Source organism: Cynocephalus volans, chromosome 12, assembly GCF_027409185.1.
Source record: "Cynocephalus volans isolate mCynVol1 chromosome 12, mCynVol1.pri, whole genome shotgun sequence".
NCBI classification, from domain to species: domain Eukaryota; kingdom Metazoa; phylum Chordata; class Mammalia; order Dermoptera; family Cynocephalidae; genus Cynocephalus; species Cynocephalus volans.
The window spans coordinates 107,112,077-107,248,202 of NC_084471.1; the positions used below are offsets into that span (position 1 = coordinate 107,112,077).

Consider the following 136,126-nt stretch of genomic DNA (forward strand, 5'->3'; position numbering starts at 1 on the left):
CCTTATTATTATTGTTAGCATCTTCTTTTTATGTCTCTCTCAATTTGTGTCCTCTGAGCAGACTAATCTTCTCTCTTTTCGTTTAACGTGCACCCACCAACTGCGGTGCCGCCGCTTCCTAGACCGAGTGGCAGCCCTTCACCCTTGAACTTCCGTCTGTAAAGCACACTGCTCCTTTCGTATCCCCGATGACTAATCACCGAGAGGCGCCCATTCAGCGATGGGTTTAGCTTACTCCTCAGGAGGACCTAACGTAGAGACCGAAGTCACGGAGGCCACTTGCTTCTGTGTGCAGTAGATACTGCCACCATGCATTCCTGAATAAATCCTTTCCACTCGAGGGAATTCTGTGCGTGACATTTCTAGTCGGAAGGATGATATGCTATAAACCAGGATGTAATGGGTTTTGAAATAATTTTATGTCCTTCAGTAATAATAGAAGCAATTTCAACTAAAACTTAGTAACAACCTAGCAATTTTCTTTCCAACTGCGTTACTTCAAGCTGCCTTCAGATGGCTTTCTCCTCCCAAATCCCACAGGTAGCCACAAGGTGGCAGTAAGAGGCTTTTGCTAGAAGCTCGGGTTGGCGTGGCTCGGCTGTGTGTTGCAGAAACTTCCAAAGTCATTGGACATTGGGACTCCTGAGGCCCCCAGAGGCTTTTACAGTGGCTTTTTAACCTCCCCCAAAGCCTTATTTTGCTCGGAACTTCATTCAAATTCAGCTTGCTTTTCTTGATAACTTCATAAACGGGAATGTAATTTTTCCACACCTTAACAATCCAACAATATCTGTGCCTCTTGCTTTGGTTCTGGAAATGGCAAACAATTACTTATTTTTGGTTGTCTGATGGATGTCTCTAATCCCCCACGTCCAAGTGATGTTTAGGAATTTTAGTATTTTCCCTGGGTCCAGTATTTTAGTTGGGTTAATCAGCTTCATATGATTAACAAGCATTGTAATTCACTGTTAGGAAGGTTTTCAGATTGAATTATCAACATCATATCATCAATGCAATGAATGATATCACTTTCCAACTGAATCATATCTAAGTCTCTTCTCACCAGGTGTGACAATAAGACGGAGAATTTAAATAACCGTACAGGAACAGAGTCAATGTATATTGGAGTCCCTCCCACATGAATGCATACTAGCTGTGATATGCTTCCTAAATAGAGATAAGGCTTTAGGGAAATAGATCACAGAATATCACTCTCGTTTAGCTTTTTGCAAAACTTGAATTGTTGATACCATCTTGGGTGTAGCTGATGTTATCAGAGGCATCACTTTATTCAGACCTTGGTAATATACAATTAACCTCCAGGATGCATCAGCTCTTCATAAGACCATACTGGACTATTAAACAAGGAATTCATAGTTAATAGCATGCCTTAAATTGAAACTAAAACTGAAATTCAACCCCCGCCATCTACTCTATATTGTTTTAGATTATCCATTTCAATGTGTTTAGGCAATTCTAAAGGTTCCTATCTGCAGGACCAATTAAAACAAGATGAAGAGCAGATTTTCCCATCCCTGTTCTTATGGTTTGGGTAAGGAAAGATTCCCCTATTCAGTCATCGCATCCCTTCCTATGACGTTCTGGTAGGACTGAGGCAAAAACATACATTACTTTCATTCATAAATACTTACTTTTAGCCTTACATTTACCTGCAAGTTTTCTTAATTTATATTAATATATAATATGTATATATTGCCCTTTCACTTTTCATTGGCAGGTTTAGGCATGACAGTACGTCGAGCACCGATATGCAGCAATCCCAGTCGTGTCTCTGTTATCATCCCTAGACCAATGCCTACGGCCTCTTGTCTTCTGCTAGAGATTGTGCTGAGACCCTGTTATTCCCTCTCCTGTTATTCCCTCTCCTCATAATCTTTTCCCTTACTTTGAACTGTTTTAATCTGCACTGACTCTGAAGGAATTATATACTTCTTTTGTGTGCATATAATCATCAGATTTTAAAATAAAAGTTAAGATAAGTTGAACGAGTCTGTTGTGGTCCTTTTAACATTTTGAGGAACTGGTGAGACAGCTGAACAACGTAATCTCTCACAGTGATCTATTAAAATTTTAGGAACTACTCCATCTATCTCCTCCTCTTTCATGCCATTTAAAAAATATTAGAAATAACTTTTAAAGTACATTTTTTATTTTGGAATAGTTCCAGATGTACAGAAAAATTGTGAAGATAATACAGAGAGTTCCCTGATTATTAACATCTTACATTAATATGGCACATTTTTCATAATTAGTGAACCGATATTGATACGTTATTACTAACTAAAGTCCTTTATTCAAATTTCCTTAGTTTTTGCCTAGTGTCCTTCTTCTGTTCCGGGATCCTTGGCTATTACAGTTTCTCAGATTTTCCTTGTTTTTGATGGCCTCAACAATTTTGAGGTGTAGGTTGCATTGGGTATTTTGTAGAATGTCCTTCAATTGGGGTTAATCTGATGTTTTTCTCATGATTAGACTAGATTTACGAATTTGGGGAAGAAGACTGCAAAAGCAAAGTGCCATTCTCATCACAAAATATTAAGGACACCTACTGTCAGTATCATGTTGATGTTAACCTTGAGTACCTGGCCGAGGTAGTGCTTGTCACATTTCTTCAACATAAAGTTACACTATTTTCTCTTTTTTTTATTCTGTGCTCTTTGGAAGTCACTAGACCTTGCCCACATGTAGGAAGTAGGGAGTGATGCTCTAGCTCCTTAAAGGGGAAGTATTTACACATATTTGAAATTCTTCTGCATGGGAGAATTGTCTATTCTCCACATTTAATCATTGATTCAATCATTTCCTTACATCAGCATAAACTCACAGATATTTGCTTATACTTTGGGTTATAATCCAAAGCTACACTACTTATTTTCTTGCTTGAGATCTTCCAGCTTTGGATATTGGAGCTGTTCCAGTTGGCGTCTGTGTCCCTCTGACCTATGCCCACCACTGAGTTTGAGCATTTTCTTACTTTCTGGCTCTGTGAGATGTTCCAGCCTCATCTTCCATATGTCCTTCTCCCGTTTAGAATGATCCATTTCCGCAAGGAACATTGTTGGAGAATGGTATTAGAAATGAAGATCTGGGTCCTAAGTGTTTCATGCCATTTTTAATCAACCATCTGAACTCTTCATTCAATATAATTGTCCCCAGATATTTCCGCTATATTTATTCTTGTTCTTCCCTATCTCTGGAGTCATTCAAATTTCCCTACCATTAAGTTCATTCTCAGGGGCTGAGCAATGAGACCGTTGAACGCTTTTCTCATATCAGGGAGTCCCCCCCAACAATAAAGTCATGTGAGGTGCCCAAGCAGTAAGATCACTTTCATCACAGCATCAATCATCACCTGAAGTGGGGGAGGGAGAAGCATAGGGGTATTAAAAAATCTTAGTATCACCATATAAGGAATCCAAAATTGCTTGCTTACATTTTCTCAACATTTCGGCAGCCTTAAAAGAAATGTTTTAGTTAACATTTGCTCCTCAAGTGACACTGGTAAGAAAATAAAAAGATAAGCCCCAGATAGGGAGAAAATATTTGCAAATTACATATCTGATAAAGAGCATGTATACAGAATATATGCTGAATGCTCAGAACTCAATAATAAGAAAATACACAATGCAATTTTAAAAAAAGACAAAAGATTTGAAGTTGACACTTCACCAAAGATATGCAGATGGCAAATAAGCACAAGAAGAGAAGTTCTACATCATTAGTCATTAAAGACATGCAAATAAAAACTGAAATGAGATGTCACTATTAGATGTATGAGATATATCTATTAGAATGTCTAATTAAAAAGTTTGACCATACCAAGTGTTGGCAAGGATGTGGAGCAACTGAAACTCTGACATATTGTTGCTGTGGATGTAAAATGGTACATCCACTTTGCAAAACCATTTGGTTGTCTCTGAAAAAGTTAAACATACAATTAAAATTATATATATATATATCACCCAACCATTCAACTCCTAAGTATTTACACACACACACACACACACAAAGATAATTTAACTGCTGGTGTGATATCTTTCAGTACTCAGTTACTTGACTATAGCAAAATCTGGTACCTCCTGTCAAGATGTTGACATAAATTGATAATAGAACATCCATCAGCTGAAGTCCTTGAATGACTTTATGGAGGAGAGCTTCATGGCAGCTCTACACTTAGTAGTATGAGCAAGTAATACATTTTTTATGGTTTTAAGCCACTGATACTTTGAGGTTATTTGCTGCCACAGCATAGACCCACCTGTTGAATACAGTTACTAAGCTGGAACATTTTCTAGCTTTTCTAAACTTTTTAACTATGTTTCTTGAGATTTAGCCTGTGTTGCCTCCTTGTTTCTCCTTTCCCTTTTACTTTCTCCCTTTTCTCTTTGCTCTGATAATCACCAGTTTCTCATACCTTCCGTCTTACCCTATTATGCTGTCTGTGGGTTCTCTCCATCTTTTCCAACCTCTACATGCATGCAATCATTTTCTGTGATATCATAACTGATTATGCCATCAAGGCCTATCACTGGTGGCAAATGTGGATGTGGTGCCAGAGAAGGAGTCGGGTAAGAGAAACAAGCAATTTATTTTCTCCATCTTGTTGTGATTTATGTTAGATTAGAAGTCCATACCCAGCCATCATTCAAAATTCACTGGTTGTTGATTAAGACTCAACCTCTCACCATATACCAAAATCAACTCAAAAGGGATTAAAGAATCAAATATAAATCCTGAAACAATAAACTCCTTAAAGAAAACATAGGGGAAACACTCCAGGAAGAAGGACTGGACACAGACTTCATGAATAGGACCCCCAAAGCACAGGCATCTAAAGGAAAAATAAACAAATGGGATTATATCAAACTAAAAAGCTTCTGCACAGCAAAAGAAACAATCAATAGAGTGAGAAGACAACCAACAGAATGGGAGAAAATATTTGCAAAATATACATCTGACAAAGGATTAATATCCAGAATATACAAGGAACTCAAGCAACGTTACAGCAAAAAACCAAATAACCCAATTAAAAAATGGGCAAAGGAGGTGAATAGGCATTTCTCAAAGGAAGATATATGAATGGCCAACAGACATATGAAAAAATGCTCAACATCACTCAGCATTCAGGAAATGCAAATCAAAACCACACTGAGATACAATCTCACCCCAGTTAGGATGGCTAATATCCAAAAGACTGAGAATGATAAATGCTGGAGAGGTTGTGGAGGAAAAGGAACTCTCATACATTGTTGGTGGGACTGCAAAATGGTGCAGCCTCTATGGAAAATGGTATGGAGGCTCCTCAAACAATTGCAGGTAGATCTACCATATGACCCAGCAATCCCAGTGCTGGGAATATACCCAGAGGAATGGAAATCATCAAGTCGAAGGTATACCTGTTCCCCAATGTTCATCACAGCACTCTTTACAATAGCCAAGAGTTGGAACCAGCCCAAATGTCCATCATCAGATGAGTGGATATGGAAAATGTGGTAAATCTACACAGTGGGATACTACTCAGCTATAAAAAAGAATGAAATACTGCCATTTGCAACAACATGGATGGACCTTGAGAGAATTATATTAAGTGAAACAAGTCAGGCACAGAAAGAGAAATATCACGTTCTCACTTATTTGTGGGAGCTAAAAATAAATAAATAAATAAACACACAAAGTGTGGGGAGGAAGAAGACACAACAATCACAACAATTCTTTGAACTTTTAAAGACAAGCGAACAGATATGATGTAGGGGGAGGGGATAGAAGGGGGGAAAGAGGAACGGGTAAAGGGTCATGAAAATCAGCTACAATGTATATTGAGAAGTTAAAAGAACAAAGAAAAAAAAAAAAGAGTCAAAATGCTTAAGTATCCAAACCACCTTTGAGCTAATGATCAATTTTCCCTAGCCTAATACACTTCAGTGCAGTGAGGTGCATTCTCCTTAAAATAAATAAGGAGGGATGTTTAGTAGTGAGAATAGATGCTACTCTGTTACAACAAAGATATGTGTAAATACAGAGAACTAATTAAAATAGATTTTTGGGGGGACTAATGTCATGTCTGACGTGTCTAGCTTGGCTGGGTAGCTTTTCTCCATGGGGTAGTTCAGGGATTCAAGTTCCCTTCACCTTGCAGCTCCACCATCTCTTAATCTATTCTGGGAGACAATTAAGCCCTAATGTCCAATAAATCCATTTTATGTGATAAAATAATTTTTCTATGCACATAAAATGTTCTTAACTGTGTACTATCATTGGAAGAATTGAGAAAATTGTCACCAATAATTTTCTGAAGGGAATTCTTTGGGAATGATGTGGAGAAAGGCTGTCCTAATGAAATATTCTTGTCTGAACGGTCAAAGTAGGGTCATCGCCATGTTCATGGTCCACCCCTCAGGGAGGAGAAACAAAGAAAGACAGGACAAGCAACTCACATTTAGGCAAACAACGTTGAAGTTGTACTTGTACCTCTACTACAGTATGTCAAGCACTCCATCGTATGTCCACACTGAAGGGTCACAAAAACCAGAAAATGAGGTCTCTCCCTGGTGGCAAAGTGTCAGGAAGAAGGGGAGGGTAGATTTTGGGACACCAGCAAAGGTGTATCACGGGAGGGGTGGAGTGAGGGAGCTGGGTTACACATTGTGGGAGGTTTCCCACTTGGAAGGGATCTCTTACTGTGATGACCTCAAACTGATGCGCTTGGTAACTAGGATGACAATGCACTTTATATTTCAAATTAGGACACTTTTTAGAATTTAGAGAGGCTCTGTTAAGGATTATGCTAGGAAAATAATTGACTGTCCGAGGCAGACTAGGGTGCGTAATCGCTCTGCATATAATTGTTCTAAGTGTTTTAGATATATTTTCTCATTTAACCTTCATTACAGCACTTGAGGTGGCTCCTGTTGTTATCCCCATTTTACAGATAAGGAAACTGTGGCATAAAAAAGTTAAATAGTTCTGCTAAGACCACACAAGTAGTATATTGGGAAATCAGGGTTCGAACCCAGAAGTCTGGCCTCAGTATTCACAATTACTCTGATTTATTGACTTGAAAAATATTTGTGGCTTTAGAAATACACTGGCTACACCCTCTCTGATACCCTGTGTAGTTTCAAACTCTCTCCTTCAGGATATTCTGAAGAGAAATTATTCAGTCTTTTTTCCCCCTTACATAACAGCATAACTTAATGACTCATTGATAGCTCTGCCCCAACGAAAGAAAAACCCAGGAGCAATTTGAAGCTTAACGTGAAATGGTGCACTCATAGCAGACTCATATATTAGCTTATTCCAGTGCACAAAATCTATGCTGGGTATGAGTAAATATATATTTTTAAAAGATACAAATTAATTGAGAATAATTTTATATTCACTATATCAAATGTTTAGTTTACATATATATAAATAAAAGTGTTATTACCACTGTCTCAAATTCCTTCAATGGAATATGAAGTGTATTATATGTGATACATTTCTAAGGACATGTACATGATTACCTAGGTTAGAACTGATGTGGGGAAAGTTAAAAGTGAGAGAAGGAAGGAAAATACATTGTCATTTTTATAATTTTTGAGGCTAACACAGTCATTGTCTCAATATTGTCTGATTTTCTGTGGAAAATTTTTAACAGTTTTGAAGGAAATTTTCTCTAGAAAATTTTGCTTCTCAGCCTGACTATGACCAGATATCTCAATGATGCAGATATTAATATCCACATTCCTAGCACTGATGTTTTGATGGCCAATACTCAAAATTATATTTGTCCAGGACCTTCAGAAAACAGCAAAGGAGAAAGCACAGATACCACAAATTTTAACTTTTCAACATTTTTACTTGACTGATACCCTCATTTTTTCTAGAGCTCGCAAAGAACATAGTAATAATGGGCAACAGTTTTAGTTCCTTCTCCTCCCCTAGAGGTCTTAGCAGGGGAAGCACAAATGAAAACAAACAAACAAAAAAGATACGTCCTTGTAGTTCCAAGTAAAGAGGGACAATAGAGTAAATTTTGGAAAGTTCGTGAACTTTGGGATCAGACCCTGCATTTCGGCTATGTGATCTAGCTTGTTTTTCTCATTAAGCCTCTCTTTGTTCACCTAGAAACATGAAAGAAATCTACCGTGACCTTAGCAAGGTGACCAGTGTTAACCAGAAGCACATATTCACATCAAGCAGTCCCTGACCTGGTGCACCGAGAAGAGCACATTAACCTCACGGCATCCTTTCCAATACTGTGTAACTTCACTCTAATAATGAGAAAACCTGTATTGAGAGGCATCCTACAAAATAACTGGGTAGCACACTTCGAAAAGTGTTAGAGTCATAAAAACAAGGAAGAAGTAACCATCTGTCACAAGCTGGAAGAGACAAAAGACACAGCACAACTAAATCCTACATGCAATCCAACTGGGTCCTGAAGCAGAGAAATGATGTGAAAATCTGGTGAAACTCAAATAAGCTCGTATTTACTTAGTAGTGTTGTACTGAAAATAATTTCTTTGTTTTGATAAATATTTGATGGTTATGTAAGATATTAATATTAGGAAAAGCCGAGTAAAGAGTATATGGGAACTCTGTGCTATTTTCATAACTCTTTTTTAACTCAAGTTATCTTTTTAATAAATCCTATTACGAAGACATAAAATAGAATATTTGGGTAAATATGCAGTTTGATTTTTATTTTTACTGTTCTTAATTGAACTCAATTTGTACATCGGTGATCCTGAAAGACTATTTTGTTTGCAGCAACTTGTCAGAGTTACTTTTTACTTTTTTTTAAAACTCCCTAACTTGTTCAGCCTCTTGGGCCAGGCAGTAATCTGAACTGCCAGAAGCCTCGGTCTTGTTAACAATCCGTAGGAGAGTCCAACTCCAAAGCTCAGAACTCTCCTCAAGTTTCAGGCCTAATAAGGACATCAACCTGCCCCCGGAGGTTTCCATGATTGCAAACATACTAATTGGAAGCAGGTGCAGAGCCAGAGGCCATTAACTTCTCAAGGACTTTAATTTCTGTTTGAGAGTGAAGGGGAGAGGTGAGAATAATGTTAACGAATGGACTCAAACTTTTCATGATAACAATGAAAACAATAACCCCTTTAGGAAATGCCAGATTTGGCATCTGGTCTCAATGGGTGTAGGAGATCTGTTGCTCAGCACAATCATAAGTTGCTAAAGTTTGTTAGAGCAACAGCTGCTCCAAGTCACTGTTCTTTTTGTCTGCATCTGATGCTGCCCCCAATACCATCGATCATATCATGATCATTTTTTTTTTTTTTTTTTTTTTGCCGGGCACCCTCTAGCACCTCTGGTCAATTGCCACAGTTAGTTCACCTTAACAGAGCTTCTTATAACTATATAATATCTCTACCTACCTAACTCTATCTCCATGACCACATATAAGGGGCTTTGCTAGAAATTCACGAAGACTTCCTTTCATATTTTCAGCTATTATATGAGGGGACTTCAAAAAGTTGATGGAAAGATTCATATTATCTTTTAATTCTATTTTTCATGATCTTTTTGAAGTATGCTCTGTTTTACAGGAATATTAGAGGCCAAGAGAAGTGGTCTTAATGGTAGAGTGAAATTCACTCTGACAGGTGGGTTGAGGCAGAAACTTTTGGTCTTGTGGGCATCTAAAGGTAATCTTTCCCAGGAATGCAAGAGCTGGGATGTCCTATGTTTATAATGGACATTTATATAATGTTACAAATAAAAAAAAACAAGGAAGAATAATTGACTTACCTAATCAGACTTTTAATATATGTTACAGATTTAGCTAGAATCCATAACTCTAGATGGCCAAGTGTTCTTTCATCCATAGCTTGCATTTTTTTGTTTTTAAATTACTAGTTCTATAATGTCAACTAATCAGAGCCTGAAGCTCAAGCCAGTGGTCTGAGGTCCTAGAGTCTGAGTCATGAATCAAAAACTTGTTGAACAAGCAATGAAAATAGTGAGAAAAAGAAAAATTCAGAAATTGAATTGAGTACACAGACTAACGCGGATACGATGACTGATGAGAAAGCTGCTTTCTTTCTTTCCTCATGGGATCCTGTTGGGCGTCATTTGCTCCTGCAACGTAGGGATCATTACAGAGCCAGAATATCTGTGGCAGGTGCATCACTTGAGAAGCAGGAGGGATAAAGGCGAGAGTCCACATCTCCATGGACTGGGAGTAAGACTCTGCCTAGAAACCCTTAGTGCAGCTGCTATTACATTAAGTCACTTGAGTCCGTGGAGTCTGCGTGGAGCTGTAGGAGAGTGGCTGGCCATGCAAGGAAAGAATATATTTATATTGTTGGACTTGGTGCTCTATTTATTAAACAATTATTATTTCAGAATGTTGTGTCATTTGATGAGGGCAGAATATTATTGCACATGATGGAACTAATTATTTGGAACTTACTCTGACTTAAGAATTCTTCACAACACTCTCTATGTATGGCACACACTGTTGGCAGCCTAGGCAAGAGCATTTTCATTTCCATTCTTCTTTATTAGTACAGCCTGCCTTTTAAGAGAGACGCTAAAAAGGCCACATACTTCCATTCACAGCCTCCCTTGTAAGTATGAATGACAATGTGAAACAGCATATCATAAAAATTAGCACTTACAATGTTTCTGACACTATTCTAAGGTGTGTATGTGTGTGTGTGTGTATATATCTGTGTGTGCGTATATATACGCACACACAGATATACACACACACACACACACACACATATATAAACACACACACACACATATATAAACACACACAAGGATACTTCAAAAACTCCATGGAAAAATAGAATTAAAAGATAATACGAATCTCTCCACGCACTTTTTGATGCACCCTCATATATTCCATCTCGAACTGTGCAGCTCTAGAATCCCAGCTTATAGCTAGCACAATGCTGCCTCTCAGGAAGGAGACAAAGTGGGGAGATGTGTTGGGGGAATTTCTGGAGAAGGGTTTTCTCTGTGCTCCCGACAGAGGATGTAAGAGAAAACTGCTGTCTTCTTACTTCCTGGTTTTGAAGACAGAAGTGTTGAGGGCAAGACACTTGGAGTGGCCACACCATCTTGCAAAAATGACTGGCAGTTCTGAGGACACAGGCGCAAGTCAGAGGAAAGATGTGAAGCACTTGGATCCTTTGACATCAGTGGGCCACTCAATGAACCCTTAGATCATGTGAAACTAATGTAATAGGAGGTAAATGTTGACTCATTTATTTTTAAAGCCAATATGATGAGTTAGGTATTCTGTTTCTTACAACTAAAATAAGCTAGGGATGGCTGGTTCGCTCACTGGGTGAGCGTGGTGCTGAGAACACCAAGTCAAGAGTTAAGATCCCCTTACTGGTCATCTTTAAAAAACAAAATAAATAAAATAAAATAAGCTAAAGATTCTGCTATGTTATTTTATTGAATCCTCAACCCAACCTTGTAAACAATGTATTTTTGTTATCCCTGTTTTACAAATAAGTAAACTGATGCCAAGAGTTTGTTTACCTTGTTTAATAGACACAGCTATCAACTGGTAAAGCCAGGATTCAGATGACAGTGGTGTTTTAACCAGCATGCCACACCGCCTTCTGCCAATGTCCTCCATTCAAAGGCCACCAGAAATGCACCTGTAGTTAAACAAGTTGTGTTAGTTTCTCTTTGCAGTGGGGAAAGATGCCCACCGTGGGGAGCCTTGTGGTGCTTCATAAGAAAATTTTAGAAATGATTTATTATAGGATTTGAGATTTTGTAAGGTGATTTGGGGGAGGGTTTAAGGAAAGAGGGCTTTGCTCTGGATTGGATGCTTTGATGGTTAATTTCACGTGCCAACTTGACTGAATTAAGGGACGCCCAGATAACTGGTAAACATTATTTTTGGCTGTGTCTGTGAAAGTGTTTCTGGAAGAGATTAGCATTTGAATCAGTTGACTGGGTAAAGAAGATGCACCCTCACCAATGTGTGTGGGCATTATCCAATCCAGCGAGGACCCAGATAGAACAAAGTGGAGGGACCGGGAATTCACTCTCTCTCCTTGAGCTGGGACATAGATCTTCTTCTGCCTTTGGACATTGGAGCTCCTGCTTCTTGGGCTTTTAGACTCAGAGACTTACACCACACTCCTCCTACTTCCCACGCTGGGGTTCTCAGCCTTCAGCCTTGGACTGGGAGTTTCACCATCGGCTTCCCTGGTCTCAGGCCTTTGGACTCAAACTGAATTACACCACTGCCTTTCCTGCTTCTCCAGCTTGCAGATGACACATTGTGGGACTTTTTGACGTCTGTAATCTTTTGAGCCAATTTCCTCTTATATACCTCCAAATATCCTGTTTCTCTGAACTCTGATTAATAGAAATGCTGTCAGGAAATGAGGATAATTCTTTGATTGGGTAGCATAATAAATCTTTTCTAGCAGGAGGGAAAACTAGAGAGAGGCTAAATCTTTAAAGCTTTATTTGGTAAAGAAACAGCAGCTATTTATAATGCCCAGCATAGGGAGATGTGTGTTCGTTCTGGTGGCTTGAACAATGTTCATGCTTTTATGCTTTTATTGTGTGTTCACGATTATAAGATGGGGTTTTCTGGTTGTTGTTTTTTTAATCTTGCTCTATCATGGTTACAGAGTGGTTGTCTGAGGCTGATGTTTTGTGAAATTTTTCCGCTCCACGGAAGGCCGTGGCCTAGCTGTGAGTGTCAGGCTAGCTCCTAGATGTCAAGGGATGCTTTTCTCTTTCTCATTCTTTACCCATTTTCAGAGACTGAAGGTTTTCTTCAGGTGAAGTTTTCCAACAATTACTGTTGTATAAGGTTTTGTGGGTTTTTTAAAAAATTGTTTTGTTTTGGTGAACATCTTTCTAAAAAGGATATTTGTTTTTATTCTTTCTCAGTCAGAATATACTAAAAATAATTAGACATTTCTTAACCTCTCAGGGTCACCATTACACATGACCTTTTCTGTACACAGTTAGAAATAAAGTGAAATGGATATTGGCAGGTATGTAACTTTGCTTCTTCACTATTTAATTCCAGACTGAGACAGTTGTTTTTTTGATATCTCACTACTGTCGGCTTTCTTTTCATTGATATCACTTCTTGGAGTTTTTTCTCCCTTTGACATATTTAGACTTGCTTCATCTAATCCATTGTGGATATTAAAACTGTAAAGCAAATTATATCTAAAATTAACATAATGCTTGATTAGAGACCATAGACAAAATTCATGAAGTTTGTTAAGATTGAACATGGTTATGTGTTTGGGGCATGATACTCTGGGTACTGGAGACACATTGGGAAATTCCTTTTTGAAGTAAGATTCTGATGAAAATATTGTTTATGGTGAGTTCAAGGGTCAAACTAAATCAAAAAGGATATTTACTCAATGAAGCCAGAGGTAGTGTGGGTGAGGCAGAGAACTAGAAACAGGAGCTACTATTATTACTTGCATTCTAATATCCTCAGTATAATACAAAATTAGTACAGTCATGTGTCACTTAACAGAGGGGACAACTCTGAAAAATGTGTCTTTAGACGATTTCCTCAGTGTGCAATCTTCACAGAGTGTTCTTACACAAACCTAGGTGGTGTAGCCCACTGTACACCTAGGTTATATGGTATAGCCTGTGGCTCCCAGGCTACAATCCGGCACAGCATGTTACTGTAATGAATACTGTAGGCACTTGTAACACAATGGTATTTGTGTATCTAACCATATCTAAACATAGAAAAGGTACAGTAAAAATACAGTATAAAAGAGAAAGAATGGTATACCTGTCTAGGGCACTTATCATGAATGGAACTCGCAAGACTGGAAGTTGCTCCGAGTCCGTGAGTGAGAGGTGAGTAGCGGCGAGGGTCCAGGACATTACTGTACACTACCGTAAGCTTTATCAACACTGACACTTCGGCTACACTGAATTTACTTAAACAGTTTTTCTTTCTTCAATAATGGATTAACCTTGGCTTACTGTAAATTTTTTACTTTATAACTTTTAATTTTTTTTTAACTTTTTGAGTCTTTTGTAATAACACTTGGCTTAAAACTCACACACTGTAGAGCTGTACAAAAGTATTTTCTTTTTTTACATTCTTATTCTATAAGCTTTTTTCTATTTTCAAAATTTCTTATTATTATTTGTTTTGGTTTTTTTTTCCTTTTTAAACTCCATTAAAAATGAAGATACAAACATACACATCAGCCTAAGCATACACATCATCAGGATCGCCAATATCACTGTCTTCCACCTCTGCACAACTCGTCCCACTGGATGGTCCTCGGGGGTGATAACATGTTTGGAGCCCCCATCTCCTATGATGATAATGCTTTCTTCTGGAATATCTTCCAAAGGACCTGCCTGAGGCTGTTGTACGGCTCATTTTATTTTTTTTAAGTAGGAGTACACTCTAAAATAACATAAAAACAGCGGTAAGTTCGTTTCCACCAGCATCACCACAGACACGTGAGTAACGCGTTGTGCTTCGACTTTATGATGGCTACAACATCACTAGGTGACAGGAATTTTTCAGCTCTGTTATAATCTTAAGGGACCACCGTCTTATATGTGGCCCATTGTTAACCAAAATGTCATTATGCACATGACTGCATTCTTTAAAATAGTATTTGGACACCATTTATGTGTGTGTGTGTGTGTGTGTGTGTGTATAAACACACAAATTTTTATTGTGGTGAGAACACTTAACATGAGATCTGCTTTCTTAACAGATTTTTAGGTATATAAAACAGTATTGTTATTTTTAGGCACAATGTTGTTCAGCAGGCTCTAGAATTTATTCATGTGGAAACATCATATCCATTGATTAGCAACTGCCCATTTCCTCCTCTTCTCAGCCCTTGATAGCCATAATTCCATTCTTTGCTTTCGTGAATTTGACTACCTTTACACTCTACTCGTATAAGTGAAATCACGCAGTACTTTTTTCTGTTACTGCTTACTTAGCATAACGTCCTCCAGGTTCATCCATGTGGTTGCATACCGCAGGATTTCCTTCTTTTTTAAGGCTGAATAATATTTTGTCGTATATATATAACACATTTTCTTTTTTCCATTTATTCATTGATGGACACTTAGGTTGTTTTCACATTTTGGCTATTGTAATAGTGCTGGAATAAATATGGGAGTACTAATATCTCTTTGAGATCCTGACTTCGTTTTTTTTTTTTTTTTTTTTAATAAATACCCTGAAGTGGGATTGCTGCATATATGGTAGTTTTATTTTTAATTTTTTGAGTAGCTGCCATCTGTTTTCCATAAGGCTGCACCATTACACATTCCCACCAACAGTGTACGAGACTTCCAATTTCTTCACGTCCTCCTCAACACTTTTTTTTTTTGCCATCCTGACAGACATAGCATGATACCTCATTATGGTTTTGATTTGCATTTGCCTGATGACTAGTAACATTGAGCATCTTGACATATACCCGGCAGCCATTGCATGTCTTCTTTGGAGAAATGCCTATTCAAATCCTTAGCTTATTTTTTAAACAGGGTTATTAGTTCTTTTGGTATTGAGTTGCAGCAGTTCCTTACGTATTTTGGAAATTAACCCCTTATCACATATATGGTTTGCAAATATTGTCTTTCTTCCATAGGTTTCCTTTTCATTTTAAGAACTGTTTCCTTTGCTATGCAGAAGTTTTTAGTTTGATGTAGTCTCACTTGTCTATTTTTGCTTTTGTTGCCTGTTTTTTTAAGGTCCTATCCATGAAATCATTGCCAATAACAATGTCATGAAGCTTTTCCCCTGTTTTCTTCTAGAAGTTTACAGTTGCAGTTCACATTTAAGCCTTTAATCCACTTTGAGTTTATTTTTGCACTTGGTGTAAGATAAGGGTCCAAACTGATTCTTTTGCATATGGATATCCAATTTCTCTAATGCAATTAGTTAAAGAGACTATTTTTTCCCCATTGTGTATGTTTGGCATTCTTGTTGAAGGTAAATTGATCATGTATGTGTGAACTTATTCCTGTGGTCTCTATTCTGTTCTATTTATCTATGCGTCTGTCTTTATGCCAGTACTGTACTGTTTTAATTACTATAGTTTTGTAATATATAATAAGGAATATATGTAATATATGTAATTATAATAAGGAATATGATGCCTCCAGTTTTGTTCTTCATTTTCAATGTTGTTCGGCTATTCAAAGTCTTTTGTGGTTCCATTTAAATTCTAGAATTTCTCCTTTCTACTTCCATAAAAAATGCCATTGGGATTTTGATAGGGATTGCGTTTGTGAGGAAAGTGGAGTCGGTATAGTCAGGACCCCTCACCTCATACCTGGCTGGGTATGGTTCAGCACATCCATTGTAAACAAGTTCCATACGAGTGGAGTTACCGTGCATGTGCACCCATGTACACCTTGGCAGTAAGGAAGGCAGCGGCTCCAAACTGCAGGTCGGTGGAGCTCATGTCTGAAAAATAAAAGCATGTCCACTTTGCCAGTGGCTGCTCAGTTTTTCTTTTGACTAGCTGGCTCAGGACCAGCACAGGATGGGGAAGAAGGGTCTGTCATTCTGCCTGATATTGGCGTAGTTGGCAGGATAAGCAGGTAAGGGAGCCATGAGCCCCTTGGGATGGGGAGGAGATGTGGCTGCCCTCAAGCATGTGGCACCTGGTGGCAGCATTCCTGTGGACTTGGGCTACCCTGGAAACATGGGATGAAGTGGATGGGTTCCCCGAGAGCATAGAGGAAGCTCTCAATGGTGAAAGATGAGGAGTCCTGGAGAATGGCTGGCTGGATGGACTGGTTGTGGTTTGCTGTACTGCAAGCCTGTATGGACCAGGCACTCTGTGAGGCAGCACAGCAAAAGGCAGACATGCCGGAGAATGAAGTACAGCTCCCAGTCACCCCCATTCCTGAAGCTGAGGATGATGACAATCCTGAGGGTGAGTTGGGAGAGCCTGTGTGTCTCCTTGCATGACCTGTTGTGCATCAGAAAATAAAGCCCTAGCTGCTTGGCCCCTACTATTGTGGGACCTAGGGGTGGACGGTGTGATGTGCTCTGGTGAGGAGATGGAAAAGTTGGCTTCCATCACCACCCATCCGTCCCTGAGGCAGCAGTTATAGAACAGCCACAGATACGCACCAGGACAAGATAACCACTCCTTGATGTAATGGGTGAATGCAGCTATCCGGACCATATGGGTGAACACTGGAGAACTGCCCAAAATCTTGAGTAAATGGCAAACATGTGTCGAGCTGGGCCAAGTAATTCAGGAGCTGGGGATGTGACCGTTCATGTTTAATGTGAACACCCATGGCCCAGACGATGAACTTTCTACCAGCAGCACGAGGGACATAGTGCTACAGAATTCTCCATTGACTTCCTTTGGGTCGCTGGTGGCTATCTTGGCCCCATATGTTGGTCATCCTATACATGAATTGATGGCTGTGATGGCCAGTCTGGGTGAAGCAGAAAGGAGGAGACAGACGAAAGGGGTTCAAAAGGTGGCTAAGACTAAATCCCCAAGAAATGGTTGGGAGTTTACCTTGAAGGGACTGAGCAAGACCAGTCATATGCAGATGTAGTTTGACTTGCTTATGGCAGGAGTTGATAGAGAAAAAATTGACTGGCAGGCAAATGTGGTCCTGTTTGCCTTGTGGCAACAGTTTTGCCCCAAACAGTGTTTCACTAAATATCTGGAAACAGGTGGCAAGGTATGCCCGGTATATTTGAAGGACTTTATGGCTACTTCTGTGGAGGTAGATGGACGGTTCTCTTTTGGCTAGGGACCAGGCTGAGGTGCTCATCTTTTGGGGGCAGACAAGGACCAGAGGCCTCTTGTTGAACTGGTAATACATTGGTCTGAGACAAATGTACATGTGTTAGTGTTGGTGGACAGTGACGCAGAATGTAGCCTCATACATGGCAACCATGAGAAATTTCCAGGGGCCACAGTGAATGTTGGTGGTTATGGAGGACAGACTATTACAGTCAAAGCTGTGCCACTGAGCATTGAACAATTGCCCCCTCATGTATACACTGTGGATGCATCTCCTGTATCCAAATACATCTTGGGTATAGACGTACTTTATAGGCTGCACCTGCAAATGACTGTTGGAGAATTCTTGTTGCAGATACAGACAGTGAAGTCTGAGTTGTGGGGACATGCCAAACATGACCCACAGATATTACCCAAGCCAAGGCGTGTGGTCAATTTGAAGCAGTATCACTTGCTGGGAGGACATGCAGAGATAGGTGCCACTGTCTTGGAGTTGGAGAAGGCTGGCATCAGCTGTCCTGCACCTAGTCCTTTTAACACCCTAGTGTGGCCAGTGAAAAAACCTGATGGGACTTGGAGGATGACTGTGGACTATCAGGAATTGAACAAATAGTGCCTCCTTTGCACGCACCTGTGTGTTCAGTTCATGACTTGATGGATCAGCTGATGACTCAACTAAGAACTTATCATTATGTACTGGACCTTGTAAATGCTTCTTTCTCTATCCTGATCTTGGCTGACAGCCAAGATCAATTTTCCTTACCCTGGGAAGGAAGGCACTGGGCTTTTCAAGTGTTTCGGCAAGGCTACCTGCATAGCCCAACCATCTGTTGTGGTTTAATGGCTGGGGACCTAGCCAGGTGGACTAGGCCCAGCACAGTTACAGTGTTTCATTATACAGATGATGTCTTACTAACCTGTGACTCTCTTGCAGATTTAACCAAGGCGGCTCCAATGCTACTAGGTCATTTGGAACAATATGAGTGGGTCATATATAGGGTTTTACCCTTTGGATATGTACTTGGAAGTATCCGTGGTGGCTGGTAGGTCATCAACCTCTGTGGGAACAAGCCATGTGGCAAAAGTTATGGGAATTAGAACATGGAAAGGACATAAGTCTTTTCCATGTCACAGGACATTTCCCTTTAGCCAGCCCAGGAAATGATGAAGCCGATACCTTGGCTGAGGTGAGATGGTTGGGAGAGCTCCAGCAGCTGATATAGCTGGGTAGCTATGTTGGAAAATGCAGCATGCTGGCTGCAAGACCGCATGGTCAATGGCCCATCGGGTGTCACATAAACCCGAGAATGCAGCATGCTGGCTGCAAGACCGTATGGTCAATGGCTCACTGGGTGCTGCATAAACCTGAGAAAGAATGCCCCTGATGGGTGGATTTGATGGCTCGCTGGGTGCCGCATGCAGATAGGCAGAAAACCCAAGAGGAGGATGCTCCTAACATGGTGGCAGGTGGATCTTGTGGGATCACTGCCAAAGTCAGGGAGCTACAGGTATATCTTCACAGCCATTGATATGGCTACTGGTCTTCTGTTTGTATGGTCTATTAAGGCCCCAGACCAGGTAAGTACTATTAAGGTGTTGAATAGCCTTACAGCCATGTACGGTCAGCCCCTGGTCATAGAGAGTGATAATGGAACCCACTGTACTGGACATGAAGTACAGAAATGGGCTTCCCGGTTGTCCATTCAGTGGAAGCTACATGTGTCATATCATCCCCAGGCAGCAAGAATGATTGAACAGTATAATGGTCTTCTGAAAAAGGGACTAAGGTTATCCACCCAACCCCCATCCCTGAAGGGGTGGACACAGCAGTTATGGCCGACAGCCAGGATCTCAGATGAGAGACCCTGCAGGGGCAGGCCCTCTCCGGTGGAGGCTCTGTTGCGTAGAGCCGCAGCACCTGTTTCTGCATCCATTCTTTCCGGGATGGTAAGCTGGCATGCATTCTGCCAGAGGGATGAGAACTCCCTCTATTGGTGCCAATAACCTTTTTGTCTTTTTGCCCATAGTATTGTGGCTGCAGGCACCAGAGTCGACTGGACACGTACATACATTTGTGTGGTCAATGTGTCAGCTTGCTGAATATGCACTGAGTTTCCTACCAGTGTGGTTGCAGGATTCCTGTGGAAAATCGCCTCAATGACGACTGCTAATTGGGCATGTATATGGGTGGGGCTTTCATACCTAATAGTTGAAAGGATAGAGCTCTGGGGGCAAGCCTCAAGGTGTACTGAATGTAAAATAAGTACGGAGGTTATACGGATGCAAGGGTCAGCCATCCTTGCTGAGGGAACATCGTGGAAGATTCTGATCACATAGATTGTACACCAAGGGGCCCTGAAGGGGTGGACTGTGAGGAAAGTGGAGTCAGTATAGTCAGGCCCTCTTGGCTCACATCTGGCTGGGTATGATTCAGCACATCCATTGTAAACAAGTTATGTAGGAGCAGAGTTACTATGCATGCACACCCAGGTACACTTTGGAGGTATGGAGCGCAGCGACTATGAACTGCTGGTCAGTGGAGCTAACATCTGAAGAATAAAAGCACGTCCACTTTGCTGGCAACTGCTTGGTTTTTCTTTCGACTACCTGGCTCAGGACCTGCACAGGACAGGGTGGAAGGGTCTGTGATCTGGCCCAACAGCATTGAATCAGTAACTCTCTTTCAGTAGCATGGATATTTTAACTATATTAATTCTTCCAATCCATGAAACACAGGATATCTTTTCATTTGTTTGTGTCTTTATTTTCTTTCACCAATGTTTTGTAGTTTTCAATGTGCAGGTGCTTCACTTCTTTAGATAAGTTTATTTCTAAGTATTTTATTCTTAGTGGCATTATAAATGAGATTGTTTTCTTATTTTCTTTTTCAATTAGTTTGCTGTTAGTGTGTAGAAATTCAACTGACTTTCCTGTGTTCATTTGTATCCAGAAACTCTACTAAATTTGTTTATGATTGCTAAAAGTTATTTTACATTAGTTATAGCAGTTATATTACTGCTCACAGTTAAAGTTGAATGTCATAAAAGAATGATTTGACTTCTTTCTTTCTAATTTTGAATACCTTATATTTCTTTTACTTACCTAATTGTGAGGACTTCCAGTACTATGTTGAATAGAAGTAGAGAGAGTGGGCATCCTTGTCTTGGTCCTGATCTTAGTGGAAAAGCTTTCAGGTTTTCACCATTGAGTACGATGTTAGCTGTGGGATTTTCATATATGGCCTTTACTATGTTGAGGTAGTTTTCCCCTCTTCCTAGTTTGTTGAGGGTTTTTGTCATAAAAGGTATTGAAATTTTAAAAAAAATTATTGAATCATAATTGATTATACATATTTTGGGGGTTTGACATTGACATATATTGATCAAATCAATATTACTAGCATATATTGTTACAAATTGTACTTATTCTTTACGCCCCTTGTCCAATCTCTCCCCAGCCCCCTCTCCCTCCCACCTCTAATTACCCTAGATTGCTTCTGTCCCTCTGAAAGAGTAATGGTTACTCTATTAATTTGTTGTCTAGACGATCTGTCCAATGCTGAGAGGTGTGATCAGGTCCCCCAATATTATCATAGAGCAGATGCTTCTTCTGTCTCTCTGAAGTGGCCTTTGTGGAGAGAGACATCCTCTTCTTTTCTTTGGTCTTTGCTGGTGACTCTCCTTGTGTCAATGCACTCCAGTGGTTGGTGGACCATCTGCTTGGTGGTTGTGGTCTCTAGCCACTTTCAGAGCAGCCACGGTTATTTTGGTGGCTGTGGTGGGCCACCCACATGGAGATGATATTTTCGGCATGCTCCTTGGTGCTGGCAGTGTGCCTGGTTGTGTGTGTGGGGGTCTGTTCTCTGGCTCCATACCTCAGGTCCCTGGGTGGGTCCTGAGGTGCTGGTGGTGTGCCTGGTTGTGGGAGGAGGGGTGTCTGATCTCTGGCTCCATACCCCAGGTCCCCAGGCAGGCCCCAAGGAGCTGGCAGTATGCCTGGGGTGGAACTAATTTTTTGTCCTTTGCTTACTTCTAAAATGGGGGAAATTCCTGTGGGAACCAGTACTTGAGCTGTGTGGTTGAGCTAAATTGCTGCTTTGCTGCTGATTCTCTAGCAAAGGCTTTTTGTGCACCTCAGTCTTTAATAGTTGACTTTAAAGGTACTTCCGGCTCTCCAAAGACCGGGTGCACCTGGGTTGTATAAGAAACTCTGATCTGGGCCTGAGTCTTTTCATCAAACTACACTCCATGCAATTCTACATTCCTCCTCTGAGTGGTCCTTCTCTGATTGGGGTGCCAGTCAGCTGTCCTTGCTGTGCCCCAGTGCTCCCCCGGTGGGCCTGTCTCCCCCACTGCTCATGTTGCAATCACTTCCCATGGGACAGGCCATGTGCCAGTCCCTTGTGATGACTCACCAGCCTCTGAGTGGCTCCTTTTTTTCAATTGTTGTGGTTCCTCCCTCCTATGTGGGTCCACAGGAACCCTATTAGTGGTCTTGCTGGCCTGGGTGCCACCAAGGCCCTCTTCTCCCCTGCCACCTCCAAGCAACTTCATCCAAAGGGCACAGCTGTGGCTTTTGTTGGCTCCTGCTCCATGCACTCAGCAGCTCCAGCCTTAAAGCAGCTGTGGCAAGAAATGGTTGGAGTGTTTTTTTTCTTTCTCTCATCGTGGCTTCTCCTGCCTTCATGCACTCTCCTCCTCTTTCCCTGAGCTCTAGTGGCCCCAGCTTGGCTGTTGTTACTTTTTTGTAGTTTTAAATTGGTTGATTTGTGTGAGAGAGTGATGCTGGGAACTGTCTATTCCCCCATCTTGGCCAGAAACCCAGAGAATTGAATTTTATCAAACACTTTTTATGAATGTATTGAGAGGATCATGTAATTTTTATCCTTTGTTCTCCTACTGTGGCATATTACATTTATTAATTTTTGTATGTAGACCCATCCTTGCATCCCAGGGATAAATCCCACTTGACCATAATATATAATCATTTTAATGTGCTGTTGAGCTCAGTTTGCTGGTTTGAGAAGAATCTGCATTTATTGTTCTTTAACTGTTTGGTGGAATTCACCAGTGAAGCTATCTGGTTCTGGCGTTTTCTTTGATGGAAGACTTTTGATTTTTGATTCACTGTCTGCTATGGTCTGAGTGCTTTCCCCCTCCAAAGCTCATGTAGAAACTTAATTTCCAATATGGTATTTGAAAGGTGGGGCCTTTAGGAGACAGGTGGGTTGTGAGAACTATGCCTTCATAAGTGGTTTATTCCATTCAAGGATTGGTGGGCCAGTGGTTTAGTGCATTATCAGACAGTGGCTCTGGTGGCTTTATCAGAAGAGCAAGTGAGCATGTTAACTCTGGCTCTGGCTGTTCTTTCCATGTGACTGCCTGCGTCATCTCGGGACTCTGTGGAGAGTTCCCACCAAGAAGGCGGCACTCACCAGATGTTTCCCCCCACCCCTTAAACTTCCCAGCCTCCCAAACTGTAGTAAATAAATTTCATTCTCTCATAAATTACCTAGTTTCAGGTATTCTATTAAAACAGCAGAAGTCAGACTAATACACTGTCCATACTAGTTATAGGTCTTTTCAGATTTTCTATTTATTCCTAATTTTGTCTTAGTATATTGTATTTTTCTAGGAATTTATCCATTGCTTCATAGTTCATACGAAGAAATAGTTCAACTGTTCATAGTAATTTCTTCTTTTTGTTTCTGTGATAGCAGTTGTATCATTTCCTCTTTTTTTCTAATTTTGTTTTTGGATACCACTTGTAAAAGAAAACATGTTACCATTTGTGTTTTTTTTTTTTCTGGTTATTGTTCTATATAATTATTTATTGAAATTCATTCTGTCCTGTCTTCCTCATTCCTTCCCACTTTCCAATCCCTTCTTTCCCATTTTTATTCTACAGATATTTATTGAGCACCTGTTATATGCATGGCACTATTATAAGTGTTAAAGATTTTAACAATATAACTCTTGCTGCATAGCGGAAGGAGCACCAGAGTTGAAGTGAGAGAAATTGGGTGTGAGGTTTGGCTCTGTTGTTTACTAGCTGTCTAACTAATGGTTGTGAGCATTATTTCTGAAAAATGAAAGGTGAGAAAATTATCTTTGAGATAGCCCTCATCTCTAAAACTGCATGAGTTACTGCCTACTTCAGAAAGTCAGGAACATCTGACTATGAATTGTAATATCATGAGGAAGCATTTGCTCTTTTTTCCAGGAAAAAAGAGGAACTATTGAAAATTTCTAAACTAGGAGGAGAAAGGTAATACTACTCAGAATTCCCAGCATGTACATAATTATTTTTAGGTTGACTAACATTTAGATTGATCCTCAGTTTTGTTACAATTATAAACACTGCTACAACAAACATCTTTATTAATGAACATCTTTTGATATTTGTCTATTCATTTCCTTAGAGATGAAATTGGGGAGTCAAAGATTTGTCATCTTTATAGGTTTATGCTATATTTTTCCATATAACTCTCTAGATTCAATACCACACAACCATATACACGGATTTGCAGAAAATATTTAATGGCACAATAAATGTTTACTATAAATTAAGTTAAAATATAGATTAAAGAAAATGTATATAATATGATTCCATTGAATTTACTTTTTTTGAGAAGGAGAATCTTGTTTACATTTTATGGCCAATCAGTCTAGCTGTAATCTTGCCACATTCAGGAAAGGTGTGTCTTTTCTTGACAAAAGCATACATTGGAGCTTGGGTCACCATTATGGTTAAAAATAAATACGGTAACAAAATCTTACTTTCATAGTTTAGCAGGAAATATGAAATCATAAATTTTAAAAAATCATGTAATTTTTATCCTTTGTTCTCCTACTGTGGCATATTACATTTATTGAATAATAGGCTTGATTGAAAATTAAAATGAGTGTAAAATATAAAAAATAAATGCTTATATTTTCCCAAATTTTTCTATACTTTAAAATTGACGAACCTTAAAATATTACTTTTTCATATAACTCTACTAGTAGTGGCTAACACCACAAATAATTCATCATGTAAGTATAATAATACCAGAAATGGTTTATACTTGTTCAGTGAGATGAAAGAACTGATTATGTGATTGGATATCACGGCAAAGTCAAATTTCAGTCTTTTATCTAAATGCTTACTCTTAATTTCTGTGCTTACCTTGTTATAAACTAGTAAATTTTGCTGCCTGTGGAATTTCACTAGTCCATGGGCTACAATTTGAGTTACACTGTTCTAGACATTATGTTTGTTTTTGTATTCAGCCATTGTTTTCTTTTTAAATTTTTATTATTAGCACATTCATCTTTATAAATTGTGATTTTTCTTTATGCCCTTTACCCAACCTATCCCTCCTCAACCCCCCTCCCCAACTTTCCCCCCATCTCTAGTATCCTTTTGTTTGTTCTCTCCTTCTGAAAGTTAAACGAATTGTTGTGGTCTTTCTTGCTTGTTTCCTTCCTTCCTTCCTTTCCACCCAGTTATAAGTGAGAAAATGCTGTATTTCTCTTTCCTTATCTGGCTTATTTCCCTTAACATAATTTTCTCCAAGCTCATCCATGTTACTGCAAATGGCAGAATTTCATTCTTTTTTACGGCTGAGTAGTATTCCATGGTGTATATATACTACATTTCCTTATTCAGTTGTCCGTCAATGGACATTTAGGTTGGTTCCATATTTTGGCTGTTGAAAATAGAGCAGCAATGAACATGGGAGTGCAGGTTTCCATTCAACATGATGATTTCCTTTCCTTCAGATATATGCCCAGTAGCGGGATTGCTGGATCATATGGAAGTTCTATCCATAATTGTTTGAGGAAACTCCATACTGTTTTCCGTAGTGGCTGTGCTAATTTATATTCCCACCAACAGTGCAGAACAGTTCCCCTTTCCCCACATCTTCACCAGCATTTATTACTCTCAGTCTTTTGGATGTTAGCCAGCCTAACTGGAGTGAGATGATATCTCAGTATGGTTCTGATTTGCATTTCATGAATGCTGAGTGATGTTGAGCAGTTTTTAATGTCTGTTGGCCATTTGTATAGCTTCTTTGGAGAAATGCCTATTCAACTCCATTATCTATTTTTAAATTGGGTTACTTGTTGTTTTGCTGTTAAGCTGTTTATGTTCCTTGTATATTCTGGATATTAATCTTTTGTCAGATGCATATTTTGCAAATATTTTCTCCAACTCTGTTGGTTTTATTTTTGTCCTCTTAATTGTTTCATTTGCTGTGCAGAAACTTTTTGGTTTGATATAATCCTGCTTGTTTATTTTTTCTTTGGTTACCTGTACTTCTGGGGTCATATTCATAAAGTCTTTGCCTAGGCCTACCTCCTAAGGTGTTTCTTATATGTTTTCCTTTAGTAATTTTATGGTTTGGGGTCTTATATTAAGTCTTTAATCCATTTTGAGTTGATTTGGGTATATGGCGAGAGGTACAGACAGGTTCAGTTTCATTCTTATGCATATGGATGTCCAATTTTCCCAGCACCATTTATTGAAGAAGCAGTCTTTTCCCCAATGTATGTTCTCATTGCCTTTGTCAAAGATCAGTTGACTGTAAGTATGTGGGTTGATTCCCAGGTTTTCTATTATGTTCCATTGATCCAGTGTCTTTTTTTATGCCAGTACCATGCTGTTTTGGTTACAATAACTTTGTAATACAATTTGAAGTTGGTACTGTTATGCCTCTGGCTTTATTATTTTTTTGTTCAGGATTGTTTTGCCTGTTTGGGGTCTTTTGTTGTTCTGTATGAATGTTAGGGTTGCTTTTTCTATTTCTGTGAAGAATGTCATTGGTATTTTGATGGGGATTGCATTGAATTTATAGATTGCTTTGTGAAGAGTAGATATTTTCACAATGTTAATTTTTCCCATCCACCAGCATGGTATGTCTTTCCAACTTTTTGTGTTCTCTTTCATTGCTTTCAGTGGTGTTTTGTAATTCTCATTGTAGAGATCTTTCACCCCCTTGGTTAAATTGATTTCTAGGTATTTTATTTTTTTGGCAACTATTGTAAATGGGCTTGCTTTCTTGATTTCTTTTTCTTCTAGTTTGTTATTGGATTATAAAAACTCTACTGATTTTTGGGTGTTGATTTTGTATCCAGAAACATTATGGAAATTGTTAATCAACTCTAAGAGGTTTTTATTTTTTTTAATCACAGTCTTTAGGTTTTTCTATATATAGGATCATGTCATCTGCAAACACGGACAATTTGACTTCATCTTTTCCAATCTGGATGCCCTTTATTTCTTTCTCTTGCCTTATTGCTCTGGCCAGTACTTCCAATACTATGTTAAATAGGAGTGGTGAGAGTGGGCATCTTTGTCCTTTTCCTGTTCTTAAGGGAAAAGCTTTCAGATTTTCACCATTCAGAATGATGTTGGTGATTGGATTGTCATAAATGGCTTTTATTGTGTTGAGATAATTTCCTTCTATACTTAATTTTCTGAGAGTCTTTATCATGAAGCGTTGTTGAATTTAGTCAAATGCTTTTTCCATGAATGTTGAGATAATCATATGTTTTTTGTCCTTGTTTTCATTGATGTGATGCATCACATTTATTGACTTGTGTATGTTGAGCTATCCTTGCATCCCTTGGTTGAATCCCACTTGATCATGGTATATAATTTTTTCGATGTCTTGCTGTAGTATGATTGGTAGTATTTTGTTGAGGATTTTTGTATGTATGTTCATCAAGGATATTGACTTGTAATTTTCTTTTTTTGTTGTATCTTTATCTCGTCTTGGTATCAGGGTGATGCTGGCCTCATAGAATGAGTTTGGGAGAATGGCCTCTGTTCCAATGTTTTCAAATAGTTTGAAGAGAAATGGTACTAATTCTCCATTTAAGGTATGATAGAATTCAGTTGTAAAGCCGTTCATTCCTGGGCTTTTCTTTGTTGGAAAATAGCTGATTACTGCTTCAATCTCATTGTTTGTTATTGGTCTGTTCAGGTTTTCTATTTCTTCTTGGTTCTGTGTTAGTAGATTGTATGTGTCCAGAAATTTATCCATTTTCTACAGGTTTTCATATTGTTGGTGCATACAGTTGTTTATAAAAATATCTAATGATTCTTCATATTTCTTTGGTATCAGTCATAATGTCTCCTCATTTCTGATTTTTGTTTTTTGTGTCTTCTCTCTTCCTTTTTTAGTTAGCCTAGCTAATGGCTTGCCAATTTTACTTGTCTTCTCAAAAAACCAACTTTTTATTTCATTGAACTTTTGTATCATTTGTGGGGTTTCTATTTAATTTAGTTCTGCTCTGATCTTAATTATTCCTTTCTGTCTACTAACTTGGGGTTTGGATTGTTCTTATTTTTCAAGTTCTTTCTTCTGAAGTGTTAGGTTGTTTACTTGCCATCTTTCCATTCTTCTGATGTAAGAATTTATTGCAATAAACTTCCCCCTTAGTACTGCTTTTGCAGTATCCCACAGGTTTGGGTATGATGTGTTATTATTTTCATTAGTTTCAATAAGTTTCTGATTTCCTGTTTAATTTCTTCTTGGACCCATATGTCATTCAGTAGAATGTTTTTTGTTTTTCATGCATTTCTATAGTTTCCAATGCTTTGTTTGTTATTAATTTCTAGTTTTAATCCATGTGGTCTGAAAAAAATACATGAAATAATTCCAATTTTTAAAAATTTGTTGAGACTTGATTTGTGACTTGATTCTATCAGGGAGAAGGTTCCATATGCTGATGAGGAGAACATATGTTCTGAAGTTGTTGGATGAAATATTCTGTAGATGTCTGCCAATTCCAATTAGTCTAAAGTGCTGTTTAGATCTTTTGTTTCTCTGCTGATTTTTTGCCTTTACGATTTGTCCTGTGTTGAGAATGGGTTGTTCAGTTCCCCTACTATTATGGTATTAGTATCTATCTCATTCTTTAGGTCTAATAGTGTTTGCTTTATCTATCTGGCTACTCCATTGTTGGGAGCATATACATTTGTGATTGTTCTGTCCTCTTGCTGGATAGATCCTTTTATCATTATATACTGGCCTTCTTTATCTATTTTTGTTGTTTTTGGTTTAAAGTCTATTTTATCTGATATAAGAATAGCTATTCCAGCTCATTTTTCATTTCTGTTTGCATGGTATATCTTTTTCCATCCTTTCCTTCTAGGTCTAATGTGTGTCTTCATAGGTGAGGTGAGTCTCTTGAAGACAGCATATTGTTTGGTCCACCTTTTCAATCCAATCAGTCAGCCTGGGTCTTCTGAGTGGGGAGTTCAATCTTTTACATTAAGAGTCATTATTGAAAGGTTAACTTGGCATTTTTGTTTAACTTGATCTGCCTGATTTTTGTTTGGATGTTTTAAATATCTTTTGTTCCTTTCTTTCTGATATACTGTTTGTATTCTGTATTTATTGGTTTCTTGAGATGGTAGATAAACTTATTTTCTCTTTATTGTTTTTGTTTTTGTTTTACTGGTGGGTTATGTTCTTTCTTTAGTATTCAAGGTAGTGATGGTTGTTGTTCAGGTACCAGGCTGAGTACTTCATTGAGAATTTCTTGTAAGGTTGGTTGTGCGGTGGTGAATTCCTACAGTTTTTGTTTGTCTGGAAAATATACTCAGTCCTTCATTTTGGAAGGATAGCTTTGCTGGGTAAAGTATTCTTGGCTGGCAATTTTTGTCTTTTAGTATTTTGAATATATTATCCCATTTTTTTCTGACTTTTAGGGTTTCTGCTGAAAAGTCTGCTGTTAGTCTGATGGGGGCTCCCTTATAGATGACTTGAAGCTTTTGTCTGGCTGCTCTTATAATTCACTCTTTGTCTTTGAGTTTTTCCAATTTGACTACAAAATGTCTTTGAGAGGACCTTTTAGGGTTAATTTGTTTGGGGATCATTGAGCCTCCTGGATCCGAAGATCTGTATCTCTCTCTATACCTGGGAAATTTTCTGATATTATTTTATTGAATATGTTTTCAATGCCTTTTCTTTTTTCCTCCCCTTCTGGAATAGCCATGATATGGATATTTCAGCACTTAACATTGTCGGCCATGTCTCTTAGATTTTCTTCATTTAAAATTTTTTTTTTTTTTTTGCCCATCTGAGTTATTTCAAAAAGGGCATCTTCAAGATCAGAAATTTTCTCTTTTGCTTGTTCTAGCCTGCTGTTTAAGCTCTCTCTCATGGTTTTTATTTCATTGAATGAATCCCTCAGTTCCACAAGCTCTGCTACATTCTTTAGCAGGGAATTGATTTCTTTGTACACTTCTTCCTTCAGATCCTGTATACTTTTTCTCATTTCATTTTTTTTTGTCTAACTCCGTGTTCTTGTATCTTATTGAGTTTTCTTAGAATTATTGCTCAAAAGTCTTTGTCAGTTATTTCAAGGACTTCCTTATGATTAGTGCTCTGAATTCCTTTTCAGACATTTCAAGGTTTACCTGCTCTATGGGGTCTGGTAGTTGAGAATTATCATACTCCTTTGGTGGTGTCATATCTTCTTGTTTATTTGTAGTTCTAGTGTTTTTTATTGATGTTTGGCCATCTGGTAGGACACTTTCTTCTCCTATTTCTCTGGAGTAGGGTATGAGGGGAAAGACTTCCTCCTCTATTTGTAGGCTCCTCTGGCGACTCTTTTTGTATCAATGCAGTTGAGTGTGCATTGGGCTGCCTCAGATCCTGCTCAGGTGGTAGGTGGTCCTCTTTGGGGCTTGGGTGTGGGCTGGCAGCAGTGGCGGTGCACAGGACAGTGCACACCTGGGCTCCCACTCATGCAGTAGATCAGGCCTTTCAGTGCTCAGGCATGGGCTGGTGGGAGGCTGTGATAGTTCATGAGACTATCTAGGCTCCTGCTTAGGTAGTGGATGGGCCTCTCCAGGAAGCCATTTTCTTTTATTCTTATTTTGAATCAAACAAGGATATGTCAATAAATAACAAAAAATCATTTGCATTCATAGAGCTAACATTCTTGCAGGGATGTTAAGTAGAATATATATCAAATAAATATAGCAGTGAATGTTAAGAAGTGAATCATGCTATAAAGAAAGTAAAGCAAGGTAAAAGGCTATAAAGTGGTAGGAGGAATAAGTCTTATTTCAGATGAACTTGAGAAGGATCCTGATGGTTTTTTAACAAAGACTCAAATGAAATGAGTGAGCAGGACACATACAAGCTGGAGAAAGACTATGTCAAGCAGATGAAACAAAAAGTGCAAACATACTAAATCAGACAAAAACTTGGCATTCTTTGAGGCATAGAAAGGACAGTGTAGTTAGAGTGAAATAAGAGAGGGGAGAAGACATAAGAGATAGGACCAGAGAGATAGGCAGGGATGAGATTATATAGGAAGGTGTGAGCCGTGAAAAGGAATTTGGATTCCTTTAATGTGATGAAAAACTGGATTTTTAAAAATTGTGGTAGTGATGAGATGAATTTACACTTTAACAAGAATTCTGCCTGCTGTGTGAAGAATAGATTACAGTGGGACAAGAGGGGAGTACAGGAGTCCAGTTAGAAATATTTTAGATATCTAGGGGATAAAAGATTATTATTTGTGCCAAAGTAAATATGTGGTAAATAAAGAAGTGGAAAGATTTAAGATATATATTGGAGGTTTAGCTTATAGGATTTGGTGATGGAATAAATATATACTGTAAAGAGAAGACTTGTGACTTTCAAGTTTTAACAAGAACAAAAGGTGAAAGATGTTGTCATTTACTGAAATGAGGAACACAAGGCTAGGAGATGTTTGGATATAAAGAGGTCTATTTAATCACGTTAAATGATTTAAGATGTTTTTTAGACATACAAGTGAACATTTCAAATAGGCAGATATTCATGACTGAACCTGGTAGGAAAGGTAAGATTTGATGATTAAACCAAAGGGCTTAACTGACATGTACATTGTCTTAAAGCCATCAATATGGTTGAGCTTACTTGGAGATGTGAGTATAGATTATGAAGATAAGAGGACTGAAGTTTAATCCACAGCATTTGCCAACATTTGGAAATCAAGGCAAAGATAAAGAAACAGCAAAGTTAACTGAGTAGCAGCAGCCAAAAGGTAAGAGGAAAATCAGGAAACTGCTGTCTCAGAAGCGAAGTAGGAAAGAAAAAGTGTTTTCAGGGTGAAGATCGAGAAGACTCTCAGCAGATGGTTTCAGTGGCAGTGCAGTTTTAAAATCTGCAGCTAAGATAGCAAAACTAAGGACACATGAACAACATTTACAACAAAACTAGGTGATAGAGTTTCTCCATAAGCCTTCAATTATGAGAAGACAGAGACAAATTATCAATAGCTACAAAATCTATAAGGTATCAGCATCTGTTTTGGAAGAAGCAGAGAGAAGGAAACTGGGTTTCTGATATCTGAGAACCCCAAATGACTAATAGGTACTCACTGGGTATTGAGGTATGCCAATCTGAGAACAGCAATTGAAACTGGGATTGAGTTGGAAAGGATTCAACCCACAGGGAAGTCTAATAGGGCCACAGCAATAAAGTTTAAGGATGCTGGTAAGTCTGAGTCCTACAGACTATCAAAACTTCTTATAAACTAAATCTTTCCCCCAACTGCTGAGGAGGAATTTCTGGAAGTATAACACAAATTGAGCATATCAGACACAAAAGGATCAAAAGAAAAAGAAAGCATAAAAAAGTAGAGGCAGGTGTGCAGTTGACATGACTCTTATATTAAAAAATCTCACGGAATCCACAACAGAAACTATTATAGCTCATAAACGAATTCCTCAAAGTTGCCGAGTAGCAACTTATAAATTGGTACAATATCAACATACAAAAAACAGTTAGTTTCTGTATATCAGCAATGAACAAATCAAAAAAGAAATTGGAAAACAATTTCATTTAAAATGGCATACAAAAGAATAAACTACTTAGGAATAAATTAACCAAGAAAGTAAAAGACTTGTAAGGTAAAAACTACAAAACATTGCTGAAAGAAGTTGAGACTTAATTAAATAGAAAAACATTTATGTTCACGGATTGAAAGACTTAATGTCAAGTTAATACTCTCCTAAGTGATCTACAGATTCAATGTTATCCTTATTTTTTAAAAACATACCATTTTGCAGAAATGGAAAAGCTGATTCTCAAATGCATACGGAATCGCAAGGATCTCTTAATAGCCAAAAACAATGTTGAAAAACTAAGTTGGAGAACTCACATTTCCTGATTTCAAAACTTACCATGAAGTTTCAATAATCAACAGTGGTACTGGCATAAAGACAGACACATAGACCAAGGGCATAAAACATGCAGTCCAAAAGTAAACCCAAACATTTATGGCCTATTAATTTTCAGTAAAGTTGCCCAGTACCATTCAATGAGGAAAGAATAGTTTCTTCAACAAATGGTTTGTTGTTTTTTTTTTCAAAGCTGCTGATACTTCTTAATAATCCACCTGTGAAAGAATAAATTTGGACCCCACTTCACATCATTTATAAAAATTAATTCAAAATGCACCCATGACCCAAAATAGGAGCTAAAACTATAAAACCATTAGAATAAAACATAAGGACAAATCTTTATTACTTCAGATTTGGCAATAGATTCTTAGATTTGACACCAAAAGCATGAGCAACAAAAGAAAAAAATAGATAAATTGGACTCGATCAAAATTAACTTTGGGGCATCAGAGGACTTTATCAAGAAAGTGCAAAGACAACCTTCATAATGGAAGAAAATATTTGCAAATCATTTATCTGATGAGGGTTAATAATCCAGAATATATAAGGAATTCCTGCAACTCAACAACAAAAGGACAACCCAGTTAAAAAATGGGCAAAGGATAGAAAAAACATTTATCCAGAAAAGGTATACAAATGGCCAATAAACAGCCAAAAAGTTCTTCAACTTCATTGGTCACTAAGGAATTGCTAATTAAAACCACAATGAGATACCACTTCACAGCCCTGGGATGGCAATAACTAAAAAGAAACAAACAAAATAAGAGATAATGTGTTGGCAAGGATGTGGCAAAATTGGAGCCTTCATACATTCTTAGTGGGATGTAAAATGATGCAGACACTGTGGAAAACATTGGTGGTTAAATATCAAATTACCCTATCATCCAGGTTCTACTCTTAGTTAAATACCCGTCCCCCAGAATGTAAACACATGTCTGCACAGAACCTTGTACACGATGTTTATAGCAGGATTATTTATAATAGCCAAAAGGTGGAAATGATCAAAATGTTCATCAAGAGGTGAATGGATAAACACATTGCGGTATGTCCACACAATAGAATATTATTCAGCTATAAAAAAGGAAGGAAATACTAAACATGGTACTGCTTGGATGAACCTCAGAAACACTGAACTAAGGAAAGAAGCTAAACAGAAAGTCAGTATATTGTATGATTGCTTTTACATAAAAATATCCAGAACAGGCAATTCCATAGAGAAAGCAGATTAGTGGTTGCCAGGGGCTTGGGGCAGGCTGTGGAGGGTGAAACAGGAGTGATTACTTAAAGGGTATGAGGTGTTCTTCTGGGCAAATAAAAAATAATTCATACGTGAAAGAAGTGGTTGCACAACATTGTAAATGCACTAAATGCCAAGAATTGTACACTTTAAAATGTGTAATTGTATGTAATGTGAATACCACTTCTAAAAAAAGAAAAAGTGGAGGCAGGGAACAAAGAAAGCATGTCTCAGAAGGCACGAAGCCCCCCCCCCCCACTTTCAATAAACAACAGAAGAGGGACTTCTTGAGTTGTGAAGCTATACAAGATAATCTGGCCTACCCCCCACCCCCAGCTCCAAAAGTACAAGAAAATTCATTTCACATAAGAATTAGCAAAAGAAAATATTAGTGGTCAAGTCTCACCTAAATATAACAAAAAATTAAGCATGAAACAGAATAATATCCCTAGGATAATAAAAGTTCTCTAGAAAAACATATCCATAAAAGAAATAAAGCTCTAATTTAATATTTCATAATAAATGAAGAAAATTCCAAAAGACATTAAAAAATGAGAATTAAAATTTAGAAATAAGGTTGATGGAGAAAAGAAACATTTGAAAAGAGAAATAATGGAAGCATTAGTCGAAGATTATTGAAGAAATAGACTGCACTATAAGGAACAGAGCAGTGAGCAGACACAATGTATAATGCCTTAAGAAAAATACAGTATAGAGAGTAGTATTTTTCTTATAAAATGAAAAAAGAAAAGAGTTTCTGGTGTAGAAAGTATGGAGCTCAGAAATTGCCACTCCATCTTAACAACAAATAAAAAGTCAAACAAACTGAAAAACCAACTCTTCGTAGATCCATCCGAGACATGAGGTCACAAGGCAAACCACTGCATCCAAAATTGGAGAGACAGACAGGTAAATACGAACAATCCCAGCTTACCTGAGGAGAAACCCACAAGAGCAGAAGCCTCTGTAGGAACCAGTGTCTGAATGGGAAAACCTGTACTGTAATTGACAGATTGCTCGTTTGATGTGGACAAGCCTGTGGTTTAAACCTGTAGGAGCTCCCTCCCCACCGTGACGCGAACACACACCTTTGTGAGTTTTACCTCCTAAGTTCCACCAGGGTAAGGAATATTAAGAAAAGTCCCCTTGAGCTTCCTGCAGGGGGAGAGGGAAAGTAATCATTTGAGCATTCTATTCTTAACCAGACTTGCCCAGAAGAGAAACTGTTCACCAGAGCCTGCCCTACTGGGTTTTTAAAAATTAATTAATTAATTAATTAATTAATTAATTAATTAATTAATTAAATTTTATTTATTTATTTATTTTCTTAAGTTTTATTTTGTCGATATACATTGTGGCCGATTATTGCTCCCCATCACCAAAACCTCCCTCCCTTCTCCCTCCCCCCCTCCCCCCCAACAATGTCCTTTCTGTTTGCTTGTCATATCAACTTCTACAAATGGCCAACAGACATATGAAAAAATGCTCAACATCACTCAGCATCCGGGAAATGCAAATCAAAACCACACTGAGATACCATCTAACCCCAGTTAGGATGGCTAAAATCCAAAAGACTCTGAAGGATAAATGCTGGCGAGGCTGCGGAGAAAAAGGAACAATCATACATTGTTGGTGGGACTGCAAAATGGTGCAGCCTCTATGGAAAATGGTATGGAGGTTCCTCAAACAATTGCAGATAGACCTACTGGGGTTTTATCAAATCTCAACCAATGGGAGAAGGGAAACGCCCGTCTCCAGCCTCCTGCAGCCCTTCTGTCCCACCTTGGGTGCTGGCGGGGGAGGGGAGTATTGAGAAGCACATGTAAATTTCACAGCCCAGGGGCACAGGGGCACTAAAAGTCCGAGACCTAATCATAGGACTATAGAAGGCACCCTCACACCCCCTTAACACCACATCACTGAAGGATTCATCACTACCAATTCCACGGACATTGAAAGGATAATAAAGAAATATTGTGAACAATCCTATGTCCACAAATTTGATATCCTAACTGAAATGGGTCAATTCCTTGAAAGGAACACAACATAATCTTTCAAAACTCATACAAGGAGAAATAGATAATCTAAATAGGCCTATGTCTAGTAAAGAAATTGAATCAATAATTAGTCACCTTCCAAAAAAACAAAACAAAACAAAACACCAGGCCCATGTGGTTCACTGGTGAATTCTACCAAATATTTAAGGAAGAAATGCTACCAATTCTCTACAACCTCATAGAAGCACAGGGAAAATTACCTAACTCATTCTATGAGACCAACATTATTCTAACACCCAAACCAAACATATCAAAAAAAAAGAAAACTAGAGACAAATATCTCTCACAAACATAGATGCAAAACTACTAAAAATACTAGAAAGCTGAATTTAGCACTATGCAAAAAGAATTATACACCAAGATCGAATGAGATTCTTTTACAGGTATGCAAGGCTGGGTCAACATTTGAAAACAAATTAGTATAATCCATCACATCAACAGGCTAAAGAAGAAAAGTCATATAATCATATCAATAGGAGCAAAAATGGCATTTAATAAAATCTATTCATGATTAAAAATGCTTAGCAAACAGGTAATGGGAGGAAATTTCTCAACTTCATAAAGAACATCTACAAAAAACCTACAGCTAACGTACTTAAGGATGAAAAAGTGGATGCTTTTCCCCTAACATTGGGAACAAGCAAGGAAGTTCCCTCTCACCACTCCTATTCACTATTAAGGTAAGAAAGGAAATAGAAGTTATACAAATTGGTAAGAAAGAGAGAAAGCTGTCTTTGTAGGTGAAACAAGTATATATTAAGTGATTATATCAAAGATGCAGAATACAAGGTTAATATATAAATGTCAATTGCTTTTCTATATATCAGCAAAACTATTGAAATTTGAAATGAAAGCACAATACCATTTACATTAGAACAGAGAGAGAGCAAGCATGCAAGTCCCTTACAAAGCTAAAGATAATTTTGCCATACAATCTGTCAAGTGCACTCCTTGGTAATTATCCAAATGAGTTGAAAACTTCTGTCCACACGAAAACCTGTACATGAATATTGATATTTATATTTATTCATAATTGCTCCAAACTGGAAGCAACCAAGATATTCTTCAATAGTGAACTGATAAACACACTGTGATACATTCATGCAATAAAATATTACTCAGTGATAAAAGAAATGAGCTATCAAGCCATGAAAAGACATAGGGCAAACTTAAATATCTATGGCCAAGTAAAAGCCAATCTGAAAAGGCACAATTACTGAATAATACCAACCATATGACATTCTGGATAAGGCAAACGATAGAAACAGAAAGAAGATCAGTGGCAGCCAGTGGGTTGGGTGGAGGAAGGGAAGCATAGGTGGGACATAGGGGATTCTCAGTGTGGTGAAACTATTCCAATCTTGTAATAGCAATACATGTGATTATGCATTTATCAAAAGCCAGAGAACTGTACAACACAAAGAATAAAACAATGAAAACTAAGGAATTCAGTTAATAATAATGCATTAATATTCATTCATTAATTGCAACAATTGTACTAAACTAATGCAAAAGGTTAGTAGGGGAAATTATGTCTTAGAGGTGGACATGTATATGAAAGTCTTTACCATATTCTCAATTTTTCTGTAAATCTAAAACTGTACTAAGAATTAAGGCTATTAATTGAGAAATATAACAGATCAAAATTTGTGGAATGTAGCTAAAGCAGTGTTTAGAGTAAAACTTGTAGAACTAAGTGGCTAATTAGAAAAGAAGAAATAAAAAATTATATCTATAATCTTAGCTTTCACCTTGAGAACCCCCCCCCAAAAAAGTTAATTAAACCCAAAATAAGGAGAAGGAAGAAAAAATAAAGAACAAAAACTGATGAAATGAAAACTGAAACAATATAGAGAAAATCAGTAAAATCAAAAACTGATTATTTTAAAAGGTTAATTAATATGACAAAACACTTAGCAGAACTTGCATGAAAAAGAGTAAACATAAAAATTGTTAATGTATTGAATAAAATAGAGAAATCACTACAGATTCTACAGACATTAAAAAGATAATAATGGGGGCCGGCCCTGTGGCTTACTCGGGAGAGTGCGGCGCTGGTAGCGCCGAGGCCGCAGGTTCGGATCCCGTATAGGGATGGCCGGTGCACTCACTGGCTGAGCGTGGTGCGGACAACACCGTGCTAAGGGTTACGATCCCCTTACTGGTCAAAAAAAAAAAAAAGATAATAATGGAATGCCATAATTGCTTGAAAGGCACTAGAAAAATTCAGTCAAGAAGAGATACATAACCTGAATATTCCTATGTCTATTAAAAAAATTAAATTCATGATGAAAACCTTTGTAACAAAGAAAACCCCAGGCTAATGATTCACTGTAGAATTCTAGGAAACATTTAAGGAAGATTAAACCAATTTTACACAATCTCTTCCAGAAAACAAAAGAGGAAGAAATATTTCCTAACTCATTTAATGAGACAAGATTCACCCTGATACAAAAGATATTGAACAAATAGACAACTATGGGGGCTGACCGGTCAAGATGGTGGAATAGATGGTTCTTAGCTTCACTCTCTCCCACAAATCAACGAATTTAGAACTATAAAAATGTAACATCAGCCAAGCTGGGGCCGCTGGAGCTCAGGGGAAGAGGAGGAGAGACCCGTGGAGTTCATGAAGGCGAGAGAAACCATGATGAGAGAAAGAAAAGCTGCTCTGAGAGCTTCCAGCTGTGGCTGCTTTAATGCTGGAGCTGCTGAGCGCATGGAGCAGGAGCCAGCAGAATCCACAGCTGTGCCCTTCAGGTGGAGTTACTTGGAGTTGGCAGGGGAGAAGAGGGCTTTGGTGACCCCTGGGATAGCAAGACCACTAATAGGGTTCACGTGGACCCACATGGGAGTGAGGAGCCAGAACAGCTGAAAAAAGGGGAGCCATTCAGAGGCCAGTGAGTTAACGCAAGGGCCTGTCCCATGGGAAGTATTTGGAGCATGGGCGGTGGGGGAGACGAGCCCACCAGGGGAACACTGGGACACAACAAGGACAGCTGACCTGCCCCCCAATCAGCAAAGGACTGCTCAGAGGAGACTGGTCAGGAATATAGAATTGCATGGGGTGCAGTTTGATTAAAACACTCAGGCCCAGATCAGAGTTTCTACACAACACAGGTGCACCAAGTCTCTTGTACCTATAAGGCCAACCATTAAACCCTGAGCTGCACAAAAAGCCTTCCCTAGGGAAACAGCAGCAAAGCAGCAACTTACCTCACCACAGAGTTCAAGTACTGGTTCCCACAGGAAGTTCCCCTGTTTTAGAAGTAAGCAAAGGACAAAAAATTAGTTCTGGCCCAGGCACACCATGAATGCCTTGGGGCCCACCAGAGGACATAAGGTGTGGAGCCAGGGGCAGGACCTCTGCCCACAACCACTCACACCACCAGCACCTCATGGCCCCACCCAGAACTCTAGGATTGGAGTCAAGGACCAGACCCCAGTCTCACATACAGGCACACCACTAATGCCTAGGGGCCTGCCTGGGACCCAACCCCCTTCCCACAGCCAGGCATACTGTGACAGTGCCTCAGGGCTCCACCTGGGGGACAAGGGCATGGAGAATGGGACTGGATCCCCCTCCCACAACTAGGCACACCATGCCAGTGACTCGGGGCCTGCCCAGGGACCTGGGGCATGAAGAAGGGGACCGAACCCACCTCCCACAACCAGGCACACCACACCAGCACCTTGGGGCCCATGCTGGGACCCGAGGCATGGAGAAGGGAACCAGACCCACCTCCCACAACCAGGCAGCCCACACCAGCACCTCAGGGCCTGCCCAGGGACCCAGGATACAGAGAAGGGGACTGGACCCCCCTTCCACAACCAGGCACACCATGCCAGCACCTCAGGGCCTGCCCAGGGACCCAGGATACAGAGAAGGGGACTGGACCCCCCTTCCACAACCAGGCACACCATGCCAGCAACTTGGGGCCCATGCAGGTACCTGGGGCATGGAGAAGGGGACCAGACCCCCTCCCACAACCAGGCACCCTGTGCCAGTGCCCTGAGGCCTACAAGGGGACCCAGGGTATGGAGCTGAGGACCGGACTCCCCTCCCACAACCAGGCACACCATGCCAGTGCCTTGAGGCCTGCCCAAGGACCCAGGGAATGGAGAAGGGGACCAGATCCCCCTCCCACAACCAGGCATGCGAGGTCAGCACATCAGGGCCCACCAGGTCAGCACATCAGGGCCTGAGGCATGGAGAAGGGGACTGAACCTCCCTCCCACAACCAGGCACACCGTGCCAGTCCCTTGGGGCCCACCCAGGGACCCAGGACATGCAGAAGGGCACCGGATCCCCTTCCCACAACCAGGCACCCTGCATCAATGCTTCGGGGCCTGCTCAGGGACCCAGGGGAAGGAGAAGGGGACTGGACCCCCCTCCCACAACCAGGCACACCACACCAGTGCCTTGGGGCCCATGCTAGGACCTGGAGCATGGAGAAGGGGACCAGACCCACCTCCCACAACCAGGCACCCCATGCTAACAACTCATGGCCAGTCTGGGGACCCAGGGTATGGAGCTGGGGACTGGACCCCCCTCCTACAACCAGGCACCCTGTGCCAGCTCCTTGGGGCCTGCCCCTGGACCTGGGGTCTGGAGAAGGGGAACAGAACCCCCTCCCACAACCAGGCATATCATACCAGTGCCTCGGGTCTGCTTGTAGACCCGAGGCATGGAGAAGGGGACCAGACTTTCCTCCCACAACCAGGCACCCTGTGCCAGCACCTTGGGGTCCACCTGGGGATCTGGGGCATGGAGAAGGGGACTGGACCCCCTCCCACAATCAGGCACACTGTGCCAGCACCTCAGGACCCACCTGGCGACCCAGGGCATGGAACTGGGGATCAGACACTCTCCACAACCAGGCACACTGCCAGCACCACAGAGCAGGCCGAATAATCTCCTCTGTGTAGGTGGCCCACCACAGCCACCACGATAACCATGGCTGCTGTGAAGGCAGCTAGAAGCCACAACCACCACACAGATGGTCCACAGCCACTGGAGTGCATTGACACAAGAAGAGTCACTAGCAGAGATAAAGAAAGGAGGAGGATGTCTGTCTCCACAGAGCCCATTTCATAGTGACGGAAGAGACATCTGCTCTATGATAGTATTGGGGGACCTGATCACGCCTCTCAGCATTGGACAGATCATTTGGGCAGCAAATCAACAGAGTAACCATTATTCTTTCAGATGGAGAGAAGAAATCTAGGGTGATTGGGGGGGATGGGGAGAGAAAGGGGGATGGGAAGGGATTGAACAAGGCATAAATAATAATTACAATTGTAACAATATATATGCTAGTAATATTGATTTGATCCACATATCTCAATGTTGAAACCCCAAAATATGTATAATCAATTTTTTTTTTGCAATTTTAAGTGTAGAATTTATTGACATTAATTACATTCACAATGTTGTGCGACAATCACTACTATTTCCAAAATCCTTTTATCACCCCAAACAGAAACTGTAATCATTGAACATTCTTCTTCTCTCTAGTCCCTGGTAATTCCCAATATCCTTTCCGTGTCTATAAATTTGCCTATTCTAGAACTACCATATTACCCATCAATTCCACTCCTAGGCATTACCCAGAGGAATTGAAAGCAGGACTCAGATACTTTTATGCCGATGTTCATTACAGCATTATTCACAATAGCCAAAAGGTATAAATAACTCAGTGCCCATCAACAGATGAATAGGTAAACAGAATGTGGTATATACATACAATGGGATATTATTCAGCCATAAAAAGGAAGAAAACTCTGGGACATGCTACAACATGGGTGAACCTTGGAAACATTGCTGAGTGACACAAGCCAGACGAAAAGGATAAATACTATATGATTCCACTTATATGTATAATCAATTTTGATTCAATTAAAAAAAAAAGACAACTATGGGAAAAAGTCCTCATGAACATAAATGCAAAAATTCTCTATCAAATACTAGCAAATTGAATCCATACTATATTAAAAGTCATATCAAAATGGAGTTTATCCTAAGAATGCAAAATTAATTCATAATTTGAAAGTAATAAACATAATTTACAATATTAACAGACCAAAACCAAATAAATAAGACAATCTCAAGAGATGCAGAAAATGCATTTGACAAATTAAAATGTATGTACCTGATAAAGTATACATACATGCTTAAAAAACCTTCAGCAAATAAAAATAGAAACTTCCTTAACTTGATGAAGGTCATCTAGAAATACATCTACAGCTACCACCATACGTCGTGGTGAAATAATTAATAGCTACCTTCTAAAATTGGAAACAAAGCATTGACGGCCGCTGTCATCATTACTATTGAACATTATAAAGGAAGTCCTACCAGTGAAATAAGGTAAGAAAAATAAATTTGCAAAAATATGAAGAAAAATATAAAGTATATCAAAAAAGGAAAAAATAGAATTTTCTCTTTGCAGACAACTTTATTGCTTACACAGAAAACAATAAGGAATTTGCAAAAAAGTTCTTAGAACTTAAGAGTTTAACGAGAAAATAGAATATAAGATCAAGATATACAAAATCACATATTCCCACAGACAGGTACAATCAATTATGTTTCAATAAAAAAAATCACATATTCATATACACATATGTATATGCAATATATATGCACAAATTGTATAAATCAAAATTTTCAAAAATATCATTTGTAATAGCACCCAAAATTGAAACATTTAGATAAAAAATATAACAAAATATGTGTGAGATCTGCATGCTGAAAAGTATAAAACATTAGTGAAACAAATCAAAGAAGACCTAACTAAATGGTAAGAGATACTGTGTTCATGAATTGGAAGACTCAATATTGGTAAGATCTATATTCTTCAGGAATTGTTCAGTAGATTTAAGAAATTACCAGTAAAAATACCAGCAAATTTTTCAGGAGGAGAGGGAATTAGCAAGAAAGTGGTAGAGGGACACACACACACACACACACACACACACACACACACACACACACACACACACACACACACACACACACACACACACACACACACACACACACAGATTACATTGTATAATGACAGTTATAATAATTATCCTGATTTGAGCATCACCTATTGCACACAGATATTGATATTCAATGTTGTATCCCACAGATATGTGCAATCAATTGTTTCAATAAAAATACATAAAAAATAAAAATTCTAAAGTTTATGGGGGAAGCCAAAAGAAATAGCTAGCACAACCTACTTTGAAAAATAAGAGCAAGTTTGAATGACACACTGCCTGATTTTGAGGCTTTTTAAAATCCATGGTAATCAAGAATGTATGGTAAATAGCAAAAAGCATGTGGATGCACGAAACAGACTGGAGAGTACAAAAATAAAGCCTCACAAATATGATCAATTATTTTTTACAGAAATTCAATGGTCATTCAATGGAGAAAGGACTTCTTTTTTCAACAAATAGTATGAAAAAATGACATCCATATACAAAAGATGAGTCATGCTTCACAACTTACAAAAAAATTATATCATAGTCAATTATAGATATATATATGTCAACTCTGCAACTATAAAGCTTTTAGAAAAAAATAGGAGAAATATTTTTTATAACTTTGCGTTAGGTAACGAATTCTTAGATACAATAAGCCATAAAAGAAAAATTTGATAAACTTAACTTAATGGTTTCTCCCGCCTTCATGCACTCCGTAGTTCTCTCCTTCTCTTCTGCTGAGGTCCAGCGGCCCCAGCTTGGCTGATGTTACATCTTTTTTTTTGTCGTTTTCGTGACCGGTGCTCAGCCAGTGAGTGCACCGGCCAGTCCTATATAGGATCCGAACCCGCGGCGGGAGTGTCGCCGCGCTCCCAGCGCCGCACTCTCCGGAGTGCGCCACGGCTCGGCCCTGATGTTACATCTTTACAGCTGTAAATTGGTTGATTTGTGGCAGAGAGTGACGCTGGGGACAACTAATAGTTGTGATAGTTCCGCCGTCTTGGTTGGATCTCAGGCTATTCTTTTACATAGGTAAATTTCAAATGCATATGCTAAGTGGAAGAAGCACAACTCAATAGTCTATAGTTTGTATATTTCATTTATGTGACATTCTGTAAAAGGCAAAACTATAAGTATAAAGAACGGATAAGTAGTTACTCAAGTGTTTTGGGACGGGGGAGAGGTTGACTGCAGAGGGGCGGCATGAGGGGCATTTGGGGGCTAATAGAATATTCTGCATCTTGATTGTGGTGGCAGCTACTCAATTCTATGTATTCATCAAAATTCATAGAACTGTCCAGCAAAAGACTGAGTTTTACTATATGTATATTAAAACAAATGAGTAAAACAACTTTACAAAGCAATTGGATTTTACATGCGCCTCTTTCCGTGCCGTATAAGTCTGACTTGGCTTATAAGATCTCAATCAATATTCTAAGTGGGTATACGAAACTTTAAAAAAAAATTATTTCAGCTTCTAATACTTCTCTAGATAACTTATCAGTATATTGAAGTTACATTTATCACATGGGAGCAACTGCTATTTTTCATGTAAGCATTTATTCCCCAAATTGTTATTCAGTGTTTACAGTGTGCCAGCCTTGGCTATAAATTAGGAAGCAAATTAAATATATTCCCCATTAGGAAGAGGTTACACCTTAGTGGATGATAAAAGCAAATAACCAGGCAGTGTTGTAAGTTCTGTGATGAGATAAGAACACAGAATAATGTCTCTTAACTCATACTTGGAAAAGTGAGGAAGTCCTCCTGCAGGGAGTGACGTCTAAACAAAGAACCAGGTCATTAGTAGAAGTTCTGCCGGTGAAGAGAGTTGGGGTAAGGGCTGTTCTAAAAATTATCACAGTGATAATGGAGAAAATTGGACAGATATTAGACCTAAGAAGGATTTACCTATAAGTGGCAAATTCATAGCATGATAGACATTTAATTTCTGCTGAGAAGACATGATCTGGCTATTTCCGAAATGGGCCACAGAGATACTTTCTTGTGTCTTATGTTGCTCTGTAGCAAATTATAGACATCTGGGATCATCTAAAGCATAATCCATAGTTAGTGTAACAGGAGACAATGGAGGGGAGGAGCACACCGCCAGAGGTTACTCTTGCCAGAGGGTCACCTTATTGACCCCGAATGGAGTTCTAAACAAGGTATGTCAAAAGGGATTCTTGGGCTGGCATTCTAGTACTACCTATCAGTGCCTGCTCTATAAATACATTGTCCTTAGGTATCCACAGGGGATTGATTCCAGGACCCGTCTCCCCCTACGGATACCAAAATCCATGGATGTTCAAGTCCCTTATATAAAATGATGTAGTATTTGCATATATGCATTCACATCCTCCCATATACTTTAAGTCATCTCTAGATTACTTAAAATACCTAACACCATGTAAACGCTATGTAATAGTTGTTCTACTGGATTATTTAGGGAATGACAAAGGAAAAAAAGCCTATACATGTTCAGTACAGACGCAGCCATCCATTTTTTTTCAATTATTTTTGATCAGCAGTTGGTTGAATCCATGAACAGAACCCACTGATAGGGAGGGCCACTGTACCTATATCCATACCAATATCATCCAATCTCATGTTCTAAGTTGCTGTTTATTTTGTGATGAGTCATCCTGGCTAACAAGGACCCACTACCCCTGCTCTTTGAAGATCTGCATGACACTGCCCTGGCCCCAAAATGAGTAACAGCTATGGCTGCATTTACAATTAGGTTTTCTGCCAGGGTAGAAGCTTCAATTGCTCCCTGCAGAATTTCTTTCTCAAATTTTATTCATTCTACGTAGTTCAGTTTGCTGAGACTAAGCTAGAAGTCAGTAAAAATAAAATGAAGTGCCAGAGGGAAATAGTAGCAATTCAAGCACAGAAATATATTCGCTGTTTTGTTTTGTTTCTTTCCCTATCCTTAATACATATCTAAAACTCAGTCATTTCCTTTGAAGCTCTGAGAACATACTACTTGCCTTTTTCTTATTAATTTACCTTTTCAACTTATGCAAGATATTTGTTAACATTCTTTGAGAAACAGCTGCATTGAGGTTTTACTTAAACAGAAAATTCTAAAAGGTATTTTAAGAACACTAAGTAGTAGCTAGTACACCAAAAAAGCTACAGTGTTTGATTTTCTGTAATTTTCTACTGTGTTAATCACTCCAAAATATATTTACTCATCATGTAAATTCTTTTAATTTTAATCTTAAATTACTAACCAATGAAATGGTAAAGAATAGTTAAAATTTTATTGTGGTGCGACATCAAAACTAGTGGTGGAAAATAAACTCAGATTCCTCACTTTAAAATGTTCTGAACTCTATTCCAATTTTTTTTTTTGGAAATAAAGTGATTACTCATATGGAAAGAAAGCAGGCTTGTCACACTTTCTTGTTTTATTTTTCTAAGATAAGAACATCTGGAAACAGCAAATAAGAATAAAGTATGTATTACTATTTATTGTAATAGCAAACCACTACAGGCCTAGTTTGCATCCATTACTAATTTTTCAGTGAGGGTCATCAGGACTGCTGTTAGGATTTTATAAAACTCCTGTATCTCTTACCCAGAGTTACACCTGTGCGTATGTATACATTAATGGTGTACAGGAAGAACATAACACAGAAAGTCATGATCAGCACTGAGACTGCAGCCAGAAGTACAATGGACATCATCTTCTCCTGTGTCCCCATTAACACGCATGAATAAGGCCCACGGCAAAAGTGGGTACTGCACCAAATGGGTTTCGTAATCAGTGGTCGGTGGTAGTGAAAAAGGATGACCAAGAAGACCACTTGTACAGACATCTGCACCAGAAAGTAGACAAGATACATTGCTAACAGGGGCTTTTGTTGGGATAAGTCAATAATCACTTTGGGTTCTGTCTTTGCACAGTTTGCATCGTTGACGATGTCAGTGGACTTTTCTTCATTGAAAGATTCCTTCTTAAAGTTCTTGATTTGTTCATGTGCTTTCTGTGAGACGATGAACTCCATCACAAAAAAGACGGAGGAAAAGACAAAGCCGACCATATACCAAGCTCCTAGAACAGGACTAGTGAAGTGGTTCTCGAAGCACTCTGCTACACATGCTTTGGAGATATTTCCATGGCACTGAAAGTCTGTCTTCACATTAAGCCAGGAGATTTGCACTACATACACAACTGAAATATAAAGAAAAGTAATACTGAACCACAGTGCTCGCCCCACATAGAAGTTTGTGGGATCTTTGCTCATCTGCAGTATGGTAGGTACCACACCCCAAAACTTAATTTTGTCAGACATCTTGGAACCTGGGAAGACAAAAGCAAACTAGCATCAGGAGGGGAAAATGACTGTATTTTATCCCATTTATACGGTCTCTGCTATTCTCATACCAAGTGCTCTCTGTGAGGGCACTCGATTGCGTTAGACGAGAGCAGAACGCCAAAGAAAGTTTAGGAGATTGTCAAAGAGAAATACATCCGTTTTGTAATATCCCATATCATTCTTTCATTTACTAACTCCTTCTTCTAATTTTCTCTTAGTTTCTTCCACCCAATGTCATTTCCCAACCTCTTCCCACAGTTTATTCATTAATCTCTGAATATTTATCCTGTTTTCTCTCATTACAAATTTTCAGCATCGTTTACCTCTTTTTGTAATCTACGTACCAAGCTGTGCCAATCAACCCATTTCAGCCAACAGTACAGTTGCAACTGTCATAGAACTCCCATGGGTACCTGGACATAGTACTTAAAAGTAAGTCTTCACTGCTTCTCTCCGAGAAAAACTTTTTTGGGATGAGTTAACTAAACTGGTATCATTTGAGGCTCTTCCTAAAGACAACATTTCCAAAATCCATCACCAATTTCAAAACCTGTTTCTGATTATCTAATCAGGTTGGATAGATCAATATATAATGACTGTCTTCTGCTGGGAGAACAGCTTAAATTTCTTATTTGCTTTACATCCTGCTGCTTACTTGAAATTTTCATTGATTTGCAGATATGTTGAACATCAAATGTAGTTCTGAGTCTGCATGGGACAGTTCTTGCCTTTAATTACAGATCTGATGGTGTGACGTGTGCCTTTTCCCCCCGATATGTATATATGTGACCTCTGTAGTTCCTGTGATTCATTTTCCCTTCTATGAACTAAGCATTGTTAGAACAATTTATTATTAAAATACTCTGAGAGTTAGCCCTTGCTCCTGCTCTCCCTGATAAGTTGGTTGAGACTTTGTTGGGCCTGCATCACAATTCACCTTCTTCCGTGTCTTATTCTGTCTTCTTGCAAACCCTCACTCTGCTCCTTTAAAAGGTATTAATCCCTAATAAATATTTTGCACCCTCAACTCTGTTTCAGCATCTGGTTCTAAAAACCCAAACAGCAATACTCTCCTTTTCCAATCTGTGGAAGCCTGGAGGACAAGCCATACTTATAACCGTTCTCTAGAACTCACTATGCTTAACCATTGCCCTGGAGTCCTCTGAAAATGAACTCTCATTTAGCACAGAGAAGTGACAGGCTTGAATCAACTATCTTTGTGAGGATTTCCACAGAGCCTGAAGACTTACATATTCTGCCAAGGACCTGCTAGACTGGTGATTTTAGCTGCTGCTCAATGTAGGAAAAGGAAATGCATTGAAATTAAAATTGAAAGTGTGGAATATTTTTAAAGCAAATGTACTTCACCAAAGTACAGGGCCTGGTTTTCCAAAGCCTTGCAGTTTCAAATATTGACCTTGTAGAGAACTGGAAATTTTCCTCAGGCTATATAGTCCCTGGTGTAAGATAAAGATTTGTGGCACAGCAAGGTTGCTGGCTCAAGGACAGACCAGTTACTGATTGTTATGTAAAGATACTGAGAAATTGCTGTAAGATCACTTAATTGTCCAATGGAATGTCATCTGACTTGTTTCACTGAAAGTTACCAGCCTATGTTGTTAAAATATAACCCCACCTATGTTCTCTTCCTGTAACTTCCTGGTCTGGAAAATAAGTGCAGGAAGAGAGCCCCAATTCGGGGTTAATTTCCCAAGGAAGGGATGCCTCTTGCTGGAGGGTTCCAGGGAAGCTAACCACTTCGGGGCTTCTCACTGCTCAGAAGAGATGGGCTTTGAGTAATCCTTTGTAGCTCCGTCACCCAGGGGAAGTGGGGTGACAAATCCATGGTGGGCAAAGCAACAGAAGGGGAGACAGAATGCATTCAGCCCCCCTCTTTGAAGTGTAAATGTATACAAAAAAGTAAACAAGTCACATTATTCATTTCTGTGAATTTCATAGACTGAACTCACTCATGCAGCTGTCATGCAGATCAAGAAAAAAACATTACTGACATCCCCAAATCCCGATCTGTACATTCTTTCAGGTACCATCCTGCACTGCGTAGTCAATAACCAGACATTTATAAATCTTTTGTGTCTGGATTTTTTAGTTTTCTATATTGTTTGTGAGATCCATCCATACTACTGTTGAGTGTAGTTGTATTTTTTTATTCTCATTATTGCATGGCATTCCGTTGTGTGCATATACCACATTTTATTTATCCATTTTACTGCTACTGTTTTCCAGTTTAGGGATATTATGAATAGAGCTGTTATGACTATCTCATACATGTCTTTTCATGTGTTATATTCCCACAAGAATGAGAGATTTGTTTGCTTCACATCTTCTCCAACACTTGAAATTGTCAAGTAATTTTTTATTTTAGCCATTATGGTGGGTATGTAGTTGTATCATATTATGGTTTAATTTTCATTTCCTTGATTATTAATGAAGTTGAACAATGCTCACTGCCCATTTGAAAACCATCTTTTTTTTTTTTTTTTTTTTGACCAGTAAGGGGATTGTAACCCTTGGCTCGGTGTCATCCGCACCACGCTCAGCCAGTGAGCGCACCGGCCATCCCTATATAGGATCCGAACCCGTGGCCTCGGCACTACCAGTGCTGCACTCTCCCGAGTGAGCCATGGGGGCAGCCCTGAAAACCATCTTTGATGAAATACTTGTTTAAGGCTTTTGCCCATTTTTTTCTAATAAGTTATTTATCTTTTCCTTACTGAACTGTAGAATTTCTTCATATGCATATTTGCTGAATATAAGTCCTTCATACTAATTTACAGTCCCACCAACAGTGCAGGTGTGTTCCCTTCTCTCCACACCCTCGCCAGCATTTGCTATTCACCATCTTTTTGATTATAGCCAGTTTAACTGGAGTGAGGTGATAGCTCAATGTACAACCACTATGGAAAACAGTATGGAGGTTTCCCAAACAGCTACAGATAGATCTTCCAAATGATCCAGCAATCCCTCTTCTGGGTATATGCCAAGAGGACTAGAAATCATCATGTCGAAGAGATACCTGCACTCCCATGTTCACTGCAGCTTTGTTTACAATAGCCAAGATATGGAACCAACCTAAATGTCCATTGATGGATGATTGGATAAGGAAACTGTGGTATATATACACTATAGAATACTACCCTGCCATAAAAAAGAATGAAATACTCCCATTTGCAGCAACATGGATGAGCCTGGAGAAACTTACTTTAAGTGAAATAAGTAAAGCACAGAGGGATAAATACTGCATGTGCTCACTCATATGTGGAAGCTAAGAGTGAAAGGAAGGAAGGAAAGAAAGACCACAGTAGTGCATTGGTCTTATAGAGGGAGAGAGCATTCCTAGGGCTATAAAGTGGAGTCGGGGGGGGGGGTAAGTGGGGGAGAGGGAGTGAGGTTGGGGATAATTGGGCAGGGACATGGGGTACAAATGTAATTTCTGGTAATGGGTATGCCCCAGTATAAATCTGGCCCTCATATCATGGGCACAAGGGCTGACAATTAGCTGTGTATTTCATGAATATTCTTAATAAAATAAAATAAAAAAAAAATAAAAATACAAATGTAGAGACAGTATGAAGTGGCCAACACAGCCCTGAGATCTAATCTGGACCTGCCACAAACTTGCTGAGTGACCCTGCATGAGGTTTACATTTATCTTATTTAAATAAATGGGCCGGAAGAGTTGATATTTAAAAAAAAAAAATTCCGTCATAGATATGTGAATTACAAATATTTTCTCCCATTCTGAGAGATGACTTTCTACTCTCTTAAAAGTGTCTTTTAATAAACAGAAATTCTTAATCTCAATATTGCTGAATTTATGTTACTTTCCTGTGTTTTTTGTGTACTATTTAAGGAAACTATTTGCTTCAATATCATGAAGGTATTCTATGTTTTCTTCCAAAAAGTTTATTTCTTTCCCTTTTCTGTGTATTGTGTATTAAGGTATAATATAGTAAAGTTCGCCTTTTTTAGTGTACAGTTCTGCAAGTGTTGACAAAGGCACACAGTCATGTAACCATCGCCATAATTAATTTATAGAACAGTTTTATCACAAGTTTTATCCCCATACCCCTTCGTAATCAACTCTTCCTCTGTCAAGTTCTCCGTTTTATGTCCCTATAGTTTTGTCTTTTCCAGAATGTCCTGTAAGTAGATTTATACAGTACGTAACCTTTTGTGTCTTGTTTCATTTATTTAGCATAATGCGTTTGAGATTCATGCTGTACTGCTGAGTAGTGTTTTATTGGATGGATGTAGTGAAACTTGTTTATACGTTACCCAGTTGAGGTACATTTGGGGTAGTCACATTCAAAACCACTGTAAACAATCATACTCAGGTTTCTGTGAGAACATTTCATTTGGGTAAATATTTAGGAGTGAAATCTTTAGGTTATGTGTTACATTTATGTTTAGCTTTATCAGAAACTGCCAAATTGTTTTCCAAATTTTGGTAACATTTTACATTTAAACAATGAAATTTCTAGTTACTCCTCATTCTTGCCAGTATTTGGTATTGTGAAGTCTTTTTATGTAAGCTGCTCTAATCAGAGTGTATTGTTACCTCATTGTGATTTTAATTTGCATTTCTCTAATGACTAAAGATGTTGAACATGTTTTCTTTCTTTTTTTTTTAACAATTAACATTCTGCTGTATTTCCTTTCAGTCTTTTTTCTATGAGCATATACATTTTTGAAAGTAAAATGAAGATTGTATTACACATACAGCATATTTTTCTGGCCTCTATATTTATTTATTTATTATTTTATTTAAATTATCTTCATAGAGGCATACTCTACATACAATAAGATGGATCATTTTCAGTGCATAGTTCAATGAGTTTAAAAAAATTTTTTTGTTGTGGTAAAATGTATGTAACATAAAATTTACTATTTTAACCATTTAAAAGTGTCCAGTTCGGTGGCATTGAGTACATTCACATTGTTGTACAAACATCACCAGCATCCATCCCCAGGACTTTTTTTATCTTCCCAAACTAAAACTCTGCCCCCACTAAACACTAATTCCCCATTCCTCCTCCTCCCAGTCTCTGGTAACCACTGTTCTACTTTCTGTCTCTGAATTTCGTAACTCATGTAAGCGGAAACATAGAATGGACTTTTTGTGTCTGGCTTTTTTCACATAGCATAATATTTTGAAGGCTTATCCACATTGTAACACGTATCAGAATTTTATTCCTTAAGGATGAATAATATTCCATCGTATGGACATAGCACATTTTGTTTATTGAATCATCCATGGATGGACATTTGTTTCCACCTTTTGACTATTGTGAAAAATGCTGCTATGAACATGGGTGTGCAAATATTGGTTGGAGTCCCTGCTTTCAATTCTTTGGGGTATATATTCAGAAGTGAAATTGCTGGATCGTATGGTAAGTCTACATTTAATTTTTGGAGAAACTGCTGTACTGTTTTCCACAGCTACTACACCATTTGGTGAGTTTTGACAAATGCACACATATGTGTAATTCCCACCACAATCAAGACAGAGAACATTTCCAGTACTCCCAAAATTTCTATTTGTCCTTCCCAGTCAATTGCCCCAAGCTCCCAACCCAGGCAGCCACTGATCTGATGTCTTTGACTGTGGATTAATTCTGCCTGTTGTAGAACTTTATATGAATAAAGTCATGCATAATGGTGTACTCTTTTCTGTTTGGCTTCTTTGGCTCACCATGCTTTTCTAGTTTCATTCAACATGTTGAACATGTTTTCATGTGCTTATTCTCTATGTGTATATCTTCCCTGGGGAAGTGTCTGTTCAAATCTTTTTGCTTATTTAAAAAAATTTTTTTTAAGTGAGCTATCAGAGTTCTTTATGTATCCTGAACACAAGCTTATTATTGAATATATGATGTGCAATTATTTTCTCCCAGTCTGCGGCTTACCTTTTCAACCTTTTAACAGTGCCTTTTGAAGAAGTAAAGTTATTAATTTTGGTAAGATTCAACTTATCAATCTGCTCTTCTATTGATTGTACAGTTTTTATTGATTGTACAGATTGTACAGTTTGTGCCATGTATAAGAGCTCTTTGCTTACTCAAGTGACGGAGATTTTTTCCCCAAATTTTCTTCTTGCTTGTGTTGGTGATAAGAAATCTGAAGTCATTATGACTCTATCTCCTTTGAGTGTAATCTGTTTTCTTGCTATAACTGCTAGTTGAGGATTCATGTTTTAGCTAAAATCTGGAAATGTCTCATCTACTGTTGTTATAATTATTATCGCTTGTCCTCTGTTTTTTATTCAATATTGCTATAACTCATATTAGATGGATGTCGAAACTTCTCCATACATATTCTCCATGTCTTTTACTTTTTCTTTTATACTCTCTTTCTTCATTATCGCCATTATGCTTATTTAGGTCTCCCAGGTCAAGACATTTTCTTCTAAGGTATCCATCCTGCTTTTCAGCTACTATATTTTTTTCTATTTTAAGAAGACTTTTTAAAAAAACAATCTGTGCCTTTATTAAATTAATAAAATATCCTTTAGTGTCTCCTTGAATATGTTACTTACACTTATTTTCCATATCTTGTCTGTTTTCTTTAAAATGTTTGCTTGAGGGTAAGGTGTTTCATTTGTTGTATTTATTGTCTTTCTTTCATGGTCTTGTAAACCAAAAATGGAGAAGATTTCTCCCGAGGGCAATCAAAGAAGAAGCTCTTGCTCCACTATCAGCACCCAAAGCTGAAGTTCTATTTAAATTCTTCCCTGAATTTTCTACATGAGAAAACAAATTTTTCTCATTTGATATGTCAGTATCAGAAAATAAATATTAAATGTAGCTCCACTATGTACTTTGTGCACTCAAGCCCTTGACATTAATAAGGTACTAGCACTATATGTGCTTAATCATATATAGTACATATATATTTAATCGCACATTGAAGTATGTACCCCACGCATATCAGGCATGTACATTATACTATTTATATTACATAACACATTACAGAGCACTTTCACATGTACATATCTATATAGGGCTTTATATAGTCTGACAAATTATTAATCATACACAGCGCAACCTAGTCAATAAATTTTTGTCAACATACATATCACCACCAGCATAATTTTTTTTATACCAAGATTTGAGAAACCAGTTTCCTGCTTGAGTTAAGTTCTTCTTGCTCCAAGCTCATTACACGTAAGGGTTTCTAATATGAAACTATACCGGCATCTGTATCTTACTTCAGGGCCATTTCATCTAAAATGACCCACTTGTTCCCCTGAAATAAGACATCTTGATGGGCTACTGACTAATCAGCCCATGATCACACTTAATTATGGTGTCATGTATTTGGTACTTATTATTTGGGGGGAATGCTGTGACCCAACATGGTCATGAAGTTACAGTCATGCAACTTGTAGCTGAGTTTAAATCGAATATTCTAACCTATAAGATGTTAATTAATTCATGCCCAAAGGACATGTAAAAGTTTAACAACACACACGTACACATAATTTTTTACCATGTAATACTAACACCATTCTCCATAAACCGTAAGCTACTTTATATGTGTGCATTTATTTAAATTTCATTCATGCCACACCCCCAAAACAAGAAATCTTATATTAATTAATTGAAGCAAGGTTTGAATCACTGATTATAATTTATGTTAACCAAATTTAGTTATAAATTTTTCTAGAACTAAGATCTAGCTCAAATCCTAATTAAAGGATTTCCAAAAAATTAAAAAGTCCTTTAAAAATTAAGTTTAATGGGCTAGGCTAGAGTTTGTGCCTGTGTGTGTATCTGTTTAACTCTTTAACAGTTTAATAAAAATCCTCTCAGTGCCTAGATGAATTTATAAAAGTCCATAAACATGAAGGCTTGATCATGGCCTGTTTATTAATTTTTGGTAGAATTACACATGCAAGTACCAGTATCCCAGTGAAATAATTAGATTGCTCAAATATACCTCCATAGAAAACAGTAGTGATAAAAAAAAAAGCCATAAACAAAAGTTTGACAAAGTTACTCTTCAGAGTTGTTAAATTTTGTGGCAGCCGCTGCAGTCATACGTTTAACCCAAATTAATAAAATTTGGCATAAAGTGTGTTGAAGAAAATTAATAAATAAAGTTAAGCTTTTAACTAAACTGTAAAAAGCTACAGCTAAAATAAAATTAAATTTATGAAAGTGACTTTAATGTATTCTGAGTACACAATAGCTAAGACCCAAAATGGAATTAGATACCCCGCTATTTAAATTGGACATAACTTAAGTAACTAATCAAAATTATTTGCTGGAGTACTACTAGCAATAGCTTGAAACTCAAAGGAATTGGTGGTACTTTATATTCCTGAAAAGGAACTTGTTATATAACAGATAAATACCAATAAACCTTACCATGTCTTGCTAATTCAGCCTGTATACTGCCATCTTTAGCAAACCTTAGAAAAGTGTTACAGTAAGCACAAATATTTTCATAAAAACATAGGTCAAGATGTAACTGAAAGAGATGGAAAGAAATGGGGTACATTTTTCTCATTTAAGAATACTTATATTCCCATGAAAGCTTTTATGAAATTAAATACTAAGGAAAAATGTAGTAGTAAATTAATAGAGAGCTTAATTGAACTAGTCCATGAAGCATGCATACCCTCTTTAAATATTTTAATAATCTTAAATATGTAATTAAATCAGATATACATATATAAAAAGTAAGCATACTGAAAAATTTTCTTGGATAACCTAAAGCACCAAAATTATACCTAGGTCATTCATACTAAATGACCACTTTGAACCACAGCTAACTCAAAATAATCATTTTTTTTTTAAAGATGACTGTTAAGCGGATCTTAACCCTTGACTTGGTGTTGTCAGCACCACACTCTCCCGAGTGAGCCATGGGCCGGCCCCCCAAAATAACAAAATTTAATAATTATGCTTAAGCTAAAACATTTATTCATAACTAAAAGTATAGGAGACAGAAATCTCTTTAGGCAGTATCAAGAAGTATCTAAATAGAATGATGAAAGAATTATTAAAAGCATAAAATAGCAAAGTTAACTCCTTCTAATTTTTGCATAATGAATTAACTAGAATATTTTCACAAAGAAAACTTTACCTAAAAATCCCCAAACCAGACAAGCTACTCACACACAGTTTTAAGGTATTAGTAAATGAAGTCGTCTTTGTAACAAAATAGTGAGATTTTTGAGTAGAGGTGAAAAGCCAGCTGAGCCTAGTGTTAGCTGGCCATCCAGAATATAATTTTAGTTCAACTATAAATTTGCCTAAAAAATTATTAATCCCAATGTAAGTGTAAATGTTAATCTAACTAGCAACAACTTTTTAGAAACAGGAAACAACTTTACATAGAGAGTAAACAATTAAATCTTCATAGTTGGCGTAGGGCAAAGAGAATTCTCTCTCTCCCTCTGAAGTTTCCATTGGGGCTGAAATGATCTGACAACAGATGAACAGAAGAAAAGGCATACGAACTTATTAACGTGCAAGTGTACACAGGAGCCATATAAAGTATCAGACTCAAAGAAGGACCACATTGCTACAGCTTAAATAGCATCTTTTTCATAGGGGACAGGGACATGGAGCATGTCAGCAATTCTGAGGGGTATCAAATGAATTTTTGGAGAATTGAATGTGCCCAAAGAGCAGCCGATAGCTTGCAAATGATCCTCTTTGGAAACTAAGGGGATCAGAAAACAAACAATGTCTTGTGACAAAGTCTGTCTAAGTATGTTTACGTTCCTCAGTCTTCTACCTGCAATAATTAATGAAATTTCAGGAAGGGAATGGAAGGCAATTATGTTCTCTTCAGGGGGTCCAGTTTTAAGGTAACTAAGGGAATTTCAGGGAAGCATTCCACCCTGTGCTGGGTGTCGGGAAGGAGACAGGAGAGGTCAGAAAGTCATTGATTCTGAGTCACCTTCTACAGTCTTACTATTTTAGTTCAAAATGTTCAACATGCCAAAGCACCAAATTTGGGGGTATTGTTTTCTGAGCCCCAACATTGACCTAAAAGCAGCCACCAAACAAAAAGAGTGTTCAAGCTCAACTATACTATTATTTAAAATCCAATTATCCTAATAAACTTCTAACATTTTACTGGATTGATCTATAAATACATAGAAGAAACACAGATAATATAAGAAACAAGAAATATTCTCACATAAGCTTATGTCAGAACAGATAACTACTGTTAGTTAATAACTAAATAAATTTAAACCAACAATTAATCATTTTCTTACACAACTGTCAACCCAACACAGGCACGCACTTAAGGAAAGATTAAAAAAAAAGTAAAAAGAATGCAGCGAACACAATCCCTACCTATTTACCAAAAACATTACCTCTAGCATTTCCATTATTAGAGGCACTGCCTGCCCAGTGACATATGTTTGATGGCTGAGTTATCTTGACCATGCAAAAGTAGCATATTCCTTTCTTTCCTAAAGAGGGATTTATATGAATGGCCACACAAGGGTTTAACTGTCTGTTATTTTTAATCAATGAAATTGACCCTCTCAAGAAGAGGTGAGAGTATAAAAATAATATGAGACACTATGGAGCTTAAATTAATTAATCCGCATACAAATTTTAACCAAATGAAGGAATGATATAAATTTAACTGGTTTAACAATTTTGGTTGGGGTGACCTCAGAACACAACCCAACCTCTGAATGATTAAACTTTAGACCAAATCAGTCAAAGTACTACAAACATGAATTAACCCAAATAACTTGATGAACAGAACAACTTGCCCTAGAGATAATAGCACAAAACTGATAATAGGATTTATAATCTTGACATAAAATCAGGACATCCCAATGGTGTAACTGCTATTGATTGTTTGTTCAATAATTAAAGTTGTACATAATCTGAATTCAGACTATAGTAATCCAGGTCAGTTTCTGTCTATTTAATATTTTCCCCACTCTGAAGGTTACTTTACAAAAATGCCTACAATTTAATAGATAAAATAATCTTTATCTAATCTATTACTACATACTTTGTCCATAAATGGAGCTTGTCAAGATGGCAGAGCCTGGTAGTTACATAAAACTTAAAACTTCATTATCAACGGTTTAATCTTCTTGTTAACATCATGTTCATAACTAACCTTCACCTTACTCATTGTACCTATCTTACTTGCTGTAGCATTTCTAACATTAGTTAAATGAAAGTTATTAGGTTATATATAGGTTTGTAAAGGGGTAAACATTGTTAGCCCTCATGGTCTATTCCAACCCATCTAAAGTCTGTAAAATCAACCACTGAAGAGCAATTATGATCACTAACATCGTCCACCGTCCTATTTCCTAGTGCACCTACCTTAGCTCTTGCCCCGGCATTAACTGTGTAAATCCCACTGTCTGTACCAAACCTGTTAATTAACATGAAATAGAGACATTTCTTCTAGCCACATCAAGCCTAGCCATATATTCCATTCTTTGATCAGAATGAACTTGAGATTGAAAATAGGAATTAATTGGTATACTCCTATCAGTAGCACAATTTCGTATGAAGTTACTTTAGCTATTATTTTATTGTCAGTCCTACTAATAAATGGATCAATTACATTATCAACTCTAATTATTACTCAAGTATACTTATGGTTAACTTTTTCATCATGACCCCTAGCTATAGCATGATTTATCTCAACCCCAGCAGAAACCACCTGAGCCCCGTCTGCCCTGACAGAAGGGGAATCAGCTCATCTCCACCTTTAACACTGAGTATGGTGCAGCCCCATCCATTTGCCCTACTTTCCTAGCAGACTATGCTGTATCATTATAATAAATTCTTTTTTAACAACAATCCCTGTCTTTTTTTTACTGGTTATGAATATTCATGGGGTATCAAGCTGACCGTCACCACTCATGCCCAAGATGTGATGGCCAGATCCATACTGGCAGCATGACCATTACCACAAGTTGCAAATATACCCCATGTCCCCCACCCAATTATCCCCGACCTCCCTCCCCATCCCCCTTTCCCCTCTCCACTTTGCATCCCTAGGTCTGCTCTCTCTCTGCAAATCCAATGCACCACTGTGGTCTTTCTCTCCTTCCTTCTTTCTCTCTTAGCTCCCATATATGAGTGAGCATATGCGGTATTTATCCCTCTGTGCTTTCTTGCTTCACTCAACATAAGTTTCTCCAGGCTCATCCATGTCCTAGCAACAATCCCTTTCTAAGGAGCACTGCACAATCCTCATATACCAATAATTTGTGTAATCAACTCTATTGTCAAAACACCTCATTTATCTATGTTTTCTGTGAATCTGAGCATCATATCCACGATTCCAATACAACTACTTTACATATATTCTGTGAAAAAATTTCCTACCACCCACACTAGCCTTTTGCATATGACACATATCTCAGTTCCCATCTTACTATTAAGCATCCCTCCTTAAACTTAAGAATATGTCCCATAAAAGAGTTACTTTGATGGAGTAAATAATAGAGATTTAACCCCTCTTATTTATAGAGCTATAGGAATCGAACCTGTTCTTTTGAATTTAAAAAATCTCTGTGCTACCTAATTGCACCATTGTATAGTAAGATCAGCTAAATAAGCTATGAGCTCTATACCCCAAAATGTTGGTTTATACCCTTCCCATACTAATCAATCCCCTAATTTTTTCCACCATTTTACCTACCCTTTTTATAGATACTATAATTATAATATTTTAGCTCACACTTATTAGAAATAAATATACTGACCATTATTCCTATCCTAATCGAAAAACCAAACCCATGATTCACGAAAGCAATTACCGAATATTTCCTAACACAAGAAATTGCATCTATACTCTTGATAATAGCCATTATTATTAAGTTATTGTATTCCAGACAATGAATAATCACAAAATTGCTAACCGTTAATAATCACTGTGGCACTAATTACAAAAGTTGAACTTTCCCCATTTCATTTCTGATTTCCTGAAGTAACACAGGAGTTCCACTAATATTAGGCATAAATTTTTAGCATTTCAAAAGTAGCACCAATCTCACCATCAACTAACTTAAACACAATACTAACCATCACTATATTATTAATTTTAGTAAGAGGATGAGGAGGGCTAAATCATACACAATTATGAAAAGTCTTAGCTGACTTATCAATTGCTTGCATAGGCTGAATGAAAACCATTCTAATTTATAACCCTTCTGCAATAATTCTGTTTTTATTTATCAATATCCAATGGAGTTGATTTTTGCACCCCTTTATCAACTCCTCCTGTTCCCCTCCCCCTCTCCCCTCCCCCATCAACATCATATTCCCTCTGCAATAATTTTAAATGTACTAGTTTACATTACATTAGCACTAAGTTCATAACATTGAAGTACATCTACCACAGCATTATCATTATTATACACTTGAAACAAATCATCGCCAGTAGCCACCACAATCGTAGGAACCTTATTTTCCTTAGGACGTCTAAGGATTTTTACCACTTACAGGATTTTTACCTAAATGAATTATTATTTATTTATGTTAAAAAGCAGCAGCATTATTATATCAACATTTACAGCTATCATAGAATTAATTTTATATTTTTACAGTCTACTGATTTACACCATGTCATTCACAATATTGCCAATAACCAACAATATAGAAAGAAAGAAAGAGAAAGAAAGAAAAGAAGGGAGGAAGGAAGGAAGGAAGGAAGGAAGGAAGGAAGGAAGGTGAACAACCATAATCATATGTTGAACTTTTAGGAGGAGAGAACAGAACTGTGGTCACTGAGGGTGGGAGAGGGGGCGGGGGAGGGTGTGGGTAGAGATTGAGTGATGGACACAAAGAACGTTGACAATTTGTAATGGTGTACGTGTTAATAATATTGACTTGATCATCACGTGTTATGCACAAAAATACTAATAGTCAACTCTGTACCCCACAAATATGTATAATCAATTACACTGCAAGTGTAAAATAAAAAAATAAAATTTAAAAAACCCACAACAATATAAAAACAAAATGACAGTTCAAGACGACAACACGAACAAAATTCATTTCTATCACCATTTATTATATTATCAGCCCTTTCTGTCCCCCTTGCACCAGTATTGTCAGCGCTGGATCAGGAATTTAGGTTAGTCAGACCAGAAGCCTAACCAACAGGCTTCCATCTACTTCTCACTCCCTGGAGGACAAAAAGGCGTCAGGAAGCTCCCCCAAGTCCCCACACCCCAAGAATTAAAGGCCCTCCTTTGAATTCGCAATTCGATGTGAAATTTCACCTCAGGACTTGATAAAAAGGGGGCTCAACTTGTGTCTTTAAATTTACAGACTAATGCTCACTCACCACTTTACCGTACTTCTACCTGTGTTTATGAATTGTCGATTATTCTCCACAAACCACAAGGACATCTGCACATTGTATTACTATTTGGTTCCTTAGGTGGAATAGAAGGGACTGCACTGAATCTCCTAATCCACGCTGAACTAGGTCAACAAAGAGCTATGTCAGGTGATGATAAAATCTGTAATGTTATCATTACTGCCCATGAATTCGTAACAATATTTTTATAGGTATGCCTATCGCAATCAGTGGATTTGGTAATTGATTCCATTAATCACTGAGACTTCAGATATAGTGTTCCCACCAATAGATAGTACAAGTTTCTGATTTCTACCACCGTCAATCCTACTCCTTCAACAATAGAAGCTGGTGGTGGAACAAAATAAATGTCTATCCACCTGTTTCGTATGGTTAAATAAGGAGATAACCAAAGTATGATTTCACAAATCACATGGTTTGTTGTGGAATATACTATAAAGCAAATGTACCTCACAGGGCCTGGTTTTCCAAAGCCTTGCAGTTTCAAATATTGGACCTTGCAAGGACTGGAAATTTCCCTCAGGGTATAAGTCCCTGTTGCAAGATAAGGATTGTGGCACAGCAGGTTGCTGGCTCAAAGACAGCCTAGTTACTGATTGTTATGTAAAGATACTGAGAAATTGCTGTAAGAAGGAATGTTTGCTAAGATCAAGCCTTTGTTAATTGCCTTACTGGAATGTCATCTGGCTTGTTTCACTGAAAGTTACCAGCCTATACTGTTAAACTATAACCCCACCTATGTCTCTTCCTGTAACTTCCTGGTCTGGAGAATAAATGCAGGAAGAGAACCCTAATTCAGGGTTAATTTCCCAAGGAAGGGATGGCTCCCGCTTGAGCATCCCAAAGGGAGATTAACCACTTCAGGGCCTCTCACCGCTCAGTAGAGATGGGCTTTGAGTAATCCTTTGCATCTCCGTCACCCAGGGGAAGTGGGGTGACAAATCCATGGGGGGCGAGGCAATGTAAAGCAACAGTTTATTGCCATACAAAGGAAATTTTTTCTTATTTTCCTTAATGCTTAAAGAGGGAAATTTTTTCTTACGTTCTTTAATGCTTAAAAAGGGGAAGAATAACGAGAATACATATCACAGGGAATACACTCAGTAGACCAGGTATACCAGCACATAGCGAGTGAGTTCCAATTTCATTAAAATCCAATTATTAAAGTCTAGTTGCTCAAATAGGATGGAAGCAGGCCTCTATGGAAAGTAAAATCTAATTGAAATTTAAAGTCTACCTTCATGTGGTATGTACTCAGAGATAGGGCTTGACCAGCACAGCAGAGATGCTTGGCGAGACTAAGGCCCCTCAACGCTGCAGGGCCCTGCAGGTGCTGGTGCGTGAGGCTTCAGAGATTAGCTCAAAGGCTCACAGGCTGTGGCCCTGTCACTGCCTGAGCTCTAGGTCTTCAGAGCAGCAGCTGACACAGTGTAGTCTGCCACAGCCAAAGCTCATACAGGAGTCTCTGTAGATGTAACCACTTTCTCATTACACTTAGCAGATATTTCATCAATTTTAGGTGCTATTAATTTTATTATAATTATTAATGTAAACTCATAAACTATATCCCAGTATCAAACACCACTATTTATTTGAACTGTATTCTGTACAGCTGTGCTTTTATTACATTTCCTTCCAGTTTTAGCAGCTGGTATCACTGTAATATTAACATCCCAATATTAACCCCACTTTTTTTGATCCTGCAGGAGGAGACCAAATTTTACGTAAACATTTATTTGATTTTTTTGGTGGTCATCCAGAAATTTAAATTCTTATTTTATCCAGATTTAGAAGATTTCCACGTAAAATAATATATTCAGGAGGAAAAACCCATTGAATCTCATGGGAATAATCGGAGCCATCATATCTATCGGTTTCCTGGGATTTATTGTATGAGCCCATCACATATTTACAATAGGAAGAGACATTGATGCATGAGCATATTTTACATTAGCCACTATAGTTATTGCTTCCTACAGGAGTGGAAGTATTCATCGGATTAGCAGCCCTTCTCAGAGATATATCAAATGATCGCTGGCAATCTTATGAGCTTTAGGCTATATTTTCTTATTTACAGTTGGAAGCTTAACAGAAAGACTTTGAGTAATAACCTCCCACAATGAAATGCCATAATTAAATACAATTACATGGTTTACTACTATTTTCTCATTAATCCTAGCATTATTTATTCTTTTTCAACTACAACTATAAAAGCATATTTATTTTTTAAGTCCATCAACAAAATCATTTGAAGTATCAAAACATGTAATCCCTTCAGGAAAAAAAATGGATGAAAATGTATTTGCCTCTTTCATTTATGATAATAATACCACCTATTATTATTCTACTTATTTCATTCCCAGATATTTTATTTCCTGTGTCCAATTGTCTACTTAATAATCAATTAATCACTATTCAACAATGTTTATACAACTTGTATTAAAACAAATAGCAATACATAATATTAAAGAATGTACTTGATCCCTAATATTAATTTCACATCTTATTTACTGGCTCAACAAATGTATTAGGCTTAATATCCCACTCATTTACACCAGCCACTCAATTATTAATAAATTTAAGTGGAGTTATTCCACTGTGAACAGGAGCAGTAATTACCAGCTTCCATCATGAAACAAAAGCATTGTTAGTTCATTTTCTACAAGGAACACCCATTCCATTTATTCCCATACTAGTAGTTATTGAAAGTATTAGTCTTTTTTATTCAATCTATGGCCCCAGGCATATGGTTGACAGCTAACATTACAGATGGTCACTCACTGATTCATCTAATTGTAGGAGCCACATTAGTTTTAACATCCATTGGTCTTTTAACAGTTTTAATTACTTATTATCCTAATTTTACTCATTTTTAAAAATTTGCTGTAGCCTTAATTCAGCCTTATGTGTTCACCCTCTAAGTAAGTCTTTATCTACGTGATGCTTCATGACTTACCAGACCCGTGCTTATCATATAGTGAATCCTAGCACCTGACCACTCACAGGAGACCTACTTAAAACATTCAATTTAGTAACATGCTTTCATTTCAACTTGATAATCTCAGTATCCTTAGGCTTATTAACCAATGCATTAATAATATATCAATGACGATGGGATATTATTCAAGAAAACACATTCCAAGGCTATCATACATCAATTGCTCAAAGAGGCTTATGATTTGGAAAAATCCTCTTTATTGTGTCAGAACTTTTCTCCACCTGGCTGCTTCTGAGTCATTTGTCATTCAAGCCTAGCCCCAATCCCAGAACTAGGAGGTCGTTGCCCACTAACAAGCATTAATCCACTTAATTTCCTAGAAGTCTCATTTCTTCTTCTTTTTTTTTTTTAATTTTTATTTTGTTGATATACAATGTGGTTGATTATTGTGGCCCATTACCGAAACCTCCCTCCCTCCCTCCCCCGCAACAATGTCCTTTCTGTTTGCTTGTCGTATCAACTTCAAGGAATTGTAGTTGTTATATCTTCTTCCCCGCCCCCCGGTATTTTTTTTTTGTGTGTGTGTGTGAATTTATTTATTAATTTTTAGCTCCCACCAATAAGTGAGAACATGTGGTATTTCTCTTTCTGTGCCTGACTTGTTTCACTTAATATAATTCTCTCAAGGTCCATCCATGTTGTTGCAAATGGCAGTATTTCATTTGTTTTTATAGCTGAGTTGTATTCCACTGTGTAGATGTACCACAGTTTCCGTATCCACTCATCCAATGATGGAACCAGCCCAGAAGTCTCATTTCTTAATACATCTGTCCTATTAACCGCAGTAATATCAATTACCCGAACCCTTTATAACCTAATAGAAGGCAACCACAAGCTTACACTTCAAGCCCTATTTATTGCAATTGCGTTAGTTGTTTATGTTGCCTTATCACAAGCTTCAAAGTATTTTGAAACATCATCTACCTGTTTGTTATAGCAACAGGTTTCCGTGCTCTACACGTAATTATCAGTCCTGCTTTTCTTATCATTTGTTTCTTATGTCAATTAAAACACCTCTTTATATCTAACCACATTTGGGGTTTGAAGCAGACTTGATATTGGCATTTTGTACTCTGTATACAGATGGGGTCTATTTCTGTATGTTTCTGTCTATTGATGAGGATTTTATGGCTTTAGCATTAATTAGTACAACTGACATCTAATTAGCTTCAGTACAATCCAAAAAAGAGTAATTATCTCCTATTTACTATATTAGTATTTCACTAAAGTTATTGCTTGTAATTATTGCATGTTGATTACCACAATAAATATTTACACAGAAAAATCAAGTCCATATGAATGCGGATTGGACCTAGTAGAATCAACCTACCATTCTCCATAGAACTTTTTCTAGTAGCCATTATGTTTTTACTATTTGATCTAGAAAGTGTTCTTCTATTACCTTTACCATGAGCATCTCAAATAAGTTACTGAAAAGTTATACTCACTATACAACTAATTTTAATTTCTATTTTAGCCTTAGGCTTAGCCTATGACTGAGTCCAAAAGAGTGTAGATTGAATTGAACATGTTAAATAGTTTCAATAAAGCAAGTGATTACCTGCTAACTACCAACATGCCTTTGGTTTATGCTAACATTATCTTAGCATACATAACATCCTTAATAGGATTATTAATACATATATTGATCTCCCCTAATATCTTCACTATTATGTTTAGAAGACATAATATTATCATTATTCATTCTAGGAACCCTTGTAGTCTTAAACATTTACATCATATTATCCACTATAAGATTAATCATTTTAGTCGCTTTTGCTGCTTGCAAGGCTGCTGTAGGTCTAGCATTACTAGTGATAGTATGTAGTGCTTATGGTCTTGACTACATAAAACCTTAAATCATCAATGCTAAAAACTATTACTCCTACAATTACAGTAGGTATAGTAGCTTATTTTCTTCAGATTTTTGTGCCCATCAAAATACCAAGGACATTTGTAAGGAAAGTAAAACCAGTGTAAAATAAAAAAAAGCTTAGGCTCTCTTGCCTTACATCTGTTACAAGTGGGCAAGATGCAGCACAGTCACCAGAAACAAGTTATAAAAGTAGTGTAACTACACGTGTCTGCCCATTTACTGATTCTGCATGCTTGTTATAATTACGTAATGCTTGGCTTGTAACCACTATCGTGTATTGTGATATAAAAGAGATAGCTGTTCTAAACGGTAGAACAGCAGAGCATGGAGGCTCAGCAGAGTAGAGTGTGAGCTTGTCTTGGAGGAATAGAGCATGTCTGTGAAGCTCACATCTGAAGAATAAAGTATGTCTACCTTGCATAAAGCTGCCAGAGTCTTCTTTCAATAACCTGACTCACAACCTGCACAGGAAAGGGCAGAGGGATCTGAGATTCAGCTCAACAACATTCTTCACAGAAATAGAAAAAGCATCCTAATATTCATATGGAACAACAAAAGATCATGAGTAACCAAAGCAATTCTGAGCAGAATAAATAAAGCCAGAGGCATGACACTTCCCAAAATTCAAACGATATTACAAAGCTATTGTAACCAAAATACCGTGGTACTGGCATAAAAACAGACACTCAGATCAATGGAACAGAATAGAAAACCCAGGAATCAACCCACATACTTACAGCCAACTGGTCTTTGACAAAGTCAAGAAGAACGTACATTAGGGAAAAGACTGCCTCTTCAATAAATGGGGCAGGGAAAATTGGACATCCATATACAGAAGAATGAAACTGGACCTGTACCTCTCACCATATACCAAAATCAACTCACAATGGATTAAAGACTTAAATACAAGACCCTAAACCATAAATTTATTAAAGGAAAACATAGGGGAGACACTCCAGGAAGTAGTACTGGGCAAAGACTTTATGAATAAGACCCCCAAAACACAAACAACAAAAGAAAAAATAAACAAATGGGATTATGTCAAGCTAAAAAGTTTCTGCACAGCAAAGAAACAATCAACAGAGTAGAAAGACAGCCTAGAGAATGGGAGGAAATATTTGCAAAGTATACATCCAACAAGGGATTAATATCCAGGATATACAAGGAATTCAAACAACTATCCAGTAAAAAAACATATAATCCAGTTTAAAAAATGGTCAAAGGAGATGAATAGACATTTTTCAAAGGAAGACATACAAACAGCCAACAGGTATGTAAAAAAAATGCTCAGCCTCACTAATCATCAGGATAAAGCAAATCAAAACCACGTTGAGATATCATCTCATCCCAGGTAGACTGGGTATTATTAAAAAGACTGAGAATAACAAATACTGGAGAGGATGCAGGGACAGGGGAACTCTTCTACACTGTTGGTGGGACTGTAAATCAGCACAGCCATTATAGAAAACAGTATGGAAGTTTCTCAAACAACTACAGAAAGAACTACCATATGATCCAGCAATCCCACTACTGGTATGTAGCCAAAGGAATGGAAATCATCATGTCGAAGGGATACCTGCACTCCCATGTTCATCAAAGCTCTGTTTACAACAGCTGAGATACAGAACCAACCTAAATGTCCATCGATGGATGACTGGATAAGGAAAGTGTGGTATATTTACACCATGGAATACTACTCTGCCATAAAAAAGAATGAAATACTCCCATTTGCAACAGCATGGATGGACCTTGAGAAACTTATGTTGAGTGAAATAAGCAAAACAGAGAGGGATAAATACAGCATGTGCCCACTCATATGTGGGAGGTAAAAGAGAAAGGAAGGCAGGAAAGACCACAGTATTGTGGTGGTCTTACAGAGGGAGGGAATATTTCTAGGGCAGCAAAGCAGAGGGGGGAAGAAGGGGACACGGAGGGTGGCTGGGGGACAACTGGGTGGGGACATGGGGTATAAAAGCAATTTCTGGTAATCTGTATCTCATGAATATTTGTAATAATAAAAAAATTTAAAAATAAAATAAAATAAAAAATATTTTCTCCTGTTCTGCACACTGCCAGCATTTTAAACATGCAAAAAACAAGAAACCAGATAAAATTAATTTTACCAATATATTTCATTTAAACCAGTGTATCTAAAACATTATCATATTAACATACAATCAAGATAAAAATAATTTATGAGGTATTATACATTTTTGGTATTAAGTCTTTGAATTCTGGAATGTATTTTCTACTTGTAGCACATCTCAGTTTAGAATAGTCACATTCCAAGAACTTGTAGCTACAGGTAATTGTTGGCTATAGTATTAGACATCACAGGTACAAAGGAAATATCATGAGGAAAAGAAAAGTAACAATATTAACAGAAAAAATTACAATAATTAAAACTTATGCCCTTTACATATCGGTTTACATATACATGTAGAATTTAAATCGAATTTCAAATTTATCTCAGAACAATTAGTTGCAACATAATTATAAAAGCTAATTAAACAAATATATAGCACTTTTAAAGCAAGAAACATTTTTTAAGCAAAATTTTTAGTACAATAGCTAGTTTAAGACCATTCACAAATTAAGAAAGTTACTGTTACTATAAGCTATATTAATTGTATATTGCTCTGTAACAAATTACCTCTAAATTTAACTGCTTAAAACAAACATTTATTATCTCACACTTTTATGGGTCAGGTATAATTGCTGGCTTTGCCAGGTCTTTTGGCTCAGGATATCTCAAAAGCCTGCAATGAAGGTGTCAGCTAGGGCTATTGCCTCATCTGAAGTTTTGACTGGGGAAACAATCTTTTCCATGCCCACTCACATGGCTACAGTTGGGATTTGGTAACATGTGGGTTCTTGAACTGAAGGCTTCAGCTCCTCTAGGGCTGTTAGCCAGATGTCTCCCTCAGTTATGTGCCCCGTGACCTCCTACACATGGCTCCTGAAAACAGCAACTGGCTCACACCGGAGTAAGCAAGTAAGAAAGCAAGAGGGTATGAGCAAGATGGGAGTCAGAGCCTTTCCTACTTAACCTTGCAAGTGACATTCCATCACTCTTGCTATATGTATTTCATTAGAAGCTAGTCATTAAACCCAGCCCACACTTAGGAGAGGAATTACACAAGGATAGCACTGAACAGTGTGAGAGGGGATGTGAGTAATTATGATAATTAGTGATAATTCTTTTAGCAGCAAGACTCTATGATGAATGGCTAACAGGTCAAATTGTTTTTAGAGCAGAGATAAGCAGCCAACAAAGTTTTTCTTCATTTATAAAATCAGCGGGTGTGGGGACTTGGAGCAGACAGCAGAGGCCGTGATGGGAAATTGCAATGCCTTGAGCAGTTTTCAGACTTAAGCCAATTGACAGGCATAAGCCCAATTTATTAAAAGGAGGCTGGTATATTGATGAAGGAATATGAGTGTGATCACACATATATTTATTAAATATTCTTCCAATTCTTCTCCAAATAAGTATACACTTAGCTGCTAGCAGAATTTTCACCCTGGTTTACTGACAAGTGGATTAAGAGCTGTTACAGAAGAAAAAAAAACAAGTGAAAACCCATAAATCTACATCCGTACCTCTGCACCCCACTCCCAGAGACAGCTAATCAGAAGTAATATCACATTTCTGGGGGAAATTGCAAATATTACTGTAACTATAAAAGATTTTAAAAATAAAATGGTGGTAGCCCTTTCATATTTACATATTTTTCCCTCTTTTTTTAATAGCCTTATTAAGATGTAGGTCATATAACATAAAATGTACCCGTTTAACTCTGATACCAAAGCCAGGCAAAGACACCAGAAGAGAAGGAAACTACAGGTCAGTATCCCTGATGAACGTGGAGGCAAAAGTTCCTGAACAAAATATTAGCAAATTGAATTTCACAACACATTAAGAGGATCATGCACCATGAACAAGTGGGATTTACCCCTTATTAGTGGACGACATCAACCATCTATTTTCTGTCTGATTCTATCTTTTGTTTCATTTGATCAGCGAGACAACTACCTTCTGCTTGAGCAATTTCTCCAGGGAAATAATTAGGTCTAATGTAAAGTGAAACTCTTTTTTTTTTTTTTTAGTATAATGAAGTTTGTTATAGAAAATCTTTACATTTAATATATAAGATAAATGTTAAAACCCCCTCCCTCATCATATCTCTGCAGCTCACAGCATTCAGGTATAGTCACTGTCTAAAAGAAATTTCTTTTTATTGAAAGATAAATGATTATATATATTTGTGGGGTACAGAATTGAATTGAAATGCATGTTGTGATCAAATCAGGATAATTAGTATACTCATGTTTACAAAATGTAATCTTTGTGACCTTTAGCTAGTTTCTCACCAACCCCCTCCCCCTCCCATTTTTCCACCTCTAATAACTACAGTTCTGTTCATACATTTTTTTATTTAAAGTTTAATGTATTATTATGACCTTTCTTTCTCTTTCTTTCTTTCCCTTCCTTCCTTCCTTCCTTCCTTCCTCCCTCCCTCCCTCCCTCCCTCCCTCCCTCCCTTCCTTCCTTCCTTCCTTCCTTCCTTCCTACCTTCCTACCTTCCTTCCTATTTATTTATTTTTTAGCTCCCGCTTATGAGTGAGGACATGCAGCGTTGCCCTTTCTGTGCCTGGCTCATTTCACTTTACATAACTTTCTCTAAGTTCATCCATGTTGCTTCAAATGGCAGAATTTCATTCGTTTTTATGGCAGAGTAGTATTTCATTGTGTATATGTGCCACATTTTCCTTATCCAGTCACCTGTCAATGGACATTTAGGTTGGTTCCAACTCTTGGCTATTGTAAATAGAGCTGGGATAAACACGCGAGTGCAGATATTACTTCAACATAATGATCTCCGCTCCTCTGGGTATATGCCCAGCAGTGGGATTGCTGGACCATGTGGCAGTTCTATCTGTAGTTGTCTGAGGAGCTTCCACACTGTTTTCCATAAAGGCTGCACTAATTTACAGTCCCGCCAGCAGTGCAGGAGGGTTCCTCTTTCTCCACATCCTCACCGGCATTTGTTATTTTCTGTCTTTTTGATAATAACCAGTCTAACTGGGGTGAGATGGTATCTCAGTGTGGCTTTGATTTGCATTTCTCTGATGCTGAGTGACGTTGAGCATTCTTTCATGTGTCTGTTGGCCATTTGTATATCTTCATATGTGACATGTCTATTCAGCTTCTTTGCCCATTTTTTAATTTGGTTACTTTTTTCCTTACTGTTGAGTTGTTTGAGTTATTTGTATGTTCTGGATATTAATCCCTTGTCAGATACGTAGTTGGCAAATATTTTCTCCCATTCTGTAGGTTGTCTTTTCACTTTGTTAATTGCTTCTTTTTCTATGCAGTAGCTTTATAGTTTGATATAATCCCATTTGTTTATTTTTTCTTTTGTTGCCTGTGCTTTGGAGGCCATATTCATAAAGTCTTTGCTAAGTCCTGTATCCCGAAGTGTTTCCCCTATGTTTTCTTTTAGGAGTTTTGTAGTTTCAGGTCTTATATTTAAGTCTTTAATCCATTTTCAGTTGATTTTGGTATATGGTGAGAGGTACAGGTCTAGTTTCATTTTTCTACATATGGATTTCCAGTTTTCCCAGCACCATTTATGGCAGAGGCAGTCTTTTCCCCAATATATGTTCTTGTTGCCTTTGTTGAAGATCAGTTGGCTGTAATTATGTGGGTTGTTTTTGGGGTTCTCTATTCTTTTCCTTTGGTCTGAGTATCTGTTTTTATGCCAGTCACATGCTGCTTTAGTTACTATAGCTTTGTAGCATAGCTTGAAGTTAGGGAGTATTATGCCTCTGGCTTTATTTTTTTTTTGCTCAGGATTGCTTTGGCTATTCAAAGTCTTTTGTTGATCAGTATGAATATCAGGATGGTTTTTTCTATTTCTGTGAAGAATGTCATTGGTATTTTGACAGGGATTGCATTGACCCTGTAGATCATTTTGAGTAGAATGGACATTTTCACAATGTTAATTCTTCCAATCCAATGGTATGGAATGTCTTTCCATCTTTTTGTGTCCTTTTTAGTTTCTTTCAGCAGTGATTTGTAATTCTCATTGTAAAAATCTTTCGTCTCCTTGGTTAATTTGATTCCTAAGTATTTCATTTTTTTGGTGACTGTTTTAAGTGGGCTTGCTTTTTGATTTCTTTTTCTGCTAGTTTGTTACTGGAGTATAAAAACACTACTGATTTTATATGCTGCAGCTTTACTGAAATCATTTATCATATCTAAGAGTTTTTTTGGTAGAGTCTTTAGGTTTTTCTTTATATAGGATCATGTATCTGCAAACAGGGATAACACTTTCAAGGCTTATCAGTGTTGTGGCAATTATCGGTATTTCATTGGTTTTTATGGCTGAATATTGTGTGTGTGTGTATGTGTATGTGTACCACATTTTATTCACTCATTCATCACTTAATAGACATATAGATTGTTTCCACATTTTTGCCGTTCTGAATAATGCTACTATAAATAATCATGCTTTTTTTTCTATTTCGAATAATACTGCTACAAACAATCATATACAGGTTTTTGTTGAGAAGAATAGGCATTTTTCTGTTGTTGAGTGGAATGCTCTATAGATAACTGTTAAGTCCAGTTGACTTATTTGGCTAAGTTTTCTGTTTTCTTTTTGATTCTCTACTTAGTTGTTCTATCGATTATTGCAAAAGGTGTAATGAAGTTATTCTTGAATATCAATTTCTCCCTTCATATCATTTGAGTTTTTGCTGCATGTATTTTGAAATATTCTTGTTAGGTGTATATATGCTTGAATTGTTATATCTTCCTGATCAGCTAACACTTTTATCATTATAAAATAAGCATTTTTGTTTGTAAAAAGTTTTTTTTAAGTCTATTTTTTCCAGTATACACATTTCAACTCTATTTTGGCTGTTGTTTGCATAGAATATCTTTTTATATCCTTTTACTTTAAACTTATTTGTGTCTTTGAATTTAAAGTGGGTCTCCTGTAGACAAGATATACTTGGATCTTGCTTTTTAAAATCTTATCACACAATCTCTACCTTTTGATTAAACTGTTCCATTATCATTTAATGTTATTATTGATATGGTTAGTTTTATATATGCTTTTTTTGCTTTATTTTCTATAAATAATATGTATATCTTGTTCCTTTGCTCCCTCTTTACAGCTTTTTTTGAATTTGTGGATATTTTCTAGTATAAAATTTCAATTTCTTTAATGTTTTTAAAATTTCTGAGTTATTTTCTTAGTAATTGTTCTATGACTTAAAATATATATATTTTTAACTTATCAAAACTACTTTTGACTTATGCTAACTTAATTCCAGTGAAATATACATGATTTACTCACATACACCTTTAGTCTTTCCACCATTTTGAGGTTATTATTTTTGCACATATTACATCAATATATGTCACATAACCCCAAATTTATTGTTATAACTAATAGCACATGGTATAGTTTACTATAACTTTATAATAAGTCTTGAAGTTGGGTAGTATTTGTCCTATGACTTTGTTCTTCTTTAATATTGTGCTGGCTATTCTGGATCTTTTGCCTTTTCATATAAACTTTTCAATCAGTTTATTGATATTCACAAAGTAACTTACTGGGATAATGTTTGGGATTGCATTACATTTATAGGTCAAGTTCGGAAGAACTGACATCTTAACAATATTGAGTCTTCTTATTCATAAACATGGAATATTTCTCCATTCGATTAGATATTTGTTGATTTATGTTCCATCTTTTTTATTCTTTTATTCTCTTTGCTTTTCAGTTTTCAAGGTTTCTACTGATGTATCTTCAAGCTCAATGATTCTTTGCTTGGCCATGTCTAGTTTGATGAGCCCGTTAAAGACATTCTTCATTTCTGTTACATCGTTTTTTACTTTTTAGCAGTTCCTTTTAATTCTTTCTCAGAGTTTCAATCATTTCTTTTCTTACATTACCCATCTGTCCTTGCATATTTTCGACTTTTTTATTAGCACCCTCAGCACATTGTTTATAGTTTTTTGAAATTCTCAGTGAAATAATTCCAAAATTTATGCCATAGCTGAGTCTGGCTTGATGCTTGCTTTGTCTCTCAGACTGCTTTTTGCCTTTCAGCATGCCTTATAAATTTGTTGTTATTGTTGAAAGCTGGACATGACATATCAAGTAAAAGGAGCTGATATTTATATGGCTAGGAGTTAGCTTGTGTTTACTGTGTGCTGTAGTGTGGTGTCAGAAGTTAAGATTTTTCCTTTAGTGTCCTTATTATTTACTCTCCTGTTATGGATTTTCTTAAAGACTCCATAAATAGGGTGTGAGGTTTTAGTTCTTTTAGCTGTAGTTCCCAGTTTTTATAAAAGAGCCCTACTGATGTATGGTAAGGTATCAGGGGAGGCAAAGAAATTTATGATTAGGTTTTCATCTTTTAATGAACCTGAGTTAGAATTTCCCTTCCCCCACACCAAAGGCTAGAGGGGACTGGAGTTGGCTATTTACCTTTCCCCAGGTCAGTTAGGCTTCAGTAAAACTCCAATAGGTTAGGCTCTACCAACCTAGAAGTTTCCCTTGAAGAGCAGATATTTTAAGAGCAGAGAACTCTATGCATGTTTCAAAGTGGTTACTTTTCCCCTTACCCTGACTGATGCATGAAAGGATTGTTCTCTGATCTTTAGAGTAAATAGAGCTTTCTAAGTTAAAATTCAAGATGTCCTCCTAAGACTCACCCCCTCAGATTTTTTAACTCTCAAGTTAGTCTATACTGAGCTTCCAGCATTTTACAGCCTAAAGTGTTTCTACCAATGTTGGTTCCAGCCTTTGCTCCTGGACTTCTGCTTCTGATAAGTTGTAATTTTCTGTACTTACCTGTTCATCTTTCTAGTTTAATAGGGCAGCATTTTGCCTTGTGACTTCAATTCTCTGATGGCTGTAAGGAGAGTTATTGATTTTCAGCTTTTTTCTTGATGTGAGGAAAAGAGTGATTATTTCCAAGATTTTTACAAATTAGATTAGAAACCGAAAGTCTTCTTTTTTTGAAAAAGAAGTATTTTTGAAAAATCAATATAAAATTTCAATGTGGATTTTACACATTATGGGTCATGGAGGGATTTGTAAATTCATAATTACTCCTTAACATTTGGTATAGGTTTTATAACATATATCAAGCATTTTGGATGTTGATGGAGTTTGGATGTGTTGTCCCCTCCAAAACTCATGTGGGAATTTGATCTCCAATGTGACAGTGTTGGAAACTAATTGAGTCATGGGAGTGGATCCCTCATGAATGGATTAATGCTCTCTCTGGGGGAGGAGGGGTAGTGAGTGAGTTCTCGCTCTATTAATTCCCATGAGAGCTCGTTGCTTAAAAAGACCCTGGCACCTTCTCTCTCTCTCTCTTGCTTCCTCTCATCATATGATCTGCTTGTACCTGCCGGCTCCCAGCCGCTTTTCCACCATGAGTAGAAGCAGCCTGAGGCCCACGCCAGATGCAGCTGTCCCAGAATCGTAAGACAAATAAACCTCTTTTCCTTATAAATTACCCAGTCTCAGGTATTTTGTTATAGCAACACAAAACGGACTAACACAGATATATTCATTCTGTCAACAAATATTTGTTTGCCATCTACTATTGCTAGATGCTGAGGATACAGCAATGAGGAAATGAAATGAAAGCAATGTGGTCTTTATTTTCAGGGATCCCACTTTCTCCCTTTTTTGAGCTACAAGAAGGTTAAACTTTTGCACATAAAGAAGCTCTAAAAGTGGGAAGGTCCAGAATTATGCAGTAGCTCAGTCATGCTGGGATACTTTACTTCAGTCTTTGCCATCTCCTTGATCTTGTCCTTAGGATCGCAAGAAGATTATCACTTCTCCAAGCCTTATGTCTTCTTCAGAGAGGTCCCACAGAAGGAACAGAGAAAGTGGGAAAAAAAAACTAATCCTCATAAATAACCATTTTTTTATACATAGCACAGATTTAAGTGTTCTAATTGCAATGAATACTTAATTGAAGGATTCATTATTTCAGCACAATTAATGTGTGTTGTCTCAACCATAATTTTATAAAACTTGTACATCTCAACAACAATATCCTCAGTTATTCCCTGTTTTTACTCACTGAAAGGCAAAAAAAAAAAAAAAAAAGAAAAGAAAAAAGAGAGAAAACTGATGAAAAAGTTCAAGTGAACGCACAAACAAAGCTATATAGCCAAAGATAGTGGCATTGACACTGGCACTTACTGGGGAGGGGTATAATGATGAAATACCTCAAATTAGTAATTGACACATGAAAATTCAAATTTGATACATGAGTAGGGAAATATGATGACTTTACACAAAGTGTAAGGATGGTTGTATGAAAGTTGAATAATTAAAAACTGAACTCAAAGAGTCTTTGGTCAACAAAATACTAAAGTAAAAAACATAAGAAGCTAGAAAAAAAACTACTAAAGTTAAGATGATGAACAATAAAACCATTTAAACATAGCATTTAGTCCAAATAATTACCTTAACTAGGGTTACAAAATCACATGAATGTAATACATGGTATTTTAAAGAGAAATAGAAAACCTAATGAAAAATTAATGATTATTATAGCAATAATGACAACAGTGTGATCTGAAAATATTTATTTATTTATTTTTACAGTAAAGAGTATGTGCCTTTTAGTATTTTTTTAAACTTTAACTTCTCAATACACATCGTAGCTGATTTTCGTGACCCTTTACGCGTTCCTCTTCCCCCTCCCTCTCTACCCTCCCCCCCATCTTATCCATTCACTTGTCTTAACAAGTTCAAGGAATTGTGATTGTTGTGTCTTCTCCCTCTGCCACCCTTTATTTGATTGTGTGTTTATTTATTTATAGCTCCCACAAATAAGTGAGAACATGTGGTACTTTAGAAACAAAAAATGCAATAGAGTGGGGAGGCAAGAAATGAAGTAAAATATGAAAATTTCTCAAATTTTTAGAATGTATTCTTTTTCATTATTGATGTTGCAAAAGTTGGTTTTGAAGCTTTCCCCTAGGGAATCAGCATTATTCTTTTTATGGTTTGAACATAGATGCTGTTTTAAACACAATGCGTAAAATGTGTATAAATCAAAACTGCGGGAGTATTAATGGCATATAACACTCATATTCGGCTCAATCTCTCCCAGTTTGCTCCGTGGCCAATAACCAAAACTACATTTTTTATTTATAAGCTAATTTTTTAAATTTATTTTTATTAGCATATTCATTGTTACAAACATACTTATTCTTTATGCCCGTTAACCCCTCTCTTTCCCCCTCCCCCCTCTAATAACCATAGGTTTGTTCTCTCCATCTGATATATTAATTGTTTCTCTGTTGATTTGTTGCCTAATCTGTCCAGTACTGAGACAGGTGTGATCAAGTCCTCCCCTATTATTGTAGATCAGGTTCTTGTGCTTTGAGAACCTGGTCCTTTGAGAGAGAGGACCTCTTCCTTTTTGGTCTCTGCTGATACCTCTTCTTGTGTCAATGCAGTTGAGAGTCTTGCATTCCGTCCTCAGGGTGTTGTGACTGCTGCTATAGAGATTAGTCACTTTTGTGGCAGCCATGGCAATTGTGGTGGCTATAGTGGGTTACCCATGTAGAGATGGTGTTTTTTGGTGTGCTCCTTATCTGGGTGTGTCTGGGCTTGGCTTCCCTGGCCCCATGCCTCAGGACCTTTGTGGTTCCCCAAGGCAGTGGCGGCAGCTTGCCTAGTTGCATTTGGGTTCAGCATCCCCTGGCTCCATGCCTCAGGACCGTGGCAGGGCCCTGGGGTGGTGGCAGCAGTCTGCCTAGCTGTGTCTGGGTTCAGCTTCCCCCAACTCCATCTCAGGACCATGGTGGGTCCCCGGGGTGGTCGCAGTAGCTTGCTCGGTTCAGCTTCCCCTAGCTCCATGCCTCAGGACCCCAGTGGGGCTCCAGTGGGACCCCAGGACAGTGACAGCAGCTTGCCTAGTTTGCAGCTGGGTTCAGCTTCACCTGGCTCTGTGCTTTGGGCCCTGGGTGGGGCAAAGCTACATTTTAATGCTTCTCTAATATTTCTCAGAGAGTGTAGTAAGCATTTTATTTTATTATTATTTTATTGTCTTGCTTGACCTTAACGGCATTTCTATAAGGCAGGAATGATATGGAGGAGCACTAACATAGGACAAGGCCACTCACTGCCATCTCTCTCATTGAGACATAAGAAAAAGAGGCAGAAAATAAGTTATCTTCACTGGTAAGTCAAGTTTTTGTAGGTCTATGAGAGTGAAGTAAGAGATAAATAAGCTGTATAGAATAAATTCAAGATGTGTTAGGAAATAACAGGTCAAGCTCCAACAGGTGCCAAGGTGAGCCAAGCACCATGCACCACCAGGGACATAGTCTCCATCCCTGGAGGGAGCCGCCCACGGCCCCAGCAGGAGCCAAGGGTAGCCAAGCCCCATGTACCTTCAGGGATCCAGACTCAGGGATCCAGCCCCAGAAATTCCTGCTCACTGCCTGAACAGGAGCCAAGGTGGTGTACCATAGCCACCACCACACCTACTGTCACCACAAGGATGGCTCATCACCACAGTAGCAGCCAGGGCCACTCTACAAGCAACCTGAAGCATACTCAGTAATATAAGAAAAGTCACCACCCAAGACTGCAAATAGAGGAGGAAATCTTTATCCTCATAGCCAACCACACAGTAATAGAAGAAGCAAGTCCTCTACCAGATGACCAAACATCAATGAAAAATACTAGAACTACAAACAAACAAGAAGATATGACACCACTGAAGGAATACAGTAATGCTCAAACACCAGATCCCACAGAACAGTGAACCCTTGAAATGTCTAAAACGGAATTCTGAGCAATGATTTTAAGAAAACTCAAAGAGATGAGAGAAGACTCAATTAGAGAGCACAATGAAACAAGAAAAAATATCCAGAATATGAAGGAGAAAATTTACAAAGAGATTAATACCTTAAAATAGAATGTAGAACTCCTAAAGAATGAAAGATTCACTCAATGAAATAAAAAACACAACAGAGACCTTGAGCAGCAGGCTAGAACAAGCAGAAAAAAGAATTTCAGATCTTGAAGATACTCTTTTTTGAAATAACCCAGGAAGACAGAAAAAAAAAAAAAAAGAATAAAAAATAAGGAAGAAAATCTTAGAGAGCTAGCAGACAACCTCAAACACTCTAACGTTCATAATTGTGGGTAGTCCAGAAGGGGAGGAGAAAGGAAATGGCATTGAAAGCCTATTCAAGCAGATTATAACAGAAAACTTCCTAGGCATAGGGAGAGATGCAGACCTTCAGATCTAGGAAGCCCAAAGGTCCCCAAAACAGATTCAATCCAAAAACATCCTCTCCAGGACACATTATAGTCAAATTTGCAAAGCTCAAAGACAAAGACAGGATTCTTAAAAGCAGCAAGAGGAAAGTGTCAAGTGACCTATAAGGAAATCCCTATCAGACCAAAAAGAAGAAAGTGGAATGATATATTTAAAATACTAAAAGAAAAAAAAAATTGCCAGCCAAGAATCTATACCCAGCAAAGCTCTCCTTCAAAAATAAAAGAGAAATAGTGTAATTGTGGGAGTTCACCACCACACAAGCAGCCCTGCAAGAAATTCTCAAGGGAATCCTTCATTTAGAATTTGAATAATGATGACCACTATCACAGATACACAGGAAAGAGTAAAACCCACTGTTAAAACAAAAATGCTGATGAGAAAGAGAAAGAAGCTAAATCATGCCACCTTAAATTTCCAGCTAACATTGAAGAAGAGAAATAAAAGGGGAAGTAATGATCAAAAGGTATTTAAAAGATCTAAACAAAAAGCAATTAAATGACAGGAGTTAAACCATACCTGTCAATAACAACCCTAAATGTGAATGGATTAAACTTCCCATTCAAAAGACACAGACTGACTGACTGGATTAAAAAGCTAGACCCAAGTACATACTGTCAAGAGATTCACTTCACATGTAAAGACACACACAGATTAAAAATGAAGGGATGGGGGCCGGCCCGTGGCTCACTCGGGAGAGTGTGGTGCTGATAACACCAGGGCCACGGGTTTGGATCCCACATAGGGATGGCTGGTTTGCTCACTGGGAGAGCGTGGTGCTGGCAACACCAAGTCAAGTGTTAAGATCCCCTTACCGGTCATCTTTTTGAAAAAAAAAAAAAAAAATGAAGGGATGGAAAAAGATATACCATGCAAATGGAAACCAAAAATGAGCAGGAGGAGCTATTCTTATATCAGATAAAGTGACTTTAAACCAAAAACCATAAAAGAGACAAAGAAGGTCACTATATAATGATAAAAGGATCTAGCCAGCTAGAAGACATAACAATTGTAAATATGTATGCACCCAATACTGCAGTACCCAGATATATAAAGTAAACATCTTAGACCTAAAGAAAGAAATAGACTTTAATACGATAATAGTGGGTGATGTGAACACCCCTCTCTCAGTGTGGGACAGATCTTCCAGGCAACAAATCAACAAAGACACACAGGATTTAAACTACACCCTAGACCAACTGGACCTGGCAGATGTATACAGAACATTTCACTCAGTGACTACAGAATACACAGTCTTCTCTTCAGTACATTGAACATTCTCCAGGATAGACCACATATTAGGTCACAAATCTAATCTCAGCAAATTTTCTAAAAATTGAAATCATTCCAAGTATCTTTTCAGACCACAATGGAATAAACTGGAAATCAATAACAAGCAAAACTCTGGAAACTATGCAAATGCATGGAAACTAAACAACAGGCTCCTGAATAATGTATGGTTTCAAGAAGAAATTAAACAGGAAATCAAAAACTTCCTCGAAACTAACAAAAATAAAAATACATCCTACCAAAACCTGTGGGATACTGCAAAAGCAGTGCTAAGAGGGATGTTCATGGCAATAAATGCTTACATCAAAAGGATGGACAGACTTCCAATAAACGACCTAACACTACACCTCAAAGAACTAGGAAAACAACAACAATCCCATCCTAAAGGGAGTAGATGGAAAAAAAATAATTAAGATCAGAGCAGACCTAAATGAAACACAGGCCCAAAAATTGGTACAAAAGATCAATGAAACAAAAAGTTAGTTTTTAGAGAAGGTAAATAAAATAGACAAACGATTAGCTACGTTATGAAAAAAAAAGAAGACCCAAACAACAAAAATCAGAAATGGAGAGGGAGACAACTGATATCACAGAAATAAGAAGACTCATTAGAGACTATGATAAAAAACTGTAGGACAACTAAAATGCAAACCTGGAAGAAATGGGTAAATCTCTGGACACATACAAACTACCCAGACTGAACCAAGAAGAGACAGAAAACATGAGCAGACCAATAGCAACTAATGAGATTGAAGCAGTAATCAGCAATCTTCTGACAAGGAAAAGCCCAGGTCCAGACGGCTTGACAGCTGAATCCTACCAAACCTTTAAAGAGGAGTTGGGAGGATCCCTCTGGCTGCCTCTGGTGCTAGGGCTGGGTAGAAGAGTGGGTCTCAGGCTAACACAAAAATCAGACAAGAAATCATGGTGACCAGGACTGAGGTGACAGAGCTAGGAATGGAAGAGGACAGGCAGAGATAGACAGAAAGTAGGATGGACGTGATGGACTTGAAGGGCTTGAAGACCGGATTTAGGGGATGAGGGGAAAGGTTGCAGGGACACCTGTCACCCGGCTTTTGAGCGTGAGCAGCTGTGGGATGGTAGTGGAGGTGGCTGAGTTTGTGGGGAACAGAGGGGGAAAGAGGAAATGCTTTTGGGCAGAGGTAATAGTGAGATGATGCTTTCCCATTGGGACATGTTGGACTTGAGGGATCGGTGAATAGAGTCTAGGAGGTTCTTGGGTATATGAATGAAGTCTTGAATTAAAGGAGGTATACAGATTCATTCCTTAACCAACTACTGAGGATGGCTTTGGGCATGCATGCTGGGAAGGCAGAGATGAACACTGGCCTGCTTACAGGGAGCCCTCAAGGTGGGAGCAGGGACAGATGTTCGTGACTGATGCTGTGATGAGGTGATTTCAAGGTTCTGTGCTGTGACAAAAGCAAGGGAGTGACTGGCCCTGCTTGGGAGTGTGGCAGGGAAGGTTCATCAGAGGAGGCATCGTGGGAGTCAGGTAAGGACAGCTCAGCAAGCAGAGAGAGCGGCACATACACAGAGTGATTGAGCAGTGGGAGCTGTCTTTGAAGAGCAAAGACACATTCAATGCCTTAAAGAGGAGCAATCTCAGACGGCATCTTCTGATGAGAATGTGTCGTCTGGGGAGCTCCGCGGACTCTTTGCTGCTCTAAGGAAAGAAAAGGAGAAAGGAACTGAGGCTGCACAAATGGAGCAGCAGGAGAGAAATCGCTGTGAAGAGAGGATCCAGGCACTCCAGGGGGACTGAAGAGAGAAGGAAAGAGAAATTGCTACAGAGAAGAAAAACAGTTTAAAGAGGGATAAAGCCATTCAGGGTTTAACCATGGCATTAAAATCAAAGGAAAAAGAGGTCGAAGAAATTACCTCTGAAATCAAAGTGCTCAGTGCTGCCTTTGCTAAAGCCACAGAAGCCCCCCAGGTAGCACAGACCCAGAAATTCCAGAGGTCTGGAGACTATGAGGCTGCTCTCTCAGAAAAGGAAGCCCGTTTGGCTGAGCTGCACTCAGAAAACCTCTCCAAGAGTTCAGAGAAGCACAGACTGCACAGGAACATTAAGAAGGTCCCCCAGGAGCTGAGTGACTTGAAGCAGGTGAGGGAGAGACTAGAGAAGGACATGGAGGAAGCTTATCAAGAGAAGAGGAAAGGAGACTGCACCATTCATGACCTTAGAAATGAAGTTGAAAAATTATGCAATGAAGTGAATGAAAGAGTTCAATAGAGAATCATTACCAGAGTCCTCTGGGTAAAAGCAATCAAAAATTGCACAGTCAAGAGCAAGTGACCAAACGTCTAACAAAAAGTACCAATCAAGAGGACTTGTTGCTTCAGAAATTCAGTGAACAAGATTTGGAAGCATTACAGCAGAACAGTTATTTAATGACTGTGGAGGAGAAGTTCAGGAGCAAAGACTTAAAACAGAAAAGTGCTCTTCTCAACAGTCACCAGGCAGCAAAATCATCTTCTCTGAGGAAAAACAAGAATCAGACTATGAAGAGCTGATTCAGTTCTTAAAGAAAGAGCAGGACATCTATGCCCACCTGGTAAAATCCCTGCAGGACTCGGACAGTGTCACCTACCTGCAGGCTGAGTTAAGCATTTCTGCTCTGCGGAAGCAACTGGAGCAGGATGTGCTCTCATATGGGAATTTGCAAGAGACTCTGAAGGAGCAGATCAGCAAAGTTCGGAGACGGGAAGAAGATCCATTTTCATTTTATAGTGATCGAACATCTTATCTAAGTATTTACCTTGAAGAGCACAGTCGGTTCCAAGTGGAGCATTTTTCTCAAGAAGAACTTAACAAAAAGGTCAGCGACCTTATCAGCTAGTGAAGGAACTATATGCAGACAACCAGCACCTGAAAAAAACTATTTTTGGTCTTTCCTGCATGGGTTTCCAGGGAGATGGCAGACTTGAGTCAACAGAACGAACAGAGATTATGGAGGACTATTCCAAAGGGGGCTGCAAAAGCGAATATTTAAGGCACACGGATTCCAATATCATGGACTGCGAAGGGGGCCCACGAAGCTGGCTGCTCTGGAGCCCAAAGTCCAGAAGGTGCGCCTGTGAACCGACTCGCCCCCTTCTTCAATGAGAAGGCCGCGTCGTTAGTGGAATCCAGATACGATTCATCAGTTCAGTTCCAGGCCAGGGAGCTCTCCCTTCAACGGCAGCAGATTAAGGATAGCCATGACATCTGGGTCATTTGTCATCAACACATGAACACCATGATAAGGCATCTGAGGAGCTGCTGCAGGCTAGTGACGTGCATTACTGCGTGGCCAAGGGTTTCCAGGAGCAGCTCAATCAATGTGCGGAACTGCTGGGGAAATTGGAAAAGTCGTTTCTCAATGGAAAAGCAGCTGGAGTGGAAATGAGCACCGAGATTGAACAGATCGAGAGGAATGAAGAAGACAGTGCGACCTACCAGCATGTCCTGCCTGAATCCCCTGAGCCTTCTGCCTCTCACACATTGCCTGATTAGGAAATGTCTGAAAAGTCCTTCTCACGAGACCAGGAGCAAGACAGTGAGACTGAGAAGACTTCAGTCATGGCAAATAATTTTTTCTCCAGACTTACTAATGAAACATATACAGGAAATTCGAACTTTGAGAAAAAGTTTAGAAGAGTCTATTAAAACAAATGAGAAGCTACGAAAACAGCTGGAACAGCAAGGGTCTGAATTTGATCAATGTTCTACAAACATTGTTGCTTATGGTTCAGAGCTACATAACTCTCTGACATCAGAAATTCATTTCCTGAGGGAGCAGAACCAGGCCCTCGATACGATGCTCATTAAAGGATCCAGAGATAAACAGAAGGGAGAGAACGAAAGGCTGCAGAGGGTGGTCAGTGGGAGGAGAGACACAACCAGCAGCTGATCCAGGAGGCCTGCAACAGCCGCAACGAGCTGAGCAGGGTGCAGGAGGAGGTGAAGTTTAGGCAGCAGCTGCTCTCAGAGAACGACACGCTACCCCAGTCCCTCCGAGTGGAGCTGAAGGGTACGAGAAGCTGGATGAAGAGCACAGGAGACCGAGAGAGGCCAGAGCAGAGGCATCAGGAGAAGGCAGGAAGGGGCAGGATCCTGTGAGTGACCTGCACGGCCTCCTGACAGAGATCCAGGCCCTGCAGGCACAACTGGAAAGGAGCATCAAAACTAACAGCACCCTTCAGAGCAGGCTCGAGCAGCAGCTGGCAAAGGGGCGAAGAAGACACAGGAAGGAGCCTCCACTCTGCCTTCTCAAGCCCCATCCATCTCCGAGTGGCCCCTTCAGCTAGACAATCCTGATGGTGACAAATGTCCTGTGGCAATTGATAATTCATTTGATCTGTTTGATTCCATCCAGGCAGTGACACTGACACCAAAATCAGAGACTCCTCCACTCTCTGGAAATGAGATGGACTTCCTCTCCTGCGACAGTGGAAGCTCAGTGACGAACACCCCATGCATGCCCCCCTGGTCACTGGCCACCACCTGTGAGCCAGCAAGAGTGGCTGCCACATCCTGGGCCTGATTGAGCACTATGATGCCCTGTGCAAGCAGATTAGCCAGGGCCAGAGGCTCCTTGCTGAAATGGACATTCAAACCCAAGAGGCTCCCAACCCCACAGGTCGAGAGCTGGGAACAAAGTGTTCATACTTGGCGCCTCTGAGCAAGTTTGTCACCAGCATGAGTACAGCCAAGCTAGTCCTGGAAGAGGCCTCGAGGCTGCTGAAGCTTCTCTGGAGAGTCTCACTCCCCACAAATGGCTAGGGTACCTTTCATTGTGAGCAGGTTGGAGAAATGAAGGCAGAGATCTGCAAACTACATTAAAAAACTATTTGGGGCTGAGCCCGTGGCGCACTCGGGAGAGTGCGGTGCTGGGAGTGCAGCGACGCTCCTGCCGTGAGTTCGGATCCTATATAGGAATGGCCGGTGCACTCACTGGCTGAATGCCGGTCACGAAAAAGACCAAAAAAAAAAAAAAACTATTTGAACAGGAAAAGAAGTTGCAAAACACTGTGAAGCTTTTGCAGTTGAGCGAGCACCAGGAAAAAACCATTTTTGATCAATTGGTCATAACCCACAAAATCCTTTGGAAGGCCAGAGAAAACCTGTAGCTTAGGCCCACGGGTGCTCATCCAGGAACATCCAGTCCCAGCAGACCAGGATCCTGAGGAGAACTTTCAGCCAATAAAACTTGTGTTTCTCCACCGAAAAAAAAACCAACAAAAAAAGAGGAATTAGTACCATTTCTCCTCAAACTATTCCAAAAAATTGAAACAGAAGCCACTCTCCCAAACTGATTCTATGAGGCCAGTACAACTCTGATTCCAAAATAAGATAAAGACACAGCAAAAAAAGAAAATTACAGGCCGATATCCTTGATGAACATAGATGCAAAAATCTTCAATAAAATATAGGAAATCAGAATACAGCAACACATCAAAAAAATTATATACCATGATCAAGCGGGATTCATCCCAGGGATGCAAGATTGGTTCAACATACAAAAGTCAATAAATGTAATACATCATATCAAAAAAATCAGGGACAAAAACCATATGATTATCTCAATATGTACAGAAAAAGCATTTGACAAAATTCAACATCACTTCATGATGAAGACTCTTAACAAATTAGGTATGGAAAGAAAGTATCTCAACACAATACAAGCCATCTATGTCAAGCCCATTACCAATATCATCCTGAATGGGGAAAACCTGAAGGCTTTTCCCTTAAGAATAGGAACAAGACAAGGATGCCCACTCTCACCACTTCTATTTAACAAAGTACTGGAGGTACTAGCCAGAGCAATCAGGCAAGAGAAAGAAATAAAGGACATCCAGACTGGAAAAGGTGAAGTCAAACTGTCCCTATTTGTGGATTACATGATGCTATACATAGAAAAACCTAAAGAGTCTATCAAAAACTCATAGAGCTGGTTGCTAATTTCAGTAAAGTTGTAGGATACAAAATATACACCCCAAATCAGTTGCATTTATATTCTCCAATAATGAGGTAACAGAAAGAGAAATCAAGAAAGTAAGCCCATTTACTACAGTTAAAAATAATAATAAAATACCTAGGAATCAATTTAACTAAAGAGGTGAAAGATTTCTACAATGAGAACTACAAACCACTACTGAAAGGAATTAAAGAAGACACAAAAAGATAAAAAGATATTCCATGCTCTTGGATTGGGAGAATTAACATTGTGAAAACGTCCATACTACCTGAAGGTGTCTACAGATTCAATGCAGTCTCCATCAAAATACCAATGACATTCTTCACAGAAATGGAAAAAACAATATTCATATGGAACAAGAAAAGACGCCAAATAGCCAAAGCAATCCTGAGCAAAAAAAAAAAATCAAGCCAGAGGCATAACACTACCTGACTTCAAATTATTCTACAAAGCTATACTAACCAAAACAGCATGGTACTAGCATAAAAATAGACACTTGGACTTGTGGAGCAGAATAGAGAACCCAGAAGTCACCCCTCAGGCTTAATAGCCATCTGATACTTGACAAAGGCAACAAAAACATACATTGGGTAAAGACTGCCTCTTCAATAAATTGTGCTGGGAAAACTGGATATCCATATGCGGAAGAATGAAACTAGATCTGCACCTCTCACCATATACCAAATCAACTCAAAATGGATTAAATGCTTAAGTATTAGACCTGAAACTGTAAAAGTACTAAGGGAAAATATAGGGGAAACACTTCAGGAACTAGGTCTTAGCAGAGACTTTATGAACAAGAGCCCAAAGCACAAGCAACAACAACAACAACAAAAACCAAATGGGACTATATAAAACTAAAAAGCTTCTGCACAGAAAAGAAAACAATCAACAGAGTGAAATGACAACCTACAGAGTGGGAGAAAATTTTTGCAAACTATACATCTAACATGGGATTAATATCCAGAATATATAGGAACTCAAGCAATTACACAGCAACAAAACAAATAACCCAATTAAAAAATGGGCAAAGGAGCTAAATACACTTTTTCTTAGGAAAGCATACCAATGGCCAACAGGTACATGAAAAAATGCTCAATATCACTAGTCCTCAGGGAAATGCAAATTAAAACCACATTCAGATATTACCTCACCCCATTTAGACTGGCTATAGTTATAAAGATGGAGAATAATAAATGATGATGAGGATGTGGAGAGAAGGAATGCTCCTGCAGTGTTGGTGGGACTGTAAATTAGTACAACCACTATGGAAAACAGTATGGAGTTTTCTCAAACAACTACAGGTAGATCTACCATATGATCCAGCAATATCACTTCTGGGTATGTACCCAAAGGAATGGAAATCATCATGTCGAAGTAATAGCTGCACTCCCATGTTCATCGCAGCTCTGTTCACAATAGTCAAGACATGGAACCAACCTAAATGTACATCAATGGACAATTGGATAAGGAAATGTGGTATATATACACAATGAAATACTACTCTGCCATAAAAAAGAATGAAATTCTGCCATTCACAACAACATGAATGAGCTTGGAGAAACTTCTGTTGTTTGAAATAAGCGACGCACAGAGGGGGAAATTCCGCATGTGCTAAATCATAAGTGGGAGCTAATTGAGAAAGAGGGAAGGAGAGACCACAGTGGTGTGTTGGACTTGCAGAGGGAGAGAGCAGGGATTGCAAACTGGGGAGGGGAAAAGGGGAGGGAGAGGGAGGCTGGGGATTAATTGGGTGGAGGACTCAGAGTATAATCACTATTTGTGGTAATAGACATGCTGCCAGTTTTGATCTGGCCATCACATCTTGGGTACAAGTGTCTGACAGTCAGCTTTGTACCACATGAATATTTATAACCAATAATAAATAAATAAATAAATAAATAAATATTTTAAAAAAGAAAATAACTGGAGTATGACCTGTTTGAGAGAAAGAGGTGGGAGGTGCACAGAAAGACAGTGCATCAAATGGGAAGCGTATGAGAGTCAAATAAAGGAGGGCCTGGGAGGAGGACAAGGAAATCCTAGAGAAAGGAAAGTTACAGAGCAGTCGTGGTTGTTAAATCAGCATGTGTGAAGTTCACTGACAGGAGTCAAGGAAGAGATACACAGATGGACACACAGACGCATGCGTGCACCAACCCACACACGTGCATCACACACACATATACAGAGGTGTTTAGACCAGGCGAGACCCTACTAGGAAGACCAACCGTGTGCTCAGGGTACCACCAAATTATGGTGTTCAAATGCAATTGGAGGAAACTTCTGTTATTTAAATAAAAACAAACCATTGAAAGAGTAACTGTTGAGAAATAGTCTAGAATCTTGTTGGACTTCCTTACTTGTCTTTGAATGTTTAATATATTTCTGTTTTGAATTCCATACATGGAAGATCACAAGTTTTTCAGAGCTTTGAACACCTTGAAAGTTTTAATCTGTCCCTAATTCCCACACAGCTCTAGTTATCGCCCCTGTCCTGTCCCCCATGTCTGTGTAAGGATCAGCAACATCCAAAACAGTTCAAACAAATATTATTCCACAGCATGGTCTTAAGAGCCAATATGGACAGAAAATGAGTAGTCCTTCCACCCAGAGCCTTAGCTTTATGCGTCACATGAGCCTTCCCGAACACACTCAAGTCCCTACTGTCCTTGCTGTAGTTCAGAGCTCTGTGCTCTCACTTCCTCGCGCTGCTTAGAAAAAGGTCATAGCCCTCACAGTGACTACATTTCCTCATTCCTCCTAAACTTACTTCCTCTTCATACTTACTTTCTCCTTCCCTGGCTAGCTGTAGAGTCGGTAGCCAGGGACGGAGGCCTGGGGAAGGAAGAAGACTATGGCAGGAGGTAAAAAAATTCAACCACAAATTCTCTGAAATAATAGACTCAGCATTTCCTCCCACGCACAGTTTTGCTGATTCTCCAAGGCCTTGCCTGGTAGTTCTGCTGATGCACATTTTCGTCTCTCCCCCCTTGTTTTCCTCCCTGTTCTGCTTTCCCATGTCTTTCTCAATTAGTCATTTATGTTTCTTCTCTCAGAAACACTTTCGGGCGTTCTGTGGGGGTGCACGTTTTCTAAAACGCTGCATATCTGGAATGTTCCACCGTTCTCGCACTATCCCAGTGAGTTTGTTGAGAACAACGACTGGGTCGTAAACATGTTCTTTGGACAATCTGTTACTCTGTGTTTGTTGTCACTCGTTGCATAAAATAAGTCTGAGGCTAGTGTAACTTTGTTCCTTTAGAGTATAGGTTACCTATTTTAAAAATTTATGTTTCTTTCCCTCAGAATTTTTTCCCTTGTACTTAAAAGATGCCAAATAGTATATGCGAATCTCTTTCCATTATTTATTTCCCCAAATACAATGATCCTTTTAAATCCACATATTTATCTTTCTCCATTTAGAAAACTCTGTTATTCCGATTATGTTTTTAATTATTTGTTTTACCTTATTTATATTTACTTATCTATCTTATTTTATCTGTTTTACTTGGATTTGTGCTTAGGGAAGAGTTCGCTTCCCGGACGGCGTTATTAATCTCTGACCCAGAGATCGCTTCTATCCTTCTCCTCAATTTCAGAGGCTCTCAGATTTACCTTCCTTTTATAAATTTATTTTTCTTTACTCAATTATCTTTTTTACTTCCTATAATACATGTTTTGATTATGCTGCCACATTCTAAATGTTCTACAAGCCTTTCTAACGTCACCACACGCCGGGCCGACTCTTCCTGCTGTACTGTCTCGCTCTCTTCCCACGCTTGCTTGCTCGTGTTTCATAAAGACCACGACTACTAAGTTCTAATGGTGACAGGCATGTCAATACTTTATCTGCCTTCTCTCCTCGGTAGTTGCTGTATTTCATGTTGGCATTCCTTGTCTTATCCACTGATGCTTCACAAGTACAATACAGATTTTTGTTTTTGTTCATTCAATAGGTAAAATACATGCCATCTCTCTCTCTCTCTCTCTATTTCTCTATCTATCTATCATCTATCTATCTATCTATCTATCTATCTATCTATCTTATCTATCTATCATCTATCTATCTATCTATCTATCTATCTATCTATCTATCTATCTATCTATCTATCTATCTATCATCTATCTATCTATTATCTATCTATCTATCTATCTATCTATCTATCTATCTATCTATCTATCTATCTATCTATCTATCTATCTATCATCTGTCTGTCTGTCTGTCTGTCTGTCTGTCTATGTGCATGTTTTGCTCACAGACTTCCTCGTATCCACAGCTGGAGGGGAGCTTGGTGGGCATTGCTTCCCCTGCGGTCCCATTTTCTAGAGGACAACCCAGTACGTTAGCACAGCAGGGTTTGGGCACAATGCCATCCGATGCTTACTGTCTGTTTTTTTTTTTTGACAATGTACAACTTATGGGATACTTTGAAGATTATAACTCATTCCCATCGTCCACAGACGTGTTCACATTCCCCATTAGCTGTTTTTGGTGTGATATCCTTCAAAAAGATTTCACACTAGTTGCTTCAAAACTGGAGACAAATGGTGGCTTCCCATTTTTCTCAGATAAATATAGGTGCAGACCTTCTACTTCCAGAGGCAGGGGTAGAGAGTAGAAAAAGAGTAAGGCATTAATGAGACAATTATAAACATAATTGTAAAATAAAAAATTGTTACTTGTGTCAGGCATGACCCCACTTGCCCAATAGCAGAACAAATAATTAGACAGAGACCAGATCACAAAATTTTAGTTAATTTAATTTTCCTCATGATGGCAACTAACATGGAAATTCTGTCCCAATTCTTAGTTCATTTCACTTCCCATCACCAGGACAAATAACAGAAACACTATTCAGAAAAAAGGGAGAAAGCTGATTATGTCACCTTTACACAAACTAAGATTTTTGCTCCTAGACATATTATTTCATTCTAGGGGGCTCTTGATAACTTGTGTAACAGAAAATGTACTTACAAGCACTGGATAGATCTGGCAGTCTTAATATGTCTTTTTATTGTATATATTTAAGGCATACAACATGTTGTTTTGATACACATATACACAGTGAAATGATTACTACGGTCAAGCAAATTAATATATTCATCATCTCACATTTCACCTATTTTTTTGTGGTAAAAGTACCTAAAAGCTACTCTGTCAGCAATATTTTAGTATACCATACAATATTATTAAATAGAGTCTTTATGCTGTACATCAGACCTCTAGGTTTACATGTCCTACGTGACTAAAACTATGTAACCTTTGAACTCCATCTCCCCACTTCCCCCCACCACTACCCTGCCCCTGGCAACCACCTTTCTACTCTCTGTTTTCTATGTATTTGAGTTTTGTTTTGTTTTGTTTTTAAGATTCCAAATATAAGGGAGATCATGCCTTTTTTTTTTTTTTTTTTTTTCCTTTTTGTGTCTGGCATATTTCACCTAGCATGATGTCCTCTAGGTTTATCTATATTGTTGCAAATGGTACAAGCTCCTTCTTTTTTAATGCTGAATAATATACCATAGATACATACATACATATATAAATATATACACACAAATACATGTATATGAGTGTACTTGTATATCACAATTTCTATATCAATTCATTCATTATCAGACAAAGTTTCTTTCCATATTGTGGCTATCGTGAATAACGTTACAATGAATGTGGGGGCACAGATATCTTTAAGTGGTGATTTCATTCCCTTTGGGTGTAACCAGATGAGGACGGTCAGGTCATATGGTAGTTCTATTTTAAATTTTGTTAGGACCCTCCATATTGCCTTCCGCAGTGGTTGCACCAGTCTACATTCCCACCAACGATGCACAAGGCTTTCCTTTTCTCTGCATCCTTGCCAACGTTTCTCTCATCTTTTTTATAATAGCCATTCTAACAGGTGTGAAGTCATAGCTCATTGTGGTTTTGATTTGTGTTTCCCTGATAATTAATGACAGTTAGCACCTTTTCATATATTTGTTGACCATTTTTATTTCTTCTTCTGAGAAATGTCTAGTCAAGTTCTTTACCCATTTTTTGAATCAGATTATTTGCTTATTTTGCTATTGAGTTGTGTGAGTTCCTTATATATTTTGCATCTTAAACTCTTATCTAATATACAGTCCACGAATATTTTCTCTCACTCCACTGGCTGCCTTTTCATTTTGTTGATTGTTTCTTTTGCTGTGCAAGAAGCTTTTTAGTTTGATGTAGTCTCACTTTATTTTTGTTTTTGTTGCCTGTGCTTTTGGTGAGATATCCAAAACATTTTTGCCAATGCCATTATTAAGAAGCTTTTCCTCCATGTTTTCTTCTAGGAGTTTTACAATTTCAGGTCTTATGTTTAGGTCTATAATCTACTTTGAGTTGATTTTTTGTGTACAGTGTAAGATAAGGGTCCAGTTTCATCATTTTGCATGTGGATATTCAGTCTTCCCAACACTATTTATTGCAGAGGCTGTCCTTTCCCTACGTGTCTTCCTGGTGGTCTTGTCAAAAAATTAGTTGGCCATATGTGCTGAATTTATTTCTGGGCTCTCTCTTCTTCTCCGTTGGTCTACATGTCTGTTTTTAGGCCAGTACGACATTGTTTAATTACTGTTGCTTTGTGTTATAATTTGAGATCACGATTTTGACGCCTTCAACCTTGTTTTTCTTCAAGATTGTTTTGGCTACTCAAGATCTTTTACACTTTCATACAAATTGTAGAATAGTTTTTTTTATTTCTGTGAAAAGTGATATTGGAATTTTGATAGGGATTGCATTGAATCTGTACATCACTTTAGATAGTGTGGACGGCCCTAATATCCTGAGACCAAGGATGTCAGGTCTTCATATATATTCTTTCTTGTTCTTTTCAGATACCCTCAGGTAATACGATTACAAAACTTGCATAAGTCTCATATAAGAAAAAACTGTTACCTTGTATAATGTTCCATGTATTAATTATCCTGATTTAAGCATCACATATTGCATATAGGTAATGATATTCAACTCTGTATCCCACAGATATGTATAATTAATGACGTTACAATTTTTTAAAAGTATAAAATCCTAGCTTTACTATTATAATTGTTTTTATTTATTTATTCATTTATCAATATTATGTTTTATATTCTAAGATGTTGTGGAGCAGTTGGGGGGGAGGGGGAGAGGGAAAGGGAGAAGGAAATAGTGTAGGAGGAGTAAAAAGGAGGGGAGGCTTGGTCAAGGCCCATGGCACCACCCCCCTCATTCCAGCAGGGGAGACCAGGGAGGTTCCAGTGGTGGCTCAGTGGTCATTACTGGCTGGTTGCAGATGTTGGGGGGGCATGGCTGAGGAGCCCAGGGCTCTTCCTGTGGCAGCTGGGTAGTCATTGCTGGGCTAGTTGCAGATGGGAGGGGTATGGCTGAGGCCCTTGGCCCCTTGCTGCCTCAGCTCAGGAGCCTGGGGTGCTTCCTGCAGCAGCTCAGTGGTCATTGCCGGGCTATTGTGGTTGTTGGGGGACCGTGGCTGAAGCCCTCGGCACCCCACCACCCTGGTTTGGGAGCCCAGAGCACTTACTGTGGCAGTTCAGTGGTCATTGTGGGGCTGGGTGTGGCTGAGGCCCATGGCCCTCCCCCCCATCCTGGCTTGGGAGCCCAGGGTACTTCTGGTCCTTCTAGGTTTTACAGGTGTTCTTTGGTGGTGTTAGACCTTTACTAGTTAATATCAGAATTTGTCTCTGATCTGTGGGTTATTTTGTTTTTCTTCCGGTTCGGTGTTGGATCATTCACTGTTCCCACTACTTAAACTCTGCACTGGACCTAATTTGATGTCCTTTGCTTACTTCTAAAATGGGGGAATGTCCTGTGGGGACCAGCACTTGAGCCCTGTCGTTGAGGTAAATTGCTGCTTTGCTGCTGATTCCTGGGGAAGGCTTTTTGTGTAGCTCAGGTTTTAATTATTGTTCTTGTGTGTACTCCCAGGCCTTGTGAGGTCTGGTACACCTGGGTTGTGTGGAAACACTGGTCTGGGTCTGAGTCTTTTCATCAAACTGCATCCCCGGCAGTTCTATATTCCTTACCAGTCTCCACTAAGCAGTCCGGCCTCTGAGCGGCTCCTTTTTTCAGTTGTCTGTGGATCCTCGCTCCCATGTGGGTCCTCAAGAACCGTGTTAGTGGTCTTGCTGGCTTGGGGGCCACCAATGCCCTCTTCGCCCCTGCCACCTCCAAGCGACTTCATTCTAAGGGCACATCTATGGCTTTTACCAGCTCTTGCTCCATGCACTCACCAACTCCAGCCTTGAAGCGGCTGGGGCTCGAAATGATGGGAGCGATCTTTTCTGTTATTGTGGCTTCTCCTGCCTACATGCACTCCATAGATCTCTCCTTCTCTTCCCCTGAGCTCTAGCAGCCCCCGCTTGGTTGTCATTGCTTTTTAATAGTTGTAAATTGGTTGATTTGTGGAAGAAAGTGATGCTGGGGACAGTCTATTCTGCCATCTTGGCTAGAATCCTCTAACTGTCTTTAAAAAGGAGGAGATAGTTATATTCATAGAAGGAACATGCCTACTGTTAACATACTCTTTATGTATTTGACCTAGGAAAAAATTACCTGCTGAGATTACAATGCTATCACTTGAGATAGGCACCCATTCTAATTCACTACCATTATAATTTAACACATCTCCCTTTAAATTGATTCCAACAAAAGTTATGTTTTCTTAATAAAGATACATATTTCTTATTCATTTAACATAATACATATTTTACAATTTTCAAAGCAAGTTCTGAATGTAACTATTGTCTAATTATAGATTTTGAAAAATAAAATATTAACAGATTAATATTTTCCTTTAATATAACTCTGAAAATACTTTTACATCATGCTTTCCTATGTCTAAATTTATGGGATTTAAAACAAGTTATAGAAAATATAGGGCCACCCATAGCTAAAATTCTCCAATCACTAAAGGTTATTTCAAATGTTTGATATCTATAATAATTGTTACTATATCTAAATAATAAAAATAATAATACTAATAGCTAACGGTTTATCAAAGCTAACTATGTTCCAGATGAATTCTATCAAAAGCTATTAGCTCCAATCTCCACTGCTATATATGCCCACCTGGAGGCTCTTAAACTGTTCTCTTTCAAAGTACAAAATATTTTAATAATTATTTTATTAACTTTTGTCAAGAACAGAAATTGAAATATCTTGTTACCTCATTTACTCATGTGAATATCTTTTTACTATTGTAACAAGCCCCAGTGATTTGTGAACCAATGGTTCGGAAAAGTTGCACCATACCAAACTTCTTGCAGTTTATATTTTATGAAATGTTAGAGCTTGAAAAGGACCTCAGATAAGATCTAGTTTGGTAGTTTTCAGACTCTAGTACCTGTATCTCTGGTGATACATTTAGACTTTCCAAAGGTTATGCTGGCAAGGATAGCTTAAAAGGAATTAGTGTCGAGATCTTCAATTTCAAATGTTCTTTACTAAAACTTGTCCCTATCACAATTGCTCTTAGCCATGTTACAAAAGAAAGATTCTTTTCTTCTCTGCAAATTTTATTATAGTGCAAGTGTAGAAAACTCCAGGGTTTCAACTAAAATAAAATGAGATATTGGTACATATTTAGACAGAGAATTACTCTAATGTTTAGGTGACAAATGCATGTGAAAGTTAAATGAAATTGAAGGAGTATGCATTGGAGTGGTTAGCAGAGTAATCATTAATGATAATTATTGGTGATAATTTATTATGTGACTTTTGACATACAACTCAAAAAGAGTTCGACAAATTAATTGGTATTGCTATAACAAAGTTTCCTTCATTCCTATTTTTGTTATCTATGTGAATAAGATTCCTCAGCATCTTGATCTATAAAAAATTGTGATGGGGTTTCTTTCTTTCTTTCCTTCTTTCTTTCTAAGCACCCAGTTATGAGTGAGAACATATGGTATTTCTCTTTCCTTGTCTGCTTTATTTCACTTGAAACAATTTTCTCCAGACTCATCCATGTTTCTACAAACAGAAGAATTTTATTCTTTTTTATGGCCGAGTAGTATTCCATTATGTATATATACCACATTTTCCTTATCCAGTCATCTGTCAATGGACACTTAGGTTGGTTCCATTTTAGCTATTGTAAATAAAGCTGCAATGAACATGGGAGTACAGGTATCCCTTTGACATGATGATTTCCATTCCTTTGGATATACACTTACTAGTGGAATTGCTAGATCATATGGTAGTTCTATCGGTAGTTGTTTGAGAAACTTCCATACTGTTTTCCATAATGGTTATACTAATTTACAATCCCGTCAACAGTGCAGAAGAGTTTCCCTTTTCCAGCATCCTCACCAGCATTTGTTATCATCAGTCTTTTTAATAATGGCCAGTCTAACTGGGGTGAGATAATCTCAATGTGGTGTTGATTTGCATTTCCCTGATGACTAGTGATTCTGACCATTTTTCCATGTACCTGTTGGCCATTTGTATGTCTTCCTTTGAAAAATGTCTATTCATCTCCTTTGCCAATTTTTAATTGGATTATTTGGTTTTTTACTGTATAGTTGTTTTAGTCTGTTTTGTGTTGCTATAACAGAATTTCCTGAGACTGGGTGATTTATAAAGAAGAGAGGTTTATTTGGCTTATGATTCTGGGACAGATGCATCTGGCATGGGCCTCAGGCTGCTTCTACTCATGGCGGAAAGTGGCAGGGAGCCAGTGGGTACAAGCAGATCGCATGGTGAGAGGAAGCAAGACAGAGAGGAAGCAAGAAAGAGAGAGAGAAGGTGCCAGGATCTTTTAAAGCAACGAGCTCTCACAGGAACTAATAGAGAACTCACTCATTAATCCCCCCTTCCCCAGGGAGAGCATTAATCCGTTCATGAGGGATCCACCTCCATGACTCAATCAGTTTCCAACACTGCCACATTGGAGATCAAATTTCCACGTGAGTTTTGGAGGGGACAACACATCCAAACTCCATCAATAGTTTTATGAGCTCTTTATATATTCTTGATATTAATCCCTTGTCAGATGTATAGTTTGCAAATATAATCTTCCATTCCGTAGGTTGTCTTTCCGCTCTGCTCACTGTTTCCTTTGCTGTGCAGAAGTTTTTCAGTTTAATATAATCCCATTTGTTTATTCTTTTCTTTTGTGGCTGTGCATTTGGGGTCTTATTCATACAGTCTTTGCCCACTCGTAAGTCCTAGAGTATTTCCCCTATGTTTTCCATTAGCAAACTTATGGTTTGGAGTCCTATATTTAAGTCTTTAATCCATTGTGAGTTGATTTTGGAATATGGTTAGAGGTGCAGGTCTAGCTTCATTCTTCTGCATAGGGGTGTCCAATTTTTCCAGCACCATTTATTAAAGAGGCAGTCTTTTCCCCAATGTATGTTCTTGTTGCCTTTGTCAAAGATCAGTTGGCTGCAAGCATGTGGGTTGATTCCTGTGTTTTCTATTATGTTGCATTGATCCAGGTGTCTTTTTTTATGCCAGTATCATGCTGTTTTTGTTACTACAGCTTTGTAGTATAATTTGAAGTCAGGTAGTGTTATGTCTCCAGGTTTGTTTTTTTTTTTTTGCTCAGGATTCTTTTGGCTATTTGGGGTTTTTTGTTGTTCCATAGGAATATTAGAATTGCTTTTTCTGTTTCTGTGAAGAATGTCATTGGTGATTTGATGGGGATTGCATTGAATCTGTAGATTGCTTTGGGGAGATAGACATTATCACAATGTTAATTCTTTCCATCCTTGCACAAGGTATGTCTTTCCACCATTTTGTGTCCTTAATTTCTTTCGGTAGTGTTTTGTAGTTCTCATTGTAGAAATCTTTCACCTCCTTGGCTAAACCAATTCCTAGGTAATTATGTTTTTGGAACTATTGTAAATGGGCTTACCTTCTTGATTTCTTTTTCTGCTAGTTCATTACTGGAGTTAAAAATGATACTGATTTTTGGGTGTTGATTTTGTATCTTACAATATTACTGAAATTGTTAATCAGAGCTAAGAGTTTTTTGGTAGAGTGTTTAGGTATTTCTATATACAAAATCATGTTGTCTGCAAACAGGGACAGTTTGACTTCATCCTTTCCAATCTGGATACCCTTTATTTCTTTTTCTTACCTGATTGCTCTGGCTGGTACTTCCAATACTATGTTAAATAGGAGTGGTGAGAATGGATATGCTTGTTTTGTTTCTGTTCTTAAGGGAAAACTTTCAGATTTTCCACATTCAGGATTATATTGCCAATTGGTTTATCAAAGAGGGCTTTTATTATGTTGAGATACTTTCCTTCTATACCTAATTTGCTGAAAGTCTTTACCATGAAGAGATGTTGAATTTTGTAGAATGCTTTTTCTGCAACTATTGCGATTATCATATGGATTTTATCCTTCATTTTGTTGATGTAGTGTATCACATTTGTTGACTTGCATATGTTGAACCATCCTTGCAAACCTGGGATGAATCCCACTTGATCATGGTGTATAATTTTTTTTTGATGTGTTGCTATATTATAATTGCTAATATTTTGTTAAGGATTCTTGCATCTATGTTCACCAAGTATAATGGCCTGTAATTTTCTTTTTTTGTTGTATTTTGTTGTACCTTTATTTGGTTTTGGTATTAAGCTAATGCTGGGCCTCATAGAATGAGTTTGGGAGAATGGTTTCTGTTTCAATTTTTTGGAATAGTATGAAGAGAAATGGTATTAATTCTTCTTTAAAGGTTTGATAGAATTCAGCTGCAAAGCTATCCATTCCTTGGCTTTTCTATGTTGGAAGATTGCTGATTACTGCTTCAATCTCATTGCTTGTGATTGGTCTTTTCAGGTTCTTTATTTCTTCTTGTTTTCATCTTGGTACTTTGTCTGTGTCCAGAAATTTATCCATTTTCTTCAGGTTTTCATATTTGTTGGTGTACAGTTGTTCATAATAATCTCTAATGATTCTCCATATTTCTGTGATACAGGTTGTAAAATCTCCCTTTTCATTTCTGATTTTTTTGTTTGTTTGTTATTTGGGTCTTCTCCATTTCTCTCTCTCTCTCTCTTTCTTTTGGTTAACCTAGCTAATGGATTGTTTATTTTAATTATCTTCTCAAAAAAACCAGCTTTTTGTTTCATTGATCTTTTGTATTCTTTTTTGGGTCTCTATTTCACTTAGTTATGCTCTGATTTTATTCCCCTCCGTCTACTACTTTTACAATTGGATTGTTGTTTTCCTGGTTCTTTGAGGCTTAGTGTTAGGTCATTTATTTGAAATCTTTCATTCTTTTGATATAAATGTTTATTGCAATGAACTTCCCTCTTTGGACCTCCTTTGCAGTATCCCACAGGTTTTGGTATGATGTATGTTTATTTTCTTTAGTTTCAAGAAATAATTTGACTTTCTGTTTAATTTCCTCTTGGACTCATATGTCATGCAGGAGTTGTTGTTTAGTTTCTATTTGCTTGTATAGTTTCCAGAGTTTTCCTTGTTATTGATTTCTAGTTTTCACCCATTGTGGTATGATAAGATACTTGGACTGATTTCAGTTTTTTAAAATTTGCTGTGATTAGATTTGTGACCAAACATGGTGTCTATCCTGGAGAATGTTCCATGTGCTAATGAGAAGAATGTGTATTCTCTAGCTGTTGGATGAAATGTTCTGTAGATGTCTTCCAGTCCAATTAGTGTAAAGTGTAGTTTAAATCCTGTGTTTCTTTGTTGATCTGTTGCCTGGAAGATCTGTCCAATGTGACAGAAGGGTGTTCAGGTCACCCACTATTTTCATATTAGTTCTATCTCTTTTTTTAGGTTTAAGAGTGTTTGCTTTCCATATCTAGGTGCTCTGCAGTTGGGTGCATACATATTTATGATTGTTATGTAGTCTAACTGGATAGATCCCTTTATCATTATATAATGGCCTTCTTTGTCTCTTTTCATGGTTTTTGGTTTGAAGTCTGTTTTACACAATATAAGAATAGCTACTCCTGCTCATTTTTGGTTTCCATTTGCATAGATATCTTTTTCATCCCTTCACTTTTAGTCTGTTTCTGTCTTTATAGGTGAGGTAGGTCTCTTGAAGACAGCACATAGTTGGGTCTAGCTTCTTAATCCAATCAGTCAGTCTGTGTCTTTTGAATGGAGAGTTTAATCCATTTACATATAGCTATTGAGAAGTATTGCTTTATTCCCATCATTATATTGCTTTTTGTTTAGATGTTTTAAGTATGATTTGTTCCTCTTTTATTTTTTATCTTCAATGTCAGTCAGATTTTTGAGGTGATATGATTTAGCTTCTTTCTCTTTCTCATTTGCATTTTGATTTTAATGGTAGGTTTTGCTCTTTCTTGTGAATCCTTGGTAGTGATTAATATTTTTCAGATTCTGGATTCAGGACTACTTTGAATATTTATTGCAGAGCTGGTCATGATGTGGTGAACTCCCAAAATTTTTGTTTGTCTGGTGGATACACTATTTCTCCCTCATTTTTGAAGAGTAACCTTGCTTGGTATATAATTCTTAGCTGGCAATTTTTTTTCTTTTAGTATTTTGAATATGTCATCCCATTTTCTTCTGGCCTGTGAAGTTTCAGTTGAGAAGTCTGCTGTTAGTCTGATGGGGGCTCTCTTATAGTTGACTTGAAGCTTTTCTCTTGCTGCTATTAGAACTCTCTCTTTGTCTCCAAGTTTTGCCAATTTGACTATAATGTGTCTTGTAGAGAGGCTCTTTTTGGATTGAATCTGTTCGGGGATCTCTGGGCTTCCTGGATCTGATGGTCTGCGTCTCTTCCCATACCTGGGTAGTTTTCTGTTATTTTTTCCTTGAATAGGTTTTCAATGTCTTTTCCTTTATCCTCCCCTTCTGGAATACCCATGATTTAGATATTCATGCACTTGAGGTTTTCTGCTAGCTCTCTTAGATTTTCTTCATTTTTTAAAATTCTTTTTTCCTTCTTCTTTTTTTTTTTTTTGTCTGCCTGGGTTATTTCAAAAAGACCATCCTTGAGGTCTAAATTTTTTCTTCTGCTTGCTCTAGCATGTTGCTCAAGCTTTCTGTTCTATTTTTTATTTCATTGAGTGAATCCTTCAGTTCTAGGAGTTCTGCTACATTATTTTTTAAGGTATTAATCTCTTTATAAATTTCCTTCTTCATATCCTAGATGTTTTCTTGTTTCATTGTGTTCAGATTTAGCCCAAGACAGAGATTTCTTGATCCCCTTTATGTTGGGCTGGAGTTGCTTATCCATGCTCTCAAAGTATCCACATACACTTCCATCAGAACCTATGTTTTAGTTGTTGATTCTTTTTTTATTATTTTTATTTTTTTAATTTTAATTTTTTAATTTTTATTTTAACTTACACATTATGTTGATATGTAAATTTATGCTATCTGTCTCAGAGACTAGTATCTACTGGATGTTCAGTAAATACTTGCTTAGAAAATAATTGAACATATTAAAATAATTTTGTCGGGGAGCCACAAGCTATTTTAAAAGGTTATTCCTTTCATTTTAATATAAAAATAAAATGTATAGTATATATCAGTCATAAATAAGGTATAACTCATTTTTATATCTCTGACCTTTTAATACATAGATAGATATGTGTGCACAAATATAAATGTTTGTAAAATGTGATCATATTATATTACTATGTGTGTAACCTACTTTTATTACTTATAAAATAACATAGAATTTCCAAGTCAGCACATAGAGTGACATTGTCATTTTTAATAGCTACATAGTCTTGAATTAATATCCTAAATTTTATTGAAAACAAATCTCCTTTATTGGATACATGTTTGCTTCAAAATTTTTACTATTCTAAATAATTGAATATTTATATTTGCATACTTGTCCATTTGTTTCCTTAGGATCTATGCCTATGAGTGAATTCTTAAATATCTTTGACTTACGGATTTAACAGTAAACACATGGGGGAAAGTCTATGCTGTGTACATTTTGTACTCAATCTTTCTTATGAATATAAAAGGCTGAGGTTTTTAGCAAGTAACTGGATGTGATGTTTCTGGGTTTGATGTTCCTGGTTTTTACAAACAGCTGCTTTTTAAAAAGAGAAGAACATTTCACTCCTAAAAAAAAATCCATTTATGAAAATACTCACTTTATGCTGACAAAATATAAAGCAATTTTGCAAGGATGAACATAGAGCTCACTTTTGGAACTCAATAGTAAGAATAAGTTTTGTTAATACCTAACTTATTACTCCTTTTTTTCTATAAAGAATAATAGAAAAGATTCTTATTACTATAGATTAATGAAACATTCTTTCACCTGGAGCACAGATGATAAAGTAAAGACACAAATATCTCTAAATCTCATCGAGTTATTTTTGCCCATTTATACTGGAACTTTTACTAAGGATTTAAGTTTTGCTTGGAGTTACATTTTTCCCCCTTCACAACGTTTTCATCCTAAATGAAAGCTTTTGGTCTCTGGGATTGTGTTCTTCATGGTGGAAATTTATTATGCAATTTGCTTTCCCTTGCCTTAAGGATTTCTGGGATTTTCTTATAGAGAGTTTTCTAACTGTGGCATAGGATACGTTAAAATGAAAATGGACATGGAGTCAAAATGGTACTGTTTTAATCCTTGTGCTTGTACATAATATACAATGTTGGTTGGTTAAGCCATTTAACTTATTTATGCCTCAGTATTCTTCTCTGGATGATGCAGAAATTATCAATGATCACACAATGTAGCTGGGAAGATTAAATGAGGCAGCATGCCTGAAAATGTGTAGCACATTACCTGAGAAAAGAATGGGTCCTCTGCAATTGTTAGTAGACAGGGGTGGCTTGACTTCTACAAAAGCCTTAGTTTCCTTCCCTTTATTATTTTATATTTCAGAATTTTGTATTTACTCTCCCTCTTTGCTCCTGGGACTGTGTTTTCCTTTCTCGTGTTTAATCTCTGATTTTTGAAGTGTCTTTTTATTTTTAAAGAAAAATGTCTAATTCTTTTCCATTTTGATACCCATTTCCAGACTTTATTTTATGATTTTGAGGAAGTAAAATGACTTCTGCAATGTCCATTTTCTCACCTGGATATTCTTTTCACACTGGTCTCACAAATTCACACTGGCAATCCTGCTTTCTTGTACTAGCATAGCACCAGCATATTTTGATAAATTAAGGAGTGTGTCAATTTGTCCTACATTTTTGCCTGATCATTATAACTGGGTTCCACTACTGCCTAATATCCTGTTTCTGTTTTTAGCACTCAAAGGACACTGTCTATACTATGTCCTAAGCTGTCTCTATTATTTGATCAGCCATCTCTTTTCACCCACTTTGGTCATTCTAATTCCTTCACTATTTACTGGACCAACTTGTAAAATGGCCTACTTTTATATTCTGCTTTTAACTTTAAATCATGTGTTCCTCGATTTAATGTGAATTGAAAATTGAACTTCTTATTGTGTACAGCTTGGACCATGAAATGATCCAGTTTCTAAAGCCAAATAATCTAGCTCAAAAGACTGTTTTGGAAATGCTGTGAAACTCCACCATTTGAAAGTGTCTCTGGGAGCAAGTTGTAATAAAATATATTCTCATCTTAAATATTTTCTGTTTTATGAAATTGTATCACTTGTTTACTCATATAATCATTTAAAATAAGGTTATCTGACATTATTAAACTGGAATTCATTTTGAAAACTCACGTAGAGCACCAAAAACAGAGTTAAGAGTTTCTTTTTTTTTGCACTCATATTACTCTGTATGCAAATCTCATGACATTGTTTGTAATCGTCTAAGCTCCAAATAAGATAGTAAATTCTTTGAGAGCAGAGATCATACTTATTTTTTTTCTTGCACTTATCACAGTTACTAGCATATACTAATTTAGCTTCATTAACTAAGTTAATGAATGAATGGACCGACAGAACTATTAAATGAAAATTTTCTCCATGGTACACTTAGATATTATTTTAGAGCAAGAATCAAATGAAGGGATGTGTATAAAATACCTTTTAAACAAAATATTTTGGAACTAAAATATATTATTTTATTCATTTATTCAGTAAACAAATTTTCATTCAGTGCTTATTATTATTTGCCATGCTTGAAAAGATTACTGACCTACAGAATGGTTATTAGTTTTAACCTGTCAATTGTTTTGTAAAATTAAATTTTGTTTTTGGTAATGTCATTCTAGGGTTTACACTCTAGATGTCTATTGCTATCTTATATCCCTTGCATTTCTACTTAGAAACCTTCATGACAAATCCTACCTACTCCTGTATTTCATTCCTAAATTCCTGACTTTTTTAGAACTATGTTTTTTATTGCCTTCCTTGAGATTTTTGTGTGCATTTAGTGACTTATTTGATAATGAAATCTGTTAGGTTATTAAGATATTAATGAGCTCATGTTATTACTCTGTGGCATGATACTGTATTTACATTTTTATTTGAGAAAGAGCTCATTAGGTTTTCTTTCCCATAATATTTCATAATTCAAATATATATTTCTCTACACAAAGTTGCTTTCTTAATATATATATATACTATTTACTTTTATGTATGAAAATGTATAATTTGATAGATATTTTAAAAATATTTTAATACTGATGGTTAAATTGTATAAATATCTTCTCATCCAAAGGTGAGGTTTTCAATAACTTAAAGTAATTATAGTCGGAACTATTGAAAATTTATATTTATATAGAAATAAAGTTATGTGTAGGAAATGCTTTGGTAAAAAGTGACTAGAAGGTAAAAGTCATGTTTGATTTGTCAACTTCTGAAAAGGGATAAAATAAGAATAAAAGAAAATAAAAAATCTGCTGAAATATTTTTCTAAATTAAAAATAAAAGTAAACAGACAAAATTTCTAAAATATAATGTTTCTTACATACTAAAAAGTAAGGTTTGGAGTGTTGTGGAGTTAACTATAATCCTCAGCTATGATTGTACATTTAAAAGATGTTTTTTTTAGATGCACCTAACCTGAATGATCTTTCACATACTGCAGCAGAATATCAGGACTCACGCTGTCCTTTCTCCTCTTTATCAGTTCAACTTAGCAGGTCCGGAATCATACTCTTGTTCCATTTACTTCTCAGAAAAGAGTGCTAGGTAAAACAATGGATCCTGTGTTGTTTCTAGTTGGTCCCTTCGGAGCCAATATACACATATGCTGTTTCTAAAGAGGACTGAAAACAACACTCCTATGCAGGGACTTTCATCTGCTCCAAATTGCTGTTTTTCTCTCTTCACTTGTCTGATGGTGGGTTAAGTTAAAATTATCTTCCTTGTCTTTAATTTCCGAGTAAACACAAGTCTAACTTTTCTGATGTTTCTTTATGATGCATATTATTTCTTTTTCAGAAAACCCTGACACCTGACTGTCTGTCTAGCCACACTTTTACTGGAAATTGCAGTGGCCAGTTAATAGTACAAGAAGAACTGGTAGTCTGTAGCATTTCTGTTGGCATGTTTCACACACTGACCTGATTTTAAAAATTGTCATGAAGAGTGTGGGGTGTAGCCCTTTCTTGGCAGAATTGCAATATGCTCGCTGCTGCTTCTCATCTGGTTTACCTCTCATGGCTGTGATAACTGCTGGAAAAAAGGACACAAAACCATTTTCAATTTGTACTGTATCACTTATTCATAGTTCACAGAAATAAAAGTAAAAAGTACTTCACTGAAACTTTTCTCACCAAATTCATTATTGAATCCCAAATCCAAAAGACTCTTCAGTCCTCATCTTATTTGATATGTCAACATCATTTGACATATGGACTATTTTCTCTTTTTTGGCTCTAATATTTCTTTTCTTGGCTATGAAGCCTCACCCTCTGGGATTTTACTGTATATATCTGATCATTCTCTATTGTTCTTGAAAACTTTTCTCCTCTATTCAACCATTCTGTGTAGGAACTTCTCTGATGTCCATCATTACTCAGGCTCTCCTGGTATGTGATCTCTTTGACTTCTACATCTTAAATCACCGTCTACATTGAAGGCCCCCATACTGTGATTTTCCCTTAATTTGGTTTTGAGGTCTCTCTCAGGAGAGCAGCTATACACTAGCTCTGCCCCAACTGGGCTCCAGGGGAGGTGGTGGTGGGTGTTTATAGTGTACCTTTCAATGGGACAGATCTTTATCCTGGCAGATGGCCTAATGCCTAAGCATCTGATCCATTCCTGGGTGTTCTTCTCAAGGAAACTTGTTTATACTGGCAGACACCCTTGTGGCTCTTGTCTGACCCATTTATTTCTACCAAGACAGCCACTCCCTAGAGCCTTGACTGGGAGGAGAATTAAGTCCAGATGAGTCAGTCAGGTGAGACACAGAGGAGGTGGCACAAGAAACACATGAAATAACAAAAGTAGTGAATTACTGACAGATCCCACAGAGAGGAGAGCAGCGTGCCTCCCCAGGCCCAGTGGGAAGTGGGGGGCATCTGAGGCATGCATGTTCAATTAGTGGGTGGGAGGAAGAAGGAGAGAGAAGGACCTGTGGGCCAAAGCCTTTAGTGGGGTAAAGGGCATTACCCAAGCAGATTTGCTATGGGGAGTCCTAATTGGGGAGTTAGAGCAAGCAGACACAAGCTTGGTGGCCAAGTTATGACTGAGAGGTGGTCACCGTGGTATATTATGAGAATTAGTGGGGCAAGCCAAGGAGATTGCATCTGGAGGGAGGTGGTTGTATAAGGCAGACATGTGGATCAATCACCATAAGAAGCCAGGAGGAGGTACAGAACTAGAAACTCTGTCATGCGTGACGAAGCCCCGCTTCTGGTATGAGAAAGTCACCTTATACTCAAAATGGATGCCAAGGCCACACAAAATTTATAAGAATTTACAGCACTCCAAAACTTATATTTTCAGTCCATATTTCTCCTCTAAGATTCTTAACTATGTATATAATTATTTGCTCATTACCTCCTCTTAGATGTCTCAAAGAGACTTCAATTGTCACATGCCCAATTTTAAGTCACTGCTTTTCATCCAAAACTGACCCTACTCCAGTTGTTTCTTACCATTGTTAGTGAGAACCTGCTCAGTTTTTCATTTCAAAATCTTGAATTCTCTCACCCCTCATCATCAGTCATCAAAGTTTGCCTTTGAGGCTATGAGGGCATATTTTGCACTTTTATTCTTCTCCTTCTATTCTTGGATTTCAAATAAACATAACCGAATCAATGAAAATCCTTGGGCCATGGCATATGCCATTATTGGTACATGTGTATACTTTATTTGGTTACTCAGTCGTTTACTTCTAATAATAATTATACACTGGTGAACTCACCACTATGTCGCACCATCACTACCACGAGTCATTTCTCATTCAACACTGAACAAGCCTTTTATCTGGCATTATTACATCTACTTTTGCCCTTTTGCAAGTTCTTTTCCATACAGTAGTCAGAGTCACTGTCAAAAACATTATTCGATCATATCACTACTCTGCTTGCCATCCTTCAGGATCTTCCACAGGTTGGAAATATTATGTTCATAAATATTTTTTTCTTATGTTCATAAATATTTGTTCGAAGGCAGAACTCCCAGTCTTGAAGCACCCATTGATCGGAAGAAGTAATCCAGATAACAAGCAAAGCATAAGTAGATCACACAGAACAAATAACTGGAATTGTTACTTGACAAAGACTTTGTCATAAGACATGAACAAAGCAGAAGTCTAATTACTGGAATTGGGTTAAAAAAAAAAAAAAACCACAGTATGATGAAATTAATTAGTCAACAAGCAGCCTGAAATGAACTGTTCATATGCAATAAGCATATGCCATATTATGCCAACATCAACACTTTGTATGTTCGATGCAGATGACTGAGTTTGCAAATGTATAGCTTAAATTTATACTCAATATGCTAGAACATTAAGGGGAAATAAACTGAGATAAAGAACAATATTGAGTTAATCAAGGCCAAAAGCATAGAGGAGATTTTAAGATTTTAAGAAGAAATGGCTATTCTAAGATTTTAAGAAGAAATGGCTGAAAAATAATAGTTGGAGAACCTGAAACCAAGGGAGTTGGTTAATTATCACAATGGATAATTCGGTCTAGATGGCCATTCTCCACGACCTGCAACAGAAGACTGGGCAATTAATATGACAGCTTATTCAGTGATTGGCAGATCCTAAAAAGCACAGGAAGTTGAACTTGAGTTACTCAGCATTCCAAAGAGCCTATATTTTGGACAAATTAGAATGAATGAAGATATTTTCTATGATTGAGTCATGGAAAATTGAGTAAAGACATCGGTTTGTTCCATGATTTCTATGATAATACCATACACCTGCAATTTCAACACAGCAATAAAGAAGCTTATTTCACTATAAAAATCTAGGTGACTCTCACAAAGCTAAAGACTTTATTCAGAGAAGGAATACAATGGGAACAGGGAGACAATGAGTTTACTAAGTAGCCCCAAATCTGTTCCAAAACCAAAACAAGTTTCAAAATTGGTATCACCCTCCTTGCCTTTCCTTCCTTATCTCATTTCCCACACACATGTCAATAGGAAAATGTCACAGATTTCCCCCAAAATTATCTTCTGACTTCCAGCTATTTTCACATCTTCAGTTTCTCCCAAATCTGGTCCTCATTGGAGGGTTTTCCCTGCACCAGGTGTTGCTGTAAGCCTGGGAGACTCGGCCGGCGCTAGACTTCTCTCTTTCCTTCATCCTCCACCAACAATTGCTAAGATTTTTAAAAACAGCTTTATTGAGGTATAATTGATATACAATATGCTGCACATATTTAAAGTGTTTATTTAGTTTGATATGTGTGTGTTTACCTGTGAAATCACCAACACAGTCAAGACACTGAACATATCGCTTGTCCCCCAAAAGTTTCATTATGATCAATCCCCATTGCAATTCCCCCCGTCCACTCCTTCCAACCCATCCCTAAGCAACAACCGCTTCTAGTCACAATAGATTAATTTACCATTTTCCAGAATTTCATGCAAATACAATCGCACAGTATAAGATTCATTCCTGTTGTAGCATGTATCAACAGTTCGTTCATTTTTTGAAAGTTTTTTATTGAAAGTTAATTGATTATATATATTTGTGGGGTACAGAATAGAATTTCAAATGTGTACAATATGTGGTGATCAAATGAGGATAATTATGTTTGTAAAACATAATCTTTGTGACCCTGAACTAATTTCTCACCAACCCCCTTTCCTTTCCCCCTTTCCCACCCCTAATAACCATAGTTCTGTTCTCTCTTCTTTCTTTTTTTGAAAGATTAATGTATTGTCGTGACTGTTTCCTTCCTCCCTCCCTCCCTCCCTCCCTCCCTCCCTCCCTCCCTCCCTTCCTTCCTTCCTTTTTTCTTTCTTTCTTTCTTTGTTTTAGCTTCCACCTGTGACTAAGGACGTGCAGTATTTCTCTTTCTATGCCTGGCTTATTTCACTGAACATAATTTTCTCTGAGTTCATTCATGTTGTTGCAAATGGCAGAATTTCATTCTTATTTTTATGGCTGAGTAGTATTCCATTGAGTATATATACCACATTTTCCTTATCCAGTCATTTGTCAGTGGATATTTAGGTTGGTTCTAACTCTTGGCTATTGTAAATAGAGCTGTGATGAACATGGGAGTGCAGGTATCCGTTTGACATGATGATCTCCATTCCTCTGGGTATATACGCAGCAATGAGATTGCTGGGTCATATGGCAGTTCTACCTGTAATTGTTTGAGGAGGCTCCATACTGTTTTCCGTAATGGCTGCACCAATTTACAGCATCACCAACAGTGTAGGAGGGTCCCCTTTCTCTACATCCTCACCAGCGTTTGTTATTCACTGTCTTTTTGATAATAGCCAGTCCGACTGGGGTGGGAAATCTCAATGTGGTTTTGATTTGCATTTCCCTGATGCTGAGTGACGTTGAGCATTTTGTCATGTCTGTTGGCCATTTGCATATCTTCTATGAGAAATGTCTATTCAGCTTCTTTGCCCATTTTTTAATTGGGTTACTTGTTTTCTTACTGTTGAGTTGTTTGAGTTCTTTGTATATTCTGGATATTAATTCCTTGTCAGATGCATAGTTTGCAAATATTTTCTTCCATTCTGTAGGTTTTCTTTTCACTCCATTAATTGTTTCTTTTGCTGTGCAGAAGACTTTTAGTTTGATATAATCCCATTTGTTTATTTTTTCCTTTGTTGCCTGTGTTTTTGGGGTCATATGCGATAAACTCTTTGCCTAGTCCTATATCCTGAAGTGTTTCCCCTATGTTTTCTTTTAGGAGTTTTATAATTTCAGGTCTTATATTTAAGTCTTTAATCCATTTTTAGTTAATTTTGGTATGTGCTGGGAGGTACGGGTCTAGCTTTTTTTCTACATATGGATGTCCAATTTTCCCAGCACCATTTATTGAAGAAGTAGTCTTTTCCCCAATGTATGTTCTTGTTGCCTTTGTCAAAGATTAGTTGGCTGTAAGTATGTGGGTGGAATTCTAGGTTCTCTATTCTGTCCATTGGTTTAGTGTCTGTTTTTATGCCAGTAACAAGCAGTTCATTCATTTTTAATGCTGAGTTGTATTCCAGAGCTTGTTTATCCATTCACCAGTTGAAGGACATTTGGGCTGTTTCCAGTTTTTGTCTATTACAAATAAAACTGGCATGAATATTTATGTACAAGTTGTTGAATGGAAATATCTTACCATTTCTAAGTAAATGCTTAAGAATTTAATGTTTTAAAAAACCTGCCAAACTATTTTAGAAAAAGTTTGCATTATTTTACATTCCCATTAAGACCGTATGAGAGTTCCATTTCTCCAGCATTCTCACTCACGTTTGGTGTAGTCAGCCTTTTTAATTCCAGACATTCTAATAGGTATGTAGTTGTGCCTCATTGTGGATTTCATTTGCCTTTCCCTGTGCTAATCATGTCGAGCTTCTTTCCATGTGATTATTTGCCATCCTGTGTATTCTTTGATAAAGTGTCTGTAATAATTTTTGGCCAGTTTAAAAAATATGGTTGATGGTTTTGTTATTATTAGGTTTTGAGAATTCCTTATAAATTTTTAATACAAGTTCTTAATCAGGTATATAATTTGAGAATATTTTTTTCCAGTCGGTGTCTTATCTTTTCGTTCTTTTGTGAAGAGCAGAACTTTTCAATTTTGATAAATTACATTTTATCAAATTATTCTTTTATGACTCATACTTTTGGTGATAAATCTAGGAAATCTTTGCCTAATGTAAGATCATGAAGAGTTTCTCCTTTGTTTTATTTTAGAAGTTTTGTAGTTTAAATTTTAAATTTAGGTCTATGATACATTTTGAGTTAATTTTGTATATAGTGTGAGAATTGACATTCATCTTGCAGCATGTGGATATCCAGTTGTCCCAGCATCATTTGTTGACAAATACTGCCCTATGTAAAAAATTAATAGTCCTTATATGTGCCAGTCTATTTCCGGACTTTGTATACCATTCAATTAATTTATTGAATTAATTTTATTCTATTTTACTCTAATATGACACAGCTTTCATTGTGGTAGCTTTATAATAAATTTTAAAATACAATAAGTTTATCTCCAACTTGTTCATCTTTTGCGCATTTGTTTAGGCTATTTTAAGTCCTTTGCATTTCCAAATAAATTTTAAAGTTAACTCGCCAATTTCTACCAAAAAAAAAAAAAAAATGCCTGTTAGGATATTGATTTGGATTGCATTGAATTTATAGATCAATTTGGGAAGCATTAACTTCTTAATAATAATGTCTTCTAACCCAACAACAAAATATATAACTCCTTGTATCAAGGTATGCTTTAATTCTGTCAACAATATTATGTAGTTTAGAGTGTATAGGACTCATATTTTCAGTCAAATTTGTCTCTGAAGATTTAGTATACACATTAAATTTTTTAGAATTTCAATTCCTGCTTTTTTTATTGTTTGATTTTTGTATATCTATCTTGTATCCTGCAAACCTGCTAATCTCAGTTTTTAGTACTAGTAGATTTTTTGATAGATTCTGTCAGATTTTCTGCACCGACGATCATGTCATCTGCCAATAAAGACAGTTTTAATTTTCCCTTTTCAAGATGGATGCCTTTTATTTCTTTTTCTAGACTGATTTCACTGGATAGCATTTCCAGTAAAATGTTGAATAAAAATGGTGAGATTAGACATTCCTGTCTTACTCTTGATCTCAGGGGTCATGCACCAATCATTTAACATTAATTACAATGTTAGATGTAGGTTTTTCATAGGTGCCCTTTTTATATCCCGTTTTCAAGATTTTTTTTTTTCAATAAGGAATGGATGTCAGATTTTGTCAAAAGCTTTTTTTGCATGTATCAAGATAATCACATTATTTTTTCTGTTAGTTTCTTAATATATAATGTTGTGTTAGTTGATTTTTGAATGCTAAACTAACTTAGAATTCCTGGGATAAATTCTGCTTGGTCATATTATCCCTTTTATATATTGTTAAATATCATTTGCTAAGATTTTGTTTAGAACTTTTACATATATATTCACAAGGAATATTCATATGTAATTTTTTCCCTTGGATTGTCTTTTGCTGGTTTTTATGTCAAGGTAATGTTGGCCTCATAGAAAATTTGGAAAGTAGTCACTATTCTTTATTTTCTTGAAATGTTTGTTTAAAAAAAATTTTTTTTCTTAAATATTAGTTAGAATTTGCCAGTGAAGCTAATAGGGCTTGAAGTTTTCTTTATGGGAAGATTTTTATAAGTTTAATTTTTAAAATATATGTAAGGCTACTCAGTTTGTCTATTTCTTCTTCAGTGGGCTTTTGCACTTTGTCTTTTAAAAAATTTGTCTATCTTATTATGTATTGTCTATTTATCGGCAAAAAGTTGTTCATACTATTTCCTTACTATCCTTTTAAATCTGTATAATGTACAGTGATTTCCGTAATATTGGTAATTTATGACTTTCTTTTTCTTTATCAGTCTGAACTAAAATGCATCTATTTTATTTGTATTCTCAAAGAACCAGGTTTTGGGTTTTTTTTATTTTGTATTTTTTTCTGTTCTTTGTTTCATTGATTTCTGCTTTGATCTTTATTATTTCTTGCCTTCCACTCACTTTGGGTTGAATTTGCTCTTTTTTCCTAGTTTCTTAAGGTGACAGTTGTCATTTATTTGACACCTTTCTTCTTTTGTAATACCAGTGTTCAGTGCTGTAAATATACTCTTAAGTACTGTTAGTGACATTCCACAAACTTGATGCACTATATTTTCATTTTCATTCACTCCAAAATATTTTCTAATTTCCTTTTTTACTTCTTTTTGGACTATTGGGTTATTAAAAGTGAGCTGCTTAGTTTCCAAATATTTGATGTTTTCCAGAGATATTTTTGTTATTGATTTCTAATTTAATTTCATTCTGGTTAGTGAAGATACTTTGCATGATTTGAATTTTTAAAAATCAAGAGACTGGTTATATGTCCAGAAATATGATCTATCTTAGGAAATGTTCTGAGTGCACTTGAAAATAATGTATGTCTGTTGTTCTTGGATAAAATATTCTATAGACTTTAATCAGGTTATGTTAATTGATAGCTCAATTCTACTATATTCTTCTGGAGTTCCTGCCTACTTATTTTATCAATTATTGAGAAAGGGATATTGAAAACATCTTACTATAATTTGTAATTTGTCTATTTCTCCTTGCATTTTTAAGTTTTTGCTTCATGGATTTTGAAGAATGCCTAAACATTTTGAATTAATATGCATCTAATTAATGGAACCATTTACTATTATGGAATGATTGTCTTTATCCCTGAAAATCTTTTTTGGCTCTGACATCCACTTTCACTGACATTATTATAGTCGCTTTGACTTTCTTTTAATTGGTGTTAGCATAGTACTTCTTTTTACATCCTATTTCTTTTAGCTTATTTTTTGTATTTACATTATTTGGTTATTATATAGCTGGGCTTTGCTTTTTAATCCAGTCTTCCAATTTTTCCCTTTAATTGGGTATGCTTAGACCATTTACATTTAGTGTGATTATTGGCATAGTTGAGTCCAAATCTATTATCTTGCTCTTTGTTTTCTATTTGTCCCATATACGCTTCGTTCCTTTTTGCTTTCTAATGGCTTCTTTTAGATTAATTGGATTTTTTTATGATTTCACTTTAACTACTTTGTTGGTTTATTAGCAATGACTGTTTTTATCTTTTGTTGGCTGATTCAGATTTGTAGTAAAGAAATTTAGCTCATCCCAGTCTACTTTCAAAAGATATTTTATCACTTTACATATAGCACATGAACCTTATAAAAATATTCTTCCATTTCCCCCAACCTTTTGTGTTATTATTGTCATACATTTTCCTTTTACATATGTTATAAAACCCACACTACATCCTATTATTCTTGTTTAAACAATCAAATGTCTTTTGAAAATATTTAAATGATAAATATCATATATTTACCTGCGTAGTAACCATTTATGATGTCACATTTTATTCATCATATTGAACCATGTTTCCATGTGGTATTTATTCTGCCTGAAAGCCTTCTTTAACATTTCTTAGACTTCCAGTCAAGATGGTGGAATACATGGTACCCAGTGTTTCTCTCTCCCACAATCAACCAGTTTACAACTATTAAAAAGCAACAACAGCAAAGCTGGGGCCACTAGAGCTCAGGAGAAGAGGAGGAGAGACCTATGAAGTTCATGAAGGTGGTAGAAGCTGCAATGAGAGAAAGGAAGGACTGCTCCAACCATTTGAAGGCCCAGCCACTTCAAGGCTGGACCTGGTGAGCACATGAAGCAAGACCTGGGAAAAGCCACAGCTGTGCCCTTTGTATGAAATTGCTTGGAGGTGGCAGGGGAGAAGAGGGCCTTGGTGGCCCCCAGGCCAGCAAGACCACTAAAGGGGTTCCTGTGGACCCACATAGGAATGAGGGGCCACAACAACTGAAAAAAGGAGCCACTCACAGTCCAGTGAGTCATTGCAAGGGACCGGTGCAGGGCTCATTCCATGGGAAGTGTTTGGAGTGTGGGCAGTGAGGGAGATGGGCCCACCAGGGTAACAGTGGGGCATAGCATGGGCAGCTGATCTGTCCCCCAATCATCACAGGATCACTCAGTGGAGACTGGTCAGGAATAACAGAACTGCAGAGGGGGAAGTTTGCTGAAAAGACTATGACCCAGACCAGAGTTTCCACACAACCCAGGTATACCAGACCTCAAAAGGCCCAGAAGTGCTTACTAGGTCAGCAATTAAAGCCTGAGCTGCACAAAAAGCCTTCCCCAGAGAATCAGCAGCAAAGTAGCAATTTAGCTCAACCACAAGGCTCAAGTGCTGGTCCCCACAGGAAGTTTCCCCATTTTAGATGTAAGCAAAGGACAACAAAGTAGTTCCAGTGCAGAGTTTAGTGGTGGGGTAGCTAAAAATCCAACACAGACTGAAAGAAAAAACAAAACACCCACAAATCAGAGGCAAAATTTTGATATTAACCAGTAAAGGTCTAACACCACCAAAGAACCTAGAAGGACCGAAAGCCCCTGGGCTCCCATGTTGGGGTGGGGAGAGGGCTGAGGACCTCAGCCACACCCCCCTGACATTCGCACCCAGCCCAGTGACAGCCCCCAGGCTGCCACTGGAAGCACCCCAGGTTCCCGAGACAGGGTGGAGGGGCAGAGGGTCTCAGCCATTCTCCCCCTACATCCACATCCAGCCCAGCCATGACCTCCAGGCCACCACTGGAAGTGCCATGGGCTTGAGAACCAGTGCAGGGGCTGCTGAGAGCCTCAGCAATGCCCCCGCTGACATCCATGTCTAGCCCAGCCATGACCACCAGGCCACCACCAGAAGCACCGTGGACTCTTGAGCCTGAGCAGTGTCGGGGCTGAGGACTTCAGCCACACTCCTCGACATCTACATCCAGCCCAGTGACGACCACCAGGCCACCACTGGTAGTGCCCCCAGCTTCAGAGCTGGGGCAGGGGGAGCCAAGGGCATTAGCCACGTCCTCCTGATTCCTCATCCAGCCCAGCCATGACCAAGCCACTGCCGAAAGCTGCCTGGGCTCCTCTGCTGCAATGAGGGCAATGCCACAGGCCCCAACCACCCCCTTCCTTGTCTCCTCCCATCCCCGGCCCCCTTCTTCTCTCCTTCTCCACCCTGACTGCTCCACAACAACATCTTAGAATATAAAAAGTAATAATAATAAATAAATTAATTTTAAAAAAACATTTCTTTTAGTGTAGGTTTACTGCTGATGAATTATTCCGGCTTTTAAAAGTGAAAAGTTCTTTCATTCCTCTTAGTTTTTGAAAGACATATTTGCTGGCAAAGAAATATAGGGTTTTTTCTTTTAATATTGCACCACTGTGTTTTTCTTAGCACTGTTTTTGACAAGAAATTTGTTGTTATTCTTGTCTTTGTGCCTTTGTTCATAATGCATCTTTATTCCCCAGCTGCTTTTTAAGTATATCTTTATCACTGGATTTGGACAATTCATTGTGATGTGCTATGCTGTTGTTTTATTCATATTTCTCATGCTTTGGGTATGCTGACATTTTTGGATCTGTAGGTCTGTCATTTTTATCAAGTTTGGACGTTTTCAAGCCTCATTTTTTTCTTTTCTTTTTTCTTTTTTTAAAATTAATTAATTTATTTTATTTATTTTATTTATTTTTTTTTTAAGTTTTATTTTGTCGATATACATTGTGGCTGATTATTGCTCCCCATCACCAAAACCTCCCTCCCTTCTCCCTCCCCCATCCCCCCCAACAATGTCCTTTCTGTTTGCTTGTCGTATCAACTTCAAGTAGTTGTGGTTGTTATATCTTCTCCCCCCCCCCGGTTTGTGTGTGTGTGTGTGTGTGTGTGTGTGTGTGTGAATTTATATATTAATTTTTAGCTCCCACCAATAAGTGAGAACATGTGGTATTTCTCTTTCTGTGCCTGACTTGTTTCACTTAATATAATTCTCTCAAGGTCCATCCATGTTGTTGCAAATGGCAGTATTTCATTCGTTTTTATAGCTGAGTAGTATTCCATTGTGTAGATGTACCGCATTTTCCGTATCCACTCATCTGATGATGGACATTTGGGCTGGTTCCAACTCTTGGCTATTGTAAAGAGTGCTGCGATGAACATTGGGGAACAGGTATACCTTCGACTTGATGATTTCCATTCCTCTGGGTATATTCCCAACAGTGGGATAGCTGGGTCGTATGGTAGATCTATCTGCAATTGTTTGAGAAACCTCCATACCATTTTCCATAGAGGCTGCACCATTTTGCAGTCCCACCAACAATGTATGAGAGTTCCTTTTTCTCCGCAACCTCGCCAGCATTTACCGTTCAGAGTCTTTTGGATTTTAGCCATCCTAACTGGGGTTAGATGCTATCTCAATGTGGTTTTGATTTGCATTTCCCGGATGCTGAGTGATGTTGAGCATTTTTTCATATGTCTGTTGGCCATTTGTATATCTTCCTTAGAGAAATGCCTACTTAGCTCTTTTGCCCATTTTTTAATTGGGTTGCTTGTTTTCTTCTTGTAAAGTTGTTTGAGTTCCTTATATATTCTGGATATCTTTTCTCCAATAGTGAACATGCAGAACGAGAAATCAAGAAAGCCTGCCCATTTACAATAGCCACCAAAAAAATAAAATACTTAGGAATTGAGTTAACCAAGGAGGTGAAAAATCTCTATAATGAGAACTACAAACCACTGCTGAGAGAAATTAGAGAGGATACAAGAAGATGGAAAGATATCCCATGCTCTTGGATTGGAAGAATCAACATAGTGAAAATGTCCATACTACCCAAAGTGATATACAAATTCAATGCAATCCCCATCAAAATTCCAAAGACATTTTTCTCAGAAATGGAAAAAACTATCCAGACATTTATATGGAACAATAAAAGACCACGCATAGCCAAAGCAATGCTGAGCAAAAAAAATAAAGCTGGAGGCATAACACTACCTGACTTTAAGCTATACTGCAAAGCTATAATAACCAAAACAGTATGGTACTGGCATAAAAACAGACACACTGACCAATGGAATAGAATAGAGAGTCCAGAAATCAACCCACACACTTACTGCCATCTGATCTTTGACAAAGGCACCAAGCCTATTCACTGGGGAAGGGACTGCCTCTTCAGCAAATGGTGCTGGGATAACTGGATATCTATATGCAGGAGAATGAAACTAGATCCATACCTCTCACCATATACTAAAATCAACTCAAAATGGATTAAGGATTTAAATATACACCCTGAAACAATAAAATTTCTTAAAGAAAACATAGGAGAGACACTTCAGGAAATAGGACTGGACACAGACTTCATGAATACGACCCCAAAAGCACGGGCAACCAAAGGAAAAATAAACAAATGGGATTATATCAAACTAAAAAGCTTCTGCACAGCAAAAGAAACAATTAACAGAGTTAAAAGACAACCAACAGAGTGGGAGAAAATATTTGCAAAATATACATCTGAGCCTTATTTTCTTCAAATGTCCCCACCTTATCAGGGACACTAATAGGCTGCTTAAAGTTGTCCCACAGCTCACTGATGCTTTTCTCATTTAAAAATTTTTTCTCTCTGTCTGGGTTTTATTTTAGAAAGTTTCTATTCCTATATCTTTGAGTTTACTAATATTTTCTTGTTCAATTTCTAACCTACCCTTAATCCCACCCAGTGTTTTTTTTTTTTTAATTTCACATGGTATAGTTTTCATCTCTAGAAATCCATTTGGGTCTTTGAAAAATATCTTCTTTTCTATATAATTTTCTGAACATTTAGAAAATATTTATCATAACTGTTTCAATGTCCTTGCCTGAAAATTCTAATAGCTGTGTCAGTTCTAATTTGGTCTCAGTTGACTGTTTTTTCTCCTCATTATGTGTTGTATGTTTCTATTTTGGGGGTATGATAGGTATCTTACTCTCTTCAGGCTGCTATTAGAAAATTCCATTGGTTGAGTACATTACAAACAACAGAAATTTATTTCTAGCAGTTCTAGAGTCTTGGAAGTTCAAAACAGAGGTTTCAGCAGATTCGGTGTTTGCTGAGGGTTTACTTCCTGGCTCACACACTGCCATCTTTTCAATGTAACCTCACACGGTGGAAGATGTGAGTTTCTCTCTGGGTTCTCTTTTATGAGGGCACTAATCCTATTCATGAGAGTTCTGCCCCCATTACTTACTCACCCCCAAAGGCCCCACCTCCTAAAATGAACAACTTGGGCTTAGGATTTCAACCTATGAATTTTGGGGTGACACAAACATTTAGACCATAGCATTTCAACCTGGCCCCCCACAGTTCAGGTTCTTCTCACATGTGAAATACATTTATTTCATCCCAATAGCCTCAATGGTCTTAACATGTTCCAGCATCAACTCAAAAGTCTAAAGTTCAAAGTCTCATTTAAATATCATCTAAATCAACTTTTTTATCTTCCATACAGGAGTGAGACCAAGTGGTATTTCTCTTTCTGTGCCTGGCTTATTTCACTTAGCATAATTTTCTTCAAGCTCATCTATGTTGCTACAAATGGTAGAATTTCATTTTTTTTTTATGGCTGAGTAGGATTCCATTTTGTGCGTGCGTGTGTGTGTGTGTGTGGTGCGTGTGTGTGTGTGCGTGCATGCGCGTGTGTGTGTGAATAGAGCTGTGGTAAACATGGGAGCGCAGGTATCCCTTTGATTTGTTGATTTCGGTGGGTGGGGAGATGGGGAGAGTGTGGTTACTGTGTACAGAATCTTGGAGAGACAGGAAGAATAAAATCTAGTGGGCTATAGCAGTGTAAGGAGTCTACAGTCAACAACAAATTGCTGTAAGTAGATGGTTGAAAGGATGATAACTGTGCCCGACACAAAGAGGTAACAAATGTTTGAGGTGACGGAATTGCTAAATACCCTGATTGATCATTGCACGCTGTATAAATGTACTCAGATATCATATTGTACACTATAAACATGCACAATTGTCATAGGCCAATTAAGAAAAAATAAAAAGAAAACAACTTAGAGACAGAAGTAGATGAAGGGTTGCCAGGATTGGGAGTGGGGGGAGGAATAATGAGGAGTTATTTTTAATGGGTTCAGAGTCTATGTTTAGAATAATGAAAAAGTTTTGGAAATAGAGGTAGTAGTCACACTACATTATGAATGTAATTAATTCCATGCAATTGTATGTTTTAAAATGCTTAAAATGGCAATCCTTACTTTATATAGGTTTTACCACATAAAAATATGGGGAAACAATCATCTAAATCAGATATGGGTGAGACTCAAGGTATGATTTATTCTGAGGCAAATTTTCCTCCAGTTGTGAGCCTGTGAAATCAAACAAGATATATGCTTTTAAATACAATAGTGGGACAGGCACATGACAGACATTTCTATTTCAAAAGGGAAAAATAAGAAAGAAGTGACTGACAGGTCTTGAGCAAGTCTAAACCCTTAAAGCTCTAGAATGATCTCTTTGGCTTAATGCTCTGCCCTCCAAAGGCTCTCTGGAGCTGCATTCTAGCCTTTGGGATGCACTGGGCTGGAGGTCCAACATTTTAGATACACTGGGGTGAAGGTTCCACTGCACCTTGCTGAGCAGAAGTGGGGACCCTATAGCTTTGGGGAGGCCCACCCCCAAGGCTTTACTGGGTACATCACATATCACATCTCTCACAGATTGGAGGCACTTGCTTGTGGCTCTCTCAGGCTGGAATTGCACTCTGGGGACTCTGCTGTTCTAAGGTCTTGGAGATGCACTCACCCCATAGCTCCACTGGGCATTGCCCTAGCAGGGGCTCTCTGCAATGCCCAGCCCTGTAGAAGTTCTCTGCCTGGGTCATATGCCCATCCCTCTGGTCAGCTTTATCCTTTAAAATCTAGGTAGGGGTATCTATGCCATCCCCCAGTTCATGCACTCTGCATGCTGGCAGAGACAGTGTCACATGGATGCCACCAAAGTCTTCTAGCTGTTCCCTCTGTAGTGATAGCTATAGTGAACTGTGCCCCACCAAGCCCCTTAAAGCTGCACCTGGGGCAGCTGAGGAGCATGGCACCAGAGTGCAGGAAGCAGAGCCAGCAATGTGAGGTGAGACCAGGCAAGGCGTGCTGAGGCCCTGACAATACCAGTGGCTCCTTGGAAATTATTGTGAGAATCTATTGATCACCTTGGGGGAGAAGGAGGTCTTTCTTCTGAACAATATCTCCTGAATTCTATTTAGACTATTGATTAATCTCCTTGTTATATGGTCCTTTGGCCATACCCTTAAAGTTCTCTCTCAAACAGGACTTATTATTTACAATATGGATAAACTGAGAATTTCCCAAATCCTTAAGTTCAGCTTCCATTCTGATTAAGTATTTTTTCTTTAAGTCATTTCACTCTTCTCCCAGTTTACTATAAGCACTCAAGAGAAGCCTGGCAGCTCCTTAAACACTTTATTTACCAATTGCATCAGCCAGGACAAAGTGGCAAAATTAAAGGCATCCTGCTCACACCCTCTCCATAGCATCAATAACTTGGCAGCCATCTGTAGACAAAAGTACCCTTGTGGGAACTTTGAGATCCAGATAGGAAGTTGCAAAACCCCAGTGAAGCCCAAGACCAAGGAGGGCCATGTTGAAAAGGCAGTCCTGTGCCAGGTGACAAGATCATTGACCACGGTCCTGGCTACAGACATGGAAACACCCACATCTTCCTGTGAACATACCTGCAGCTTTGTTTGCCTTTGTCCTGTCATCAGTTCCATCCCCTAAGGGACCTGAGAAAAGCCATATCATTCCTCAGGACTGAAACTCAGCTGCAGCCACTCTCAGCCACAGTATGAAAGTAGGTAGACCTGCCTGCTGGCCAGGAGACATATCTGTTGATACCCCCAGAGGCTGGCCCACTGACTTCAGCCTGACTATGGCCTGAAGCAGCCTTGTGACCCTGCTCTAGTCTCTCTCAGATGAAGTCTTGCTCATAAGTATAGCAGGAGACATGCCCATCCGTGCCCCTGGAGGCAGGCAGATCTCAGTCTCAGCTGTGGACCCTGAAGCAACCCCATGACTCAGTTTTAGTACCTCAGAGACATGCTTTGAGACTTGGTCAGTGACCAGGTGGGTGGCCACCCAGGGATCTGGTAGGAGCCACACCCATCCACACACCTGGTAACAGGCTTACCATCTGTAGACCCAGCTGCCAACCCAGTAGCAGTCTCTGGTCCACAGCATCAGTTCTACAGACCAAGGTCCAGGAGGCAGTCCAGTCCACCCAGGGACCAGACAGAACCCACACTTGCCAAAGCCCCTGGTAATAGAACTGACAACCTCGGACACGGCTGCAGACCCAGTAGCAGCCACATGAGCCAGCTCTAATCCCACTCAACTACAATCATGGAGGCAATTCCATCAGACTGGGGACACATCAGGAGAAGGTCCTTATCTATGGAAACCAGTCTTTAAAGACTGGAAGATTCGATGTGCAGATGGGTGGATTAGAAAGATTTTTTTAAAAAGCCTGGAAGAGAGGTGCTTTCTCCTTCAAATGCAAGGGCACTAGTGCAAAGCTATATGGATCATGAAGAATCAGGCACACATGGCACTACCAAGGAAACTAATACAACTCCAGGAACTGACCATAAAAAAATAGAGATCTATGAATTGCCTGAAAAATAATTTAAAATAATTATCATAGAGAAGCTTAACAGGTCACAAGAGAACACAAATACACAGCTAAATGAAATCAGGTAACCTAGAATACTATAACTGGCAAATCTCTCCTCATAAATAAAGACGAGATAAACACATCTGCAAGCAAAGCTGAGGGAATTCATCTCCATTAGACGTGCCTTATAAAAAATGCTAAGGGCTGTTCATTGAGTTGAAGTAGAAGGATGTTAACTGATAACACAAAAATATATGAAAGCTAAAAAATCACTGGTAAAGGCAAATATATAGCCAAATTAAGAATACTCCAACGCTTCAATGGAAGGTAGTGCATAAATCACATTTAACTCTAGTATAAGATTTAAGAGACAAAAGCATTAAAATATCTATAACTACAATAATCTGTTAATGGATATACAATATAAAAAGATGTAAACTGTAATGTCAATAGCATAAATAGGGGAATAAAAAAATAAAATTGCAGAGATTTTTATGTAATGAAAGTTAAGTTGTTATCAGCTTAAAATAGACTATAACCATAAGCTGTTTTATGTAAGACTTGTCATAAACACAAAGCAAAAACCTACAGAAGATACACAAAAGACAAAAAACAATGAAACAAAGCATACCACTACGGAAAATTGTCAGATCACAAAGGAAGACAGCAATAGAGAAAATAAAGGAACAAAGGATCTACAAAACAACCAGAAAACAATTAATAAAATGGCAGTATAAGTCCTTACCTATCTATAGTTACTGCAAATGTAAATTAGTTAATTCTCCAATCAAAAGACATACAGTGGCTGAGTAGATAAAAGCAAAATCAAACAAGATGCTGCCTACAAGAAACTCACTATAGCTTTAAGGACACACAGACTGAAAGCGAAGGCATGGAAAAAGACACTGCCTGCAAATAGTAACTAAATAAGAGCAGGAGTGGCTATTCTTACATCATACAAAAAAGATTTTCAGTCAAAATCTCTCACAAGAGACAAAGAAGATAACCATATAATGATAAAAAAAAAAAGCTGATTCATCTAGAAAATTAAACAAAAAGGAGAGAACAGAACTGAGGTTACCAGAGGAAGGAATTGATAAAGAAACATGAAAAACTATTACAATGTATAATGTTGAATATACTAACTATCCTGATTTGAGCATCACATGTTGCACACAGGTATTGATATTCAACTCTGTACCTCACAGACTTATGTGATCAACTATGTTACAATGAAAAAAAAAAAATAAGAAAAGAAAACAATTGTAAATATAAATGCACCCAACATTGAAGCACCTGAAAATATAAAGCAAATATTAGCCAAACTAAAGGGAGAGATAGACAGCATGACAATAGTAGAGGACATAAATACCCAACTTTAAACAATGGATAGATCATCAAAACAGAAAATCCAAAAGAAAATAGTGGACTTGAACAATACTGTAGACCAATGGGACCTAACAGATATATTCAAAACATTCCATCCAACAGCAGCAGAATTATTCTCAAGCACACATGGAATATTTTCTGGGATAGATCGTACACTGAGCCACAAAACAAGTCTTAACAAATTTAAGAAGATTGAAATCATATCAATTATCTTTACCAATCACAATGTTATAAAACTAGAAATCAATAACAGGAAAGTTAAAAAATTCACAAATATGTTAAAATTAAACAACATGCTCCTGAACAACCAATGGGTCACACACACACACACAAAAAAATCAAAAGGTAAGTCAAAATGTATCTTGACAAACAAAAAATGAAAACAGAACATATCAAAACTTACAAAATGCAGCAAAAGTCATTCTAAGAGAAAAGTTTATGGCACTAGATGCCTATATTAACAAAAAAGAAAGTTCTTAAATTAAAAGCCTAACTTTATACCAAAAGGAACTAGAAAAAGAAAAACAAATTAAGCCCAAACTTAGCAGAAAGAAAAAAATAACAAAGATTAGAGCAGAAATAGGGACTAGCAAGTAATGAAAAATATCAAAAAAACTAACAGTTGTTTTTTGAAAAGATAGATAAAATAGACAAGTCTTTAGCTATACTAACAAAAAGGGAAGACTCATATAAATAAAACAGAATTGTTAAAATTTATACCACAAAAATTCAAAGAATTTTAAGAGAGTACTATTAACAATTATATGTCTACAAATTGGATAACCAACAAGAAATGAATAAATTCCCAGAAACATACAACCTATCAAAACTGAACCATGAAGGAACAGGAAAATCTGAACAGACCGATAGGAATAAGGAGACTGGATCTGCAGTCAGAAGGCCACCAACAGCACAACAAAAGCCCCGGACCAGACAGCCGGCTCCATGTGTGAATTCTACCAAGCACTGAAAGAAGAATTAACAACATTTTTTCCAAGAGTCTTCCAAAAAATGAAAGAGAAAGAAATACTTTCAAACTTACTTTACAAGGTCAGCCTAACCCTGATAACAAGAGCAGAAAGGGACATAACAAAAAAAGAAAGCTACCCGCCAATATCCCTGATAAACATAGACACAAAAATCCTTAACCAGATACTAGCAAATCAAATTCAACAAGACATTAAAGGATCATACACCATGATCAAATGGGATTTATCCCTAGGATATAAGGATGGTTGAACCTACGCAAATCAATAAATGCAGTACATCACATTAACAGAATAAAGGGCAAAAGCCATATGATCATCTCAATAGATGTAGAAAAGGCATTTGACAAAATTTAACATTCTTTCACGAGAGAAATACCAACAGATTAGGTATAGAAAGAATGTACCTCAACACAATAGAGTCCATATATCACAAGCCCACAGCTAACATCATACTTAAGGTGAAAAGTTGAAATCTTTTCCTCTAAGATCAGGAACACGCTCACCACTTCTACTCAACGTAGTACTGGCAGCCTTAGCAAGAACATTTAGACAAGGAAAAGAAATAAAAGGCACCCAAACTCAGAAGAAAAAAGTTAAGTTGTCTCTTTTTCCAAATGACTTGATCTTACATATAGAAGAATTACACTCCACCAAAAAATTGTTAAAACTAATAAATGAATTTAGAGAACTTTGTAGAATTCAAAATCAACATAAAAAATCAGTTGCATTTCTATACACTAACAAACTGTGAAAAAAACTAAGAAAACAATTTTAGTTATTTTTTCTTTCTTTTTAAAATTTTAATTGTACATATTTGTCAGATACAGTGTGTTGCTTCAACACATGCATATACCATATAATGATTCACTTTGGGTAGATAGAATATCCATCCCTGCATATGTGTCTTTTCTTTCTGGTGATTACAGCCAAGATGCTCTTTTCTAGCTATTTAGAAATATACAGTATAATAATATTAGCTCTAGTAAGCCTAGGACACCAGGACTTATTCTTTTTACCGGTAGCTTTTTACTTGTTAATCCACCACTTCATCTCCCCTTCCTGTCCCTGCTCTGTTTCCGGCCTCTGGTATTCGTAATTCTACTCGCTACTTCTATCTATAAGAACCACTTTATTTTAAGACTCCACATGTGAGTGAGATCATGCAGTATTTTTCTTTCTGTGCCGGGCTTACTTCACTTAACATGATGATCTCCAGTTTCATCCATGTTATTGCAAATGACAGGATTTCACTCATTTTATTTTATAGCTGAAAAAAAGCCACTTACTCACTGATAGACATTTAGGTTGATTCAGTCTCAATTATTGTAAATAATGCTGCAGTGAAGATGGGAGTGCAGGTGCCTATTCGATATTTTGATTTTATTTCCTTTAGATATATACCCACAGGAGAAATTCGTGGGTCTTATGGTAGGTCTATTTTTAGTTTTTTGAGGACCCTTCATACTGTTTTCCATAATGGCTGTATTAATTTACATTACCACCAACAGTGTATGAGAGTTCGCTTTTCTCTGCATCCTCATCAGCATTTATTTTTTGTCTTTTTGATAATAGTTATTCTAACTAGGTTGAGATTATATCTCATTATGGATTTAATTTACATTTCTCTGATGATTAATGATGTTGATAATTTTTTTATATACTTGTTGGCCGTTTGTATGTCTTCTTTGGAGAAATATCTATTCAGGTCCTTTACCTATTTTTAATCAGGTTACTTATTTATTTTATTTATTTACTTATTTATTTTTGCTGTTGAGTTGTTTAAATTCCTTATATACTGTGGATATTAGCCCCATGTCAGATGTTGTATCTGTCCATTACTGTAGCTTATAACAAAATACCTGGAACTGGGTAATTTATAAAGAAACAATATTAATTGCTTACAGTTTCAGAGGCTGGAAGGTCCAAAGTCCGGGGAACAGATCTGGTGAAAGTCTTCCTTGGCAGTGGTTTCAGCAACACAGGGTATCATGTTGCCAGATGGTGGAAGCAGAGAGAGACTCTCACATGTTCTCCTTTTAAAACCCTCAGAACCATGCCCATGACCACCATAATTAATCCATTCACTAGATGTAATCCTCAGAATCTAATCACCTCTCCAAGGTCACACCTCTCAATTACTGTAATGGGATTTCCAATCCTCAACAGATACAGTGGGGACTGAGCTTCAATGACTTAAAACTTGGGTGACAAAATTCAATCCATAGCAGACGTGTAGTTTGCAAATATTGCAATTCTGTAGGTCGTCTTTTACTTTGTTGATTCTTTCCTTTATTGTGCAGAAGCTTTTTAGTTTTATGTAACCCTATTTGTCTATTTTTGCTTTTGAAATCTTTTACAAAGAAAGCATTGCCTAGTCTAATTTCGTGTAGCATTTCCCCAGTGTCTTCTTTTAGTGGTTTCATAGTTTGGGGTCCTAAATTTACGTCATTAATCAGTTTTGAGTTGATTTTTAGGTATGGTGGCAGGTAGGGATCTAGTTTCAATCTTCTCTATGTGGATATCCAGTTTTCCCAGCACCATTTATTAAAGAGTTTATCCTTTCCCCAGTGTATAATCTTAGCACCTTTGTCAGAAATCAGTTGGCTATAAATGTGTGAATTCATTCTGGGCTCTCTATTCTGTTTCATTGGTCTATTTGTCCGTTTTTAAGCCAGTACCATGCTGTTTCAGTTACTCCAGCTTTATACTATACTATATTTTGAAGTCAGGTAGTGTGATGTCTCCAGCTTTGTTTTTGTTATTTTGTTGTTGTTGTTGTTGTTGCTGCTGTTTTCCAAGATTTGCTTTGGCTATTACAGCATTTTGTTGTTCCATACAGATTTAAAGATTTTTTTTCTATTTCTGAGAAAAATGTCATTAATATTTTGGTAGAAATTACATTGAATCTGTAAATTGTTTTGAATAGTATAAAGATTTTTATGTTAACTTTTCCAACCCATGAACGTGGGATAAATATATTTCTATTTATTTGTGTCTTCTTAAATTTCTTTCATCAATGTTTTATAATTTTTATCATAGAGATCCTTCACCACCTTGGTTAAATTTACTCTTATATATTTTATTTTGAGGGTGTAGCTATTATAAATGGGATTGCTTTCTAGATATACTTTTCAGATATTTTGTTATTGGTGTATAGAAATTCTATTTATTTTTTTATGTTGATTTTGTATCCTGCAACTTTGCTGAATTCATTTATTCATTCTAGTAATTTTTGGGGTGGAATCTTTAGGGTTTTCTATGTATATACGTACATGTCATCTGCAAATGGGAATAGTCTGACTTCTTCCTAATTTGGATGTTCTTTATTGCTTTCTCTTGTCTTATTGTTCTGGCTAGAACTTCTAGTACTATGTTGAGTAATAATGAGGAAAGTGGGCATCCTTGTCTGCCCACTTGATCTTAGAGGAAAAGCCTTCAACTCCTGTTCATTCAGTATGATATTACCTGTAAGTTTGTCATATCTGGCTTTTATTGTGTTGAGGTACCTAATTTGTTGAGGGTTTTTATCATGAAAGGGTGTTGAATTTTATTAAATGTTTTTCCTGCATCTATTGAAAGGATCATATGGTTTTTGTCCTTCATTCTATTGATGTGATGTAACCACATTTATTGATTTGAATATGTTGAATCATCCTTGCATTCCTGTGATGAATACCACTTGATCATGGTGAATAATCTTTCCAAATATGTTGTTGGATTTGGTTTGCTGGTATTTTGTTGAGAATATTTGCCTTTTTGTTCATTAGGGATATTGGTCTCCAGTTTTCTTTTTTGTTGTGTCCTTTTCTGGTTTTAACATGAGGGTATTGTTGCCTCATAGAATGAGTTTGGAAGTATTCTGTCCCCTTCGATTTTTCCAAAGTTCTTGAGAAGAATTTGGACTAGTTCTTCTTTAAATACTTGGTAGAATTTGGTAGGAAGTCATCTGGTCCTGAGCTTTTTCTTTGTTGAGAGAGTTTTTATTACTTCTTTAATCCTACTAGCTATTAGTCTGTTTAGGTTTCCAGTTCTTCATGATTCAGCCTTGGTACGTTGTATGTGTTCAAGAATTTATCTATTTTTTCTAGACATTTGAGTTTGTGAGCATATAGTTGTTCATAATACTCTCATTAACCTTCATATTTCTGTGATACCAGTTGAAATGTCTAATTTTTCATTTCTGATGTTGTTTATTTGTGTCTTCTCTCTTTTTTACTTAATCTGGCTAAAAGTTTAAACATTTTGTTTATTTTTGAAAAGCCTACTCTTTGTTTATGTGATCCTTTTATATTGTTTATTATATATATTTTCATTTGTTTGTGCTCTGATTTCTGTTAGTTCTCTATTTCTACTAATTTTGGTTTTGGTTTGATCTTGTTTTTCTAGTTCTTTGAGCTGTAATGTTAGGTTACTTATTTAAAGTCCTTTTTTATGTACACATTTATTGCTATAAACTTCCCTCTGAGAACTGCTTTTGCTGTATTTCATACGTTCTGGTATGTTGTACTTTTATTTTCATTTGTCTCCAGGAATTTTTTTAGATTTCTTTTTAAATTTCTTTTTGACCTATTTATTGTTTAGGAGCATGTTGTTTAATTTCCATGAATATTAGTTTCCAATGTTCCTTCTGTTATTGATTTCTAGTTGTATTCCATTGTGGTTGGACAAGATAGTTGATATCATTTTTTAAAATTTACTGATACTTGTTTTGAGACATAACATATGGTATATTCTAGAGTTTGTTCTATGTGCTGCTGAGAAGAAAGTGTATTCTACAGCTGTTGGATGGAATGTTCTGTAAATGTCTGATAGATTCAATTGGTCTAGAGTGGAGATTAACTCTGATGTTTCTTGGTTGATATTCTTTCTAGATGGTCTGTTCATTGTTGAAAGTGAGGTGTTGAAGTCCCCAATGATTATCGCATCAGAGTCTGTCTATCACATTAGATTTCATAATATTTGTTTTATATGTCTGGGTGCACTGGTGTTGGGTACATATGTATTTAGAATTGTTATATTCTCTGTTGATTCTGTTATCATTGTATAATGATATTCATTGTCTTTCTTTACTGTTCTTCACTTGAAATTTATTTTATTTGATGTAACTATAGCTACTCCTACATTTTTTCATTTCTTTTCTTTTCTTTTTTTATTTTTTGGTTTGTATTTGCATGGAATATCAGTTTTCTTCATTTTCAGTTGTGTGTGTCTTTATAGATGAAGTGAGTTTCTCATAGGCAGCATATTGTTTGTTTATGTTTTATAATCCATTTAGCCACCTGTCTTTTAATTGAGGAATTTAATCCATTTATACTTAGAGTTATTATTGATAGATAGGGACATATTACTGCTATTTTGTTCCTTCTTTCTGGTTGTTTTGCAGAGTCATTATTCCTTTTCTCTTGTCTGACTATCTTCCTTTGTGGTTAAGTGATTTTCTTTAGTAGTATATTTTGATTTTATGCTATTCATTTTTAGCATGTGTATTATAGGCTTTTGTGTTTTGGTTATCATGATGCTTACAAAAAACAAGTTGTAGTTATAACAGATTATTTTCAATTAATAAAGAGTTAAATTTGAGCACAAATAAAGAAAAACAAAACAAAGCAGATGCTATACTTTGATATCATTCCCCCACCTTTTGACTTTTTTTGTTTCGTGTTACATCTTTTAATATTGCTTATCTCTTATATTTCTTATTGTATTTACTATTTTCTTTTATAGATTTGTCTTTTAGTCTTCATAATAAAGATATAAGTTGTTTATTCACACTTTCACAGGCTCAGCAGGCATCTCCACCACTTCCCCTGAGCTCTGGTGACTTCAAGATGGCAATTTTGTGCTTTAATGTTTGTTATTTGATTTCTTGTGGAGGAAGGTGACACCAGGAATTGCGTACTCTACCTTCTAAGTAATTAGATTCCATAATAATTCCATTTGTAATTGCATCAAGGAATTAAATAATTCAGAATAAATTTAATAAAGAAAGTGAAAGATTTGTAAATTGGAAACTATAAAACATTGAAGAAAGAAATTGAAGAAACACACAGATAAATGAAATACTATCCAGTGCCTATGGATTGAAAGAATTAATATTAAAATATCTATACCATCCAAAGTGATCTACAGATTTAGTGCAATCCTAGCAAAATGCTAATGACATTTTTTACAGAAATACAAAAAAAAAATCTTAAAATTTGTATGAAACCACTAAAGACTCAAAACAGGAAAAGCAATCTTGAGCAAAAAGATCAAAACTGGAGGCATCACACTACTTGATTTTAAAATATTCTACGTAAATTCTCCATGAACTATTCCAAAAAATTGAAACAGAAGCCATTCTCCCAAACTCATTTTATGAGGCCAACATAACTCTGTTACCAAAATAAGATAAAGACACAACAAAAAAAGAAAACTTCAGGCCGATATCCTTGATGAACATAGATGCAAAAATCCTCAACAAAATATTAGCAATCAGAATACAGCAGCACATCAAAAAATCTATATGCCATACTCAAGTGGGATTCTTCCCAGGGATGCAAGGATTGTTCAACATACAAAAGTCAATAAATTAATATAACACGTAAAAAAAATCAAAGACAAAAACCATATGATTATCTCAATATATGTGGAAAAAGCATTTGACAAAATTCAACATCCCTTCGTGATGGAGTTGGATGTGTTGTCCCCTTCAAAACTCATGTGGAAATTTGATCCCCAATGTGGCAGTGTTGGAAACTGATTGAGTCATGAGGGAGGATTCCTTAGAATGGATTAATACTCTCCCTGGGACGGGGGGAATAATTAGTGAGTTCTCGCTCTGTTAGTTCCCACAAGAGCTTGTAGTGTATAGGACCCTGGCACCTCCTCCCTCTCTCTTGTTTCCACTTGCCATGTGATCTGCTTGTACCCACCGGCTGCCTGAAATTTTTCTGCCATGAGTAGAAACAGCCTGAGGCCCATGCCAGATGCAGCTGTCCCAGAATCGTAAGCCAAATAAACCTCTCTTCTTTATAAATCACGCAGTCTCAGGTATTTCTGTTATAGCAATGCAAAACAGACTAAAACACTTCATGATAAAGATTCTTAACAAATTAGGTATAGAAGAAACGTTATCTCAACATAATACAAGCCATCTATGACAATCACATTGCCAATATCATCCTGAATGGAGAAAAACTGAAGGCTTTTCCCTTAAGAACAGGAACAAGACAAGGATGCCCACTCTCACCACTTCTCTTTAACATAGTACTGGAGATACTAGCCAGAGCAATCAGACAAGAGAAAGAAGTAAAGGGAAACCAGATTGGGAAAGATGAAGTCAAACCATCCCTATTTGCAGATGACATGATACTAATATAGAAAAACCTGAAGACTCCTTCAAGAAACTTCTCGAGCTGGTTAATAATTTCAGTAACATTGCAGGATACAAAATAAATGTCCCCAAATCAGTTGCATTTATATTCTCCCTAATGAGCTATCAGAAAGAGATATCAAGAAAGTAAGCCCATTTACTACAGTCACAAAAGAGATAAAATACCTAGGAATCAATTTAACCAAGAGAGGAAAGATCTCTATAATGAGAACTACAAATCACTACTAAAAGAAATTAAAGACACAAAAATATGGAAAGACATTCCATGCTCTTGGACTGGAAGCAGTAAGATTGTGAAAATGTTATGCTACCCAAAGCAATCTACAGATTCTATGCAATCCCCATCAAAATGCCAGTGACATTCTTCACAGAAATGGAAAAAACAATCTCAATTTTAATATGGAACAACAAAAGACCTCAAATAGCCAGAGTAATCCTAAGCAAAAAAAAAATAAAGCCAGAGGCATAACACTACCTGACTTCAAAGTATACTACAAAGCAATAGTAATCAAAACAGCATGGTACTGGCATAAAAATAGACACTCAGACCAGTGGAGCAGAATAGAGAGCCCAGAAATCATCCCTTAGGCTTATAGACATCTGATATTTGACAAAGGGAGCAAAAACATACATTGGGGAAAAGACTGCCTCTTCAATAAGTGGTGCTGGGAAAATTGGATATTCATATGCAGAAGAAAGAAACTAAGCATGCACCTCTCACCATATACTAAAATCAACTCAAAATGGACTAAAGACTTAAGTATAAGACCTGAAACTGTAAAATTATTAAGAGAAAATGTAAGTGAAACACTTCAGGAACTAGGTCTGGGCGCAGACTTTATGCACATGAGCCCAAAATCACAAGCAGCAAAAGAAAAACAAACAAACAAACAAACAAACAAAAACAAATGGGACTACGTCAAACTAAAAAGCTTCTGCATAACAAAGGAAACAATCAACAAAGTGAAATGACAAACTATAGAGTATGAGAAAATTTTTGCTAATTATATATCGGACAAGGCATTAATATCCATAATATACAAGGAACTCAAGCAATTACACAGTAAAAAAACCAAATAACCCAATTAAAAAATGGGCAAAGAAACTGAATAGACCTTTTTCTTAGGAAGAAATACAAATGGCCAACAGATACATGAAAAAAATGCTCAACATCACTAGCCATCATGGAAACGCAGATTAAAACCACATTGAGATATCATCTCACCCCAGTGAGACTGGCTATAATCCAAAAGAATGAGAATAACAAATGCTGAGGAGGTTGTGGGGATAAGGGAATGCTGCTCCACTGCTGGTGGGACTGTAAGTTAGTACAACCACTATGGAAAACAGTACAGAGGTTCCTTAGTCAATTACACATAGATCTTCCATACGATCCAGCAATCCCTCTTCTGGGTATATACCCAGAGGAATGGAAATCATCATGTCGAAGAGATACCTGCACTCCCATGTTCATTGCAGCTCTGTTCACAGTAGCCAAGAGTTGGAACCAAACTAAATGTACATCAATGGACAACTGGATAAGGAAATGTGGTATATATATACACCATGGAATACTACTCTGCCTTAAAAAAGAATGAAATACTCCCATTTGCAGCGACATGGATGAGCCTGGAAAAACTTATGTTGAGTGAATTAAGCAAAGCACAGAGGGATAAATACCATACGTACTTACTCAGAAGTGGGAGCTAAGAGAGAAAGAAGGCAGGAAAGAAAACCCAGTGGTGCATTGGACTTGGAGAGCGAGAAGACATACATTGGGATACAAAGTGGAGGGAGATTTATTAACTTTTGGTGGTGTACTTTCTTGATTTTTTGTATTTCTGGTATCTTTTTTTTGGTGTTTATTCATTGTGGCAGGGGGTTTCACAGTCCACCGGTTTGAGACTAATGACTAGGATGTTGCTGTGGTTGCCAATTTCCTATGGCTCCCTCCGTGACTGCTCAGTTGGCCTCTAGTGCCTTGTGTGTGTGGTTGCCTTGGGTCTTGGGCTTCTCCGGGGAGCCACCTTTCTGGTCAGCTTGGACTCTGCTGGGCTGGTGGATCACATACCACAGGGTGTGTGATCTCTGTTGAGCTTTCACTTCCTGTGCAGGACTTCTCCCTGTTCCGTGTGCTCTGGCCCAAAAAAATAAAGCTGGAGGCATAACACTACCTGACTTTAAGCTATAATACAAAGCTATAATAACCAAAACAGTATGGTACTGGCATAAAAACAGACACACTGACCAGTGGAATAGAATAGAGAATCCAGAAATCAACCCACACACTTACTGCCATCTGATCTTTGACAAAGGCACCAAGCCTATTCACTGGGGAAGGGACTGCCTCTTCAGCAAATGGTGCTGGGATAACTGGATATCCATATGTA

General features: G+C 37.6%; 1 pseudogene; it reads left to right on the plus strand.

The window, feature by feature from the left end:
* The first annotated feature begins 16,862 nt into the window (after window positions 1–16,862).
* Window positions 16,863–86,607, plus strand: LOC134391858 (CDK5 regulatory subunit-associated protein 2-like; annotated as a pseudogene).
* The last annotated feature ends 49,519 nt before the right edge of the window (window positions 86,608–136,126 follow it).